The sequence below is a fragment of the Rattus norvegicus genome, chromosome 1 (assembly GCF_021556685.1).
Source record: "Rattus norvegicus strain SHRSP/BbbUtx chromosome 1, alternate assembly SHRSP_T2T, whole genome shotgun sequence".
Taxonomy (NCBI): Eukaryota; Metazoa; Chordata; class Mammalia; order Rodentia; family Muridae; genus Rattus; species Rattus norvegicus.
This window is the reverse complement of record NC_141534.1, coordinates 73,152,827-73,286,892: the sequence shown is the minus strand read 5'-3', so window position 1 is coordinate 73,286,892 and position 134,066 is coordinate 73,152,827. Positions and strand designations below refer to the sequence as shown.

At 38.5% G+C, this 134,066-nt stretch overlaps 3 protein-coding genes across 37 annotated transcripts; 2 read left to right on the top strand and 1 right to left on the bottom strand.

Moving 5' to 3' along the window:
• Positions 1-19,255: 19,255 nt before the first annotated feature.
• On the top strand, positions 19,256-58,343 carry Zfp945l1 (zinc finger protein 945 like 1). 18 transcript variants are annotated; one of them, XM_087605909.1, is made up of 8 exons: positions 19,321-19,476; positions 20,581-20,708; positions 23,439-23,520; positions 26,926-26,969; positions 30,287-30,342; positions 31,650-31,776; positions 36,842-38,050; positions 50,540-50,679. In XM_087605909.1, exons 5-8 carry the CDS (start codon positions 30,313-30,315, stop codon positions 50,572-50,574), a joined length of 1,401 nt encoding a protein of 466 aa, XP_087462035.1. In that variant the 5' UTR covers positions 19,321-19,476; positions 20,581-20,708; positions 23,439-23,520; positions 26,926-26,969; positions 30,287-30,312; the 3' UTR covers positions 50,575-50,679. The 18 variants fall into 18 exon arrangements, 16 of the variants coding, with proteins under 16 accessions (XP_087462060.1, XP_087462039.1, XP_087462035.1 ...); XM_087605934.1 differs by lacking the exons at positions 19,321-19,476; positions 26,926-26,969 and adding an exon at positions 19,256-19,299 and having other exon boundaries at positions 36,842-36,967; XR_015649541.1 differs by lacking the exons at positions 23,439-23,520; positions 26,926-26,969; positions 50,540-50,679 and adding exons at positions 57,557-57,785; positions 58,192-58,343 and having other exon boundaries at positions 20,618-20,708; positions 36,842-36,967.
• LOC148007193 (uncharacterized) lies at positions 53,687-89,909 on the bottom strand. Of its 7 annotated transcripts, none has more exons than XM_087605959.1 (6): positions 89,638-89,728; positions 85,040-85,186; positions 66,254-66,448; positions 66,047-66,117; positions 57,192-57,318; positions 53,687-55,955 (listed from the first exon to the last, which is right to left on the bottom strand). In XM_087605959.1, the coding sequence occupies exons 4-6, from the start codon at positions 66,074-66,076 to the stop codon at positions 54,559-54,561; spliced, it is 1,554 nt and encodes a 517-aa protein (XP_087462085.1). In that variant the 5' UTR covers positions 66,077-66,117; positions 66,254-66,448; positions 85,040-85,186; positions 89,638-89,728; the 3' UTR covers positions 53,687-54,558. The 7 variants fall into 7 exon arrangements, with proteins under 7 accessions (XP_087462085.1, XP_087462081.1, XP_087462091.1 ...); XM_087605955.1 differs by having other exon boundaries at positions 66,254-66,405; XM_087605965.1 differs by lacking the exon at positions 66,254-66,448.
• A 55-nt stretch (positions 89,910-89,964) lies between these two features.
• LOC102555644 (zinc finger protein 182-like) lies at positions 89,965-111,900 on the top strand. Of its 12 annotated transcripts, none has more exons than XM_087605762.1 (6): positions 89,965-90,208; positions 97,085-97,177; positions 105,424-105,522; positions 106,202-106,322; positions 108,596-108,722; positions 109,616-111,900. In XM_087605762.1, the coding sequence occupies exons 4-6, from the start codon at positions 106,293-106,295 to the stop codon at positions 111,103-111,105; spliced, it is 1,647 nt and encodes a 548-aa protein (XP_087461888.1). In that variant the 5' UTR covers positions 89,965-90,208; positions 97,085-97,177; positions 105,424-105,522; positions 106,202-106,292; the 3' UTR covers positions 111,106-111,900. The 12 variants fall into 12 exon arrangements, with proteins under 12 accessions (XP_087461888.1, XP_087461883.1, XP_087461898.1 ...); XM_087605757.1 differs by having other exon boundaries at positions 97,081-97,177; XM_087605772.1 differs by having other exon boundaries at positions 97,081-97,177; positions 108,554-108,722.
• The last annotated feature ends 22,166 nt before the right edge of the window (positions 111,901-134,066 follow it).

Genomic DNA, 134,066 nt, shown 5'->3' with positions numbered 1-134,066 from the left:
CCTGACTATAAGAAATGTAAGCAAGGTGGAAGGAGCAGAGAATGGTTGTATGGTGAACCACTATTCAGCTCAACTTGAGACCCATCCCATGGGCAAGAAACAATCTTTGACAATATTAATGATACTTTTTTATGTTTGTAGATAGGTCCAAGTTGTTCTTCTAGCAGGTCCACCTAGCAGCTAACTCAGACAGATACAAATGGCCACAGCCAAATTGGATGGAGCTTGGGAGTTTTGGAAGACTAAGAGGAAGGATTTCAGGCCCAAAGAGGATAGGAACTCCATAGAAGTCCAACAGAGTCAACTAACCTGGATACTTGGGCCTCTCAGAGTCTGAAACATGAACCAAAGTGCAGACATAGGCCAGAACTATGCCTTCCATCACATATGCAGCAGATGTTTATCTTGGTCTTCATGTGGGTCCCAAACAATTGGACTCAACTCCCCCAATAAAATGACATAGGATAACAGAATGGATGGGCAAACAGGATTCATCATTGTACTATATACAGGAAATACCCCTCAGCCATTACCTCAGAGTAAAGGCCTAGAAAAAAAAAAAAAAAACTTTTCCAAGCAAATGGATCCAAGTGTCAAGCTAGAGTAGCCGTTCTAACATCTAGTAAGACAAACTTTCAACCAAAATTAAAAGAGAAAGGGAAGGACACTTCATGCTCATCAAGATGATATCTCAGTTCTGAATATCCATGCCCTAAGACAAGGAGACACAACAGTTGTAAAAGAAATATTGCTCAGGCTTAAATTACACATCAAACCCCATACGTTATTAGTGGGAGACTTCAACACCCCATTCTCACCAATTGTCAGGATACTCAGACAAAAACTACACAGCAAAATAATGAAACTAACATACATTATGAATCAAATGGACCCAAGAGACATATATAAAACATTTCACCAAACACAAAAGAATATACCTTCTTCTCAGTACCTAATATTAGGATCCTTTACCAAAATTGACCATATAGTTAGTCACAAAGCAAGTATTTATTTTTTCATCTTTATTAATTTGGGTATTTCTTATTTACATTTCGATTGTTATTCCCCTTCCCAGTTTCCCAGCCAACATCCCCCTAAGCCCTCCGCCTCCCCTTCTCTATGGGTGTTCCCCTCCCCACCCTCCCCCCATTTCCACCCTCCCCCCAACAATCACGTTCACTGGGGGTTCAGTCTTGGCAGAACCAAGGACTTCCCCTTCCACTGGTGCTCTTACTAGGCTATTCATTGCTACATATAAGGTTGGAGCCCAGGGTAAGTCCATGTATAGTCTTTGGGTAGTGGCTTAGTCCCTGGAAGCTCTGGTTGGTTGGCATTGTTGTTCATATAGGGTCTCAAGCCCCTTAAAGCTCTTCCAGTCCTTTCTCTGATTCCTTCAACGGGGGTCCCGTTCTCAATTCAGTGGTTTGCTGCTGGCCTTCGCCTATGTATTTGCTGTATTCTGGGTGTGTCTGTCAGGAGAGATCTATATCCAGTTCCTGTCCGCCTGCACTTCTTTGCTTCATCCATCTTATCTAGTTTGGTGGCTGTATATGTATGGGCCACATGTGGGGCAGGCTCTGAATGGGTGTTCTTTCTGCCTCTGTTCTAAACTTAGCCTCCCTATTCCCTCCCAATGGTATTCTTGTTCTCCTTTTAAAGAAGGAGTGAAGCATTTGCATTTTGGTCATCCTTCTTGAGTTTCATGTGTTCTGTATTTGAGCATTTGGGTTAATATCTACTTATCAATGAGTGCTTAGCATGTGTGTTTTTCTGTGATTGGGTTACCTCACTCAGGATGATATTTTCCAGTTCCATCCATTTGCTTATGAATTTCATAAAGTCATTGTTTTTGATAGCTGAGTAATATTCCACTATGTAGATGTACCTCATTTTCTGTATCCATTCCTCTGTTGAAGGGCACCTGGGTTCTTTCTAGCTTCTGGCTATTATAAATAAGGCTGCTATGAACGTAGTAGAGCACATGTCTTTGTTATATGTTGGGACATCTTTTGCGTATATGCCCAAGAGAGGTATAGCTGGGTCCTCAGGTAGTTCATTGTCCAATTTTCTGAGGAACCTCCAGACTGATTTCCAGAATGGCTGTACCAGTCTACAAAGCAAGTATTAACAGATACAAGAAAATTGACATAATTCCTTGTATCTTTTCAAACCACCATATAGTAAAGCTGAACTTCAACAACATTAACAGTGAAAGACTCTACTGTGTGATCTCTGGGTCAAGGAAGAAATAAAGAAAGAACTTAAAGACTTTCTAAAATTCAATGAAATTAAAGGTACAACATACACAAATTTATGGGACAAGGTGAAAGCAATGCTAAGAGGGACGTTCATAACACCAAGTACCTCTATAAAGAGATTAGAAAATTTTCCACATCATTAAAGAAAAAGAGAGAGTGAGATTAGAGATTTTTCATACCAGCAATTTAAAAATACACGCAGAAGCTCTAGGGGAACAAAAAAAGAAGCAAACACAGAAAAGAGGAATAGAAGGCAGAAAATAAAATCAGAGCTGAAATCAATCATTTTTTTTCTTAACATTGCAAAAGAATTCAAGAATTCCGTACTTCGTTAAGCAAAGAAGATAAGCTAGATGGGTGGTTCTCTGCCCTAAAATTACCAGTTCTACCATGCCTGAACTAGCCTTGTTCTGTCCTAGGCTGATCCTGAACTCCGTAGTATATCTGCTTTTGTAAGCATAAACAGAAAAAACTTACCTGGGTAGGATCTCCTGGAATCACTCCTTCCTAAATATCTTTATCTCCTTAGTAATTTTCTAACAAGTTGTCTCACAGCACAACTGCTTTCGTTCTTTTGGATTTGTGAAGCCCTTCATCAATCCTGTTGCATCCTTACTTTTTGCATAGTTGAGAAATTATATATTTTGTAACTCATGCATTTAGAGCTCTTTTCTATAGCTTTAAAACCTGTCCTAAAGGTCCCATTGTTTATCATTTTACTGAAACCTAGCCATATCCTCAACTTCTGGATTCCTGCTGTTTCTAATTACCATGGAGTCATTAACCTTAACAGGGAGGATTTCAATAATAACAGAACCACTGGAAAGTCTACACACTCATGGAAACTGAACATCTCTCTATTCAGTGATCTCTGGGTCAGGAAAGAAATAAAAAGACATTAAAGACTTTTTGAAATTCAATAAAAATGAAGGCACAACATACCCAAATCTATGGGACACAAGGAAAGCAGCACTAAAAGGAAAGTCAATAGCTTTCTAAGTGCCTCCAAAAAGAAATTAGAAAGTTCTCATATCAGCAATTTAAAAGTACACCGGAAAGATCTAGGAAAAAAAAGAAGCAAGCACTCTAAGGAGGAGTAGAAGGCAGGAAATATTCAAACTCAGGACTGAAATCCGTCAATTAGAAACAATGAAAACAATACAAAGAATCCAGGAAAACCAGATCTATTTCTTTGAGAAAATCAAAAAGATATATAATCCCTTATTCAAACTAACCAAGAGACAGAGAGAGTATCCAAATAATAAAAATCAGTTATGAAATGGAGACATAACATCTGACACTGATGAAGTTCAAAGAATAATTAGGTCTTATTTCAAAAGCTTTTACTCCACAAAATTGGAAAATCTTAATGAAGTGGATGATTGTTTTTAGACAATTACCACTTACCAAAGTTAAATCAAGATCAGATCAAGTATTTAAGCATCCCCATAATTCCTAAAGAAATAGAAGCAGTCACTAAAAGTCTCACAACAACAACAACAACAACAAAATAAAAAAAATTAAAAATAAATTAAAAAACAGGGCTAGATGGTTTTAAGGAAGAATTCTACCAGATATTCAAGGAAGAGCTAAGACAAATACATCTGAAACTTTTCCACAAAGTAGAAACAGAGAGAACACTGCCAAACTTATTCTATGATGGCATAGTCACCCTGATATCTAATTCACACGACTCAAGAAAGAAAGAGAATATCAAACCGATTTCTCTTATTAACATTAATGCAAAAATACTCAATAAAATACAAAGCAAATCCAGGAACACATCAAACATATCATCCATGAATATCAAGTAGGCTTTTCCCCAGGGCTGCAGGGATGGTTCAATATCCAAAAACCAATCAAAATAATCCACAATATAAAAAAACTGAAAGAAAAAGATCACATGATTATCTTATTAGATGCTGAAAAAAACCTTTGATAAAATCCAACACCCGTGCACATTAAAGTTATTACAGAAGTCAAGAGTACAGGGCATATAACTAAACATAATTAAAGCAATATCCAGCCAGCCAATAGCTAAGATTGAACTAAATGAAGAGAAACTTAAAACATTTCTATTAAATACAGAGGTGAGTTTGTCCACTGTCTCCCTATCCTTTCAATAGAGTACTTAAAGTTCTAACTAGAGCAGTCAGACAACTTAAAGGAAATCAAGGGGATACAAATTGGAAAGAAGTCAAAGCAACATTATTTGGAGATGATATGATAGTGTATACCTAAGAAATCCCAAAAACTCAGAGAACTACTACAGCTGATAAATACCTGCAACAGTGTGGCTAGAAACAAACTTAACTTTGTAATCTGTAGCTGTACTTTATACAAATGATAAACAAGCCAGTAAAGAAATTAGGGAAGCAATACCTTTTACAAAAAAAAACAGAATAGCCAAAACAATCCTGAACAATAAAAAAAACTTTGGGAGAAAGCACCACCCCTGACTTGTATCCCATGCAACTAGGGTCAAAATGTGTTGTTTACCTATGCTTTGTGGTACATGCCTTTAATCCAAGCACTGGGAAGGCAGTGGCAGGCAGATCTCTGTGAGTTTACTGTGAGGTTAGCCTACAGAGAGAGTTTTAGGACAGCTAGCTGTTTACAGAGAACTGTGTCGAGAAAAATCAACAAAACAGTTTTTTTTTTTTGTATTGCTAGAAGAGTGCTAGAAACTGAATTGCATTTTAAAAGACATTACAGAATCTGAACTAGAGAGAAAAGTTAAAACTTTATTAATGGTGACAAATCCTTTATCTCCTCCTCAGGTCTTAGAAAAAAAATCAGAAAATTCATGGAGAACAGAGACCATCTGAATATAAGCAATAGAGTAAGTCATTCTATACATTGACTGTAGAAGAACAGTAGGGGTTCACTTCTGAGCCATTTCTGTAGCATTTCTAGAAAATTTTGGATTTGAATAATTGTCATACCACATACGTGTGTGTGTTTGTGTGTGTGATATATCACAAATATGCTAATTCATTAGGAATATTTTACCTAGGAAGGAAGTTTGTCCAGCAGCACATAATGAATGGGTGATTGTACATTGTAGGGCCTGTTAATACTCAGAGATGTGGCTGAGGAATTCTCATAGGAGTAATCAGAATATTTAGATTATACTTAGAGGTCATTGTAAATAAATGTGATATTGGAGAATCACAGCAGTGTATTCTTTGTAGCTCAGGATTCTCTTCCTATAGAACTCCTTTGTATTTATGTGCTTTGTGTATATGTAAACTCTGTGATGTCTAGAGACTTCCAGAAAAAAGGGAAATTCTGATTATCAACATAATCATGCCATTGTGCTTCATTTTTATTTTTCTGTGTCTCAGGAAGTGTAGCCAATGGCATACTCTGCATGACTTGTCTAGCTCTCTTAAGCAATCAGTAGTCAAGGAGTGAAAATAGAAAAAGAAAAAAACAGAGTAAGATGAAGTCAAGAGGATTGTTAGACCAAGAAGTAGAAGGAAGGGATATCTACTTTGAGGGATTTTTGAAATGGCAGGGAGAAGACTTCCTCTTTCCGTTTGTGATATTTAGTGAGGAGGAAAGTCAGTTGTATGCTTTCTTGGCCTCTCCTAGATACCAGTCTTTCATCCTAGCTTCAGACTACTTAGTCTTCATCAGTTAAATCAAATAACTGAGATTTTGTTAAAAAAAAAAAGCAAAACAAACAAAGCAAAAACAAAAACCAAAAAACCCACTAATTGGGCCCTAGGTTCTCATGACCTAGCATACTACCTGTTCTTGATTACATTTCAGAACATGACATGCATCAGAAAATGGTTTATTGTAATTGTTTTTTGTTTTGTTTTGTTTTTTTTTGTTTGTTTGTTTTTTGTCTCCTGTTTTCATAAAGCACCAATGACCAATGAAACTTCTGAAAGAAGTAGGTTACTTTGGCTAATGCTCCCAGAGGCCTAAAAGCAAGCAGTCATGTTGTTGAAACAGAAACCTGAACAGTCATAGGAGGGAGAGAGAGAACTAAGGTGGGTTGGAGCTATTTTTTCAGAGCCTACCCCCAGTCCATACTTTAATCAATAATGATTCAACAACTGAACCTTCCAAAACATTGTGGCCAGCTGGGCAATTAACATCAAACACAAAAGCCAATGGGAGGCATTCTCCTTTAAAGCAGTACAGTATTCTATTATTCATGTTATAATTGTGCCAAAAGGCAGATTTTAGAGGATTTTGATATTATTGTAGAGAGTATACCTTTAGTTTCTTCTTTGGGTTTCCTCTTTGTTTCTGAAACAGTCTCACTCTGTAGCCTGGACTTTCTTGTAACCCCATATAGAGACTGAGCTGGCTTTCATCTCACAGATCTGCCTGCCTTAGCCTCCAGAGGCCTGGGATGAAAGACATACCCCACTGTGCCTGGCATTAATTTCACTTGTCTTCTAATATTGTTGCTGGAATGCAGAAAGAATTTTTTTCATTTGTTTAACCTGTGAAGTTTTTTTGATTGAACAATCCAGCTTTTTTGATTTGCATTGAACACTGATATTTGTCTTCTATGTGCTACAACTTGATGGACAGGCTCTTTATAGAGCTACCATCAGGCTTACAGACTTCTTCACTCCGTTTCATTTCAGGTTGCAGATTCCTTATATTTCTATCTCAGAAGACTTCGATGTTCACATTGTGCATTATCTTCATTATTTTCTCAGCCATTTGCAAGAGTTCTCTTGTCCTTCAATCAGCTTGTCCCTGTCCTGTTTGCATTCAAGTGTTTGTTTCCTCCTTATGTCCTTTCACCCATCTTATCAAAAGTAATCTACAGATCCAATGTAATTCCCATTAAAATTCTAACACAATCCATTACAGACCTGGAAAGATCAATTCTCAACTTCATATGGAAAAAACCAGGATATCAAAACCAATCTAGTCCACTACCAGAACTTCTGGTGGTATCACCCTCCCTTAACTCAAGATGTACTACATAGTATTAGTAACAAAATTATATAGTATTGGTATACAAACAGAGAGGTTGGTCAGACCCAGAAATAAATTCATACACCTATGAAGACTTGACGTTTGGCAAAGAAGCAAAGACCATACAATGTTAAATGTAAGCATCATTAACAATGTTGCTTATTTAATTGGATGTCTGTAAGCAGAAGAATGCAAATAGGACCATATTTATCACTCTGGACAAAACTCAAGTTCAAATGAATCAAAGGCCTCTATATTGAAATAGATACATTCAGTCTAATCAAAGAATATGTGGGGAACAGCTTCTAATGCATTGGTACAGGAGAAAACTTCCTGAACAAGAGACAAAGAGCTCAGTTACTAAGATGAACAATTAATAAATGGACCCTTATGAAACTGAAGATTCTTTAAGGCAAAGGACACAAATCAAAAACCAACCAAATAAGTAACCTATTAGAAAATGGTCTACACATCTGAAGAGAATATTCTCAATAGAAAAATCTCTAATGGCCAAGAAGCACTTAAAGAGACTTTTAATGTCCTTAGTCATCAGGGAAATGCAAATCAAAATAACTCAAAGAATCTGTCTTATAGTCAGACTAGTTAAGATCAGAATAGTTAAGTCAGAATAGTTAAGATCAAAAACTCAAATGACAGCATGTACTGTGGAAGATGTAGAGCAATGGGATTACTCAAGCATTGCTGGAAGGAGTATGCCTTAGTTTTACTACTGTAGACAGACAACATGCCCAAGGCAACTCTTGTAAAGGATAACATTTAATTGGGGCTGGCTTACAGCTTCAGAAGTTCAGTCCATTATTATCAAGGCAGGAGTACGGCAGAGTTCTGGAGGGCATGGCATGGGAAGAGCTGAGAGTTCTATATCTTGATTTGTGGGAAGCCAGTATCAGTTTGTGTTTAGGGTACATAGGAAGAGATCTCAAAGACCAACCTCAAAGTGACATACTTCATCCAGTGAGGCCATACCTACTGAAAAAAAGGCCACACCTCATAATAGTGGCACTCTCTGGGCCAAGAATATTTAAACGATTATAGAGTGCAAACTTGTACAACCACTTTGGAAATCAATCGGGTAATTTCTCAGAACATTGGGAAAGTTCATAGCATCTTTATTCAAAATAGCCAGAAACCGGAAATAACCCAGATATCCTTCAACAGAAGAATGGATAAAGAAATATAGTTTATTTACAAAATGAAATACTTTTCAGCTTTTTAAAAAAGCGCATCATGAAATTTGCAGGCAAATGGATAGAACTAGAAAATACCATCCTGAATCAGGTTACACAAGACCCAGATAAACACACATAGTATGTACTCACTTATAAGTGGATATTAGCCAAAAAGTAGAGGTTGATCATGCTACAATTCCCAGACTCAGGAAAGCTAAGTAACAAAGAGGGTTCAAGGGAGGACTCCTGAATCTGTCAGAAGGGGAAATATAATATTCTTTGGAAGTGAATGGAATGAGTGAACTGAGTGGAAGAGGTGGGAGGGAGGAGACAGATAGGGCAGGAGGAAGGGGGCTGCAATGTAAGATGAATAAATCAGCAAAATTAATGAAATAAAATAATATACTCCATGCAAGTAGAACTACTTAAAGATAAAAGTACAATTCCAGCACAGCGCTCTACATTACATGAGGTACTTTAAACTTTTTGATGAAGTGACTCTGAAGGGCTTTACCAGGAGGCTGAATAAAATCATTTTCTACACCATGCAAATTAAGTGACAGTAAAAAAAATCCTTATTCTTCCCTCCCAGACCTCCACTATTATAAGTCAAATATGTAGAATTGTGGGAAGTAAAACTGTGCCAGGAAGTGTGGTAGAGTATAGCAGGTCGAAACCCAGATGAGCACACACCTAAGGCTTAGGCAACTCCCAGTGCCCTGCAGACTTCCGACTTGGAACACCTGCTATGTTTCTCACATAAAAGGTGTGTATCCTATGGTCATATAGGCTCAAAACACAGTTCCCCATGCTAATAAGGTTCCTAGTCCAGAGGGCTTAGTCAATAGGCTTCCATTCCCAGACATTTCTCCATGCAAATGATATTTAATCTCATGCCCACCCTGAGAACTTGGGTACTGTTTTACATATCCATTTTTCCCCATGTCAATATACTGTTTAGAACCATGACAGTCTCTTTCTTAAGGATCCTGGGGGAAGGCCTTTGTCTACAGAGCTGCATCTTTATTCTCCTATAAAATGGTCTCTCTGTAAGCCCAGCCAGAACTGCCACTAAGCCTGCCTCCACCAAGCTAAGGACAATCACTCAGCTAGGAGGAGCTGGAGCTCCCCTTTCTACCCTCAGCTTGCGCTTCCCCAGGCAATGAGAGAGAGCAGCTGACTCTGTTCTCTGCTCTTCCCCAACTCTCAGCTACGCATGGATGTCCAAGAGTCTAAGAACCCCACAGCCTCATCTCAGGATTAGGGACCCCTGAGCCAGCTCTAGCTTTTCTACTCCCACACCTAACACTGTGCTTTCTCACCCAGGAGCAATGTCTGGGTGCTTCCCTACACACCAGTATCTGCCCTGGAAGCAGCGTGGGATACACTCAGTCAAACTCCCCACATTCTGACTTGCCAGGAGGACATGCCCTCAGGCTGAGTAGAAGCAGGACTACATAGAATTACAAAAGGAATTTTGAAAGGATTTAGGTGTTTCAGGAAGTCACAAGTCTGTCAGTCCTTTGCTACCAACCTAGTGTTCAATTCATCCTGCCCTGTACTGCTTTCAATGCCAAATGGTGATATTGTGAAATAAAAGCAGTCATTAATTGTCTCTCAACCAAAAAAATCCTAGAACCAGATTATTTTAGAGCAGAATTCTACAACTTTCAAAGAACTATTAGTAAAATTAATAATTCTCAAATTATTCCACAAAGCAGACACAGAAGGAACATAACTGAACTCATTTTATGAGGCTACAGTTACATTAATAATCAAACTATAAAAAGGTACAAATTTTAAAAAAAGAATTATAGATCAAATTGGCTTATGAATACACATGGAAAAATACTCATAAAATACTTGCAAAGAGAATTCAAGAACACATGAAAAATCTGAGCAAAAATCATCAAGTAAAGGGATCATTCAATATACAAAAATATAATCCACCATACAACAAACTGAAAAAAAAGACAAGATCATCTCATTTACATGCAGAAAAAACCTTTGACAATACTGAACATCCTTTCTCCATAAAAGTCTGTACAGATAAAAGATATAAGGGAAATACCTAAACATAATACAGGCAGCTTACAGCAAGTCTAAAACTAAGATCAAATTAAATGGAGAGAAACTCAAAGCAATTCCACTAAAATCAGGAATAAGCTGTGGATATCCACTCTCCATATTTATTTAATAAAATAATTGAAGTCTTAGCTAGAGGAGTAAGATAACTGAAAAGGAATAAATCAAATACCCTTATTTCTAAATCATATGATAATATACATAAGTGACCTAAAATTTTCTATGAGGTAACTTCTATAACTCATAAACACTTTCCCCAAAGTAGCTGAATACAAAGTTAATGCTTATACATCAGTGGACTTATTATATACAAATGACAAACAAAGGGGAAAAAATCAGGAAAACAATACATTTCACAATAGCCTCAAAAAATATAAAGTATCTTGGTATTTACTTCATGCTGTTGAGGTTCGGTGTTTTGCTTATGTTGTAATGATAAAGAGTGGCCCCAATACCTGGTTGACCCTAGGCATCAGAGAGACAGCAGGTACCCAAGTGAAGCACTATAACTTGCCCCCCAAGTTATCCCTGATTGGTGAATAAAGGTATCTACAGCAAATAGCTATAGAAGAGAGATAGAAGAGAGATAGGCTTGGGGGAGGGGATTAGGGAAGAACCATGGTGAGAAAGGAGAAGGTGGAGCTGAGGAAGACATTATGCCCTAACAGAATAATGGCCACATTGGCTGGCTAATTGGAGTTAAAACCATTCAACAGGAAACATGGCAAAATAAAAGGCACTAATATCTAAAAAGTAGACACAATAGAGGATAGATACTTTTCTAGCTCTAGTGCTCATTATAAAAATTGTGTGTGCCTTTTATCTAGGAACTGACTAATCAAAGACCAGGTATAAATCATGGTTGGGATTAAGTATTTTCCACAATACTATATAAACAAGTCAAAGACTTGTATAATAAAAACTTCAAGTCTTTGAAGAAAAATATTGAAGAAGATATGAGAATATGGAAAGATCTCCCATGCTCATGGATCAGGAGAACTAACATAGGTAAAACTGGCCATCCCATCAAAAGAAATCTACATATTCAATGCACTCTTTATCCAAATTTCAGCCAGTATAGTACAGACAAGAGTTATAAAGTAATGTGCCAGGCACAAATGTCCTTTCCCTTGAAAATTCATGCATTTCTATGCCCATTTTCCTTACCATTCTGATCCTGATCATGAATTCCGTGTGCCTTGAATTTTACATGTTGTGTTTTACTTTTTCTTGGCTATCAAAATTCTGTTGTGCTATCACTGTTAGCATTTTGTCAAAGATCTGTCACACAGCTACCTGGCAACAGCCAGGATTACCTGACTCACTATAAAAGGGGCTGCTTGCCACCTCTGCTCTTTCTTGCCTTCTTGCTCTACCTATGTCCTCTTCTCTCCCCATTCCCCTCCTCCCTGTCTCTCCACGTGCTCATGGCTGGCCTCTACTCCTCTACTCTATATCTTTCTTTGTCTCTACTACCCTCTCAACTCCCCTCCCCATGACCTGAATAAACTCTATTCTATGCTATACCATCCTGTGACTGGTCACTCAGGGAGAAGGGATGTTTCAACATGGACCTGTGACCCCTTCCCTTACATCTGACTACACATCCACCAAACATATTCCCTCTCTCCTTACCTTTTTATAAAACACAACAATCACTATATTTTCACTTACATGAACTGAAGCTTATGCTGTTTCATTCATGTTATGATTGTTAGACTATTTACAAAGAAATAATCTAAACAAGTATTTGCATTATCTACTTTCTTTGCTATTGTGGCCACAAGGTGGTTCCTGGAATTTAACTTTACCAATGCTTTCCAACTGCCTTATTCTACTGCTTGCTACTTCTACCAAGTGTCCTTTGTCCCTGGAGCTCCCCAGATAGTTTGCACAGCTCCCATCTCACATTCTCTATCCCGCCCCTTTTTATTCACATTTTAACAACATTAGTCCTTCCTGTACTTTATGTATGTTTCGAGATAGCCTTTGGGAGACAGCAAGTCTTTTTGACTTATTTTTGGTATTTTGTGCTGCTAATGGAACAAAAGAAATCAGAATTCAGGCTGCTGGTTGTCTTCTGCTGTGCATTTTTTAGCCCAGGAGACCTGTATTCCAATGTAAGAAACGAAGCTGCCTATAGATTATTTGAGGGTTTAAGAACTCACTATCAACTGAACTGATCCCATCCCACAGCTCCCTCTCCCAAATTCTGTGGGAGAGGGAGCTGAACACCCAGAAGTGCAGACCATCCTGAGACTGCAGGACAGACTGCCACATCTGCATCCCTGACCTGAGGGGAAACTGCGTAGTGCCTCTGGACACAAGAATATAGGAGCAGTCAGCAGCAGGTACCTGCGGTTTCAGTCTGTGCCCAGAACTGAACTGAACCAGTCAAACAGCATCCAAATCCCGTGTGGGAGAAAGCTTAACCCTCAGAAGTGAGTACACTCCTGAAAAATCAGAGGAGACTACCCTGCCCACATTCCTGACCCAAGAGGAAATCACAAATGCCCATCTGTGACCCCTGGTCACAGGGACCTAGTAGCAGTCAGGGGCAGAACCCTTCCAGTTCCTGCCTGAGCAAATAGCTGAAAGACAGTCGCCTGGAGTACCTACACACCTGAGAGCAGAGCACTCTGTTCCCAGTACTGGATGAAAGGAAACAGGAAAACAGGTCAACAGGAGTGCTGACACACAGGGCTAAAGGAGGGTCAAGCCGCTGTCAGAAACTGCAACACCAGAGACAGCGTGATGGCAAGAGGCAAGCACAGGAATCTAAGCAACAGAAACCAAGAATAGTTGGCATCATCAAAGCACAGGTCTCCTACCAAAGCAAATACTGGATATCCAAACACACTGGAAAAGCAAGATTTATCTTTAAAACCACATTTTGTGATGATGATGGAGGATTTTAAGAAGGACATAAATAACTCCCTTAAGAAATACAGAACAACACACGTAAACAAGTAGAAGCCCTTAAAGAGGAAACACAAAAAATCCTGAAATAATTACAGGAAAACACAACCAAACAAGTGAAGGAATTGAACAAAACTGTCCGGGATCTAAAAATGGAAATAAAAACACTAAAGAAAGCACAAAGGGAGACAACCCTGGAGATAGAAAACCCAGGGAAGAGAAAGAGATCAGGAGACATATATGCAAGCATCACCAAGAGAATACAAGAGAGAGAAAAGACAATCTCAGGGGCAGAAAATACCATAGAAAACTTCAACACAACCATCAAAGAAAACATAAAACACAAAAAGCTCCTAGCCCAAAGCATTCAGGAAATTCAGCACAAAATGAAAAGGTCAAACCTAAAGATAATAGGTATAGAAGAGAGTGAAAACTCCCAACTTAAAGGGCCAGTAAATATCTTCAACAAAATTATAGAAGAAAACTTCCCTAACATAAAGAAAAAGATGCCCATAAACATACAAGAAGCCTACAGAAACTCCCAATAGATTGGACCAAGCGAGAAATTCCACCTGTCACATGGTAGTCAAAACACCAAATGTGCAAAACAAAAAAGAGTATTAAAAGCAGTAAAGGAAAAAAGTCAAGTGACATATAAAGGCAGATCTATAAGGATTACACCAGACTTCTCAACATAGACTATGAAAGTTAGAAGATCCTGGATGGTTGTCATACAGACCCTTAGAGAACACAAATGCCACCCCAGCTACTATATCCAGCAAAACTCTCAATTATCATAGATGGAGAAACCAAGATATTTCATGACAAAACCAAATTTACACAATATCTTTCTGTAAGTCCAGCCTTATAAAGGATAATAGATGGAAAACTCCCACACAAGGAGGCAAACTACACCCTATGAAAAGCAAGAAAGTGTTCTTGCAATAAAACCAAAAGAAGAGAGACACACAAACATAATTCCACCTCTAATGACGAAAATAACAGGAAGCAATAATCATTATTGCTTAATATCTCTCAACTTCCATGGACTCAATTCCTCAATAAAAAGACATAGACTAACAGATTGGATACGTAATGAGGATCAGAATATTTCTGCATACAGGAAACACACCTCAGAGACAAAGACACTACCTCAGAGTAAAAGGCTGGAAAACAACTTTCCAGCAAATGGTCTGAAGAAACAAGCTAGAATAGCCATTCTATGGAATAAAATCGACTTTCCATCAAAAGTCATCAAAAAAAAAGATAAAGAAGGACACTTCATATTCATTACAGAAAAAAATCCAACAGGATGAACTCTCAATCCTAAATATCTATGCTCCAAATGGAAAGTCACCTACATTCATAAAAGAATCCTTACTAAAGACCAAATCACACATTGCAACTCACACAATAATATTAGGAGATGTCAACACCCCACTCTCATTAATCAACAGATTATGGGAACAGAAATTAAACAGAGACATAGAGAAATTAACAGAAATTATGAACTAAATGGATTTAACAGACATTTATAGAATATTCCATCCTAAAACAAAAGGACATACCTTCTTCTCAGCATCTCAGGGTATCTTCTCCAAAAATCAACCATATAATCAGTCACAAAACAGGCCTCAACAGATACAGAAACAAAGAAATATCCCCATGCATCCTATCAGATCACCACGGACTAAGGCTGCTCTTCAATAAGAACAATAACAACAGAACGTCCACATATACAGGGAAGTTGAACAATGGTCTACTCAATGATAGCTTGGTCAAAGAAGAAATAAAGAAAGAAATTAAAGACTTCCTAGAATTTAATGCAAACAATGGTACAACATACCCAAACTTATAGGACACAATGAAAACAGTGCAAGGGGAAATCTCATAGCTCTGAGTGCCTGCAAAAAGAAACAGGAGAGAACATACATAAGCAGTTGTCAGCACCCCTAAAAGCTCTAGAATGAAAAGAAGCAAATATGCCCAAGAGGAGTAGAAGGCAGGAAATAATCAAACTCAGGGCTGAAATCAGCAAAGTAGAAACAAAAAGGACTATACAAAGAATCAACAAAACCAGGAGTTGGTTCTATGAGAAAATCAACAAGATAGATAAACCCTTAGCCAAACTAACCAGAGGGCACAGAGAGTGCCAAATTAACAAAATCAGAAATATAACCAATATAACAAAATCAGAGACATAAGAACAATATCTGAGGAAATTTAAAAAAAAATCATCAGTTCCTATTACAAAAGCCTATATTCAACAAAACTGGAAAATCTGGAGGAAATGAACAATTTTCTAGACAAATACCAGGTACCAAAGTTAAATCAGAAACAGATAAACCATCTAAACAACTCCATAACTCCTAAAAACAAAATAGAAGCAGTTATTAAAAGGCTCCCAACCAAAAAGAGCCCAAGACCAGATTGGTTTATTGCAGAATTTTATCAGACATTCATAGAAGACCTCATACCACTAATGTGCAAACTATTACATAACATAGAAACAGACGGAGTACTACCAAATTCCTTCTATGAAGCCACAATTACTCTCATACCTAAATCACATAAAGATCCAACAAAGATAGAGAACTTCAGACCAATTTCCCTTATGAATATTGACAAAAAATATTCTATTAAACTTCTTGCAAATGGAATCCAATAACACATCAAAACAATCATCCATCATGAACAAGTAGGCTTCATCCCAGGAATTTAGGGATGATTCAATATTCAGAAATTCATTAATATAATCCACTATATAAATAAACTGAAAGATAAAAGTCACACGATGATTTTGTTAGAGGCAGAGAAAGCAATTGACAAAATTCAACACCCCTTCATAATAAAAATCCTGGAAAGAACAGGAATTCAAGGCCCATACCTAAACATAGTAATAGCAAATCAGTAGCTTATATCAAACTAAATGGAGAGAAACTTGAAGGAATCTCACTAAAATCAGGGACTAGACAAGGCTGTCCATTCTTGCCCTACTTATTCAATACAGTATTTCAAGTTCTAGTCAGAGTAATCAGCAATGAAAGGAGGTCAAAGGGATAAAAAATTGGAAGTAAAGAAGTCAAAATATCACTACTTGCAGATATGATAGTATACTTAAGTGACCCCCAAAGTTCCACAAGAGAACTACTAAGCCTGATAAACAACTTCAGCAAAGTGGCTAGGTATAAAATTAACTCAAACAACTCAGTAGCCTTCCTCTATTCAAAGGATAAACAAGCTGAGAAAGAAATTAGGGAAATGACACCCTTCACAATAGTCCCAAATAATATAAAATACCTCAATGTAACTTTAACCAAAGAAGTGAGTGATCTCTATGATAGGAACTTTAAATCTCTGAAGAAAGAAATTGAAGAAGATCTTAGACGATGGAAAGACCTACCATGCTCATGGATTGGCATGATTAATATAGTAAAAATGGCCATTTTGCCAAAAGCAATCTACAGATTCAATGCATTCCCCCTCAAAATTCCAACTCATTTCTTCATAGAGATGGAAAGAGCAACTTGCAAATTCATTTGGAATAACAAAATACCCCGGATAGGGAAAACTATACTCAACAATAAAACAACTTCTGGGGGAATCATCATCTCTGATCTCAAGCAGTATTTCAGAGCAATAGTGATAAAAACTGTATGGTATTGGTACAGAGACAGGCAGATAGATCAGTGGAATAAAATTGAAGACCCAGATATGAACCCACACATCTAGGGTCATTTGATCTTTAACAAAGGAGCTAAAACTATCCATTGGAAAAAAGATAGCATTTTCAACAAATGGTGAGGTTCAACTGGAGGTCAGCATGTAGAAGAATGCAAATCGATCCATTCTTATTGCCCTGTACCAAGTTTAAGTCCAAGAGGATCAAGGGCTTTCACATCAAACTAGATGCACTCAAAGTAATAGAAGAAAAAGTAGGGAAGAGTCTCAAACACATGAGCACTGGGGACAATTTCCTTAACAAAACACTCATGGCTTATGCTCTAAGATTAAGAATCGACAAATGGGTCTTCATAAAATTAAAAAGCTTTTGTAAGGCAAAGGACACTGTCATTAGGATAAAAGGGCAACTAACCGATTGGGAAAAGATCTTTACCAATCCTACATCTGATAGCGGGCTAATATCCAATATTTGCAAAGAACTTAAGAAGTTAGACTCCAGAGAGCCACATAACTCTATTAAAAAGAGGGTTACACAAGTAACCATAGAATTCTCAGCTGAGGAATGTTCAACATCATTAGTCACCAGGGAAATGCAAATCAAAACAACCCTGAGATTCCACCTCATACCAGTCAGAATTACTAAGATAAAAAACACAGGTGACAGCAGATGCTGGTAAGGATGTGGAGAAAGAGGACACTCCTTCATTTTTGGTGGGATTGCAAACTGGTACAACCACTGTGGAAATCAGTCTGGAGGTTCCTCAGAAAATTGGACATTGTGTTACCTGAGGACCCAGCTATACCTCTGCTGGGCATATATCCAAAAGATGCTCCAACATACAACAAAGACACATGCTCCACTGTGTTTATTGCAATGTTATTTATAATAGCCAGAAGCTGGAAAGAACCCAGATGCCCTTTAACAGAGAAATGGATACAGAAAATGTGGTACATCTACACAATGGAATGCTACTCCGCTATCAAAAACAATGACTTCATGAAATTCATCGGCAAATGGAATGAACTAGAAAATATCATCCTAAGTGAGGTAATCCAATCATAGAAAAACACATATGGTATGCACTCACTGATAAGTGGGTATTAGCCCAAAAGCTTGAATTGCCCAAGATGAAATCCACAGAGCACATGAAGCTCAAGAAGAAGGAAGACCAAAATACAGATTCTTCACTCTTTCTTAAAAGGGGGAACAAAAATATCCATAGGAGGGGATATGGAGGCAAAGTTTAGACCAGAGAATGAAATTAAGAGGGCCTGCCTCACATTTGGCCCATATATACATACACACACACACACACACATCTCCACCAAAACTAGATAAAATTGATGAGGCTAAGAAGTGCGTGCTGACAGGAACCAGATATAGATATCTCCTGAGAGACACAGCCAGAGCATGTCAATTACAGAGGCGGATGCGAGCAGTAAACCACTGAACTGAGACAGGACCCCCATTGGAGGAATTAGAGAAAGAATTGAAAGAGCTGAAGGGGCTTGCAACCCTATCAGAACAACCATGCCAACCAACCAGAGCTTCCAGGGACTAAACCACTACCCAGAGATTGACTGCAACTGCATACATAACAGAGGACGGCCTTTTTGGGCACCAATGGAAGGAGAAGCCCTTGGTCCTGCCAATGTTGGACCTCCTGTGTATGGGAATGTGTGTATGTGTGTGTTGGGGGAGGGGGCAGAAAGGGGGGAGGTGAGTGGGGAAGGAAACATCCTTATAGAAGAAGGGGAGGGGAAGGAGATAGGGGGCTTATGGACAGGAAAGGGAAAAGGAATAACATTTGAAATGTAAATAAAGAAATATCCAATAAAATAAAAGAGAAAAGAGAGCAAACCCCCCCTCCACAAAACCAAAACAAACAAACAGACAAACCCTCACTATCACACATCAGGGTGAGGCATCCTACCAGATTCTGTTCTGGCCTAGCTGGCAGCAAGCTTGCTTGGTGGAGCCCTGCAGAGCAGGTCTAGGGCAGCATGCCTGAGATTGAGTTGTGAGGACCTGATTCCCTGGGGAGGGGTGGGGATACCGTAAGGAGTGGCAGCAAAAAGTAAAAACCTGGCTAGGTTGTACAAAAACATTTAAGGAAGAGAAAGCTTCCGGTTTAAAGTGTTTAGAGGAACCACATGACCGGAACCAGGCTGTGGTAGGCGGGTCTAGGAGAGATATTCCAAACATCCAGGTGAGAGTGACAGGAAATCCCACCATTCCTCTTGCTCCGTGAGTGGTTCCTAATCCCCAACTAGGCGTCTTAGTTCTCTCTGATCCCGAGAAACTCTACTCAAATCTGGTTTCCTGGATGCGGTCCTGGAGAGTGCAGCAGCGGGAACCGCAACCCTGCGGCCCTGGAACCTCCCAGGTCAGAGCTGCGGTGCTGGGAAATGGGCGGGAGCGGAGCAGGGGTGTGTTTTCCTCAGTTGCTCTTAAGCACGCCGCTCTCACAATTCTGCTGGGGATATCTTACCTTTGTCGGGAAGTTGAGATCCTATGAACTGAAATTTATCGTGATTTTTTCCCCCATTTATCCTACAGTTCGGGAATATTCAGTCATAAAATAACTCGTAAAACATCTGGTAGAGAAGTTGTATTATATGCTGTTTGTTGTGTAGCAATTCCAAAGCTCCTGGGATGTTTATTCATTCATGCTTTCCAATTTTCTTCTTTTACTAATTGCTTATTCAAGAGAATGCCTTTGACCCCGGCCAAGAGGCATCCATAGAGAAACCTTTGTATATAATAATTATATCAGGAAACTACAGATTTCATTGGACCACAAAATGTACTTTATCGAGTGCAACAGTTATTGGTATAAACATGAACATTTATAGGCAGACTTTTAGTGGCTATCAATTTTTAATTTGAGTTATGAAGCTTAGGATGTAAGTAAAACATTCAGAAATGTGTCTTTGTAGGCTGAGTACTTGTGCTATACCTTAGCTCCAAGCAAATCCAGTATTCTATGTGAGTGTATCAGACCACACTATTATATAAGTATAAAAGCCACTGTAGAATAAAATAAAGTTTAAGGAAGCATCTTTTGAATAATTATGGTCACTCACCATTATCCTTGGTTGAAAAAAAGCACTCTGCCCATACACATGTGGTCAAACAGTTGTTTTGTTTCAGGGTTTGTTACTATTCAGAGCCATGACTGCAGACTTCTTGTAGGAGTGGGAATGTCTAGACACTGCTGGCAGGGCTTTCTGTAGAGATCCCCCTTTGGACAAGTGCAGCAGTCTGGTTTCTGTGGGTGACAGAAGTTTTCTTGCAGTCCCCTCAGCTCCTTCTCAGGGTTCCTGGGAGAATGACTCTGCATGTGTTTTAGCTGTGTGTGAGTGAGTCTCACATCTCACAGGTAATAGTCAAATCCTTACTGGAAAAGAGGCATTTTTATTTGTGATATTTTCTCTCTCCCTCATATTTACCCATTTGGATGTGTCATGTATTTTCCTTCTATGAAAAGTTCTGGGTGCTTTCTGAAGACTCTTCCCCATATGCAGAGATCACACTCTTCAGACAGCCTCGGTCACCTGTGTATCTGAACTAAGAGCCCTGGATGATGAAGAGAGGAAACTGTAGCAAAGGATCCAGGTATGTTAGAGGGATTGAAGAAGACTTGGGGATGGAGACACTCAATTGACAGAGGAAAAAGAACATGGAGTTGGTTTTGCCAGATTCTATTTCATTCCCTATGTCTCTAGGCAATTGCCCTGAGACTAATATCAGAATATTTCCACTGTAGGTGGTAGAGTACTCTCTCTGTAAGAAATAATGCATAGAGGCAAATGAAATTTAATTGGTTTGTATATGAGGTATGCTGTCCCTCTCCTATTGACATCACTGATCATATCTTCTTACCAATGTTAAGTATTTTCATTGTCATAATTTCAATATAATGTTTAGTCAGAACAATTGATGCCTATTAGTTTTTCCCGATTTTTGAGTTTTGAATCATTTGGCATTTCCTTTAAGTTGTGTTTTCTTTTATGGTTAATTTCCTAAAGTAATTCCAGCAGGATTTTGATAAGATTTGTTTAATATCTCTGCATAGTATTAAACTAAGTCTGTATTACTTTCCCATTGATACCTGCTCATATCTCTCTTCCTGTCAGCTGTCGATGTTTTGCCCTGGTATAATTTTAATATATTTTGAAATCACCCTTTGGTTTGATCCTTCTCTCATAATTTTTAAAGTTCTTTTTGGTTTCTCATTTATGAATATTCAGAAGAAATTCTCTATATTTCAAAATGTCAGTTCGATTTTATGGGGAGGTTGTACAGAGCCTGGAACTCTATGACAGGTTGCCTGATTCTGAGTGGGAAGGACTCGTGGGGACAGGAATATATTATCAGCACCAAGAGGGTGAAGGGGAAAAGAAAGTAGCTGGACAGACTCTGTGAAAGTGACTAAGGAAGTGAATCTCCTGGCCTGAAAGAGTTTAGAACTACTACATTTCTGAAACATGACTGTAATGGGCAGGTTTAGGAGTGCTGCTCCAAAGATCCAGGCCAGAGTGACAGGAAAATCCACTATTCCCTTTACTACGTGAGGAAGCTAAGCATTCCCTAATTAGCCCCAGGCAAGAGCCAGCAGCAGTCCAGAGGCAGGAACTGCAGTCCAGGGGCTCTGGAACCTCCTGTGTCAGAGAAGCTGAGGTTTGGGTAAAGGAGTGGAAGAGAAGTGGTATGTTTTCAACAACTGCTTTAAGGATGGACGCCTCTCTCACAATTCTGTTGTGGATATCTATCATTGTTGTGAAGTATAAGATCCTATGAACTGGAGTTTTTATGATTTATTTCATGTACCTTATAGTTTCCAACATTGCCTCGTAGGTCATTTGCAGTATGTGTAGTTTGCACACAGGGTTTTCTTGGCTACAGCAATTACAAAGCTCAAATTCCATCCATTCTTACTTCCTTGATCCACCATTTGACTATTGAAGAGAGTGGCCTTGGGCCTGGGAAATAGGGATCCTCAGCCTTGTAGCTATTAGTAATCTTAGGAACCAGTGTAGATTTGATTGGATCAGAAAGGAAGGGTCCAGAGAGAATATTGCCATGAATAGAAAGGGGTTGGGGGTGGGAGTGGGAGAAAGGAGAAGGGAAGTGGGGAATTGAGAGAGAAAGTAGGAACCAAGCACCTGGCCAGAGATGTCCCCTCTGATTTTATTTGGTTTAGGACCCCAGGAAAGTGGACTGAGGTGAATATTTTACATATCAAAGCAGACCTGACTTCCAGATTCTCCCAGCATCCTTCAATTCCTTACCTGGCAACCCTCCCCCCAACCTCTAGCCCTGAATTTTTTAGCCCTTGAGCTGGGCTGCCCTTCCCCCAGAGACTCTTCCCTGTATAATGCAGAGATTTTGTTCTCTTTCTAGTGCATTCATGCTCTCTCTCTCTCTCTCTCTCTCTCTCTCTCTCTCTCCCTCCCTCCCTCCCTCCCTCCCTCTGCCTCCTCCTCCTTCTCCTGCTGCTCCCCCTCCTCCTCCTTCTTCTCATCTTTTCTCTTTGTGTCCCTTCCCTTACTTTCTCCTCCCCTAACCCCTCCCATTGGGCACTTCCCTGGCCTCAATCCTTTGGCCCAGTGAACCTGGCCAAGACCAGCTTCCTAATAAACCTGCCTTTAACAAGTGCTAATCTGACTTGAATTGGCTCATTTCACTGGAGGAAAAATAACCTATCAGATACATTAATGGGCACCAGAGTAAGCCGTTTATTCTGAGTTTTTTCAAGTCCTAACAAGTTCTTGGCCACCCCAGTATTAATGCTATGAAAGGATGATTTCTAGCTATTTTTATAGCTAGAATACCCAGCATATGTTAAAACAAAATTAGAAAGCAGTTTTGACTAATTATGATTGCTCACTTGTGTCAGAAAATGTATTTGGTTCAAGAAAAGCACTCTGCCCATGCACATGTGGCCAAACTGCTGCTGCTCCTATTTCATGATTTGTTTACATTGAGTTCTGTGACTGTGGATTTCTTTGGAGGAGTGGAAATTCTTAGAACCTACAGTCAGAGGATTTTTCAGAAACCTTTTGGAGAAGTGCTACAGTCTGGACTCTGTGTCAAAATAGTCTTTTTGCAGTCTCCCTAGCTCTTCATCAGAGTTCTTAGGAAAACAACTGTGCATGTGTGTGAGCTCTCTGTAAATGAATCAAACCTCTCATAGAGTAAAGTAAATCCTTGGAGAAAAAGAGATATTTGTCATAGTATTTTCTCTTTCCCTCATGTTTATCCTTTTGGCAAGTGTGAGCATCTTTCTTTTTTGTTCCATGGAAAGTTCCTTGTACTTTCTGAAGACTCTTCTCCCATATGCAGATCTCAGCCAGATCTGCTTACCTGTGAATCAGAACTAAGAGCCCTGAATGGTGAAGAGGGAAGGCAGTAGCCAAGGATTCAGGTATGTTAGAGGGATTGAGCAAAGGGTTGGGTCTCAAGTGATAGTACAAAGAGGACATGAAATTGGTTTTGCCAGTTTCTCTTTAATTAATGATTCTAGAAAATTTCATTGAGAATCATATCACATGTAGTAATTTTGGATTTCCAGTTATAGGCTGTACTGTAAGCAGTCAGCTCTTCTCAGTTTTTTGATTAGTTTTGATTCTCTGAAATGACTGTTACCCATTGAAAATAAAACTTGTTTGACCCAGACTGAAAGCATCACTAGGATATGAGTGAGAACCGAGACATTTGAGCATGTAGCAAATGTCACTAACGGATTCCCTTCTAAGGCCTGTGACCTTCCTTATTGTTGACTTTGGGCCAGGTTCCTAGTATAGGCCACAATTTTGTTCTTCCTTTCTGTGCAGCTAGCCTCAGCCTCCACCGGAAAACCTTCTGTTACCCATAAAATAATCTTGTCATTATAACACCAATGGGCTAGCTTGGCCTGCCTGATTTGGACTGTAGCACATGGGATCCAAATTAGAACACCAATGGCTTATGCTTTAATATTAACAATAGACAAATGGAACCTCATAAAATTGAAGAGCTTCTGTAAGGCAAAAGACACCGTCAATAGGACAAAATGGCAGTAATTTTTTGGGGGAGAAGGTAACATCAAAGAGCCCAAAAGCAAGATATTTAAATTTTTAAAAAGAACTAATCAAATTCTCTTATATTCTGTTTGGATGGAAATAAATCAGGGAAGGCAGGTTAGCAGTTAGTGTATTCCATGGGCTTCTAGAGGGACAAATGTTCCCATATCTAATTGGTGTTTAACTGATTATTTTAAACTTCATAATTTTTCCCTGTTTCAAGACTATTGTTCAACCCAGATGAAACAATTCCTGATCCATTCCAAGTGAGGAGTAAAGTATTTAACAGCAGCCGTTAGAATTGAAGGTTCTTTTGATAGTAATATTTTTGGTACTGCCTCTTATTTGGAGGCATTCTCCCTATTCTCCTCTGGCAAAGGCCACAGTTAAATCTTCAAATACCCAGCAAAATTGTTGTTACATTAGCCAATGGGGGTCTAATGGTCCCTTTCGTACTGTCTGTGCCTTCCCATTTATAAAAATCTCGGGCAAAAAATGCTCAGGAGAGATCAGCTACTCCCATCAGGAACCTTGTCTCATCTTAGGATAGTCTTTTCTGCCCCTGTGTTTGTCTATTAGACATTTAAAACTTTTATCATCAATTTTTATTGAACGTTGAGGGTTATTTTTCTCTAATATGTTAGTGACCCAATGTTGCTGGTTTTTCCATCTTGCTGCTGGGATTGAGTGTTGCCATGTAAGGAGTTTAAGGTGGCAGGGATTTGCCTTCTTTATTCTTTTTCGACTTGCAGTTCTTTTTCCAATATAAGCCTTTCATGTAGCTGGGACACATGGATTCAAGAAGCTTAAGGGCAGCTGTGTTATTTTTGGGGGGTGAATCTCCCATCCACTGTCTGGTGTCTCGATATTTAAAACATGTTTAATTTGACCATGTTGTGGCTACAAAGACTTGTGTCACAAACGAGACCTGGTATGATGCAATCCCAGTGTCATGCGTAGCCATGATCCTATTATTGTAATGTTCATTTTCTATTCCCTGGCATGCCTATGCCCCAGGTTCATTTCTTCCCAGATAAGATTTTTTTTAAGTACTTCACTTTTCCTGCAGGGTCTGTATTTTTCTGTACCCTTAGTATATAGTGCAGGAAAGTTTCAGTTGGTTTTTGTTTTACGAAGGTTAGTGAAGAGGCCTCTCTATGGACAAGGGAGTTAAATGGTCTCAGGTCTGGAGTGCACATAAGTGAACCTGTTCAAAGCAGCCAGCGCGGAGTAAGGCCTGCTAAATCTCTGTGGGGAAGTTACTTTGGCCAAACAGCCATAATTCCAATTTATTAATTTAATGTGGAAGGGGACAGGGTGCCCTTTTTGTAGTCCTAATTGTTCATTAGGCAATTCATTTTTCCTACCCTGCATCTGACATTCATCTCTAAACAGGGTTTCCCACTGTACATACAGAAGACCAGGGAGTTTAAATCAGCATCTATCTCTTTAACTTTGGGGAGTTAAAAGTTGGTATTGAAACTCTGCAAAATAGAATTGGTCCAAAGGGCATGAATTACATTTTTATGAATGGCTTGTCATAATTCTTTTAAGCCTGCTGCTGGCAGGGGGATACCAAATCACCAGATATTGTCTGGACACATGTAACATAACCACAAAGGTCCATATGGGTGGAGATTCTGGATGCCTGGGACATTGACGCTGAGCATGTGGGGAAAATTGTTCCTGTCCTCTCTGAGATTACAGAGATGCTTATGACCAGGGAATTGGTGCTGTTAAGTAGTGGTGCTGAGTATGGTGGAGGGTTTATCTGAGTGTCTTTAGGAGCCTTGGTCCTGATTTGTGGTTCTTTGTCTTCTGTAGCCAATGCAAACTCTTACATGGAAGAAGTGATTAAGGGAGAAGGCAGATTATGTTTTAGGAAGTAACGTTGATTACATCAGTTGTTTTTTTATAAAGTGGGCAAGTCAGACCCTGGACAGTCCTCAGGGTCTTTCTACTCATTTGATTCTTCCCCTTTATCTCCATGACCTTCTTCCTCTAATAGGCCATCTTGAGGCTTAGGATGTCTTATTATATACTGCTGAATGTCAGCTATTATGGGGAGGAAGGGGAGTGGCAAAAGATAGCCTTCTTGGACTTTCCCATTGCAAACCAGGTACTCAATAAGGGTCAAGACTTCTAGGTTGGAAATACATACCCACAGTTCCATGGTGTGAATTGAAGCGCCTCATCCCAGAATTCCAGGCCCTTCTGCTGGGAGATTTTACATCCTCTTGATTCAAGTCAGGCCCTAAGGGAACTAATTTGGAATTCCCCGTGGAAAAGAGAGAAAATGCCACCATTGGTGTTCAATGATCATGAGACCATTCTGCTGCTGCTCAGTTATTGAGAAGACCCTGTCAAGCAGGAGCCTTCCAGCAGGTTTAAGAGACTAGCAGCAGTCCTGGGGAGTTTTCAATTGTTGTTAGGTAAACCAGGTGTTTTATGAGAGTCTAAAAATTTATTGACTACACTCAGTCTGGCTGTTGGGTCAGAAAGAAAGAAGAGGACAGTTACACAATGTCAGGGAGTCACCAGAATCCAAAGGTGTCAGTTTTTCCTCAAGCTGTATCTGGTCTTTGAAGGCACAAACTGAAAGTAAAGCAAATTTAAAAAGAAAGATTTAAAAAAAAAGGGGAGGTGTGATTGGTCCATAGCAGAGTGGTCAGGAGAAAGTGCTGCTTCTTTGGTGGAAGATACTCCAAATTTCTCACATTCCACCAGTCCCTGTTCAAGTGCCAAATGTGGGTCTCCTTTTCTGGTAGGTTGAGGACAAGGAGCTGAAGCAGCACGCAGAGTTTGAATGGTTGTAAGTATGTTGTGAAGACTTCTGGGAGTCAACTTAAGTTGGTTGTATAACTTATTAAGAAGAATGTCAGATGTGAGTCTTCTCATGGATATTTATACCTTTAATTTGCAGAATTCTATTTCTTACCTAAGCGGCATCCTTGCTTTTCTTACATTTTCCCAGATTGCCTCATTTAAAATTTTCTCTGTACTTGAATTGTATACCTCCTAATGAAGTGTATTGAGTTGTTCTGATTAGAGGGAAGTGATTCCAGCTCTCCTTTTGCATTCTTAGGTTCAGGTTTCTGTCCGATTTGTGTTCATTGTGCTGAGGTATATGCCTCTTGCTCTCCATTCTTCAACGTTTTTATATCAAGCAAATGTGATACTTAGCCACAAGCCTTTCAAGGATCTATTGACATGGTCATGTTTCTTTTGACTCCACATATTTGGTATCTTACATTGATTAAGGTGCTGAAAGGGTCTTACTTTCTTGACATTTAAATAAGCTTGTATTCCATTCCCATTTGATTTAGAGACAACCTCTTTGTGTCAATCCTGGCAACTGGGCTGTGATTTTTTTTCTTGGCATATATTTGTTTGGGCTGATCTTAATTTTTGACTACATTCAAATATACTTCTTAAACTGTCGATTTTACCAGTCACCTTTTCTGAATGTACCATGAGAGTTGACAATTATATTCTCTCAGGGCTTTAAAATATATTATTCTATGCCCTCCCCACTTCAACCTGTGGGAAAACATTTATGACTATTGTATTTGCCAAGCCTCAGCTGGTATTAAAGAATAGAAGACAACTGGAAAATAGATGCACATTGTTACAGCACTTAGATGTGAGAACAGCGAGATAGATGTGGGAGTTCTGGAAGCATTTGTCTGGCAAATTATCCTAGAGTAGACTGCTATGACCTCCTACCAATCAGTAGACCCAGTGACTGAACACTACTATATGGGTATTTGAAGCAGATCTTGTCCTTTGAATGGAAATTTCATAAGTGTAAAAAGATTTCTGTTCAGAAGTAGCTGAGTATTTGAGGGAATGTCGCTTCTGGAATTTTGTGTAGAATCCCTGGACTTCGTAGTGGATGCATATAAAGCAATAGGTTATTCACCCCTAGCCAAAATGACCTCTTGTTCACTCCATGAAATGGAAAACATACCTTTCCAATTAAGGACATGCACAGAATTAAGTCAGAGAGTATATTCATTCCCATATTTAATATTTCTGATATTAAAACACAGCATCACAGGAGTAGGAAATTTTGATGTGTTGCTGCTAGGTTGGAAAACATTACTCAGCTTGTATGTCACAAGTAAAAGTCATGGAGACATATGCCATGTAAAATGTCCTGATTATTTCCCTTGAAAATGTAGGCATTTCTATGCTAACTTTTTCTTACCATCCTGATGCTTGCCACAAATCTCTTACACTGTAAAATCATTACAGCATTATATTTTATCCTGACTCTCAAAGATCTGTTGTGTACATCTTCCTGTTGTGAGTGAATTTTCAATCACATTAACTAGGAAGTGACTTGATTTTTTAACTCATCATGGTTGTTAGAATATTTTTACAGAGGATTATTCCAGTACAGTATTTGCTTTTTCTGTTTTCTTTGCTGTTATGGCTATTACAAAGCTCCTCAGCTCCTGGAGTTTAATTTCATCCATGCTTCCTAACTCCCCTGTTCTACCACTTGTAGGAGTGGCCTTTCCACTTTGAGCTCCTAAGAGAGCTTGCATGGATACCTTCATCATTTTCTATCCTTTCCCTCTTTGTCCAAATTCTTATCTCAGTCATCCCTTTTGTATTTTATATATGCCTTAAGGCAGGTTTTATGTGGGTAGACAGGATGTCATGTATTCATAATTCTAACTGCCATTACATATGACAGTATCATTTTTAATAACTCAACTCCACTTCCTCCAGCTTTCAGAGTCCACGCACCACCTCAATTTCTGCCGTTGCACACAGCAGTCTCTGAAATGAAAATATCCTGTTTCAAACAAAGTTGTTGGCACCTAGGCTGAAAGCAGCACCAGGCTATTGGGTAATCAGAACCACTGAAAGGCATTTGCAACATTTCAAAAATGTAGGTATATGTCAGGATAGATTCTCTTTAGGGAGCTTTGATATTTACAGTCACTGACTTTTGGCCAGTGTTGAGTGCCATCTATGTATTTCATTTGTGGGCAGACCTCAGTTCAAACCAGAAGGGCTTCTGTTATGTACAAAGTAGTCTTGGCAATATTACACTAATGGGCATACCTTGCCTGACAGGGTGGTACTGCAACACAAGGGGTCAGCATCTGGGTTTTCTTGCCCAGCAGCCTACAGAGCCCTTTGAGCAATTTAATGCTACATTAGTGCGTCCAAATCATTTGTGAGAGTCAACGAGTAGTCTGAGTACTTCTCACCATACTCCTGTATCAATTTCTAAATTGGTCATCCACTACATCCACTTAAGAGTACGATTAACTACATTAAAAGGTCACAGCATAGAAATATGGAGGTACACTGGCTTAGAACATTCATCGTGAGGATATTCCATTCACTAACATATTTGGACTGAATTATAGTATTTTACCTATAAATGAATTCACGTGTATTTCAAGTCATCAATATTCTCACACAAACATTTGTATGAAACTTAGAAAGCAGGTCTACGTTGAAACAGAGCAGTAAACTATAAAATTTATCTTGCCTCAGGAACAATGTAAAATATTCTTAGATGATGATGAAGATGGCTGTAACTAATCTGGTGACAATTTATCATTTTAAGTAAAATCATATTTGGTAGATAAAGTATATTCTGTACTCCAAGTCAACAGGACACACAGGGAAAATAGATGTCCAATATCTGTCAGGTAGAATGAATTGAAATGTGGTCAAAAGGTCAGATATTATATTCTAGTGTGATGACTAATGAAACTTCATTTTATGCTAGGTGTCAAATTTGATACACACTAGCCATTTTTCTATGACTCCAGTTCCTGTGACTTCACAGTAATAACCTTGAGTAGTAATATTTTGCAGGAGGTAATCATGTATTCTGTATTTGTGCCTCATACCTGATGAAGGTAGAAAAATGCCCCAGATGTAGCGATTTTCTTTGCTACACTAAATATATCATTTCATGTTCTCCTGTCTGTAAGAATGTTGGTAAGAACCCTGCTACCATTTTGGTTTGGGGGCTGGGTAGGTCTTCTTAATATGGTTTGGCATTGTCCATAAAGAGTTTTATTAATAGTGGCTTTGTATTTTTGACACCTTTATATGAAATTTTGTCACAAATTCTAGTCTTTATTCCTGAGACAGAAATTTAATGAAGAGCAACAAGAAGAATGACTGCTTCTCTGGTAAATGTGTCCAAGGTCAGTCTCATGTCCACATTTCTTTGAAAATTGTATATCTTATTGAGCCCATTAAAAACTTTGTTATCTACATCTAGTAATGCTAACTAAAGGGTTTGTTTTCTATGACTTATCTTCACTTTTGTGTCTGATAATCAAAATTACTATAGTGTAGCCTTGTCCCATTATATTTTCCCTCAATATTATACTATGAGGACATAAATTTCTTTAGACCTAAGACATGCAATTCTATTGTAAATGACACTCAAAAGATATATTTTTGTCCAACTTTAATATCAAATAGACATGTGTCTTTTATATTAGTGAAGAAGAAAGGTCCCTTGTGCTACATAAATTACATTTCATGAATGATCAGGTTTTCAGAATCAAGCTTATGAATGTGGATCTGCACAAACATGGACAGTGGCATCACTGAGCAATGTATAGAAGACTTGAATTTATGAAAGAGTGTAGTTAGAATTCTGCATTTCATGTTTTTGCCTCTTTTTTCCTAGAACATTTGCAGCATTGTGCCTCGGCCTTAGGATGTCAACTGAGAATGTTAGGAGAGTCAGGTCAGACAAAACTGCAGAAAAGATTGATCTAATGTCCAAATTTGAGCAAGATTGACATTGTAGAATTTTGAAGCATAGTGTTACTTGTCATTATTTGATCATCTGTGCTGTGGTATTGGATTTTGTTTAATTCATCAAGATTTATTCCTGTACCTAGACCTTAAATGTGTGCAGTATATGTTTTTAAAGTTTGCTGATTATGAGACTATTATCTTGTTTCACAGACATAAAAAATTAACTGCATCTTTGATTAAAATTAAAATTCAATTTTATGCATATTGGTACATTTTACTGACTCTATGCATATGTGCTTGGTATTCTTCCTGCATGTTGAGATAAGAAGAGAGCATTTGATCTCATAGAACTTGGACTCAAATTCCACTGTGTACTGCCATGATGGTGCCAGCAAACAAATTTCTTATTAGAGGACTTTAAAAGACATTATAGTGTCCAGACTGCAAACAAAATTTTCAATATTGCAATGGTGGTAAATCCTCTGTTGCTCAGTCTTAGAGAACATCAGCAGAGGCATAAAGAGCAGACACGTGAATATATATATATATATAATCTATGGAATAGCAGCAATGCTTAACTTCTGACAAATCTCTATTGCACTTCTAGAAAAATTTTTTCCTTGAATATTTGCCATGACTCATCCATATCACAAATTATATCTTATTCTTTATGTCTTTCTTAACTGGGAAAACATTTTTGTCCAACAGCACATGGTAAATTGGTCATTTTCTATTACAGTGTCTGCTAACATTCAGGGATGTGGCTGTGGAGTTCTCAATGGAGGAATGGGAATGTCTCAACTATTCCCAGAAGACATTGTATAGAGATGTGATGATGGAAAATTACAACAATCTACTCTTTGTGGGTGAGAATAATCTTTTTTTTTTTTAATTAGATTTTTTTTTATTGGATATATTTCTTTATTTACATTTCAAATGTTATTCACTTTCCTGGTTTCCTGTCCATAAGCCCCTTACTCCTCCTCCTCCCCCATAAGACTGTTTCCCCCAATCAATACCCCCCCTGCACTGGGGGTTCAATGTTGGCAGGACCAAGGGTTTGCTCTCATACTAGTGCCACAACAAGGCTATTCTCAGCTACATATGCAGTTGGAGCCCTGGATCAGTCCATGTACAGTCTTTCGGTAGTATTTAGTCCCAGGAAGCTCTGGTTGGTTGGCACTGTTGATCTTATGGGGTTGCAAGCCCCCTTAGCTCTTTCAATCCTTCCTCTGATTCTGCCAGAAGGGGGTCCCGTTCTCAGTTAAGTGGTTTGCTGCTAGCATTCTCCTCTGTATTTGACATATTCTGGCTGTGTCTCTCAGGAGAGATCTATATCTGGTCCCTTTCAGCATGCACTTTTTAACTTCATCAATCTTACCTACTTTTGGTGACTGTATATATATATATATCTATGGGCCACATGTGTGGCAGGCTCTGAATTCTGTTGCTTCAGTCTCTGTTCTAAACTTTGCCTCCATATCCTTTCCTATGTATATTTTTGTTCCCTCTTTTGAGAAGTAATGAAGCATCTGCATTTTGATCATGCTTCTTCTTGAGCTTCCTGTGGTCTGTGGATTGCATCTTGGGTAATTCAAGCATTTGGGCTAATATCCACTTATCAATGAGTGCATACAATGTGTGTTTTTCTTTGATTTGGTTTCCTTACTCAGGATGATACTTTCTAATTCCATCCATTTGACTAATGAATTTCATAAAGTCATTGTTTTTGATATCTGAGTAGTATTCCATTGTGTAGATATACCACATTTTCTGTATCCATTCCTCTGTTGAAGGGCATCTGGGTTCTTTCCAGCTTCTGGCTATTATAAATAAGGCTGCTATGAACATAGTGGAGCATGTGTCCTTGTATGTTAGAGCATCTTTTGGGTATATGCCCAAGAGAGGTATAGCTGGGTCCTCAGGTAGTTCAATGTCCAATTTTCTGAGGAACCTCCAGACTGATTTCCAGATGGTTGTACCAGTCTGCAATCCCACCAACAATGGAGGAGTGTTCCTCTTTCTCCACATCCTCTCGAGCATCTGCTGTCCCCGGAATTTTTTTTTTTGTTTTTTTGTTTTTTGTTTTTTTTCTTTTTTCTTTTTTTCAGAGCTGGGGACTGAACCCATGGCCTTGCGCTTGCTAGGCAAGTGCTCTACCGCTGAGCTAAATCCCCAACCCCGAGTTTTTTTATCTTAGCCATCCTGACTATTGTGAGGTGGAATCTTAGGGTTGTTTTGATTTACATTTCACTGATGACTAAGGATGTTGAACATTTCTTTAGGTGCTTCTGGTCATTGGATATTCCTCAGCTGAAAATTTTGTGTTTAGCTCTGTACCCCATTTTTAATAGGGTTATTTGGTTATTTGAGTTCTTTGTGTATTTTGGATATTAGCCTTCTTCCAGATGTAGGATTGGTAAAGATGTTTTCCCAATGTGTTCATTGCTGTTTTGTTTTAATGACAGGGTCCTTTGCCTTACAGAAGCTTTGCAGTTTTATGAGGTCCCACTTGTCGATTCTTGATCTTAGAACATAAGCCATTGGGTTTTGTTTTTGTTCAGGAAATGTTCCCAAGTGCCCATGTTTTCAAGACTCTTCCCCACTTTTTCTTCTATTAGTTGAGGATATCTGGTTTGATGTGGAGTCCTTGATTCACTTTGACTTAAGCTTTGTACAGGGTAATAAGAATGGAGTGATTTGATTTCTTCTACATGTTGACCTCCAGTTGAACTACACCATTTGTTGAAAATGCTATCTTTTATCCATTGGATGGTTTTAGCTCCTTTGTCAAAGATCAAGTGAACATAGGTGTGTGGTTTCATTTCTGGGTCTTCAGTTCTGTTCCACTGATCTAGCTGCCTGTCTCCGTACCAATGCAATACAGTTTTTATGACTATTCTCTGTAATACTGCTTGAGGTCAGGGATCATGATTCCCCTGGAACTTTTTATTGTTGAGTATAGTTTTCCCTATCCTCTCTATTTTTTGTTATTCCAAATGAATTTTCAAATTGCTCTTTCTATCTCTATAAATAATTGAGTTGGAATTTTGATGGAGATTGCATTAAATCTGTAGATCGCTTTTGGCAAAATGGCCATTTTTACTATATTAATCCTGCCAATCCATGAGCATGGAAGATCTTTCCATCTTCTGAGATCTTCTTCAATTTCTTTGTTCAGAGACTTGAAGTTCTTATCATACAGATCTTTTACTTGCTTGGTTAAAGTCAAACCAAGATATTTTATATTATTTTGGACTATTGTGAAGGGTGTAATTTCCCTAATTTCTTTCTCATCCTGTTTATACTTTGAATAGAGGAAGGCTACTGATATGTTTGAATTAATTTTATACTCGAATACGTTGCTCACATTGTTTATCAGGTTAAGTAGTTCTCTGGTTGAACTTTTGGGGTCACTTAAGTATACTATCATATGATCTGCAAATAGTGATATTTTAACTTCCTTCCTTCCAATTTGTATCCCTTTGACCTCCTTTCGTTGTCTGATTGCCCTGGCTAAGACTTCAAGTATTATATTGAATAAACAGGGAGAGAGCGGGCAGACTTGTCTAATCCCTGATTTTAGTGGCATTGTTTGAAGTTTCTCTCCATTTAGTTTAATGTTAGCTATTGGTTTGCTATATATGGCTTTTACTATACTTTTATACCATACTTTTAGATATGGGCCTTGAATTTCTGGTCTTTCGAGGACATTTATCATGAAGGGGTGTTGAATTTTGTCAAATGTTTTCTCAGCATCTAATGAAATGATCATGTGGTTTTTGTCTTTCAGTTTGTTTATATATTGTATTACGTTGATGATTTTCTGTATAGTAAACCATCCCTGCATCCCTGGGGTAAAGCCTACTTGATCATGATGAATGATTGTTTTGATGTGCTCTTGGATTCGGTTTGCCAGAATTTTTTTGAGTACCTTTGCATCGATATTCATAAGGGAAATTGGTCTGAAGTTCTCTTTCTTTGTTGAGTCTTCATGTGGTTTAAGTATAAGAGTAATCATTGCTTCATAGAAGGAATTCGGTAGCGCTCCATCTGTTTCAATTTCATGGAATAGTTTGGATAGTATTGGTGTTAGGTCTTCTATGAAGGTCTGATAGAATTCTGCACTGAACCCATCTGGACCTGGGCTCCTTTTGGTTGGGAGACTTTTAATGACTGCTTCTATTTCTTTAGGAGTTTTGGGGTTGTTTAAATGGTTTATTTGTTCTGTTCTGTGAGGGCAGCAACCAAAAGAGCTTGCCCCGCCTTCTCTGGGGACCCTGTGCACAGGGGACCCAGATGGTGCTAGGCCTTTTCCTCTAGATTCAGAAATGTGGCCAGAGAGTAGTCTCCTCTGGTTTCCCAGGCATGTCTGCCCCTCTGAAGGTCTAGCTCTCCCTCCCATGGTATTTGGGTGCAGGGATCTGTTTGACTGGGCCCCTTCAGATCTGGTCGGTGTCTGGAAAGCAGCGTTGAGTGCCCCTGTCTTTCCTTTCCCCAAGGCCCTATACAGATTCCTCTTGGGCCAGGAATGTGGCCAGGGGTGGGCAGTACTGGCGATCTCTCCTGCTCTGCAGTCTCAGGTTTGCCCACCTGTCTGGTTGGTGAGCTCTCTTCTCCCACAGGTTTGTGTTTCTTCTTTAAGGGCTTCTTCTTTGGTCAGCGAACCGGGCTCTGATGATGCCATGTAGCCTTTGTTTCTATTTCTTAGGTTCCTGTGCTTCCTCTAGCCATTGGGTTGTCACTGGCATTTGATTGTCTTGCTTTTTCTGACAGTGGCTTAACCCTTCTGTAGGTCTTTGTTTCAGCACTCCTGTAGAACTGTTTTCTTGTTTCCTTTCAGCTGTTTCTGGGACCAGGCGCTCTGTTCTCAGATGAGTAGGTATTCCTGGTGACTGTTGTTCTCCTCTCTGCACAGACAGGAGTCAGATGGATCCTGCATGTGATTGCTCCTAGGTCCTTGCACCCAAGGGGCACAGCTGACACTAGGGGATTCCCTCTTGGTTCGGTAATGTGTGCAAAGGGTAGTCTCCTCAAATTTTTCATGAGTGTCCGCACTTCTGATGGTTCAACTCTCTCCCTCATGTTGTTGGGGTGCCGAGAATACTCTTGTAGAATTTCAATTTAATCCTTTCAATTTACAAATCTTCTGTAGATGGAAACTTTCTGAAAAGTCTAGAAACTCTGAGAATAAAGAAAATTCTGGTTACCAACGTAACATTTCAGGGAGTTTCCTTTTCATCTTTATGTATTTTTTAGGAAAAAATAAACCAGTTCTGTATTCTCTGTAGTCTCTCTCTAACACTTTTACCTAGTTTTCAATCAAAATATCAAAATTCAAAGATATTGCATATTCAGAGAAAGGAAATATATTGTTTTATTTATACTAATTTGATTTTAAAAATTTACCTTTGCATTAAACTGATCACTCATTTCTGAATTTTAAAATGCAGAAGGTTTCAAATAGAGAAAGATCTGTTTAGTGATAATTATTTTACTTATTTATTCAACTTTTGACACATGGTCTAACTTTAGTACTGTTACAGTTTGATCTTTTTCCTAGCACTTTAGATGTAGAGGCAAGGGTATATGGTCAGTTCCATGCGAATTTGAGTTAAATAATCAATTCCTACCTGACCTTGTTTATGTGATCCTTCAGATTTTTCCTATCTCAAAGGATTTTTACTGAATGATCACCTCTTTTTCCCACCTTTTGCAAGGTACAATTCAGAAGGCTCTTAATTTTCAGTCATTTGATACAGATCAAATTTGAGGTTCTTCTGAGCAACCATTTAGTAATTGTGAGACAGAAATGACCTCTTTCCTTGAGAATGGTTAATTTACCATTCTTTGTAAAATTCAAGAAATATAGGTTATTGAGTCCCTTACACACGTATTAATCCCTCTGTTTCCTAATTGACTTTTTTCTAGAGAATCACTGTAAATATAAGAAGGTATTGGATCAAGACCCGAATTCTATTGTCCATAATGTGAATATCTATGAAAAGGCATATGAATGTAATGAGCTTGTCAAAATGACTCATGAATCCTCCCAAGGTACACCTTTTAAAACTAAACATAAAGATGCATCTCTTCAAATATCAACCCTAAATAGACAAAAAATTGGGAATACTAGAGATGAACCTTGCAAATTTAAAGACTGTATAAACTTTTTGAATGTGTTTGTCATTAGACAAAATCAAAGAATCTACATAGGAGAGAAAGAACCAACCACCATAGAGTATGAAAATCATTATAACTCAAAACATGAAGTCATGCTGAAACAAAGTAACAGTACTGGAAACAAACCGCACATTTTCAGGAAATATGGGCAATGCTTCAAGATATACTCAAGCTTCAGTAGATATCAGAACGATCATACTTCAGAGAAATTCTATAAATGTATAAAATGTCGTAAATCCTTTCTGCATTTATCACAGCTCAAAGTACATTACAAAATTCATTATAGAAAATATCCTTGCAAATGTACAGCATGTAGTAAGTGCTTTTATCATACATTTGGCTTCAAAAGACATTACAGCATCCACCCTGAAGTAAATACTTACAAAAGCAGTGATTGTGACAAATCCTTTATCTACTACTCAAGTCTTAGAAAACATCAGAAAATTTTTGGAGGAGAGAGACACTATGAATGTAATGAAGGTCTGAGGTCACTCTATACAGTCTTTCAACCTGTGTACTATTATATACCACATATAGGAGAGAAAGCTTACAAATGTAGCGAATGTGAGAAATGCTTTACCCGGAAATACCATCTGACAGTCCACCAGAGAATCCATACAGGAGAGAAACCTTACAAATGTGGTGAATGTGACAAATGCTTTACCCGGAAATACCATCTGACAGATCATCAGAGAATTCATACAGGAGAGAAACCTTACAAATGTAGTGAATGTAAGAAATGCTTCACTCGGAAATACCATCTGACAGATCATCAGAGAATTCATACAGTAGAGAAACCTTATAAATGTAGTGAATGTGGCATGTCTTTTATGAAGAAATACCATCTTAGAAGTCATCAAAGTATTCATACAGGAGAAAAACCTTACAATTGTAGTGAGTGTGACAAAGGCTTTACCTACAAAGGCCATCTTAGAAGACATCAGAAAATTCATACAGGTGAGAAACCTTACAAATGTAGTGAATGTGCCAAATGCTTTACAGAGAACAGCAAACTTAGAAGACATCAAAGAATTCATACAGGAGAGAATCTTTACAAATGTAGTGAATGTGACAGATGCTTTATTGAGAACAACAAACTTAGAAGTCATCAGAAAGTTCATATAGGAGAGAAACCATACAAATATAGTGAATATGATAAGTGCCTTACTCAGAAAGGCAGTCTTAGAAGTCATCAATTAATTCATACAGGAGAGAAACCTTACTGATGCAATAAATGTGACAGATCTGTTAGCTGGAAATATTATCTTATGGTTTATGAAAGAATTCATACATGAGAGAAACCTTACAAATGTAGTGAATGTGACAAATGATTTTCAGTAAAAGCTCTCTTAGAAATCATCAGAAAAACCATACAGGAGAGAAACATTACAGATGAGGTGAATGGACAAATGTTTTACCAGAAATGCCATCTTAGATGTCATCAAAGAATTCATATTGAAGAGAAACATTTATCAGAGACACGGTTGTTACTAAGAACAGTTATTGCAAAGCAAGTGTAAATAAAAGGCCTGTAAAAAGCTACATCTGAAACCTGTTTGTATTTTAATTTGGAGTCTGCTCACAAAGCAAACCTGTTTGACTTTTTTAACAAGAGATCTAGTGGTTTTAACTAATAAATTAATCATTAAACTAACATAGTACTGGATTACCTTGATTTAAGGAGATAGTTGCCTGTTGTCCATCTCTTAAGCTACAAGAAGCCTTCAATGTGATTAGAGAACTTGAAGAAGGATAAATTGTAATAAACTGGCTATACATAAAGTTAAAATGACAGATTTACCCACTATCTACATGGATTCCCCATTAGTTTCCTGTGGCTTTTTGGGGAACACAGGTCTCAAGGTAGGATCAATCTTTGGCAGGAAGGCAAATCTAAGAGTCCCTCCTGAGGAGGCGGAACTTAGCAGAGATGACCTCACCTTGCCAATCAATTCTCCTGGTGTCCTTTATTTGTTCCCTGTAGGCATAAAATTTTTGCAGCCTGTTTTAATAAGTGTTCAACGTTCCCCTCTTGCCCACCATCCTCCAGAGGCAGTAGAAGAGAAAAGTTATTAGGCTATGGGGGAGGTGGATCTGTTTAGCAATTGTACTTTGGGGACAAGTGCAGTCTTCTTTGTGAACAGTTCAATGGTATAGAAAACACATAATAAGAATCACAGCCTCAGTCCAGTTTTCTTGGCAGGCAGAAACCATATACTATCAGGTGCATTTCAATCCTGAAGAAACTATAAGGCTCACTAACTGGCCCAAGGTGAGGCTGGGAAAGAGGCAAAAAGCCACAGAAACTTCACAAGAAGTTGTTTGGTGAGTTTCTCTTTGCTATAACCACTAGTGGAGCTTAACAATGCTATATATGTGAACTAATACATGCATGTTGTTAGCAAAGAATATAGAGTCAGAGCAAAGCAAATCGATGCTCCTGTCCTGCTCTCTGTGGGATCCTTTCACGTATCCACTATAGCAAGACATCCTTTCACCAGTGTCTGCTTTAGTAAGACATTCTTTCACCTGTGTGCCCCAGCAAACATCATTTGAAATAACTGACTTTTCAAACAAAGCAGACGTTTCCACTTCCGGTTCTACTTAAAAGTAGGCCCTGGCATCAGGTGAGGCATTGCAGCAATTATACCCAGTAGTTACTGTACCACAATCCTGGTGGTGTCCTCTCTCATGCCCTTTTCTTCTTGGAGAACTCTGGGAGGTGGGGTGATTACTCACATTTGGAAGTCTCTGTTATAATAGGTTTAAACATATTAAATGCCAGATCTCTGATTGGTTTGTGGGCCAGTATCCTTGTAGCATAACTAAGTTAAACAATCTTTTATTTTCATCATCTGTTCTAAATTGTTCTTTGCAAATGTAAAACAGGAGACTAAATAAAACTTCAACTCATTATTATCTGTGTCAGTTTTTAGCAGAACTATCAATCCATGTTAAGTTTGAGCCTTAGAAATTAATTTTGAATTGAATTAATAGCATACTCTTTTAGTAATAACATAAAACTCTTTGACCCCAAAAACATACTTCATATAGCGACTTAAATAATAGAAAATAACAGTCTTCATTATAGTTTCGTTTAGTCTGAAGCCAGTGTCAGGACAACAGAAGTTTGAAACAGCAGAGTGCTTGGGTGAGAGAACTTTTCTCTCTATTTGGGCTATAAGAGTCTTGCCAGAAAATAGGCAAACTGAAATGAGGGGATGGACTTAAAAATCCTGTGATTTTTAGCCTTTTAATGTTGTAATCCTGTTAAAAATTTAAATTAACAATTTTCTTAATTTCTCTTCCTTAATGTGTTAATACCATAATATATCTGATGTAGTGAAATGAAAAAGTGAAACACAAAAGCTTCCTTTTTGAATAGTAGGCCATCTTGAATCCTTTTGATGTATCTAGTGTCTTGTATTGCTATTTAAGATCCATTGGTTGGACAGTGGAAATTTGTTCATTGACAAACTTGATGAATCATTGATTATATAGGATCGACAAATTAGGGCCAATATCAGGATGAGTGGGCCAGTCAAAGCTGAGACAAAGATGGTCAACCAAGGGACCAGTTTAAAAGGGACTCCTATTATCCTTGAGACGGTTCTCTTTGGAATTTCTTGTCATTTAAGCTTTTTCTAAGCTGAGCCATATTTTCTCTGTCTATGAATGATCAGCCTAAACATGGCATTCTTCTAGAGCTACACATAAACCACTTTGCTGATGAAGTAATAAATCTAAGTCTCTTCTATTATATAAAATTACTTCAGCTAGAGAGGAAAGGGAGTCTTGTAGAGCAATAATAGATTCTTCTATTAGCGTTTATATCATTATATATTGCAATATATGAGGCTCTGTAACTCTTATCTTGCAGTATTAGTGCTGAAGCCCTTGTGCCAGCTGTTCCAGCTACTCCGATACCAAGCAGGGTAGATAACACCACAGCAGTTATAGCAACTCTTTCTACCTATTGAGCTGGGGAGTCTAATTGATTGGGAATGGCTTTCCCTGTATAGTAAGTTATTTGGAGAACTAGCTGTACTAGGATATAAAAATCAGATGATATATTTAGAACTATAGTAAAAATGCAAAGAATGAGCCACATCCTGATGCACAACCCCACCAAACATCCTCTGAAGGAAATAGGTACAAATATTCTGTATTAGCAGTAGTTGGAGTGGAGTTGCAGATCCATGAATATTCTGAGTGTTTCTGATTTCCAATACAAATGCCTTGACCTTTTATTGACTGTAAGGTCAGCTTACCACTTTCTAGTATGTAGCCATCCGTTTCTCCTATAAATCCTTTTACATTTGGCCTGATCCTCTTTGTCCCCTGTAGTATATTTGGGGATGGCTGGAAGCACTGGGGATGATAAAAATACTAGGATGTTGATGGTGAGTGCTTGGGTATCCTCCCTTGATGCTAGTCTTTTCCCTTGAGCTATATCTGATCTACTTTTTTTAATTCTAAGGACATTAGATCATGGTCACTTTTATAGGGTGTCATAATGCTTCCAGCAAAGCAAGTATTTCTTCCTTATTTTTGATGTCTTCAGCAGTCAATAACCCTCTCTCTTGATATATGGACCCATATACCTGAACCATGGCAAAGGAATATCTGCTGTCAGTATAAATGTTGGCCATAGTTCTTTCTGCCACCTTCAAAGCTTAAGTTAAAGCTGTCAACTCAGGCTTCTATGCTGATGTTTGTAACAGCAGAGCAGTTGTTCAAACAACAAAGTCCAAGTCCACTACTACCACCCTTGCTTAACTGGTTGCATTCTCATGAAGCTGCTCCCATCTGTAAAGTATATGCTGTTCTGTAACTGGGCAGGGTATGTCTGTCAATCTTGGCCTGGTGTTCTGGACATACACCAAAACTTTAGACTAATCATGCTGCACATTTAAGGATGGGCCAGGTAGCAGGGTAGCTGCATTTAGGGAAGACAGTGGGTTATATATTATGTGAAGGGGATTCATAAGTATAGCCTGAAAGTGCACCAGTCTGGTATTGGACAAGTAATCAGCTGGGTAGATTCCTGAAGATCCTTGATAGCATGTTCGGTGGTGATAACAAGTTCCTGCACCATGGTTATGTTGTTACTGTCCTTGACCTGCAGGACTGCCAACTATGATCTAGAAGCAGTCTGGCCATCCTTGGGCCACTGGGTCCATCTTTTTAGATAAATAAGCCTGTTTCATGGGCCCAAAGTTTGTGCGAACACTTCTTTTTATTTTTTTTATTTTATGTACAGCATTCTGCCTGCATATGTGACTGCAGGCCAGAAGAGGGCACCAGATCTCATTACAGATGGTTGTGAGCCACCATGACCTCAGGAAGAGCAATCAGTGCTCTTAAACGCTGCGCCATCTCTCCAGCCCGTGTGAACACTTCTTTTGCTGTCCCTTTTCTCTCATCCATTCTAGTTTGTCTTCCTGTCCCACTGTGGCCTCATATAGACTCCAAAAGTCTTTCTACATATTCTTTGGGGCTCTCATTCTTTCCCTGCATTACCTCACTTAGCTTAGATAAATTTCAGGGCTATTCAGTGGCTTCTTGGAGAGGCCCTCATCAAAATCTGACTACAGACCTAACACTCTCCTTACCATCATCAGTATCATGCCGAGCCATAGGGAAACCTGCATCAAGCCCTTGGATGTGGGCTGGCAGTCCATTTGCTCCCAAAACCATTTTCTGGGAAGCTTTCACTAGTCTCTCATTTTCATTCTGTCATGAAGGGGACATGGATCAATTGCTGACGGTCATCTCAGGAGGACTAGTGAATTAGCATGAATCTAAAAGACCTGTAAGAACTGACGGTCTTTCAAGAAATGGGGGTTTTTGCAACTTTCAATTTTAAAGGTCATTACTAGCAAATGGTACACCCCCTTGTACATCTGGGGGTCCTACAAGTTGAATGAGTAAAGTCATAGTAAAGTCAGCACTCTGGGCAGTATAATTGGACTCCATGTGGTGTCAGGAGGCTTAGGGGAGTCAGGGGCTGCACTTCTTCTTCCTCTGCACTGGTTGAACAGGGAAAGGCAGGAACAGAGTTATAAGAAGTAGCACTATAGTCTTCCTTGTGGGTAGAGGGAGGAGGGAACATGTTTTGGGGGGTCTTAAATCTGACCCTTCAGCAGAGGAAGGGGAGTTAGGAGCAGTACAGCTGATGAGAAAAATGGTTTCAACCAGGGTGCTTCTTGATCTGGTACTGACATGTGGTAATATATGGCACTTGGTCTGGATGGTCCTTGACCTCATAGACAAAAGCCTTCACCTTGTAGATTGTGGGGAGATAAAATGTTCCCACCTCAGGCCACCTACTTTATAGGTGGGCCATTCATTCTTGTAAAAGATGGTTAGTTTGCAAGGATGAACAACGAGACTTGAGACCTCCACAGCTTTGTGGAAGTCCTTAAAATGGTTCAGGACTACAGAACTGTGAGATGGTCTCCCTTCCTGTGCATGGAAGACTGTCAGATCCACAGCTATTCAAATATCAGATGAGAACTAACAAAATCTCCCAGATGGGGAATATGGGAACATCCTCTGTAGCCCCTAGCAAGGTGACAAAATACATGTCTGCTTTGCTCCTCTTGGCCTCCAGATTAATCCCTAAACAAACAGGGAGAGACAAGATGGTAGACAACCAGGAACCTGGACTTTCTGATTTGAAAAGGATGAAACAAAGCTCAACTATTTGGATCAAGAGTCTTCAGCAAGTCCCGGATGATCTTCCAAATCTAAGGGTTCATAATTCACAAAAAATGATACCCCAGACTAAAATAGTATGCAGCAACAAAGAGCATTTGTAACAGGCTGGGAGTCAGAACTTTGAAGTTCCTGTGCAGACAGGATAAAGGTTATTTTACTTAATTTCCAACAGTTTACTATGAGATGCTAAACACCAGAGACTGAAATCTTCTGGCCTCAGAGGAACTCAAAACAAGCAGATCAGCTACCTCAGCAAAGTGACTCAGACATGAGGGACGTAAATATTTTTTTCCCATTTTTTCTTTATTAACTTGAGTATTTCTTATTTACATTTCGAATGTTATTCCCTTTCCCGATTTCCGGGCCGACATCCCCCGACCCCTCCCTCTCCCCTTCTATACGGGTGTTCGCCTCCCCATCTTCCCCCCATTACCGTGCTCCCCGCAACAATCACGTTCATTAAGGGTTCAGTCTTAGCAGGACCAAGGGCTTCCCCTTCCACTGGTGCTCTTACTAGGCTATTCATTGCTACCTATGAGGTTGGAGCCCAGGGTCAGTCCATGTATAGTCTTTGGGTAGTGGCTTAGTCCCTGGAAGCTCTGGTTGGTTGGCATTGTTGTTCATATGGGGTCTTGAGCCCCTTCAAGCTCTTCCAGTCTTTTCTGATTCCTTCAACGGGGGTCCCATACTCAGTTCAGTGGTTTGCTGCTGACATTAACCTATGTATTTGCTGTATTCTGACTGTGTCTCTCAGGAGAGATGTATATCTGGTATCTGTCATCCTGCACTTCTTTGCTTCATCCATCTTGTCTAATTGGGTGGCTGTATATGTATGGGCCACATGTGGGGCAGGCTCTGAATGGGTGTTCCTTCTGCCTCTGTTTTAATCTTTGCCTCCCTATTCCCTGCCAAGGGTATTCTTGTTCCCCTTTTAAAGAAGGAGTGAAGCATTCACATTTTGATCATCCGTCTTGAGTTTCATGTGTTCTGTGCATCTAGGGTAATTCAAGCATTTGGGCTAATAGCCACTTATCAATGAGTGCATAGCATTGAGTGTTTTTCTGTGATTGGGTTACCTCACTCAGGATGATATTTTCCAGTTCTCTGCATTTGCCTATGAATTTCATAAAGTCATTGTTTTTGATAGTTGAGTAATATTCCACTGTGTAGATGTACCACATTTTCTGTATCCATTCATCTGTTGAAGGGCATCTGGGTTCTTTCCAGCTTCTGGCTATTATAAATAAGGCTGCTATGAACATAGCGGAGCATGTGTCTTTGTTATATGTTGGAGCATCTTTTGGGTATATGCCCAAGAGAGGTATAGATGGGTCCTCAGGTAGTTCAATGTTCAATTTTCTGAGGAACCTCGAGACTGATTTCCAGAATGGTTGTACCAGTCTGCAATCCCACCAACAATGGAGGAGTGTTCCTCTTTCTGCACATCCTCACCAGCATTTGCTGTCACCTGAAATCTCAGGGTTGTTTTGATTTGCATTTCCCTTATGACTAAAGATGTTGAACATTTCTTTAGGTGTTTCTCAGCCATTCGGCATTCCTCAGCTGTGAATTCTTTGTTTAGCTCTGAACCCCATTTTTTAATAGGGTTATTTGTCTCCCTGCGGTCTAACTTCTTGAGTTCTTTCTATATTTTGGATATAAGGCCTCTATCAGTTGTAGGATTGGTAAAGATCTTTTCCCAATCTGTTGGTTGCCATTTTGTCCTAACCACAGTGTTCTTTGCCTTACAGAGGCTTTGCAGTTTTATGAGATCCCATTTGTCGATTCTTGATCTTAGAGCATAAGCCATTGGTGTTTTGTTCAGGAAATTTTCTCCAGGGCCCATGTGTTTGAGATGCTTCCCCACTTTTTCTTCTATTAGTTTGAGTGTATCTGGTTTGATGTAGAGGTCCTTGATCTACCTGGACTTAAGCTTTATACAGGGTGATAAGCATGGATCGATCTGCATTCTTCTACATGTTGACCTCCAGTTGAACCAGAACCATTTGCTGAAAATGCTATCTTTTTTCCATTGGATGGTTTTGGCTCCTTTGTCAAAAATCAAGTGCCCATAGGTGTGTGGGTTCATTTCTGGGTCTTCAATTCTATTCCATTCGTCTATCTGTCTGTCTCTGTATGAATACCATGCAGTTTTTATCACTATTGCTCTGTAATTTGGTACTATTATGAAGGGTGTCATTTCCCTAATTTCTTTCTCGGCTTGTTTCTCTTTTAGGTAGAGGAAGGCTACTGATTTATTTGAGTTATTTTATACCCAGTCACTTTGCTGAAGGTGTTTATCAAGTTTAGTAGTTCTCTGGTGGAACTTTTGGGATCACTTAAATATACTATCATATCATCTGCAAATAGTGATATTTTGATTTCTTCTTTTCCAATCTGTATTCCTTTGATCTCCTTTTGTTGTCTGATTGCTCTGACTAGAACTTCAAGAATTATATTGAGTAAGTAGGGAGAGAGTGGGCAGCCTTGTCTAGTTCCTGATTTTAGTGGGATTGCTTCAAATTTCTCTCCATTGAGTTTAATATTAGCTACTTGTTTGCTGTATGTGGCTTTTACTGTGTTTAGGTATGGGCATTGAATTCCTATTCATTCCAGGACTTTTATCATGCAGGGGTGTTGAATTTGTCAAATTCTTTCTCAGCATCTAATGAAATGATCACGTGGTTTTTATCTTTCAGTTTGTTTATATAGTGGATTACGTTGATGGTTTTAGGCAGTTTATAGCTGCTTCTTCCATAAGGCTTGGATCATATGAAGTCATTGCATCTTAGCTCTTTTGAGATGTCCTCTCACTAGTCTTTATTTTTTTCTATACATTTCATAAAGGAAGGGATAGTGATTTTTTTTCTGGTCCAGTGGCATTCTGGAACTATTTTGGGGTGCTTCTTTTCCTAGTGAACTGACATACAACACAGCACATCTTTATCTGAAAGAAAACTGCCAAAATGCAAATATACATGGTAATTCATAATCATCTCTACCTTCATTTCTAGGGGACAAAACACCCTTTTCTGGACCCTACATACAAAAGACTTACGTATAATTTGGTTTACACACATACATGAATGCAGGGCAGTGATACAAATCAAAAAACAAAAACATAACAAAGACTCATAGTTTCCTGTGATTATCTTTCATGGTTTCAATACTTTGTGCTTTCACTGGTTTGCTTTCCTGGGTGAATAGATTTTTGTTCCCATTTCCACAGAAAAGTTGTAAAGCAAACAAACAAACAAACAAACAAAACAGTTCTCTACATTTTTCATCTTGTTATTCTTTTAATTTTTTCAAGATCTAGACTTATTATGAATTTACTGCTCTAGCTCACAATCCAACAAGTAATGATATCTATATGTGCATACCTTTTGTTATCATGTATTCAGAAGAACCCAATCTAACTACAGAGCATAATTAGTAAAACGTTGTGGATCTTCTATGACATGCACTTTAGAGGCCTCTATTGAACTACATTGAAAACTCTAAATGGATGAACTTTTGGATGGATACTACATAGCCAAAGTAAATCAACATGGAATAATATTTCAAATTATACAAGAAATTTATCTATATGCAGCAACATGCATTCCCACAAAGGGCAAGGACCAGTTAGGTTCACTTCAGAATTCTGTCAGAATATAAAAGAATTAACACCAAGAGTACTTTAAGTACTCAATAGTATAGGATAAGAGTATAGGAATCCAGATTCTAAGAAGTTAGTATTATATGGTATAAAACCAAATAAGATTACCACTACCACCACCACCCCTCCCAAATGATCTAACAGACTGATTTGGTCATCCATTGAATTTCTTTCTTTTCTTTTTCCTTTTGACATTTCAAGTATATATACATCTCCTGGTTCCTAATCTCACTTTCTATATCTATTTTTAACCTGGTCCAAACTCCCAACTCATATCCACCTTTTTTTTTTTCTTTTTTGGACCCACCGAGGTTATCCAGGGCTGTCTTTGACATTATGACCTTCGTGCTATATGCTGGAGCCTGGTTGGCATAGTAGAATATTCACATCTAAAAATAATGATACACATTCTCTCAAAATATGTCTATAGCCAACAGTATATACACAAAATGTAGGACTCCATGAGCATGTCCTTTTCTAGACTGTTGCTAAGGACAGTGTAGAGTGAGGCCAGAGAAAGTAAGTACAATTGCTAGGGATGACTCGAGTAAAATAGCTGTATGGAGTCAGGAAGATGGCATGTCAAGGCCTTTCCCTTTCTATCCCTATTTCTTCCCCCTTACTCTTCCCCAGTGTTCCCAGAGCTACACAGGTGGGATGGTATAACTTACTTATTCAGTGAATGTGCCATACATATTCTTATTTTCTGTATCTTGGACAGCCATGAGTCTGCACGCACCATGCATTTTTTTTTAAACAAATTATCTGTTTTATCTAAAAGCACCTTTAAAACAACTTCTGAATGATAAAATTGTGTGAGAGTTACTAATCATTTCATGGTGCTGTCAGGATCGTGGAGGATGGATTCTGCTTTAGGCTATTAATAGTGGGGGTGACCACCAACTTACTATTTCCTTACAGAATCTATAATTTCTGAATTGTTTTCCCAAAAGTCACCGTTGCCAATCAACTAATTTAATATTTGGCTCTTAATAGTGGGAATCTGTGAGGGAAGGATAAAGAAAGCTTTTTAGTGTCACTTTACTAAATTCAAAATTACATTTTGACCTAAATAATTATCTGGCTTCCCAGTAATTCTCTGTACACTGCTATTTGCTGGAACATGTTTTAGAAGATATTATATTAATGTAGAACATACAGTGGGAATTTCAGCTGTAACAAGCCTGCTTACATTGAGCACTTAAAAAAAAGGCTTTTCATGGTAGATTTTACATTTGATGATTATGAAGTGTCCTTCACTGTTTTGATTAATGTTGGTTGAAAGTCTATTTCATTCAATATTAGAATGGCTACTTTAGCTTGCTTCTTAGGTCCATTTGCTAGAAAACAGGATTGTGGGCCCCCAAAAAGGATAGGAACTCTACAGGAAGTCCAACAAAGTTAACGAAACTGGGCCCTTGGGGCTCTCATGGTCTGAACCAACCAAAGAACATGCACAGGCTACACCTAGGCCTCCCTGCACATATGTAGCAGATGTGCAGCTCAGTCTTCATGTATGTCATGAACAACTGTAGCCAGAGAGCGGGTAGCTATCCCAAAAGCTCTTGTTTGTATATGGGATATGTTCTTCTAGCTGGGCTGCCTTGCCTGCCCTCAACAGGAAAGGAAGTGCCTAGTTTCCCAGATATTTGAAGTGCCAGGGTACAGGGATATCCATTGTTCTCCCACCTGCTCAGAGAAGTAGACTGGGAAATTGAAGAAAGAATTGTGGGAGTATGTGAACAAGACAGGGCAATGAGCAGGATGTAAACTGAGTAAGTTAAAAAAAATTAAATTAAAACTTTTTTTCAATGAGGCACTGTTTCTCCTCCACTGTCTTTATACCTAATCTCTTATATTCTATAAAATTTCTTTTACACTTAGTGAGTTTTTCCTTTCTTATTTACCTTTAGGTTGAGCTTTCTTTCTCTCTTGTAACTGGGTTTTCATAAGCTCATTGTCATCAATTCCTTGAGTCATTTGCTCATGTTTTCTTGACCACCAATCATTTTGTTCATGTCCTCTTTGAGTTCATGCATATGCTTGTTACCTCTTTATACACTTCAGTCTTTCTTTCGTTCCGTGTCTTTGGAATAATTTTCATTGTATTGCTTATGAGAAACCACTGTGGAATGTGTGATTTTAGGCAAGGCTATTTTGTCTTAATTTTTAATACTGTATTGTGGGAATGAGAACTGAACATCAAAATTAGGGTGCTTATTTTCTTTTGCTATGTATATTTTATCCAAGAGGCTAGAATTCCAAGATAACAAGTAGGTAGGTTAACCTTTATTTGAAGTGTTCATAAGGTGAGTACCCAGGTTCCAGGGTACAGCATTCTATTAGATATGGTTCTGTTCTAGGCTGGCAGCAAGCATGAGAAGTGGAGGAAAGGTTCCCCAGGGTAAATATAGGACAGCCTGACACTTGAGGCTGTGTGGAAGACAGCTGGAGACAGAGTGAGTTGCACAGATCTAAGTGGGGCAGAAAAAGAGGTAGAGGCTGGCTGGACTTGAGTAATAAGTAGAATAGGGATTAGAGGAACCAAGTAACCAGAACTGCCAGTGATGAGTGGGTCCAGACGATGCACAGAGGACCTAAAAGCAGAAAGGATGAGAAGGAAAAACCTTCATTTCCAGAGGACTTGGGGCACAAATTGCTCCATAACAAGGGCATATGTCAAAGGCATGGATTTTGCAATGACATGAAAATTCCCCTTACCAACAAGAACATCATGTAGTGTCCTAGGAAAGTTACCAATGAGCAGTCCAGTGAGTGGCAGGAGCTGAAGCGTGGTAGGCCTAGAATCTCCCAAGTCAGAGAAAGTGGGGCTTGGAAATGGCCAAGAACAAAACTGTTTTAAACTGTCTTGTTGGGAAATTTCTGATCAAATACACTGGACTAATTTTGATTGCATTCATAAAATTTGTGGTTTCCAGGATATTTACATAAGAATAATCGGATCAAGGACTTGTATTATCTGTCCTTTGCAAACTCAGTACTATTTGCTATTGTGGCAATTACAAAGAATTTACATTCATTCATGCTTTTGTCTCTTGCAGATTTCAAGATCTCTGAGAAAGAACTCATAGGATGAAACTTAAGTTTAAAGGATGAAAAACAACTTTGTTTCCTTTGCCAGTTGAAGCAATGCTGCAAAAGGTGAAAACCAAGGCTGGAGTTATTAAATACCTAAACTACATTTGTCTGAACTCTGTAGATTTTCTGTTACACAAGGCATTATCACGTAATTGCTTTTGATCTTTTGGGGGCTTTTTTTTTTGAGCAATCATAGCTTAGTCAATATTGCAGAATTAGAATGAACATTTTGTTAATACTTTAGGGTAACAGTTACACAATAAAGGGAAGCAGGAACAGTTTTGGGAAATGAACCAGGTAGTCTTCTTTTTAGATTAGAGTTCCAACTCAACTGTTTACTTTAGGTCTTGGTCAAGACATCCCGTGGTTTACAATCTTTTTTTTTTTTTTTTTTTTTTTTTTTTTTTTTTTTAGCTTATTCATTTAACATCACTGCCCCCTTCCCAGTCACCCCTTTCTACAATCTTTCCCCAATTTCCTTCTCTCCCCTTCTGCTCTCAGTGGATGGGGGCTATCATGGGCATCCTCTCCACCCAAATAATTCTAGTCTCTGCCAGGCTAAGCACCTCCTCTCCCATTGAGACCAGACAGAGCAGGCCAGCTAGTAGAACATATCCCAAGTACAGACAACAGCTTTTGGGACAGCCAATTATTTATTTGAGATCAACATGAAGACTAAGCTGCACATCTCCTATATATAAGCAGTGAGGCCTAGTTTGGCCTGTATATTTTCTGTGTGGCTCAGACACTGAGATCCCCAAGGGTCCAGTTTAGTTGACTCTGTTAGTCTTCCCATAAAGTTCTTATCCCTTTCAGGAGCCACAATCCTTCCTCCTGTTCTTGCATAAGAGTCCCCAAACTCCATCCACTGTTTGGCTGTTGTGTCTGTCTGTATATGTCTGAGTCAGCTGCTTGGTGGGCCATCTCAGAGGATAATGTACTCCTGTATCCAAGCATGACAAAGTACTATTAATAGTGTTAGAGATGGGTGCTTGCCGATGGGACAAGTCTCAAGTTGTGCCAGTTACTAGTTGGCCATTCCCTCAGATTCTGTTCCATTCCCTATACCTGCACTACTGGTAGACAAGATAAATCCTGGGTTGAAAATTTTGTGGGTGCGTTGGGGTCTCTATTGCTCCACTGGTGTTCCTGTCTTCCTACAGGTTGTGGTCTCATCAGGTTCCATACGCTCAATGCTGTTAACCCCATTGATACCTGGACACATCCTTTATCCCAGGTCTCTATCTCATCCTGGAGATGTCCCCTAACTCCTTACTCACATCAGATGCAGATTTACATTCATTTTTTTATATTCATTTTTATGGTCATCTATCCATCTCTTCTGTTCTGCCCCACACCTAATCTTGAACCCTCCATTCCTCTCTACATTCCTCCCTCCATCTGCCTCTTATGACTATTTTACTACCCCTTCTAAGTGAGAAGCTTATTCAAGCTTCCTCCCTTGGGCCTTCCTTCTTGTTCAGCTTATTTTGGTCTGTGGAGTGTAACATGGTACCTGTATTTCAAGGATAATATCCACTTACAAGTGAGTGCATACCATGCATATCCTTGACTGGGTTACCTCATTCAGGATATTCTCAAGTTCCATGCATTTGCCTGTAAAATTCCTATCTTTTCAGTATATACAAGTTGAAAAACATACAATTTAGGATTCAGAATAAGGATCCCAAGGTCATCAAGCAGTGAATACCAGATCCATTGAATATGTGAAATTTCAATCACCAGAGACAGTCTAGCTGGTTGCAATTTCAAGATGTTTATGGGCCAGTCCAGACACCTGTCAACTGCCTGGTGTGAGAGTTTCAACATCCCTCATGAAGCAACTGATAGAAATTATTTATGATCATTTGAAAGTTGGGGTCTCTCTGTACTCAAGATTCTACTAAAAATGAGCTCATGTTTCAACACTCAAAACAGGAAGCAACAAAATTTCTGATTTCTCATGAGTTAAATGACTTCCTTATTTTAAAATAAGCAAAAATTAGGAAATTATATGTATTTGTTCACTATTAAACCACTCTACCTATAGGTCCATTTTTTGGTAAGTCTTTCTGAATTTAGTATTAATATTAAAATATAATGCTTTGGCTGGGAGGGAAGACTTTTCTTCTTGTTTTCTCAGTTCTTAAAAATAAATTTCCAGGAAACAGTTGGGATTTCTAAACTGTGTACCTCATCCACTGTTCATAGGTTAGGTTCATAATCTCATGGTATTTGTAAGAATGTACTCACACATAAAATTAAAATGAAGAAAATAGCTTAGTAAAGTCATGTACTGAGTTTTTTTTCACAAGTATACTGCGATGTGTACATATTAGCATCCTGTAAATTATTTAACAAAAATAACACATCTAATTCATTTCATGTAGTATATAAAGTGGAGTATTAAGGTACAGTAAGGAGGATACCATAATGGTCTGTAGTATTTGCTCATGGGAAGCACTGTTCTGAGGGTATTGGATTTGGGTTGAATCAAGACCTATGAGTTAAGAGCCTCATAGGGACACAACCCAGAGGGTGATGCCTATCACTGATGAATATGAAGATTTTCATTTGTTCTTTGGTAGTTCTACCTTATTTGAATTCAAAGAAGTGAACAGGTTTATTTTTCAGGCTCCCAAAGACTCTACATTCTGTCAGTGTGGAGCCACTGTAACATTACCTAGTACACATTGGCAGTAAGCCTGGAGCACTGAACACAATCTTCCATATTTTAGTTAACACAAATGCATTCTCTCTGATACAGTAGTTTCAACTTTCCTAATGCTACAGCACTGTCAAACAACTCAATGTATTCTTATGCAGGCAGACACATGGAGACAAAGAAATTGTATCTCAGTCCTAAGACCATTGAAAATATGTGTTTTCCTATTGTCTTAACCAATCTCCATAAGAAGGTCATTCCACACACAAAGGGGTTACCAACCCAAGGATGAAAAAACACTGCTCTAGCATTAATGTTCTGTTACAAGTTGGCAGAAAATCTTAGTGGATTCAGCTATGTTTTATGAGAGACATTTTCTAGGGAAATGCAACATATATACTCATCTACCCGCCCCAAGTGGAGACTGAAAACAAACAAGTCCAACTTGTTGAATCAGTGAGATTTATTGGAGGTACACACAGGAGTATTGACAAGGAGTTAATGGTCAAAGCCAAAGAATTCAAACATAGTTTCTATCCTAAAACTTGAAACTAGCATATAATACAGATTATGAATACTGGACATTTGGAGGGAACTGCATATCTGTAGGCACATCTACAGATAAAGAACATCCTATCTTGGTGGCTTAGTTTGCCATATCCTCTTATACAAAGTATAATTTGAGTTTTTTTCATTTGGATTAGACATACAGAATGCTATAGGTGTCATTAGTTTGAGAAGAGTATTGCTAATCTCACTCAGTGGGTAATTCCCTTTACAATGGATATTTCAGTCTCCTAGGAATTGTTACAGAATATCATCACATTTTTCTGGCTTCCCCACTGGGTTTTCATTATGAACTATTTGAAGGGTGAACAACTAAAAGTTTTAAAGAAAAATTTCTTTCATTGTCACAATTTCAGAGGTACTCTTAGGGTAAATGCTTGATAGTTTCTGAGAGTTGAACATTTACATTAAATTTTCCACGAGTCTCTCATGTTCATAACAATTCTCTAGTGGAGAGCCTGAAGTAACACAAAAACACTGCTTGCATGAAGCACATGCCACACTTTTCCTACTGGAAACTTTTTCCCACCATGAATTATAAGATATTTTCTTAGACCTGATATTCTGGAAAAGAGCATCATCCATTCTATCTGTATGCTTTCTCTCCTCTATGTGTTCTCTGATGTATCTAAGAGATAAGTCAACAGTGAAGGATTTGCACATTTACTTCATTTGTAAGGTCTTCTCCTGTATGTACTCTCTGAAGAGGTCTAAAATGATACTTTTTCACAAGGATTTGCCTCATTCACCTCACTTGTTATGTTTCTCTATTGCATGCATTCTCTGATGAGTGCTAATATTACATTTCTCGGTAAAGAATTTATCACATTCATCATATTTATACAGTTTCTCTGCTGCATGTGTTCTCTGATGAATACTAAGACTGCATTTTTGGGTAAAGCATTTGTCACATTCACTACAGTTGTATAATTTACCTCCTATATGAATTCGCTGATGAATTCGCAGCTCACTTTTTAGGGTAAAGCATTTATCACATTCACTACACTTAAAAGGTTTCTCTCCTGTATGAATTCTCTGATGTCTTCTAAGATCGCCTTTCTGGGTGAAGCATTTGTCACATTCGCTACATTTGTAAGGTTTCTCTCCTGTATGAATTCTCTGATGTCTTCTAAGAATGTCTTTCTGGGTGAAACATTTGTCACATTCAATACATTTGTAAGGTTTCTCTCCTGTATGAATTCTCTGATGTCTTCTAAGGTTGCCTTTCTGTGTAAAAGATTTGATACATTCATTACATTTGTAAGGTTTCCCCCCTGTATGAATTCGCTGATGAATTCCAAGGTCACTTTTGACAGTAAAACATTTTTCACATTCATTACATTTGTAAGGTTTCTCTCCTGTATGAATTCTATGATGAATAATAAGATCTCCTTTGCGTGTAAAGCATTTGGCACATTCAGTACATTTGTAAGGTTTCTCTCCTGTATGAATTCTCTGATGAATTCTAAGATTACGTTTCCGGTTAAAAGATTTGATACATTCACAACATTTGTAAGGTTTCCCTCCTGTATGAATTCTTTGATGACTTCTAAGACCACCTTTGTGGGTAAAGCATTTACTACATTCACTACATTTGTAAGGTTTCTCTCCTGTATGAATTCTCTCATGAATAATAACATCTCCTTTGCGGATAAAGCATTTGTCACATTTACTACATTTGTAAGGTTTCTCTCCTGTATGAATTCTCTGATGACTCCAAAGATCTCCTTTGCGGGTGAAGCATTTGTCACATTTACTGCATTTGTAAGGTTTATTTCCACTATTGGTTTGTTTAAGCTTGAGTTCATGTTTAGTGTCAAAAACTTTATCAAACTCTGTGTTGTGTTCTTTTTGTCCTATGTGGATTCCTTGATAAAGACTAATGATAGAGCACAAATTTAAACAGTTTACACAATTTTTACATCTACAAGGTTCCTTGGTGTTTACAGAATCAGGTCTGTTTATATACGATGATTCAAGAGATATATCTCTGTGACTGGTTTTATGAGATATACTTTGGATGGATTCAGGAATGGGGTTTCCAAGTTCGTGACATTTATAAGACTGAATATTCACATGCTTATGGACAATACACTGCGTATCTTCATCCAAGATGTTCTCATATTTATGACATAAGTGATGACTCTCTGAAAGAAAGTACAGTTAGAAATGAACAGTATCAGTAGAGGAGTAAGAGAATGTCTTGTGTTTACTGAAGTCTTCTAAGGTAAATTAGCCATTCTCAAGGATAGGGATCTCAAGAGAGGTCTTCCTTGTTTTACAATCATTACATGGATGCTTAGATGAACTGCAAATCTCTTCTATATCAAATGACTAGAAATATAAAAGCCTCCTAAATCTTATTTAACACAATACTTTGCAGAAGGTAGGGTTAATTGGTGATACAGCAATAACTAAAAACCTTTGAGAAAAAACTCACTAAAGGATCATATAAACAAAATTTCTCTATTTTCTTCTTTATGTGTTGTGACACAGTGACACAGTATAGCTTTGTCAGCTAGGAATTCATTATGTAATCCATATTGGCATGAAACTCATGATATAAAAACCATGTTGTGTATCTTCTCCCACTGAAGCCAGACCATGCAGTCCTCTGCTGTATTTGTGTCAGGTGCCTTGGAACAGGTCATGTATGTTGTCTGGTTGGTGGCTCAGTATCTGAGAGATCTTAGATGCACCTAATCCTCAAGAGATGTGAGGCCCCAGGGAGTGAGAAGGGCTGGGGCAAAGGAGGGGATATCCTATTCGAGACAGTGAAGAGGAGGAATGAGATGAGGAACTATGGGAGGGTGGACCAAGGGAGGAGTAATGACTGGACTTGAAAAAAGAAAAGTTAATAATAATAATAATAATAATAATAATAATAATAATAATAATACCCAAAAGAAACCATGTTGTACCGGTATTAAACATAGAGACCACAGGTCAATCAAAAAGTAAATAAATAAGCAACAACAAAATTCTCACAACCACCAGATCTTTCTCTATTTAAAATATTCTGTGTTTTATAAATTCATAACTAAATGAATACCTAAATACATTAATAAAAATAAGATATTCTAATTAATATGTGTCTGGCAATATATATATATATATATATATATATATATATATATATATATATATATATTTGCTATCAATATTAAATTCTTTTCAATTGGCAAGTTTTGATTAAAAAGCAGATACATGGTTTGGAGAGATTAATAGAGAAATATAAAGGAAAGAAAATGAAAATGTTTTGTCGCTAACAAGAGTTATCTTTATTTTGGAAGTCTCTAGATATTTCAGAGAGTTTACATAAACACACAGTAGTTAGTAAATTCAATGAATGAATCGGAATTCTACAAGAAAACTATTCTTACCCACAAAAAATAGATTTTTGTAATTCTCCAACATCACATCCACATACAACGCCCTCTGAGCACAGTCAAGGTATTCCCATTCGTCCTGTGAGAAATCCACAGCCACGTCCTTGAATGTTAACAGACACTGTAATGAAAAAATGCCTGTTTACCAAGTTCTGCTGGACACAAGTATTTTCCTAGGTAGAAAAGACCTAAATAATAAGAAGAAATTTGTGATGATTCATGGCAAATGTATCAAGACAAACATCTTCTATGAATTTTGAAGAACTATGTCAGAAGTTAAGCATTGCTGCTCTGATACATAGACAATGTATAGAATGAAATACTATATTCCTTACATTCATAATGTTACTCCCCTACAGGAATTTTCTGATGTTTTCTACAACCTAAGCTGCAGATGAAGGATATGCCACCATCACTTCATTTGAAATTCTGTCTGAAATTTGGATTCTCCAATTCAAAATTGTTTCCCGGCACTCACAAGGAACTACAAAACAGATTTTTAATCCCAAGTCTTTGAAATCCAATGCTCTCTTCTGAACTCTACAGGCTGGAGGGATACACAGGACATGTACAAACATTCAAGCAAATGTAATAACATACACAAAAGAAAATTAAATTTGAATTTTAATAAAAGATGTTATCTAAAATATTAATAGATTATATTCCAAATAACAAAGTAAATAGAAAAAACAGTATTAGACAGCATTAAAATTATCTAAATTTTTCTGAACATTGCCATATGTGATATAGATATTAACAATTTCATAAATTCCATATGGTATTTCACTATAATTACTATATGTGTAAATAAATGGCATGTGTGCCATCACATTTAGATGATGTGGAATCATTTTATTTGATCTAATCAAATTTTTTAATTGAAAGAGATTATACTAATTATTCAGGTATTTTTTTTAAAACATTATTGCTAATGAAACTGACTGAATGGAAAATTTGAATCTTGAAATGTTGACTATATTTTCTTCTCTTTCAGCCCCTATTGCAGCTCACTGCCATGTGTGACTTCAGTCTCAAGGGGTTGATGCTGAACTCAGGGATTCAGGGGCATAATGTATCATTCAGTGTACATGGAAATATAGATGAGCATTTATATACTTAAAATAAAATACTATTATAAAGAAACATCACCATAACCCTTCAGATTTTTTCCCTATGTTATACATAACTTGGAAGAGGCAAAAAACATAGGGGAATGGAACATTCTTTTTGCTAAAGAAAAAAAAGAGAGAACAATATGAGAAGGACATTTATTCATGCTTGAAATTGATAACTTTTCCACAGAACCAAGGCAATACTCTCCAGAAAATTCTTAATAATATATTCTAACTTTGCACTACAAAGTTAGAGACAATAGTATTTATACTACTTATTAAAAAATGAAGCCAAAGAGAAAAAGAAAATAATCTATATACTGAGAACTTTCCTCATAGTTTTAGAGTTTTATTACTGTGAAGAGACACCAAGACAAAGGCAACTCTTATAAAGGACAACATTTAATTGGGTCTAGCATATAGGTTCTGAAGTTCAGTTATTATCATCATGGTGGGAACCATGGCAGAAGCCATGGCCTTGTGATGGTTTATATATGCTTAGGCCAGGGAGTAGCACAATTAGGAGGTGTGGCCTTGTTGGAGTAGATCTGTCATTGTGGGCTTTAAGACCCTCATCCTAGCTGCCTGGAAGTGAGTATTCTGCTGACAGCCTTCAGATGAAGATGTAGAATTCTTAGCTGCTCCTGCCCCATGCCCGCCTGGATGCTGCCATATTACTGACTTGGTAATAATAAACTGAACCTGTGAACCTGTAAGTCAGCCCCAATTAAATGTTGTCCTTATAAGAGTTGCCTTAGTGTCCATTCACAGCAGTAAAACCCTAACTAAGACAGTGCTGGAGGAGGTTAAGATTTCTCTATCTTCGTCCAAAGGAAGCCAGGAGTAAACTGGTTTCAAGCAGACAGGGGAAAGATACCAAGGCCCACCCCAACAGTAACACATTAACTCTAACAAGGCCACATCTACTCTAACAAGTCCACTTCATGGGTCAAGCATATTCAAACCATTGCAAACACTGAGACTGGACAGAATGTCTCCCAAGGCAAACAGATTTCATGTGTCAAAACACCAATGATCACTCTGTGATATAAAAAGAGATACCAGAGTATTGCAATCTGCATCTCCTCACAAACCCATCAATATTATGGTCATAGAAAGCCACATATTCCATCCACCATCTGTGCCTCGAAAGAGCTGAAATATTTACCCTTAGGATTTAAGACCATGAGTGTATTATAATTCTACTATCCCATATACTCTGTATTTCCATGGATGTCAGCATCCATGTATTTGCAGATCCACATTCATAGTTATTTCTGGAAACTTGACTATTCCTGAAATGCAATTTATGTAGCACAGGGGACCATTCTTTTCCACTATTATTAAAGAACACAAGTCCATCCAATGTAGAAATTAGCCATAAATATACCGTTTGAACATCATTACAATACATTGTTTTTCAGAATTGTAGGTCTCCAGTCCTTGGAAATTTTTGTCCTCACCGTATAACATCCAGAGAAAACATAATGGGGCAAGGCTGTGTTAGTCCTATTATAAATGAAAAATATTTTTATCATTTTACTTTTATTGGATTTTTTAAATTTTACATCTCCAATGTTATTCCCTTTACCGGTTTCACGGCTGTAAGCCCTCTATCCCATCCCCCCCCCCCCCACTTCTTCTACAAGGATGTTACCCCTCCCCCAACCACCATCCTTTTCCACCCCATATTGACATTTCCCCCCAAACTGGGGGTGGGGGGTCCAGCCTTGGCAGGACCAAGGGCTTCTCCTCCCATTGATGCCTAACAAGGCCATCCTCTGTTACATATGAAGCTGGAGCCATGGGTCTGTCTATGTGTAGTCTTTGGGTAGTGGTTAAGTCCCTGGAAGCTGTGGTTGGTTGGTATTGTTGTTCTTATGGGGCTGCCACTTCAGCTCCTTCAATAATTCTCACTTCTCTAATTCCTTCAACGGGGACCCCATTCTCAGTTCAATGGTTTGCTGCTAGGATTTGCCTCTGTATTCGACAGACTCTGGCTGATCCTCTCAGGAGACAGCTCTATCAGACTTGACAGCATGCACTTTTGGCTCTATCAATATTATCTAGTTTTGGTGGCTGTATATATGGGCTGTATGCCAGGTATGTCATTACTTCAGTCTCTGCTCCAAACATTGTCTCCATGTCTCTTCCTGTGAATATTTTTGTTCCCCCTTTTAAGGACTGAAGCATCTGCAATTTGGTCATCCTTCTTGTTGAACTTCATGTAGTCTATGTATTATATCTTGGATAATTCGAGCTTTTGCGTTAATATCAACTTATCAGTGAGTAAATACCAGGTGTGCATTTTTTGTGATTGGGTTACCTCCCTCAGGATATTTTCTAGTTCAATCCATTTGCCTATGAATTTCATGAGGTCATTGTTTTTGATAGCTGAGTAGTACTCCATTGTGTAGATACAGCCTGTTTTCAGTAACCATTCCTCTGTTGAAGGGAATGTGGATTCTTTCCAGCTTGTAGCTACTATAAATAAGACTGCTATGAACATAGTGGAACATATGTCCTTATTGTATGTTAGAGCCTCATTTGGGTATATGTCCAGGAGAGGTATAGCTGGGTCCTCAGGGAGTGCAATGTCCAATTTTCTGAGGAACCTCCAGACTGATTTCCAGGGGGGTTGTACCAGTTTGCAATCCCACCAACAATGAAGGAGTGTTCCTCTTTCTACATATCCTCGCCTGCATCTGTTGTCACCCGAGATTTTGATCTTAGCCATTCTGACTGGTGTGAGGTAGAATCTCAGGGTTGTTTTGATTTGCATTTCCCTGATGACTAAGAATGTTGAACATTTCTTTAGGTACTTCTCAGCCATTCAGTATTCCTCAGCTGAGAATTCTTTGTTTAGGTTTGTACCCCATTTTTTTAAATACGATAATTTGGCTCTCTGGGGTCTAACTTCTCAAGTTCTTTGAATATATTGGATATTAGCCCTCTATCAGACATAGGATTGGTAAAGATATTTTCCCAATCTGTTGGTTGCCATTTTGTCCTAATGACAGTGTCCTTTGCCTTACAGAAGCTTTTAAGTTTTCTGAGGTCCCATTTGTCGATTCTTGATCTTAGAGCATAAGCCATTGGTGTTTTGTTCAGGAAATTTTCCCCAGTACACATGTGTTTGAGGCTTTTTCTATGGGTTTGAGTGTATCTGATTATACATAGAGGGTCCTTGATGCACATGGAATTAAGGTTCTACATGGTGATAAGAATGGGTCGATTTGCATTCTTCTATATGCTGACCTCCAATTGAACCAGCACCATTTGTTGAAAACGCTCTTTTTTTCTACTGGATGATTTTAGTTCCTTTGTCAAAGAATAAGTCACCATAGGTGTATGGGTTCACATCTGGGTATTCAATTCTATTCCACTGATCTACCTCCCCATCTGTGTACCAATATCATAGTTTTTGCTTTTTGCTTATTTTTAATCATTATTGCTCTGTAATCCTGCTTAAGGTCAGGATTGGTGATTCCCCGAGAAGTGCTTTTATTCCTGAGGATATTTTTCACTATCCTGGGTTTATTGTTATTTCAAATAAATTTGCAAATTGCTCTACCTCTGTGAAGAACTGAGTTGCAATTTTGATGGGGATTGCATTGAAGATGTACATTGCTTTTGGCAAAATGGCCATTTTTATTATGTTAATTCTACCAATACATGACCATGGGAGGGCTTTCCCTCTTCTGAGATCTTCAATTTTTTTCTTTAGAGACATGAAGTTCTTGTCATATAGAAATTTCACTTGCTTTCCTTAGAGTCACACCGAATATTTTATGTTATTATAACTACTGTAAAGGGTGTCATTTCTATAATTTCTTTCTCAGCCTGTTTATCCTTTCAATAGAGGAAGGCTACTGATTTGTCTGAGATACTTTAATGTCCAGCCACTTTGCTGAAGTTGTTTTTCAGGCTTAGGAGTTCTCTGGTGGAACTTTTGGGGTCACTTAAATACACTATCATATCATCTGCAAACAGTGATATTTTGACTTCTTACTCTCCAATTTGTATCACTTTGACCTCCTTTTGTTGTCTGATTGCTCTGGCTAGTACTTCCAGAACTATACTGAATAAGTAGGGAGACAAATGGCAGCCTTGTCTAGTCCCTGATTTTAGGTGGGATTTCTTCAAGTTTCTCTCCATTTACTTTGATGTTGGCTACTGCTTTGTTGTATATTGCTTTCATTATGTTAAGGTATGGACCTTGAATTCCTGATCTTTCCAAGACTTTATCATGAAGGGGTGTTGAATTTTGTCAAATGCTTTCTCAGCATCTAATGAAATGATCACGTGATTTTTTTCTTTGAGTTTGTTTACTTAGTGGATTACATTGATGGATTTCCATATATTGAACCATCCTTGCATCCCTGGGAAGAAGCCTACTTGATCATGATGGATGATCATTTTGATGTGTTCTTGGACTGGGTTTGCAAGAATTTTATTGAGTATTTTTGCATTGATATTCATAAGGGAAATTGGTCTGAAGTTCTTTATTTGTTGGGTCTTTGTATGGTTTAGGTATAAGCATAATTGTGGCTTCATAGAAGGAACTGGGTAGTGTTCCTTCCATTTTTATTTTGTGGAATAGTTTGGACAGTATTGGTATTAGGTCTTCTATGAAGTTCTGATATATTTCTCCACTAAAGCTACCTGGTCCTGGGCTTTTTTTTTGGGGGGGGGGGTGCGGGGGGAACCGTTGGGAGACTTTTAATGACTCCTCTTTAGGAGTCATGGGATTGTTTAGATTGTTTATCTGATCCTGATTTAACTTTGCTACCTGGTATCTGTCTAGAAAATTGTCCAATTCCACCAGATTTTCCAGTTTTGTTGAATATAAGCTTTTGTAGTAGAATCTGATGATTCTTTGAATTTCCTAAGATTCTGTTGTTATGTTTCCCTTTTTATTTCTGATGTTGTTAATTTGGATACACACTCTGTGCCTTCTGGTTAGTTTGGCTTATGTTTTATTTATCTTGTTGGTTTTCTCAAAGAACCAGCTCCTGGTTTTGTTAATTCTTTGTTTAGTTCTTTTTGTTTTTACTTGGTGAATTTCAGCCCTGAGTTTGATTATTTCCTGCCATCTAATCTTCTTTTTTTTTCTTCCTGCTTTTAGGTGTGCTGTCAAGCTGGTAGTTTATGCTTTCTCCAATTTCTTTCTGCAGGCACTCAGAACTATGGCTGTTCCTCTTAGCACTGCTTTCATTGTGTCCCATAAGTTTGCGTATGTTGTGCCTTCATTTTCATTAAATTTTAAAAATTATTTAATTTCTTTATTTTTTCCTTGACCAAGTTATCATTGAGTAGAGCACTGTTTAGCTTTCATGTATATGTCGGCTTTCTGCTGTTATTGTTGTTATTGAAGACCAGCCTTAGTCTGTGGTGATATGATAGGATGCATAGAATTATTTCTTTGCATCCTTTCGTATCTTTTGAGGCCTGTTTTTTGACTGATTATATGGTAAATTTTGGAGAAGGTATCTTGAGGTACTGAGAAAAAGGTATATCCTTTTGTTTTAGGACGAAATGTTCTGTAAACAACTATTAAATCCATTTGGTTCAGAATATGTGTTAGTTTCTCTATGTCTCTGTTTAGTTTCTGTTTCCATGATCTGTCCATTGATGAGAGTGGGCTGTTGAAATCTACTACTATTATTGTGTGAGGTGCAACATGTTCTTTGAGCTTTTACGAATGCAGGTGCCCTTGCATTTGGAGTATAGATATTTAGGACTGAAAGTTCATCATGATGGATTTTTCCTTTGATGAATATGAAGTGTCCGTGCATATTTTTTTGATAATTTTTGTTTGAAAGTCGATTTTTTTCAACATAATAATGGCCACTCCAGCTTGTTTCTTCAGAACATTTGCTTGGAAAGTTGCTTTCCAGCCTTTAACTCTGAGGTAGTGTCTGTTTTTGTGTCTGAGGTGCATTTCCTGTACGCTGCAAATGTATCTAGTCTATTTTCTATATCCTTTTATTGGGGAATTGTGTCCATTAATGTTGAGAGATACAGTAAGTAAAAGTGATTGTTGTAATATGTTATTGTTGTTGTTAAAGGTCGAATTATATTAGTTTGTCTCTCTTCTTTTGGTTTCGTTGCAATGAGATTACTTTTTTGCTTCTTCTAGGGTGTAGTTTCACCCATTTTTTGGAGTTTTCCATTTATTATCCTTTGTAGGGCTGGATTTATAGAAAGATATTGTGTAAATTTGGTTTTGTCATGGAATATCTTGGTTTCTCCATATGTGTTAATTCAGAGTTTTGCAGGATACAGTAACCTGGGCTGGCATTTGTGTTCTCATAGGGTTTGTATGACATCTGTCCAGGATCTTCTGGCTTTCATAGTCTCTGGCGAGAAGTCTGGTGTGATTCTGATAGGTCTGCCTTTATATGTTACTTGACATTTTTCCATTACTGATTTTAATATTATTTCTTTGTTTTGTGCATTTTGTGTTTTGATCATTAAGTGCCGTGAGGAATTTCTTTTCTGGTCCAAGCTATTTGGAAATCTGTAGACTTCTTGTATGTTTATGATCATCTCTTTCTTTAGGTTAGGGAAGTTTTCTTCTATAATTTTGTTGAAGATATTTACTGACCTTTTATGTTGGGTGTCTTTGCTCTATTCTATACCTATTATCCTTAGGTTTGATTTTCTCATTGTTTCCTAGATTTCCTGGATGTGGTGGGTTAGAAGCTTTTTATGTTTTGCATTTTCTTTGATGCTTGTGTAGATGTTTTCTATGGTATCTTCTGCGCCTTAGATTCTTGATTTTTCTCTTATATTCTGTTGGTGATGCTTGCATCTATGCCTTCTAATCTCTTCCTTAGGTTTTCTATATCCAGGGTTGTCTCCCTTTGTGCTCTCTTTATTGTTTCTATTTCCATTTTTAAATCATGGATGGTTTTGCTCAATTACTTCACCTCTATGGTTGTGTTTTCCTGTAACTCTTTAAAGGATTTTTGTGTTTCCTCTTTAAGTGCTTCTATTTGTTTACCTGTGTTGTTCTGTATTTCTTTAAGGGAGTTCTTTTTGTCCTTCTTAAAGTCCTCTATCATCATTCTTAAGTGTGATTTTAAATCCAAATCTTGCTTTTCCCATGTGTTGGGGTATCCAGTAATTGCTTTGGTGGGAAAACTGGATTCTGATGATGCTAAGTGGCCTTGGTTTCTGTGGCTTATGTTCCTGCCCTTGCCTCTTGCCATCAGTTTGTCTCTGGTGTAAGCTTGCCTTGGTGTCTCTGCACAGATGGCACTAGGCAGTTTCCTCTTGGGTCAGGAATGTGGGCAGAAGTAGTTGTCTCTTCTGAGCTCTCAGGATTGTCCACACTTCTGAGAGTCCAGCTCTCTCTCCAACAAGATTTGGGTGCAGGGAGCGGTGGGTCAGGTTCAGTTCAGTTCTTTTTTAGCTGCAGGCAGAAACCAGAAGGTTCCTACTGCTGACTGATCCTGTATCTAGAGGGCACTAGGCAGGTTCCTCTTGGGTCAGGAATGTGGGCAGAAGTAGTTGTCTCTTCTGAGCTCTCAGGATTGTCCACACTTCTGAGAGCTCTCTCCCGATGGGATTTTAAGTGAAAGGCCGAAAGAGTTAATTTTGTTTATTGGCGAAGAACAAGATAAATCACAGAAAACACTTCAGATAACATTATCATAGGTAGAGGACAAATGTCTTGAGCAGTTCAAATAATAAAAAGAATTTTGAAAGAAATGTAGACAGGACACTGACCTGGGGAGTATTTACCAGAGAAGAATTCATTCTTCTTGCTGTTTTCCAAGTTTCTGTCTCAGCAGTATAGACTGAAATACAAATGGAAATTTTACACAATGTTGCAAATTAAAAGCAAAAATTAAGGTTTTTTTAACTGGAGCCCCAACCTCGCTGATCCCGGCCCACAGCTCACTGCTCCCAAACCCCTTGGGAGAAAGAACTCACCGACCAGACAGGTGGGCACTCCTGAGACTGCAGAGCAGGAGAGACCACCAATACTGCTCACCACTGCTCACATCCCTGGCCCAAGAGGAAACTGTATACGGCCTCGGAGAAGGAGCCCTGGGGTGGCAGGTCCCCTGCAGTCCAGACACCACCTGGATTGAAGGGATGCAGTCAACAGCTCCCTGAACCCAAATACTGTGGGAGGGAGAGCTAAACCGTCAGAGGGGCAGACACGCCTGGGAAGCAAGAAGAGACTACACTCTGCCCACATTTCTGACTCCAGAGGAAAACACCTAATGCCATCTGGGACACCTGTGTATGGGGGCTCCCGGAAAAGGCAGCGCACGCCCTCCTGGTTGCTGCCCTCATCAAGAGCTCAAAAGCAGCCCCCCATGAGCAACTTCAGTCGCAGGACCACAGGTAAGACCAACTTTTCTGCTCCAAGCAACCTGCCTGGTGGACTCAGGACACAGGCCCACAGGAACAGCTGAAGACCAGTAGACAGGAAAAACTACACATCTAAAAGCAGAACACTCTGTTCCCATAACTGGCTGAAAGAAAAGAGGGAAACAGATCTATAGCACTCCTAGAACGGTCTAGCCACTCTCAGAAATAGCAGAACAAAGTAACACCAGAGACAACCTGATGGCAAGAGGCAAGCACAGGAACCCAAGCAACAGAAACCAAGACTACATGGCATCATCGGAGCCCAATTCTCCCACCAAAGCAAATACTGAATATCCAAACACAGCAGAAAAGCAAGATCTAGATTTAAAATCACATTTGATCATGATGATGGAGGACTTCAAGAAAGACATGAAGAACTCCCTTAGAGAAAAGCAGGAAAACATAAATAAAAAAGAGGAATCACAAAAATCCCTGAAAGAATTCCAGGAAAACACAATCAATTTAAGAAATTAAAAATGGAAATAGAAGCAATCAAGAAAGAACACAGGGAAACAACCATGGATATAGAAAAACAAAGGAAGAGGCAAGGAGCCATAGATACAAGCATCACCAACAGAAAACAAGAGATAGAAGAGAGAATATCAGGAGCAGAAGATACCATAGAAAACATCTACACAAGCATCAAAGAAAATGCAAAACGTAAAGAGCTTCTAACCCACCGCATCCAGGAAATCTAGGAAACAATGAGAAAATCAAACCTAAGGATAATAGGTATAGAACAGAGCAAAGACACCCAACTTAAAGGGTCAGTAAATATCTTCAACAAAATTATAGAAGAAAACTTCCCTAACCTAAAGAAAGAGATGATCATAAACATACAAGAAGTCTACAGATTTCCAAATAGCTTGGACCAGAAAAGAAATTCCTCACGGCACCTAATAATCAAAACACAAAATGCACAAAACAAAGAAATAATATTAAAATCAGTAATGGAAAAATGTCAAGTAACATATAAAGGCAGACCTATCAGAATCACACCTGACTTCTCACCAGAGACTATGAAAGCCAGAAGATCCTGGACAGATGTCATACAAACCCTATGAGAACACAAATGCCAGCCCAGGTTACTGTATCCTGCAAAACTCTGAATTAACACATATGGAGAAACCAAGATATTCCATGACAAAAACAATTTATACAATATCTTCCTACAAATCCAACCCTACAAAGGATAATAAATGGTAAAGCCCAACATAAGGAGGCAAGCTACACCCTAGAAAAAGCAAGAAACTAATCGTCTTGGCAACAAAACAAAGAGAAGAAAAGCACATAAACATAACCTCACATCCAAATATGAATATAACAGGAAGCAATAATCACTATTCCTTAATATCTCTCAACATCAATGGTCTCAACTCCCCAATAAAAAGACGTAGATTAATAAACTGGATACACAATGAGGACCTTGCATTCTGTTGCCTACAGGAAACACACCTCAGAGACAAAGACAGATACTACCTCAGAGTGAAAGGCTGGAAAACAACTTTCCAAGCAAATGGTCAGAAGAAGCAAGCTGGAGTAGCCATTCTAATATCAAATAAGATCGATTTTCAACTAAAAGTCATCAAAAAAGATAAGGAATGACATTTCATATTCATGAAAGGAAAAATCCAATAAGATAAACTCATAAACCTAAATATCTATGCTCCAAAAGTGCACCTACATACATAAAAGAAACCTTACAAAAGCTCAAAGCACACATTGCACGTCACACAATGATACTAGGAGACTTCAACACCCCACACTCATCAATGGACAGATCATGGAAACAGAAATTAAACAGAGACATAGACAGACTAAGAGAAGTCATGAACCAAATGGACTTAACAAATATTTATAGAACATTCTATCCTAAAACAAAAGGATATACATTCTTCTCAGCACCTCATCGTACTTTCTCCAAAATTGACCATATAGCTGGTCATAAAACAGGCCTCAACAGATACAGAAAGGTAGAAATAATCCCATGCGTCGTATTAGACCACCAAGGGCTAAAGCTGGTCTTCAATAACAATAAGGGAAGAACGCCCACATGTACATGGAAGTTGAACAATGCTCTACTCAATGATAACCAAGTCAAGGAATAAATAAAGAAAGAAATTAAAGGCTACTTAGAATTTAATGAAAATGAACGTACAACATATCCAAACTTATGGGACACAATGAAAGCTGTGCTAAGAGGAAAACTCATAGCTCTGAGTGCCTGCAGAAAGGAACAGGAGAGAGCATATGTCACCAGCTTGACAGCACACCTAAAAGCTCTAGAACAAAAAGAAGCAAATACACCCAGGAGGAGTAGAAGGCAGGAAATAATCAAACTCAGAGCTGAAATCAACCAAGTAGTAACAAAAAGGACCATAGAAAGAATCAACAGAACCAAAAGTTGGTTCATTGAGAAAATCAAAAAGATAGATAAACCCTTAGCCAGACTAACGAGAGGACACAGAGAGTGTGTCCAAATTAACAAAATCAGAAATGAAAAGGGAGATATAACCACAGAATCACAGAAAATTCAAAAAATCATCAGATCCTACTACAAAAGCCTATATTCAAAAACACCTGAAAATCTCCAGGAAATTGACACTTTCATAGACAGATATGAAGTTAAATCAGGAACAGATAAACCATTTAAACAACCCCATATCTCCTAAAGAAGTAGAATCATTCATTAAAGGTCTCCCAACCAAAAAGAGCCCAGGTCCAGATGGTTTCAGTGCAGAATTCTATCAGACCTTCATAGAAGACATCATACCAATACTGTCCAAACTTTTCCACAAAATTGAAAGGGATGGAGCGCTACCGAATTCCTTCTATGAAGTCACAATTACTCTTATACCTAAACCACACAAAGACCCAACAAAGAAAGAGAACTTCAGACCAATTTCCCTTATGAATATCGACGCAAAAATACTCAATAAAATTCTTGCAAATGGAATCCAAAAGCACATCTAAACAATAATCCGCCATGATCAAGTAGGCTTCATCCCAGGCATGTAGGGATGGTTTAATATACGGAAAACCATCAACATAATTCATTATATAAACAAACTGAAAGAACAAAACCACATGATCATTTCACTAGATGCTGAGAAAGCATTTGACAAAATTCAACACCCTTTCATGATAAAAGTCATGGAAAGAATAGGAATTCATGGCCCATACCGAAACATAGTAAAAGCCATATACAGCAAACCAGTCACTAACATTAAACTAAATGGAGAGAAACTTGAAGCAATCCCACTAAAATCAAGGATTAGACAAGGCTGCCTACTCTATCCCTACTTATTCAATATAATGCTTGAAGTTCTAGCCAGAGCAGTCAGACAGCAAAAGGAGATCAAGGGGATACAGATGGGAAAAGAAGTCAAAATATCACTATTTCCAGATGATATGATAGTATATTTAAGTGATCCCAAAAGTTCTACCAGAGAACTCCTAAACTGATAAACAACTTCAGCAAAGTGGCTGGGTATAAAATTAATTCAAATAAATCAGTAGCCCTCCTCTACACAAAAGAGAAACAAGCTGAGAAAAAAATTAGGGAAACGACACCCTTCAAAATAGTCCCAAATAATATAAAATACCTCGGTGTGAGTTTAACCAAACAAGTAAAAGGTCCGTACAATAAGAACTTCAAGCCTCTGAAGAAAGAAATTGAAGAAGATCTCAGTAGATGGAAAGATCTCCCATGCTCATGGATTGGCAGGACTGATATAGTAAAAATGGCCATTTTGCCAAAACCGATCTACAGAGTCAATGCAGTCCCTATCACAATACCACTCCAATTCTTCAAAGAGTTAGACAGAACAATTTGCAAATTCATCTGAAATAAAAAAAAAACCCAGGATAGCTAAAACTATCCTCAACAATAAAAGGACTTCTGGGGAAATCACTATCCCTGAACTCAAGCAGTATTACAGAGCAATAATCATAAAAACTGCATGGTATTGGTATAGAGACAGACAGACAGACCAATGGAATAGAATTGAAGATGTAGAAATGAACCCACACACCTATGGTCACTTGATATTTGACAAAGGAGCCAAAACCACCCAATGGAAAAAAAGATAGCATTTTCAGCAAATGGTGCTGGTTCAACTGGAGATCAACATGTAGAAGAATGCAGATTGATCCATGCTTATCACCCTGTACAAAGCTAAAGTCCAAGTGGATCAAGGACCTCCACATCAAACCAGATACACTCATATTAATAGAAGAAAAAGTGGGGAAGCATCTCGAACACATTGTCAGCGGTGAAAATTTCCTGAACAAAACACCAATGGCTTATGCTGTAAGATCAAGAATCGACAAGTGGGATCTCATAAAACTGCAAAGCTTCTGTAAGGCAAAGGACACTATTGTTAGGACAATATGGCAACCAACAGATTGGGAAAAGATCTTTACCAATCCTACAACAGATAGAGCGCTTATATCCAAAATATACAAAGAACTCAAGAAGTTAGACTGCAGGGAGACAAATAACTCTATTAAAAAATGGTGTTCAGAACTAAACAAAGAATTCACAGCTGAGGAATGCTGAATGGCTGAGAAACACCTAAAGAAATGTTCAATATCTTTGGTCATAAGGGGAATGCAAATCAAAACAACCCTGAGATTTCACCTCACACCAGTGAGAATGGCTAAGTTCAAAACCTCAGGTGAAAGTAGATGTTGGAGAAGATGTGGAGTAAGAGGAACACTCCTCCATTGTTGGTGGGTTTGCAGACTGGTACAACCATTCTGGAAATCAGTCTGGAGGTTCCTTAGAAAATTGGACATTGAACTACCTGAGGATCCAGCTATACCTCTCTTGGGCATATACCCAAAAGATGCCCCAACATATAACAAAGACACGTGCTCCACTATGTTCATAGCAGCCTTATTTATAATAGCCAGAAGCTGGAAAGAACCCAGATGCCCTTCAACAGAGGAATGGATACAGAAAATGTGGTACATCTACACAATGGAATACTACTCAGCTATCAAAAACAATGACTCTATGAAATTCATAGGCAAATGGAGAGAACTGGAAAATATCATCCTGAGTGAGGTAACCCAATCACAGAAAAACACACATGGTATGCACTCATTGGTAAGTGGCTATTAGCCCAAATGCTTGAATTACCCTAGATGCACAGAACACATGAAAAAATTAAGAGGGGTTACCAAAATGCGAATCCTTCACTCCTTCTTTAAAAGGGGAACAAGAATACCCTTGGCAGGGAATAGGGAGGCAAAGTTTAAAACAGAGGCAGAAGGAACACCCATCAGAGCCTGCCCACATGTGGCCCATACATATACAGCCACCCAATTAGATAAGATGGATGAAGCAAAGAAGTGCAGGCCGAAGGACCTGGATGTAGATCTCTCCTGAGAGACACAGTCAGAATACAGCAAATACATAGGCGAATGCCAGCAGCAAACCACTGAACAGAGAACCGACCCCTGTTGAAGGAATCAGTGAAAGGACTGGAAGAGCTTGAAGGGGCTCGAGACCCCATATGTACAACAATGCCAACCAACCAGAGCTTCCAGGGACTAAGCCACTACCCAAATACATGGACTGACCGTGGGCTCCAACCTCATAGGTAGCAATGAATAGCCTAATAAGAGCACCAGTGGAAGGGGAAGCCCTTGGTCCTGCCACGACTGAACCCCCAGTGACCGTGATTGTTGGGGGGAGGGCGGTAATGGGGGGAGGATGGAAAGGGGAACACCAATATAGAAGGGGTGGGGGAGGGGTTAGGGGGATGTTGGCCTGGAAACCAGGAAAGGGAATAACAATCAAAATGTAAGTAAGAAATACTCAAGTTAATAAAGATAAAAAAAAGCAAAAATTAATAAAACTCTGTTATGGACAATACTAAACCACATAAAATGACACAAAAATTAAAATGATACGAGAACACTTATCAAAATTTCTACAGACAGGAGAGCATGGAATAACATTTAATGCGGCAAAGAAAAGGACTACAATCTCAGGACTTTTTCAAGCCTTAGCAGTCAAGAGCCACAAACAGAGCAAATGTATACCTGCTGCAAAACACTACTATTCACAGTTATTACTGGCAATTTATTCAAGATCCAGACTCAGGGATACATGGCTAGTGGGTACTAAGATGGATGTCTAGCATTAAAAAGAGTTTGATTAGCCATCACACTAGAATACAGTATCTGACCCATTATTCAAATTTTATTTCATTCTATCTGGAAGATCCAGCACATCTATTTTTCCATGTGTTTTTTGTTGTTGTCGAGTACAGAGATTCTCTATGCCAAGCCCCATGTTTTGCTCAAAGTGATTGTCATCAGATCTAGTTTCAGCCATTATCATCATCATCTAAGAGAGCTTTACATTGTTCCTAAAGTATGTGTCTTTCCAATTTACTTTTCCTTTCAATGTTGAAATCTTTTCTAAGTCTCCTCTGTGTAAGAATATTGATCACTTGAAATCTACATGAATATATTTATAGGTAGAATACTACAATTCAGGACACACATGTCTTTAAATGGAATGTCCAGAAGCTAAATCTTCTAAGCTGGTGAATCTCTATCTTTTTAATGCTATGATCTTTTAATACACTACCAGGAACTCATATTTTAATGTGGTAGACACATCTGTAGATTGCTACGAGAGCAGTGTATAAGTTACTAATACCATCAGAAATATGTGTTTATGGTAGTCTTAGGTGATTCTTCTAAAAGGGTCAATTTACCCCTAGGGCTCATAACCCACAGGTTGAAAACAACTGTACTAGGCAATGTCAAACCAAAATCATAAAGAAGCAGGTAGAGCAGAAACTCTGTGATGGGTGCCATGTGTAAGAGAATGTCCATAGAGATAAAGGGAATCTTTACAAGTCATGCCCTTGAGGGAAAGATTTACTCATTATGTGAGATCCATCAAAATCCTATTACTTTTGGAAACATCGTCCTGGACATGCATATATATCTTGGCATATTGTTACAGCCTGTTCTCAGGTTCCCAAATTTAGTAATGACTCAAATGAGAGTCCTTAGTTCCTCACTGTTATGCCTTTCCTCTATGATGATAACCCATATAGTTGCACATAAAAATAGGAATATGTGACATAGGACTACTCTCATATATACTTATACATATATATTCACACTCAGGCATACATATTTATACATACATACATATAGACTTAGATATGTCTCAAAGATAAGGACTGATTCTGAATGTTAAAATACTATTACTACACAAAGTTGTCATGACCATGATATTAACATATATGCAACTCTTTCAATGTATTATAATGACCTTATATTTCTGTCATATTAAATAGTTCTCCAGATATTTAACAGACACTTATATGGTTTCATTCTATGCCACTGTCTATATAGTTTAGGGTGGGAAACACCAGAAGGATGACATGCTGTAAAAAAGGTATACAAAATTACTGAGAATTAAAAAGGGAAATCTAGTTTCCTATAAACAAGTGAAAATAAACTTTTTATGTCATAAAACTAGGCCACAGAAGTGCTGACACAGTGTTATCAGTAAAAAAGTCTGAGGACTGGACAGATTCAGCAATAAATTCTTTAATTCTTTTAGAAAAAACTATAATAATCTTGAAGAAAATATTGCAGAATAATGAAAAAGAATGTTATATAGTCATCACAAAAAGCTGATTTTCCTTGATACAGAAAGCAGATAAGCAAAACCAAAAACAACAAAAACAAAAAACAAACAAATCATAGACTAGCTGCAAGGGTGTATACTGACCAAGAGATTCTTTCTAATGGATACAGAAAGAGAACTAAAGTTGACTGCATGCCAAGGATACAAGACTGTTTCAACACACACAAACCAAATAATTCAAAGCACACAATATGTAATAATGGACAGAAGACACAAAACCATGCCAACATATCCATACAAGGCCTTGGGCAAATTATCACATTAGCTCACTATGAAAACACTGAAGAATATCAGAGTATCGGTCCATGTATGTTTTCCCAACACCACAGCACTCAGGTGCTGGGCTTTGGGGAAGTGTTGAGACACTGCTCTGGGGGTGGGAAGACACAGTCTAAGATGGGGAGCTGAAGTTAGGGTTCACTGACTTCTGGGCCTCCAGTTGCTACTGGAGAACTGCAAAAAAATGTTGGGAACAATATGTTGGGGTCCACAGGCCCCTGAAGAGGTTCAGACCAGGGCTCCCAAACTCCTGGACATCTAGGCCTCACTGAGTTGGGAGGAGTTGGGAGCAGAGTTAGGGGCCTGCAGGCTGAGGAGTGTCTAGCCTGAGTCTGGGAGTAAATGGAATTCCGGCTTAGCTCACTGGTGACTGTACCAGCCTCTCAGGGTGGACTAGAGATTCAATACCTTTTGCAGGAAGGAATGTCTAGGAAGAAAGGCATATGGGCTAAACCCTCAAGGCCTCTAGGTATGTCATTAGCATGGAGAATTCTGGTTTGGGCTAGATAGCCAACATAGGGAGGGAACAGGGAGGCGCCCACCATCTCTCAGGTGGGTACATAAATACTGGAGTCTCAGACACGCTCTACCTTACCAAGCTTCCTTGCACAGTTCGTTATCCCACAAAAGAGCAGAAGGAACATACCACAGAATAATCAAGATGGCAGCCAAAATCCTAACCCTGTCTTTACAAAATCTGACAATAGTTATAATCATTCTATTATACTCAGAAAAAAAAATCAAGGATGTGCAATTGCTCCATAATAACTCGTAACAGTGCATCCTTGCTTACAAAGAGCAAGCAAGACCTACAACATTTTCAATGTGACAAATAAGAGAACAAGGAAAGCACTTTTTCCCCAAATTATGTAATTTGGGAAACATAATTGTAGGATGATATCACAGGTGAGGCAGGCACAAGATGGAAGGAGACCTGTCATTGGACGAGAAGGAAGGATGGGCGGGAGAAAAGTGTGAAGGAAGGGGAGGAGACTGGAACAGAGAGAGGAAGAGACAGGAGGGAGAGGGAGAAAAAGCTGTGGCAGGACAATATGACAGGTGACGTTAAAAGATTTTTTTTTGTGTATTTCCAGGTTGTTATCAATGTTCCTAAGGGATGGATGGTATCGGGCTTTATATAAGTGGAAAATTATATCTTATCAATTGGATTTAAGATTATTGTGTTGTGTATTCTTTTATGTGACAGTTTGAGTGTATGAAAATTTTACAACAACACATAATTCTTCAATTCAAAACCTACAAACATTCCACAAGAAAGCTCCAATATACCATCAGTATAGTTCAGTAGAATACTGACAGCAAACACAAATCAGCAGTTATTGCACAACTTAGAAGAGACAGCCTGGCCTCAGGTGAATTGGCATGAATCAGCAGGAGGGATTAGGACCAGTAGGGACAACAGGAATTCCTTGCCTGACTCTCAGCAAAGATGCAGAGTTAGCTCAACAAGCAAGCCCCTCTCCAGACTGCAAAATACAATCCAACATAACTGACTTTTCAAAGAACCCTTAAGTTTCTATTTCAGGATTGAGTTATGGAAATACATACTGCCCCATACATGGTAGTTGGAATTGAATAGTTGGCTACCCCCTGCAAACCTCAACCATACATGAAATGTAAGGGGAATAAATGGGATGAAAATGTAACAAGTGATGGGACAAGAGGATCAAGAAACGTCTTCCCCAGGGTCCCCGTGTGGCATTGTGGGGAGGATTCACAGAAACATGAGACTAATGCCCACATCCTCCTCTTCTGTTCAGAATCATCTGGCTGCCTAGGTCACATATGCACTGAAATGAGTATGACAGAATATCACTCAATGTGTTTGGTTTCAGTGCACTTGTCATATGTAGAATGGAAAAGTTGGTTGAGTTTGACTAAGGACACAATTAACACAGAGCCATTTTTCCAACTTGTTTTACTAATGCAGATGATGGATGACAGCATTTTATTGTAATATAAATTATTCCAGAATTAGGGTTGATCCTCATAAAAGTTATTGCTATGTACCTAACTATATCATCAAATGATAAATCTTTTGCTACATTACAATGAGCATGGAATGTGTGCCACTCTGGGCTCCATTTATACAAACAACTTTTTATTATACACAGGGAGAGTTCCTAATAATTCCAATTTTGACTTAAGGTGTAAGCTGTCCTATCATGTATCCAGGCTCCATGACCAGAGAGCTATGTGATCAACATGAATGCATTTCACAAAAACAACTTTCCAAATACATGAAACAATTAATGACAAACTTGTAGGCAGCAGATAGATGGTGATATGGCAAAGCTTCAATGTCCACCATTGAGAAAGATGACCATGAATAGCACAGTAAACCAATAATGCCTAACAGGCCTCCAGAAAATTATATACACAACTGAGAAGATGCTCAGTCTACTCCAACTTCAACCACCATACTCCACTGTGACCATATCTTAGAAATAGAACAAGTCCACAAACCTAGTAAAATCAGTGTTTAAAAAGTATCTTCTCTAAGAACCCCATTTTCCTGGAATGCTTACATCAATAGTAGATAGAGAACGGAAAAACACAAAAGACACGTGAATATTGACTAACTACTAGCATGTGAAAAAACATAAAAACATGCTTGTGTTTTATAAAGAATTCTAAGTAACTTGTACCTAGATCTTATAAGCACGTTTTGTATACATAGAGAATATCTTCCTTAAATTCATAAAATTGTAAGAAACTACAAGCCTATAAAAATTACAAGGGGAAAAAATCCAGAGCTGATTAGAAAATACATAAAAATTGAAGCTACAGAAACCATACACTGATAAGACAAAGACACATAAGGGGGCTTATCAAGCTAAGGCAATATAGATGCAGTTTTATAGTATTCACAAACATTATGTAAATCTTATCAAAATACTACTGGCATTATTTTTAGAAAATGGAGAAATTAACCCTAAAAACCATAGAATCTGGCACTTCTGGTTTCTAGCTGGGACTCGAACCTCCCTGATCCCTGCATACAGCTCACTGCTCCCAAACCCCATGGGAGAGAGAGCTCACCGCCCAGACAGGTGGATACTCCTGAGACTGCAGGGCAGGAGAGACTACCAGTACTGCCAAACCTTGCCCACGTCCCTGACCCAAGAGGAAATTGTATAGGGCCTCTGGGAACAGGAAGCTAGGGGCACTCAATGCTGTGGTCCAGACACCGCCTGGATCTGAAGGGACCGGGTCAAAGAGCTCCCTCCACCCAAATATCTTGGGAGGGAAAGCTAGACCTTCAGAGGGGCAGGCATGCCTGGGAAGCCAGAGAAGACTACTTTCTCACCACATTTCTGACTCTAGAGGAAAACGGCTAGTGTCATCTGGGCCCCCTGTGCACAGGGTTCCAAGAGAAGGCAGGGCAGGCCCTTCTGGTTGCTGCCCTCACGGAGAGCTGAAACCAGGCTCTGAGAACCGACTCCAGGTCCGAGACCAGAGGGAAGACCAACTTTTCTGCTCCAAGTGACCTGCCAGGTGGACTCAGGAAACACGCCTACAGGAACACCTGAAGATCAGTAGACAGGAACGACTACACGACTGAAAGCAGAACACTCTGTTCCCATACCTGGCTGGAAAAAAAAAAAAAAAAAAAAAAAAAAAAAAACAGAAAAACAGGTCTACAGCACTCCTGACACACAGGCCTCTATGAGAGTCTAACCACTGTCAGAAATAGCAGAACAAAGTAACACCAGAGACAACCTGATGGCGAGAGGCAAGCACAAGAACCTAAGCAACAGAAACCGAGACTACATGGCATCATTGGAGCCCAATTCTCCCACAAAGCAAACACTGAATATACAAACACACCAGAAAAGCAAGATCTTCATTTTAAATCACATTTGATCATGATGATAAAGGACTTCAAGAAAGACATAAAAAACTCCCTTAGAGAATGCAAGAAAACACAAATGAACAAGTAGAAGCCTATAGAGAAAAAACACAAAAAAATCACTGAAATAATTACAGAAAAGCACAATCAAACAGGAGCAGGAATTAAAAATGAAAATAGAAGCAATAAAGAAAGCACAAAGGGAGACAACCCTGAATATAGAAAATGAATGGAAGAGACAAGGAGCCTTAGATACAAGCATCACCAACAGAATGCAAGAGATAGGCGAGAGAATCTCAGGAGCAGAAGATTCCATAGAAATCATCGAAACAATGGTCAAAGATAATGCAACATGGAAAAAGATACTGGCCGAAAATGTACAAGAACTCCAGGAAACAATGAGAAGATCAAACCTAAGGATAATAGGAATAGAAGAGAGTGAAGACTCCCAGCTCAAAGGACCAGTAAATATCTTCAACAAAATCATAGAAGAAAACTTCCCTAACCTAAAGAAAGAGATGCCCATAAACATACAAGAAGCCTAAAGAACTACAAATAGATTGGACCAGAAAAGAAACTCCTTCCGTCACATAGTAGTCAAAACACCAAATGCACAAAACAAAGAAAGAATATTAAAAGCAGTAAGGGAAAAAGGTCAAGTAACATATAAAGGCAGACCTATCAGAATTGTCAACTCCAGCACCGACACGGTACCGAGAATTGGGCGAAAGCCTGTGGGATGAAAGAAACACACACACACAGGTTATTCGTGTCAAGCCAGAAGAGGAAGAGAGCCTCTGGTTTCTTTATTGACCAAACTATATATCCAAAGTACAGCACTTAGCAGGTATCTGCCAAGCACAGTGGGGAACCCTGGCTGAGACTTCTGTAACAAAGGACCTACTATGTGGCCTGAATAAATTAGGGAAATAACCAGGAAGGCCAGCCTAATTCTGACTCAGGTGAGAAGTATCTGACCAGACTGCCAGTTGGGAATAAAAGGTTTCCACATGTAAGGGCAGGGCTCAGCAGGGGTCAAACCTTGCTGGAGACCCAGAAGGGTCTTGTTCAGGCTGAAAACATTCCATGAATGCAAACTTCTTGTGCCATAAATTACAGGGAGAGGCTTTTGATCCTACAATCTAAGACTAAGGCCAAACAGTGACAAGGCAACCAGGCACAAATCCAATATGGCTCCCACAAGAATCACACCAGACTTCTCACCAGAGACTATGAAAGCCAGAAGATCCTGGACAGATGTCATACAGACCCTAGGAGAACACAAATGCCAGCCCAGGTTACTATATCCAGAAAAACTATCAATTAACATAGATGGAGAAACCAAGATATTCCATGACAAAACCAAATTTACACAATATCTTCCTACAAATCCAGCCCTACAAAGGATAATAAATGGTAACGCCCAACACAAGGAGGCAATCTACACCCTAGAAAAAGCAAGAAACTAATCGTTTTGCAACAAAACAAGAAGACAAGAACACAAACATAATCTCACATCCAAATACAAGTATAACAGGAAGAAATAATCACTATTCCTTAATATCTCTCAACATCAATGGACTCAATTCCCCAATAAAAAGATACAGATTAACAAACTGGATACCCAATGAGGACCTTGCATTATGCTGCCTACAGGAAACACACCTCAGAAACAAACACGAACACTACCTCAAAGTAAAAGGCTGGAAAACAAATGGTCTGAAGAAGCAAGCTGGAGTAGCCAGTCTAATATGGAATAAAATCGATTTTCAATCAAAAGTCATCAAAAAAGATAAGGAAGGACACTTCATATTCATCAAAGGAAAAATCCACTAAGATGAACTCTCAATCCTAAATATCTATGCTCCAAATGAAAGGGCACCTACATACATAAAAGAAACCTTACTAAAGCTCAAAGTACACATTTCACCTCACACAATAATAGTAGGAGATTTCAACACCCCATTCTCATCAATGGACACCTCGTGGAAACAAAAATTAAACAGAGACATAGACAGACTAAGAGAAGTCATGAACCAAATGGATTTAATAGATATTTATGGAACATTCTATCCTAAAACAAAAGGATATAGCTTCTTCTCACCACTTCATGGTACTTTCTCCAAAATTGACCAGATAATCGGTCATAAAACGGGCCTCAATAGATACAGAAAGATAGAAATAATCCCATGCATCCTATCAGACTACCACGGACTAAAGTTGGTCCTCAATAACAATAAGGAAAGAATGCCCACATATACATGGAAGTTGAATAATGCTCTACTCAATGATAACCAAGTCAAGGAAGAAATAAGGAAAGAAATTAAAGACTTCTTAGAATTTAATGAAAATGAAGGTACAACATACCCAAACTTATGGGACACAATGAAAGCTATACTAAGAGGAAAACTCATAGCTCTGAGTGCCTGCAGAAAGAAACAGGAGAGAGCATATGTCACCAGCTTGACAGCACACCTAAAAGCTCTAGAACAGAAAGAAGCAAACACACCCAGGAGGAGTAGAAGGCAGGAAATAATCAAACACAGAGCTCGAATCAAACAAGTAGAAACAAAAAGCACCATAGAAAGAATCAACAGAAGCAAAAGCTGGTTCTTTGAGAAAATCAACAAGAAAGATAAACCCATAGCCTGACTAACCAGAGGACACAGAGAGTGTGTCCAAATTAACAAAATCAGAAATGAAAAGGGAGACATAGCATCAGAGCCAGAGGAAATTCAAAAAATCATCAGATCCTACTATGAAAACCTATATTCTACAAAACTTGAAAATCTGGAGGAAATGGACAATTTCATAGAAAGATACCAGGTATTGAAGTTAAATCAGGAACAAATAAACCATTTAAAACAACCCCATAACTTCTAAAGAAGTAGAAGCAGTCATTAAAAGACTCCCAACGTAAAAGAGCCCAGGTCCAGATGGGTTCAGTACAGAATTCTATCAGACCTTCATAGAAGACGTCATACCAGTACTATCCAAACTACTCCAGGAAACTGAAAGAAATGGAGCGCTTTCGAATTCCTTCTATGAAGCCACAATTACTCTTTTATCTAAACAACACAAAGACCCAACAAAGAAAGAGAACTTCAGACCAATTTCCCTTATGAATATCGATGCAAAGATACTCAATAAAATTCTTGCAAACTGAATCCAAGAGCACATCAAAACAATCATCCATCATGAACAAGTAGGCTTCATCCCAGGCATGCAGGGATGGTTTAATGTATGGAAAACCATCAATGTAATCCACTATATAAACAAACTGAAAGATAAAAACCACATGATCATTTCATTAGATGCTGAGAAAGCATTTGACAAAATCCAACACCCCTTCATGATAAAAGTCCTGGAAAGAACAGGAATTCAAGGCTCATACCTAAACATAGTAAAAGCCATATACAGCAAACTAGTAGCTTATATTAAACTAAACAGAGAGAAAATTGAAGCAATCCCAGTAAAATCAGGGACTAGACAAGGCTGCCCAATCTCTCCCTACCTATTCAATATAGTTCTTGAAGTTCTAGCCAGAGCAATCAGAGAACAAAAGGAGATCAAAGGGATACAGATAGGAAAGGAAGAGGTCAAAATATCACTATTTGCAGATGACATGATAGTATATTTAAGTGATCCCAAAAGTTCCATCAGAGAATTACTAAACCTGATAAACAACTTCAGCAAAGTGGCTGGGTATAAAATTAACTCAAATAAATCAGTAGCCTTCCTCTACACAAAAGAGAAACAAGCCGAGAAAGAAATTAGGGAAACGACACCCTTCGTAATAGTCCCAAATAATATAAAGTACCTCGGTGTGACTTTAACCAAGCAAGTGAAAGATCTGTATGATAAGAACGTCAAGCCTCTGAAAGAAGAAATTGAAGAAGATCATAAAAGATGAAAAGATCTCCCATGCTCATGGATTGACAGGATTAAAATAGTAAAAATGACCATTTTACCAAAAGCCATCTATAGATTCAATGCAATTCCCATCAAAATTCCAACCCAATTGTTCATAGAGTTAGACAGAACAATTTGCAAATTCATCAGGAATAACAAAAAAAAAAAAAAAACCAAAAAACAAAAAAAAACCAAAAAAAACAAGATAGCAAAAACTATCCTCAACAATGAAAAGACTTCCGGGGCAATCACTATCCCTGAACTCAAGTCGTATTACAGAGCAATAGTGATAAAAACTGTTTGTTATTTGTATACAGACAGACAGATAGACCAGTGGAATAGAATTGAAGACCCACAAATGAACCCACACACCTATGGTCACTTGAATTTTGACAAAGGAGCCAAAACCATCCAATGGAAAAAAAGATAGCGTTTTCAGCAAATGGTGCTGTTTCAACTGGTGGTCAGCATGTAGAAGAATGCAGATGGATCCATGCTTATCACCCTGTACAAAGCCTAAGTCCAAGTGGATCAAGGACCTCCACATCAAACCAGATACACTCAAATGAACAGAACAAAAAGTGGGGAAGAATCTCAAACAAATGGGCACTGGAAAAAATTTCCTGAAAAGAACACCAATGGCTTATGTTCTAAGATCAAGAATCAACAAATGGGATCTCATAAAACTGCAAAGCTTCTGTAAGGCATAGGACAATTTTGTTAGGACATAATGGCAACCAACAGATTGGGAAAAGATCTTCACTAATCCTACAACTGAGAGAGGGCTTATATACAAAATATACAAAGAACTAAAGAAGTTAGACTGCAGGGAGACAAATACCCCTCTTAAAGAATGGGGTTCAGAGCTATACAAAGAATTCACAGCTGAGGAATGCCGAATGGCTGAGAAACACCTAAAGAAATGTTCAACACCTTTAGCCATGAGGGAAATGCAAATCAAAACAACCCTGTGATTTCATCTCACAAAAGTCAGAATGGCTAAGATAAAAAACTCAGGTGACAGAATATGCTGGCAAGGATGTGGAAAAAGAGAAGCACTTCTCCATTGTTTGTGGGATTGCAGAGTTGTATAACCATTGTGGAAATCAGTCTGGAGCTTCCTCAGAAAATTGGACATTGAACTACCTGAGCACCCAGCTATACCTCTCTTGGGCATATACCCAAAAGATGCCCCAACATATAACAAAGACACGTGCTCCACTATGTTCATAGCAGCCTTATTTATAATAGCCAGAAGCTGGAAAGAACCCAGATGCCCTTCAACAGAGGAGTGGATACAGAAAATGTGGTACATCTACACAATGGAATACTACTCAGCTATCAAAAACAATGACTCTATGAAATTCATAGGCAAATGGATGAAACTGGAAAATATCATCCTGAGTGAGGTAACCCAATCACAGAAAAACACACATGGTATGCACTCATTGATAAGTGGCTATTAGCCCAAATGCTTGAATTACCCTAGATGCACAGAACACATGAAACTCAAGAAGGATGACCAAAATGTGAATGCTTCACTCCTTCGTTAAAAGGGGAACAAGAATACCCTTGGGAGGGAATAGGGAGGCAAAGTTTAGAACAGAGGCAGAAGGAACAGCCATTCAGAGCCTGCCCCACATGTGGCCCAAACATATACAGCCACCAAACTAGATAAGATGGATGAAGCAAAGAAGTGCCGACCGACAGGAGCCGGATGTAGATCTCTCCTGAGAGACACAGCCAGAATACAGCAAATACAGAGGCGAATGCCAGCAGCAAACCACTGAACTGAAAACGGGACCCCTGTTGAAGGAATCAGAGAAAGAACTGGAAGAGCTTGAAGGGATTTGAGACCCCATATGTACAACAATGCCAAGCAACCAGAGCTTCCAGGGACTAAGCCACTACCTAAAGACTATACATGGACTGACCCTGGACTCTGACCTCATAGGTAGCAATGAATATCCTAGTAAGAGCACCAGTGGAAGGGGAAGCCCTTGGTCCTGCCAAGACTGAACCCCCAGTGAACATGATTGTTGGAGGGATGGCGGTAATGGGAGGAAGGATGAGGAGGGAACCAGCTATATAGAAGGGGAGGAGTAGGGGGATGTTGGCCTGAAAACTAGGAAAGGGAATAACAATTGAAAGGTAAATAAGAAATACCTAAGTTAATAAATATGGAGGGGAAAAAAAAAACATAGAATCTGATGAAACTACAAAATGTTCCAAAAACTCTGATAGCAGAGAAAGCAAGAGGCATCAATTGTTCTAACTAAACATCTCTTTAAAATTTTAATAATAAAATCTTTTAATATTGGTATGAAGACATAACTATTGAAGTAAATGGCAGAGGGAAAGTGTCACTCACATGCAAAATCAAACAAAATCATATTTGTCTCTGAACACTAATAATACAGTGTTCAATCACCTACAATAGAATAAATCCTAAGATTATTCTCAGTACAATTCTCTAGAAAAATCTCTAAATAAATTGAATATGGAAAAATCTGCTTCTTGTCATGTTTCTATTGTCACTTGAGCCCCTCCCCGTCCCTTCCTATGTATGTCAGTACCTTTACCATACCTGGATTATTTGCTATAGTTTCCTCTGTTCACCATCCAGGTCTCTTTCTTCAGATTGAGAGAGGAGCGGGACTGGCTGAGCACTGTGAGATTTGGGTACTGGAAAAAGATTCTTCAGAAAGCACCTGATACTTTTCATAGAATAAAACTAAAAGATACATAATACCAATGAAGAGGATAACCAAGAAGAGAGAAAACAGTACACACACACACACACACACGCACACACACACACACGCACACACACACACACACACACACACACACACACACACACACACACACTCGTTTCCAAACAGTACAGAAACACACAAGAATTTTCCCAGGAATCCAAGATGGAGCTAGAAAGATTAGAAAAAAAATTGTTTGTACCCATAGAAATTTGAGTGCTACATGTCTCTAATAAGAGATCACTACAAAAAATCCTGTCACCTACGAGAAGTCCACAGTCACAGCACTGAATGTCAACAAACCCTGAAATAACACACAACGCTCTGGCTACTTGTGCATGGGTTTCTTTTCTTTTATTTCCAACCAAGGAGACACTTGTAAGATCTAAAATGATTTTACAACCATAAAATTCTCTGATAATCTCTCCCAATATACATACTGTGCCATATGGATATAAAGCCTTAGGCCTTAAGGTGTAATGTAAGAATTCAGCATTTATAGACATATTTCTGAAAGCTGTATTTGCAATCAATAGTGTAGATATATCAGATGGAAAACTTATATGTAGCAAAAAGTTTGCTTAGTATATGTTAACATTTAGAGCCACCTGTGATCTTTGATAAACTACTTTTTCTGCACTGGTTTGTCATGTAATTATTATCTATAAAGTTCTCTAGTGATATTTAGTCACCAGGGGCAAGGACTATTCTCTTGAATAGGCAAGTGACAAAACAGAGGAGTAGAAAACATGGATGACATTTAAATTACAGTAGTTTTGGACATGGACAACAGCCAAAAGAACCTTATTTGTACATGTCAGATAATGCAAGTCAAATGCTCTATTAGATTACATTATGTCAGAAAAAAAATCTGGCAACAGTTAAGATAAACTTAAAAAAACATCATGATAAAAGGTAGCCCATGGGGTCTCAACCTTATCGATAATGGAAAGATATTTACAATAGAAGTCTAAAAGCTTTGCACTTCTGAGCAGTCTCAGAGAGCACACATCTGCTCAACTCTTGCCCTTTTTGCAGTCCAGAAGCTTCTCATAGGTGTGAGGTTCTCTAGACTGCTGACTGTTGACTCTCCAGGACCTGAAGGTCCACTTTTAAAACTCCAAAGGCTAGTATAGAAGCTTGTGGCTGTTTAAGGCAGCAAATGGTGTATTTTGGAACATCTATAAAGGATTCAGTCCTAAGGATGCATATAAACACATGGAAAGTGAAGAACTCTACTGAAGTAAAAATGGATCAAGAAAGAAACGAAATGGAGAAATCGCTTCCTAGCAAATTAGCAGCACACTGAAACTCTCTCTCTCTCTCTCTCACACACGCACACAAAATAATCACACCCGAGGGAAGTAGATAGCAAGGAATTATAAAACACAGGACTGAAATCAATAAAACAGACTTACAGAGAATAATACTACAAATCAGTGAAAAAAAATTGGTTCTGTGATAAAAATCAACAAGATAAATAAACCCCTACCCAAACTAACTAAAAGGTAGAGAAAGAATTTCTACATTAACAAAATCAAAGAAAATAGAAACAAATCCACAGATATCAAGGAAACCCAGAGAATCAATAATACATATTTTAAAAACCCTTATTCCAACAAATTGTAAACACCAAAAATAAATGGATACTTTTTATCCATAGGCAACACATTTCAAAATGAAATCAACATGATATCCATTTAATCCATAGGGAAATAGAAGCAGTCATTAAAAGAATATTAACAAATGATCAAACGGTACATTTCCAGAAAATTTAGGATCAACATGAATGCATTTCACAAAAGTTTTCAAATACATAAAACAAGCAATGACAGAATAGAAGTGTAGGAAACAGACAGACAGCGATACAGTTAAGCTTCAATGTTCACCATTGATAAAGACAAGCATGAACAGCACAGAAAAACAGCAAGGAGTAGCAGGCCTCCAGAAAACCATCCACAGAACAGCAGAAGACACACATCTTCTCAAATTTCATGAAGCATTGTCCCCTCTGTCCATGTCAGTCAGGAAGGCTGGGGTGGTACAAACCTTTTATTCTAGCTCTCAAAGAAGCTGGGGAAGAGAGATCTCTAACTTCAAGAGAAGCCTTATCTACAGAGTTCCAGAACTGCCAGGACTACATAGACAAAGTGTCTCAAAAAACAGTAGTAACAACAACAAAGAAGTCTTTAAATCCAGTGAAGTCCTAAGTTTAGAAAATTTCATCTTTAAGAACCTTGAATATTGACATCAACAGAAGACCGAAGAACATATAAAAGACCTGAATACTGAGTCACTGCTAGCATGTTCCCACTCAATCATTTGAAGAAAGGATGATTTTGAAGTTGGAAATACCAAATTCTATAGACATTTTGAAATATAGAGAAATTCTTCCAAGCACATACATGGAAGAGAAACCACGAAGAATTTTAAAATATGTAAGAGAAGAATCAAAATCAAGGGTGATTTTAAAATATATTAAAATTATAGTAATGCAACACATTGAGAGTTGACAGGAAGACAGACAACAGCAGATATCAATGGGAAGGTAATATAGGCAGAGTTTAAAACTCTATAGAGAGATATCAATCAAATTTTATCAAAATCCTATTTGCATTATTCTAGGAAATGGAGACATTAACCATAAAAGACAAGAGAACTTAAAGGAAATGCAAAATCCTCCAAAAAAATTAAGAGGCATCAATTGTTCTGACAAACATTATAATAATGAAAATATTTAATATTGGTAAGAAGAAATGATCAGTTATATGAATGGACGGGGGATGACATTCTTACATACAAAACCAAATTAAATTATATTTACCTCTTTTTATTAATTCTTACATAGAGAACCTTCTAATATCTCCAAAGAGAATATTCTCAGTGTAATTATGCAGAAATATCTGGACGGAAATAGAATCTAGCAAAACCAATCTCATGTTCTCTTTCTACTGTCACTTGAGACCTTCCCCAGTCCTTCCTCAATTCCTCTAACACACCTGGATCCTTTGCTACGGTTTCCTCCCTTCACCATCTAGGGCTCTTAGTTTAGACTCACAGGTGAGCAGAACTGCCTGAAGAGTATAAACCCGCATATGGGAAAGTCTTCAGAAAGCACCCAGAACTTTTCATGGAACAAAAACAAATGATGCCTCCAAAAGAATAAACATGAAGGAAAGAGAAAATATCACAAATTAAAATGACTCTTTTACTCTAATGATTTTCACTTTACTCTGTGAGATGTGAGTCTCATTCACACACAGCTTAAACACATCCAAGAGTCATTCTCCTAGGAATCCTGGAAAGGAACTAGGGAGACAGCAAAAAAACTATTTTCTCCCACAGAAACCAGATTGCCGCACTTATCTAAAGGGAGATCTCTGCAGAAAACCCTGTCAGCAGGGTCTAGGCATTCCCACTCCTTCTACAAGTCCATAGTTACAGCACTGAATGTTAACAAACCCTAAAATATATATAAAAAAACAAAAACAAAAACAAAACAAAACGAAACAAAAAAAAAAAAAAAACAAAAGGAAAAAAAAACCCCACAACAGTTTTGCCACATGTCTATGGGCTGAGTGCTTTACTTCAACCGAGGAGACAATTTTTTCTGATACAGGGGAGTGATCATAACAGTACAAAAGATGCTTTCTAAAACTTTAATCTATAGTGGGTTTCTAATTATAAAAATAGTGTGGTCTGATAACACTTGCACAGAAGTAATGGGCTTGCCTGGACCTGAGGTGTATGTACTGTAAGAACACAGCATATGAAGACATATTTCTGAATGCTTTACTTTCATCCTAAACTACATACAACCCTGATGAAAAATTCATGCTTAGTAAATATTAATGTTTACAATCATAACCATAGCAATACATAACGTATATTTTCTGTTCAAAAAACCCGCACTGGTTCTTCATATGATTATTATATATACAAAGCTCTACTAAGCAGGGTAAAAGGCATTCTCTTGAATAAGCAAGTAGTAAAACACAAGAGTTAGAAAGCATGAATAAGGGGTTGGGGATTTAGCTCAGTGATAGAGCGCTTGCCTAGCAAGCGCAAGGCCCTGGGTTCGGTCCCCAGCTCCGAAAAAAAAAAAAAAAAAAAAAAAAAAGAAGAAGAAGAAAAAAGAAAGCATGAATAAATTTACATTCCATAAGCTTTATAATTGCCACAACAGCAAACAGCAGATAACGCAACTGCTCTACCGTTTTTTAATGAGTTATTTTATGACTGAATATTCTGGTAACTGTAGGATAAATGAAAAAAATCACGATAAACCCCCAATTCATAGTATCTCAACTTCCTGACAACGGTAAGAAATCCACAACAGAATGGTGAGAGCAGCATCCTTAAGAGCAGCTGCGGAAAACGCACCCCTGCTCCCCTCTGTCCGGTTTTTTAGCCCCGCAGCTCCTCTGACCTGGGAGGTTCCAGGGTCCCCAGGCTCTGGTTCCCACTGCTGTGCTGCTGACTGCTGATTCTCCCAAGCCCGCAGCCAGGAAACTGCGTCTGAACAGAGTTTTCCGGTTTCCGGAGGAAAGTAGGAGCGAAACCCCAGCACTCAGTTCGTGTACACATGGGTTACTCAGGTAGCAAGGGAATGGTGGATTACCGTGTCACTCTGGACTGAATATTTGGAGCTGGTGACGAAGAGAAGAACGTAGCTGGATGGACTCTTCAGAAGTAACCAATGAAGCGAAATCGCCCGGCCTGAAAGGGTTTAGAGCTATCACGTGACCGGAACCGTGGCGGACTGGGCGGGTCTAGGAGAGCTGCTCCAACTTTCTAGGCTAGATAGACTGGAAAACCTATCATTCCCTTAGATAGATATTGGAGTTACGTTGTCTTTACTCTAACTGCAGGCGAGTTACCCTGACCTGGTTCTTTCCGAAACCTGTAAACTCTTCTCAGATGCGTTTTCCTGTGTGGACCCAGGAGAGTCAACAGCGCAGCGACGAGAACAGCAGACCGGTCGCCCTGGAACCTCCCAGGTCAGAGGAGCTGTGTGGTTGGGAAACGGGCGGGAGCGGAGCGGAGCAGCGGTGTGTTTCCTGCAGCTGCTCTTAAGGACGCTGCTCTCCGCTGTCCGGTAGCTTGAGATCCGGTGAACTGGGTGTATCACAGTTTTCTCATTGAACTTATGGTTACCAGAATATTTTCCTAAAATAATGTAGAGCATTTGCAGTACGTGTAGTTTGCACATTTGCTACAGCAGTCACAAAGATCCTCGAACTATTTTTTTCCTTTCCTTTTTTTTTTTTTTTTGTTTGTTTTCGGAGCTGGGGACCGAACCCAGGTCCTTGCGCTTGCTAGGCAAGCGCTCTACCACTGAGCTAAATCCTCAACCCCAAAGATCCTAGAACTTAAATGTGAAAGATCCCCGTTTGACACCAGTGCAGCCATTTCTGAAGAGTAAAAAAAAAATTTTACGTTGGCCTCCGCTTAGCTAGTCGTTAGACAATAGACCAGGAAGCACAGGGAGTACATTTCCACCTACTCCCCAGGAAGCTAGCCGCCTACAAGAACAGATGGTATAGATTGTGCTACAGGACAGAAAACATTTGCCAAGTCAGATATCCTTGGTACTGGAATAGCTGAGCTAATGAAGCTCTATGACCTTGTAGTGACTATATAAACTGTGTATTTCTGCTATTCGGGGCTCTTAACATCCCTCCTGCGTGAGGACCATGTCGAGCCCCAGTGCACTGGTGTCCCAAGTAAACCTCTTGCTTTTGCATCTAGATGTGAGTCCCGTGTGTTCATGGGGTGGCGTCGTCCTCAGGATTGGAGCGAGAGTCTCCTCCATCTGAGGGTCTTAAAAATGCATCCATGCTTTAACTCCCCTGTCCCACCATTCACCTCTTCAAGAGGGTGGTCTATGGCCTGGGGAATAGGCATACCCAGAGAGCTTTGTAGATATTAGTCATATGAGGAACCAGCGCTCATTTGACTGAATCAGAAAATACATAATATAAGCACCAAACTTATGGCTGCAAAGTACGTTTTACTGAGCAAAGTTTTATTCCCCGTTAGAGGTCCATCTTAGACTCATGCTTTCTTAGATGTAAATATAGCATACAGACATGTGTCTTCATATGCTTAGTTATTAAGGTTACACCTCAGGATTGAGTCAAAATGAAAAGATGACTGCCCAAAGGTGTGGCTGAGGATGCTCGGTGAGAAAAACCAATTGGAGAAAAAACCAATTCCACCATTTGTGCAAGAGTTATTAAATGTTAAATACTGTCCAAGAGATAGACTTTGGTCACATGCTACAGAGACAAACATATAGGACACCCTACTTTCCTATGAGGTTTAGTTATTTTCCCAAGAACTAAAACTCCCAGCATTCCAAGAAGGTAACTGGTTCCTGGACAGGTAGTGCTTACAGTGTATTTTGGAGGGTTATAATATGAAGCAGAAAACAACCAAAGGTCTTTTGAAGAGTCCAGACTGAAATTTTTTTTTCATCTTTATTAACTTGAGGATTTCTTACTTACATTTCTATTGTTATTCCCTTTCCCGGTTTCTGGGCCAACATCCCCCTAACACCTCCTTCTCCCCTTCTACATTGGTGTTCCCCTCCCCATACTCCCACCATTACTGCCCTCCCCCCAACAATCACTTTCACTGGGGGTTCAGCCTTGGCAGGACCAAGGGCTTCCCCTTCCACTGGTGCTCTTACTAGGCTATTCATTGCTACCTATGAGGTTGGAACCCACAGTCAATCCATGTATAGTCTTTGGGTAGTGGCTTAGTCCCTGGAAGCTTTGGTTGGTTGGCATTATTGTTCATATGGGGTCTCAAGCCCCTTAAAGCTCTTCCAGTCCTTTCTCTGATTCCTTCAACAGGGGTCCGTTCTCAGTTCAGTGGTTTGCTGCTGGCATTCGCCTATGTATTTGCTGTATTCTGGGTGCGTCTGTCAGGAGAGATCTACATCCAGTTCCTGTCAGCCTGCATTTCTTTGCTTCATCCATCTTATCTTGTTTGGTGTCTGTAGATGTGTTGGCCACGTGTGGGGCAGGCTCTGAATGGGTGTTCCTTCTGCTTCTGTTATAAACATTGCCTCCCTATTCCCTGCCAAGGGTATTCTTGTTCCCCTTTTAAAGAAGGAGTGATACATTCACATTTTAGTCATCCTTCTAGAGTTTCATGTGTTCTGTGCATCTAGGGTAATTCAAGCATTTGGGCTAATAGCCACTTATCAATGAGTGCATATCATGTATGTCTTTCTGTGATTGGGTTAGCTCACTCAGGATGATATTTTCCAGTTCCATCCATTTGCCTATGAATTTCATAGAGTCATTGTTTTTGATACCTGACTACTATTCCATTGTGTAGATGTACCACATTTTCTGTATCCATTCCTCTGTTGAAGGGCATTTGGGTTCTTTCCAGCTTCTGGCTGTTATAAATAAGGCTGCTATGAACATAGCGGAGCATGTGTCTTTGTTATATGTTGGGCATCTTTTGGTATATGCCCAAGAGAGGTATAGCTGGGTCCTCAGGTAGTTCAATGTCCAATTTTCTGAGGAACCTCCAGACTGATTTCCAGAATGGTTGTACCAGTCTGCAATCCCACCAACAATGGAGGAGTGTTCCTCTTTCTCCACATCCTCACCAGCATTTGCTGTCACCTGAGTTTTTGATCTTAGCCATTCTCACTGGTGTGAGGTGAAATCTCAGGGTTGTTTTGATTTGCATTTCCCTTATGACTAAAGATGTTGAACATTTCTTTAGGTGTTTCTCAGCCATTCAGCATTCCTCAGCTGTGAATTCTTTGTGTAGCTCTGAACCCCATTTTTAATAGGGTTATTTGTCTCCCTGCAGTCTAACTTCTTGAGTTCTTTGTATATTTTGGCTATAAGGCCTCTATCTGTTGTAGGATTGGTAAAGATCTTTTCCCAATCTGTTGGTTGCAGTTTTGTCCTAACAATAGTGTCCTTTGCCTTACAGAAGCTTTGCAGTTTTATGAGATCCCATTTGTCCATTCTTGATCTTGGAGCATAAGCCTTTGGTGCTTTGTTCAGGAAATTTTCACCGGTGACAATGTATTCGAGATGCTTCCCCATTTTTTCTTCTATTAATTTGAGTGTATCTGGTTTGATGTGGAGGTCCTTGATCCACTTGGACTTAAGCTTTGTACAGGGTGATGAGCATGGTTCGATCTGCATTCTTCTACATGTTGACCTCCAGGTGAACCAGCTTCACTTGCTGAAAATGCTATCTTTTTTCTATCGGATGGTTTTGGCTCCTTTGTCAAAAATCAAGTGACCATAGGTGTGTGGGTTCATTTCTGGGTCTTCAATTCTATTCCATTGGTCTATCTGTCTGTCTCTGTACCAATACCATTCAGTTTTTATCACTATTGCTCTGTAATACTGCTTGAGTTCAGAGATAGTGATTCCCCCTGAAGTCCTTTTATTGTTGAGGATAGTTTTAGCTATTAGGCGTTTTTTGTTATTCCAGATGAATTTGCAAATTGTTCTGTCTCACTCTCTGAAGAATTGGATTGGTATTTTGATGGGGATTGCATTGAATCTGTAGGTCACTTTTGATAATATGGCCATTTTTACTATATCAGTCTTGCCAATCCATGAGCATGGGAGATCTTTCCATCTTTTATTATCTTCTTCAGTTTCTTTTTTCAGAGGCTTGATGTTCTTATCATATAGATCTTTTACTTGCTTGGTCACAGTCACACCGAGGTATTTTATATTATTTGGGACTATTATGAAGAGTGTTGTTTCCCTAACTTCTCTCTCGGCTTGTTTCTCTTTTGTGTAGAGGAAGGCTACTGATTTATTTGAGTTAATTTTATACCCAGCCACTTTGCTGAAGGTGTTGATCAGGTTTAGTTGTTCTCTCGTGGAACATTTGGGATCATTTAAATACGCTATCATATCATCTTCAAATAGTGGTATTTTGACTTCTTCTTTTCCAATCTGTATCCCCTTGACCTCCTTTTCTTGTCTGATTGCTCTGGCTAGAACTTCAAGCACTATATTGAATAAGTAGGGAGAGTCGACAGCATTGTCTAGTCCCTTATTTTAGTGGGATTGCTTCAAGTTTCTCTCGATTTAGTCTAATGTTAGCGACTGGTTTGCTGTATATGGCTTTTACTATGTTTAGGTATGGGCCTTGAATTCCTATTCATTCCAGGACTTTTATCATTAAGGGGTGTTCAATTTTGTCAAATGCTTTCTCAGCATCTAATGAAATGATCATGTGGTTTTTATCTTTCGGTTTGTTTATGTAATGGATTACATTGATAGTTTTCCATATATTAAACTATCCCTGCGCGCCTGGAATGAAGCCTACTTGGTCATGTTGGATGATTGTTTTGATGTCCTCTTGGATTCGGTTTGCCAGAATTTTATTGAGTATTTTTGCATCCAAATTCATAAGGGAAATTGGTCTGAAGTTCTCTTTCTTTGTTGGGTCTTTGTGTGGTTTAGGTATAAGAGTAATTGTGGCTTCATAGAAGGAATTCGGTAGTGCTCCATCTGTTTCAACTTTGTGGAATAGTTTGGATAGTATTGGTATGAGGTCTTCTATGAAGGTCTGATAGAATTCTATACTGAACCCCTCTGGACCTGTGCTCTTTTTGGTTGGGAAACCTTTAATGACTGCTTCTATTGATTTAGGAGTTATGGAGTTGTTTAAATGGTTTATCTGTTCCTGATTTAACTTCAGTACCTGCTATCTGTCTAGGACATTGTCCATTTCCTGTAAATTTTCAAGTTTTGTTGAATATAGGCTTTTGTAGTAGGATCTGATGATTTTTTGAATTTCTTCTGATTCTGTAGTTATGTCTTCCTTTTCATTTCTGATTTTGTTAATTTGGACATACTCTCTGTGTCCTCTGGTTAGTCTGACTAAGGGTTTATCTCTCTTGTTGATTTTCTTAAAGAACCAACTTTTGGTTCTGTTGATTCTTTCTATGGTCCTTTTTGTTACTACTTGGTTGATTTCAGCTCTGAGTTTGATTATTTCCTGCCTTCTACTCCTCCTGGGTGTATTTGCTTCTTTTTGTTCTAGAGCTTGTAGGTGTGCTGTCAAGTTGCTCTCTCCAGTTTCTTTCTGTAGGCACTCAGAGCTATGAGTTTTCCTCTTAGCACAGCTTTCATTATGTCCCATAAGTTTGGGTATGTTGTACGTTCATTTTCATTAAATTCTAAGAAGCCTTTAATTTCTTTCTTTATTTCTTCCTTGACCAGGTTATCATTGAGTAGAGCATTGTTCAAATTCCATGTATATGTGGGCGTTCTTCCCTTATTGTTGTTGAAGACCAGCTTTAGCCCATACTGGTCTGATAAGACGCATGGGATTATTTGTGTCTTTCTGTATCTATTGAAGTCTGTTTTATGACCAATTATATGGTCGATTTTGGAGAAAGCTTGCTTCTTCAGACCATTTGCTTGTAAAGTTGTTTTCCAGCCTTTCACTGTAAGGTAGTGTCCGTCTTTGTCTCTGAGGTGTATTTCCTGTAGGCAGCTGAATGCAGGGTCCTCATTGCCTATCCAGTTTGTTAATCTATGTCTTTTTATTGGGGAGTTGAGTGCATTGATATTGAGAGATATTAAGGAATAGTGATTGTTTCTTCCTGTTATATTCATATTTGAATGTGAGATTGTGTTTGTGTGCTTTTCTTCTCTTTGTTTTTTTGCCAATACGATTAGTTTCTTGCTTTTTCTAGGGTATAGCTTGCCTCCTTATGTTGGCCTTTACCATTTACTATCCTTTGTATGGCTGGATTTATAGAAAGATATTGTGTAAATTTGGTTTTGTCGTGGAATATCTTGGTTTCTCCATCTATGTTAATTGAGAGTTTTGCTGGATACAGTAACCTGGACTGGCATTTGTTTTCTCTTAGGGTCTGTATGACATCTGTCTAGGTCTTCTGGCTTTCATGGTCTCTGGCGAGAAGTCTGGTGTGATTCTGATAGGTCTGCCTTTATATGTTACTTGACCTTTTTCCCTTACTGCTTTTAATATTCTTTTTTTGTTTTGTGCATTTGGTGTTTTGACTATTATGTGACGGGAGGAGTTTCTTTTCTGGTCCAATCTATTTGGAGTTCTGTAGGGTTCTTGTATGTTTATGGGCATCTCTTTCTTTAGGTTAGGGAAGTTTTCTTCTATGATTTTGTTGAAGATATTTACTGGTCCTTTGAGCTGGGATTCTTCACTCTCTTCTGTACCTATCATCCTTAGGTTTGATCTTCTCATTGAGTCCTGGATTTCCTGTATGTTTTGGACCAGGAGCTTTTTCCATTTTACATTATCTTTGACAGTTGTGTCAATGATTTCTATGGAATCTTCTGCTCCTGATATTCTCTCTTCTATCTCTTGTATTCTGTTCATGATACTTCTATCTATGCCTCCTTGTCTCTTCCTTTGCTTTTCTATATCCAGGGTTTTCTCCCTTTGTGCTTTCTTTATTGCTTCTATTTCCATTTTTAATTCCTTCCACTGTTTGATTGTGTTTTCCTGGAATTCTTTCAGGGATTTTTGTGATTCCTCTCTATAGGCTTCTACTTTTTTATTTATGTTTTCCTCTGTTTCTCTAAAGGAGTTCTTTATGTCTTTCTTGAAGTCCTCCATCATCATCATCAAATGTGATTTTAAATCTAGTACTTGCTTTTTTGGTGTGTTTGGGTATTCAGTGTTTGCTTTGGTGGGAGAACTGGGCTATGATGATGCCATGTAGTCTTGGTTTCTGTTGCTTGGACTCCTGCGCTTGCCTCTCACCATCAGGTTGTCTCTGGTGTTACCTTGTTCTGCTATTTCTGACAGTGGCTAGACCGTCCTATAGGCCGGTTTGTCAGGAGTGCTGTAGACCTGTTTTCCTGTTTTCTTTCAGCCAGTTATGGGAACAGAGTGTTCTGCTTTCGGGCGTGTAGTCTTTTCTGTCTACTGGTCTTCAGCTGTTCCTGTGACCTGTGTCCTGAGTCCACCAGGTAGGTGGCTTGGAGCAGAAACGTTGGTCTTACCTGTGGTCCTGTGGCTGAAGTTGCTCCTGAGGGGCTGCTTTTGAGCTCTTCATGAGGGCGGCAACCACGACGGCCTATGCCACCTTTTCCTGGGGCACCATTCACCAGGGTCCCAGATGGCATTAGGTGTTTTCTGTGGAGTCAGAAATGTGGGCAGAGTGTAGTCACTTCTGGCTTCCCAGACATGTCTGCCCCTCTGAAGGTTTAGCTCTTTCAGCCTAGTGATTTGGGTGCAGGGAGCTTTTGATCGGGTCCCTTCAGAAATGGGCGGTGTCTGGAATGCAGGGGACCTGCCTCTTGAGTGCCCCTACATAAATCTTAACAAAAAGAAACAGTAAACAATCTGAAGGTACTATACAATGATTCCAGTTAATGGTACAGGAAAGAATTTGAAGGTGTTCCTGCTAGCATGAGAGTTAAATTTGGAGCCTGAATGGGTGATAACCAGTGACCAAACTGAAGAAATAAATGTCAAGTCAGTGATGTATATTGTTTTTTACCGTTTGGAGAATTTAATTTATGAATGCATCATGTTTTTGATCAAATTTACCACATCTTCCTCAGCTCCCATTACCCATTCCCATATTACTTCATGTTTCCCTATTTACAATTTTTAAAAGTACTGAATCTGCATCATGCCATCTTTTGTGCATGAAACACATCTCTGAGTTACCTATATTTCTGATAGTGGTGTGGTGGGATTTGCGCTACACAAATATACAGTGTTCTGTTTTGTAAACACAGCTGGAGTTGGTTGTGAAATGAAATTTCTTGGGAGAGTAATTCTTGGAGTTTCATCACAACATTGAGTCATATAGTAAAGGGAATATCTTCATATAACACCAGCAGGTAGGTTGGGAAAGTCCCCATTGAATGAGGCCGGGGTTGGGGTACAGCTGCTATGGAGGCAACTCTGGAACTTCCAAGGCAGTAGTAGGGCCAAGGGTATAATTAGTTCTTTGGCACAGCTCATCAGAAAGCAGAGTTTAAAATTCTGCTGTGGCTATCTTAACTCTATTGGAAGATTTTAGATCATGTGACCTGGGGTTTATCCTGATGTTTTCATGCATGTTGTAATTTTGAGGATAGTCACAGGAATATTATGTACTAGAGGATTTGCCTTATCTGTTGTCTAAAAACATGGTTCTATTGGACATTGGGACAATTACAAAGATACTGGAGTTTAACTTCATCCATTATTTCTAACTTTGCTCTTTTCCTATTTACCTATTCAAGGGAGTGGCCTTTCCCCCTTGTGATGTAGCATTCCCAGAGAACTTTTTAGATATTAGTCACATAAGTAGCCACTGTAAATTTGATTTTATCAGGAAGTATATTTTAGCACGCTTTAAAGGTATGGTTATAAACATTAACCTTTACCAAGGAAACTTTTCTGCAGTTAATTCTCTGGAATTTATATGAGTTCTAGGATGCAAATATCGCATCAGAATATTGAGAAATGTATCTTATGGTTAGTTCTTAATAGTGCACCTCAGAGACTGGAATAGTGAGTGCATATGCATACTCTGAGAGGAGCATGTTTTTTCTGTTTTAGGTATATTATAGGCTGGGGTAAAATTCTCACCTGTTAAGCAACTAAAAGCCCTGGATGGTAAAGAGAGGGGGGACTGTAGCAAGGGATCCAGATATGTTAGAGGGATTGAGCAAGGGGTGAGATGAGCTTCAAGTGATAATAAAAAGAGAGCGTGAATTTCATTTTGTCCGGTTTTATTTCATTAAAGATTCTGGAAAATTTCACTGAGAAAAATTGTAGATATGGTAACATGGATTTCTCATATTAGGCTGTACAGTAAGCAGTCAGTTGATCTCAGTATTTGATTAGTTTTGAATCTCTAAACAAATTGTTGCTCATTTAAACAAAATTTCTTTGACACCACCTGAAAGTAGCAAGACACTAGGTATGAGCGTGGTAGAACACATCACATTTTTTTCTAAGTCCTGTTACATTTATTATCATAGCTTTTGGCCATGTTCCCTGTGTAACCCTTTTGTTTTGTTTTGTTTTGTTTTTCGTTTTTTCTGTGGAGCTGCCCTCAAATTGAACCAGAAAGCCTTCTCTTACTCACAAAATAGTCCTGACACTATGACACCAGTGTTTATCCCTTGCCTGGTTGATTGGGATTGTAGTACATGGGATCCAGATCTGGGTATGGACTTTGATAACTCTGCCCCCTACCCGAGTCTGCATAGCTATTTTTAATACTATGAATGCTACTACCAGGGAGTCCAAGATATTTGTAGACAGTGTTAGTGGTTTGATCTGAGTTATTTTTTTCTCAAGAAAACTTGCTCTTGGACTCAACTATATTGACTCCTTTAAATTTTCCTCTATCCTTGGAATGTTTACTCACTGATAACACTGGGTTGAGTTAGTCCAGATTAGAGAAGAGTTCAGATCTCCGTTTTCATTGTACTGTTTTCTATAGCTGTGCTTCTCTTTGTTTTTATTATTCTGAGGCATGTTTTTTCTGTTCTCATCACATTCTTGAGATTTTTTACTCAACAAATGTCTTATCTTACCACAGGACTTTCATGCATCAATTGACATGATCATTTTTCTTCTCAATGCTTCTACATGTTTTGTTTCTCACATTTATTAGTTTGTAGGTGTTGAAAGAGTCTTATATTCTGGTATGAACTCAGCTTTCCTTCGATTTCCATGGAATGTAGAGATAGTCTCTGTGTCTATGACAATCGGTCTGTGATTTGTCTTTGCAAATAATTGTTTGAGCTCCCCTGCTTTTGACATTGAGGTAAAACCAGCTTTGTATGATGAATTTCTACTGTTCCTCTTCTTTGTGTTTTAGGGAATAATCTCCTTTTGACATTAGTATCAGGTTTTTCTAAGAAAAGGACAATTCCGTGTTAACCTGTCCAGTCCTCAATCACTATTAAAGAAACTTCTTATTTCAATCTAAGCACTTGCTTGATGCATGTTGTAGTTTTATAGTATAGGTGTTTGATTCATTCACTTTTTCTAAGAACTCATCATTTCTTCTTCAGTTCTGATTTATTCGTGTATGACTTTCCCCATCACTACATAATGTAATGCTGACATTATTGCCATACATTGCACTGTCCCCTTTTTAGTGTCTAGTTTTAATACATAGAGAGTCACTCTATTAGTTTAGAGTAGGTGAGCAAGGCTTTGTCAGTACTTTAGTCTTTGCACAGAGACAAGTGTGTTGTACTGAATGATTATATTATCTTTGCATCTATTTCATGAATTTCTACATGACCTTACTAATATCTTTGTACTTACTATTTTGGATTAACTGCTTTTCACCTTTTTCAGCCCTGGGACATGTAATTGTGGACAAACATCCATCCCCACCAGTGTCTGTTTTTGCCAAACTTTTAAATATGCCTGTTACTTCACTTCTGTGTAATTGTCTTCTGGCACTCAATCTGGCACTCAAGAAAAGGTCCTTGGTGCTCCATGAAGTTTGTCTCACTGTTCTTTGATTTAGGTCTGTATAGCAGGTAATTAAGGCACAATTAAGTGCAAGAATTGTAGCTCAGTAGTTAAGGGCATTTGTCCTTCCAGTTTTCAGGTTCCATTCCCTGTACCTTCCTTGGCACTTCATGTTTATCCACATATCAGGTTCCAACCGTCTTTGGCCTACCGTAGGCTCTGTGTGCATGGCATGCACAGACCTACATTTCCGAGTCCTGCATGGCCCAGGAAGGGATGGTGTGGCGAGGTTTCCTGGCCCCGGAGCAGAGCCAGTAGGGCATGGCTCTTTACAAGTGCTGACAATTTCTGTAGGCATAGGGCTTATTTGAATAATAATGTATATATTTTGTTTCATGTTCCTTTTTCGGGAAATGTTCTCTCTGTCAAAGTCATGGGATGTTCTCCCTCCCAATTTTAATGACTCCACAATATTTAGAAACAACATTGAGTCCAGGAGGCAAGAATATGTTTAATGTTCCTCTGTAACTTTGTAAATGCGATAGCCTTCAGGAAAAGCCCTTAAAGCTGTGGGAAGGAACTCTGAAAACACAAATTCAATAAAATATGAACAGGGTTTTTCAATGTTAGGATTAAAGACGAACTGCACTAGCAGTTTCACAAACCCAAAAGAATAGAGGTAGCTGCACTAATGAGTCAGTAAAAGGAAGAAATAGTTAAAAAAACGAGGGTCATGGTTCAAAAGTCAAAGGAGTACCAGGGAGTGAGGGAATGATGATGTTAGAGTGGCATCCCACCCAGTTAAGCTCATTGTTTTAATACACAAAGGCAGGCAGATTCCTGAATTCAAAGTGAGCCTAAGACTGAGCAAGATTAGGTTCAGGCATGATGGTATACACCTTTAAATTCCTAAGGAAGTAGCTTATGCAAATAAAAGATTGGGCTTTGTTCTACAAGAAAGAGCTACTCGGACAGAGCTAGCTAGAGAGAGATACCTAGAGAGAACTGTTTTGAGTGCTGATATAGCTTTTTTTTTTTTTTTTTTTTTTTTTTTTTATTTTCTGGTGAGATTTCTAACTTTGGTCAGAAAATCCAAGAATTTTTTTTCTTTCTAGCAGCTTTTCTGAATTTGGTCAGAAAACCCTTGAGCTATCCAGAAAATTTTTCAGTTTTTTTCTGGCAGAGACCTGTCTCAAGCAGAGAGCCAACTTGAATGGAGAGCTATCTCAGGCAGAGAGCTGTCTATAGGGCCATCTGAAGCAGAAAATAGAGCTGTTAACTTTGCACCCATTATTGACTGAGTTGTTTTCTTCCATTGTTTCCACACCATTTCCTCAGGAACCCCTCTCCAAATGAGGCTGGTCCTCAGCCCCACCTGGAGATAAAGATACATGTGCAAAATTAAATTAAAATTAAAAAAGAAACAGTAAACTGGAGATATTGACAAGCAGTCAAGATAACAGTATAAGAATGAATAGAGAGTCATCACTCTTAATGTGAGAATAAATATGGATTCTGGATATGTGACAGAACAGCTAGCACCGTATGGCAACCTTGGGACTGTTAGGAATGAATCTGTGTATGATAAATAAAATTGTTTGTGTACATGGAACTCAGGGTGGAGAACATCCCATATCAATTGTAATGTAGCAAAAGAAGATTTATCATATTGATGATGAAGTTAGGTACACGGCAGTAACTTTTATGAGGAACTGTACTAATTTTGGGATAATTTATAATATAGGAAAATGCTGTTAGCCAACACCTGCGTTAATACAATAAGTTGGACTAAGGGTTCCATGGTAATGTGTCCTAAGTCAAAACCAACACATTCTTCCACGTTGTTCAAATGTGAAATGCACTGTAACCCAACTCACTGAGTGACATTCTCATTCTCACACTCATTCTAGTGCATGTGGACTTAGGCAGCCACCTTGGTCTGAACAGAAGAGAAAGATGTAGGCATTTTTCTCACAAGTTTGTGAAACATTTCCACAGTGCCAGATCGGTCCTCTGGGAAATACCCTTTCTTTTCTATTTTTCTCTTCCATCCCCTGTTACTTATATTTTCATCCCATATATCCTTCTTGTATTTCATGTATACTTGAAGGCAGTTTTGGAATGGGTAGCCAGGCTGTCAGGTATTCATAATCCCAACTCTTATGGTATATGACAGTGTGGATTTCCGTAACCCACTCCCCTTCCATCAGCTCTTACAGCCTTCTCCCTCCAGCCACTTCAGTCATTGTACTCAGCAGTCTCTGAAATGAGTTTCCTATTACAAACTATGGCTGTCTGATTTAGGCTTTCAGGAGCACCAGGCTATGGTATGAGTAAAAGAATTTCAAGTAAATTCTAGTATTCTGACATGTAGCAGTACATCACTCATTTCCCATCCTGGACCTAATATTTTTCCAGTCATTGACTTTTAACTGACATCTAGTGACAGCTATGCTTGCTTTATGGGCTGACCTTAGTTCAGACCAGAAATACTTCTGTTATTTACAAAAATCCTGTCACTATTCCTCTGGTGGCCATACCTTGCTGGACAGAATATTGTTATAGTACTAAGAGTCAGCATCTGAGGAGTGCCATTGATGATTCTTTTTGCTGAGCAACCTTCAGAACCCTTTTAGCAATGTGAATGCTACACACATAGAAATGTATCAAATACATTTTTAGAAAATGAGTAGTCTGCTGACTTCTCAGCATCTTCCCTAGGGAGGTATAAAACCAAGTGATATTTTCTTGTAGTTTTATAAAGCATATTAAAACTATTATCAGAATTGAGCTTTCTTGCGGAATATTTGTAGTTTTGAATTGAAGAATTATGTTTCCCAAATTATAAAATTTGGGAAAACATGCCTTCCTCGTTCTCTTATTTAACACATTTAAAATGTTGTATATCTTTCTTGCTCTTTGCAAACACTATTGCACTGTGATAAATTAGTGTTGAGGCATAACCTATCTTTGTCTTTCCTCTGTGTATAGTAGAATAATGACAGCTGTCTTCAAATTTTGTAAGGACAGATTTAGGATGTTGGCTACAATTTTGATATTCATGAGCTGTGTTCCTTCTGTTCTCACATTCTTTCTTCACTGCTTTCATATTGAGTCAATGCACTATTTTTCCCAAGGTCTTTCATGGATATATTGATATGGTTTTATGGCTTCTGTCACTGATTTTTACATATTTTAAGGCTTAAATTATTTGTTTTGTGGGTGCTGAAACCATTTTGCATCCTTGGCATGAAATCAACTTGAGTTCCTTCTCTGGATCCATTAGAGAGAATTTCTTTGTCAATGTATATCCTTGCAAGTAGTCTTTGACTTTTTTTTCTTTGCAAATGATTTTTTTTCTCATCTTCTTTTTGTATGAAGGTAAAGCCAGCTTTGTGTTCAATATTCTCAGTGGAAGATTATTACAAGTTTTTCTGAACAAACTGGAGAATTTGTTGCTGAGTCTGTCTAGTCCTCAGACATTGTTAGTGGAAGTACTATGTCAGCACTTGCTCATTGCCTGGCCTAGTTTTATGACATAAAACATTGATAGTCACTTGTTTCTAGAAAATCATCCTTTTCCTCTTCAATTCTCTTTTAATTTTTTATGACTCCACAGCATGCCATCCATCTGCTAGTTACCATTGTCACACTAAACTACTTGGGCAATGGCATAGAAAGAGACTTTCCAAGTGTCCATTAAATATCTGGACAACTATTTTGATATGACAGAAATATACAGTCAACTTAATACACAAAAAGAGTTTCCACCAACCAGGCAGCATACACCAGCTGATATGAGGGCCCCAACACATATACAGCAGATGACTGCCGGGTCTGGATTCAGTGAGAGAGTGTGCACCTAACCCTCAAGAGACTCCAGGGAGTTTAGGGGTCTGGTGGATAGGGTGGGTGGGAATATCCTCAGGGAAATGGGATGGGGGTGGGGTGGGGAGGAGGTATGGGATGTAGAACAATCGGATGGTGGACCAGGAGGGGAATAAAATCTGGAAGATAGATAGATAGGTAGATAGATAGATAGATAGATAGATAGATAGATAGATAGGCAGGCAGGCAGACAGATAAATAAGTTTCATGTATACTATATCATAGTCATGACAACTTTGTGTAGTTGTGTAATGTTTTAATATTCAGAATGAGTCCTTATTTTTGAGATGTGCAAGAACATATATATATATATATATATATATATATATATATATATATATATATATAACTATACATATATTTGTATGCCCGCATGTGGATGTATATGTATAGTTATGTGTGACAGGAGTCCCATCTTACACATGTTTACTTTCATGTAGAATTATAACGGTTATTATCAAAGAGGAAAAATCCATAACATCAAGGAACTGAAGGGTCTTACTGGATTTATATTTATTACTAATTGGGAACCTGAGTACTCACTGGAACAATACCAAGACATAGATATATGCATGTCCAGGAAGATGTTTTTAACAGTGAAAGGATTTTGGTGGATCTAGCATAATGAGTAAATCATTCCAAGGGCATACCCTGAAATGATTTACTTTATCTCTGCACATTCTCTTATACATAGCAGCCATCAGAGTGTTTCTCCCATGCCTGCTTCTTGATGATGCTGACTTGACATTGCCTAGAACTGTTGTTCTGAGCCTGTGGCTTATGACCCCTTGGGGATCAATTGACCCTTTCACAGAGTTCACGCCTACCATATAACACATATTACTGATTATTTTAAAAACTGATATACCACTCCTATATCAATCTACAGGTGGGTCTGCTCCAGCAATTTAAGAGTTCCTGGTACTGTATTAAAAAGATGGAGAACCACTGTCTTAGAACAGTTAGCACATGGACATCCCATTTAAAGGCATGTAATTGTAATATTCTACCTAGAAATATATTCATGTTGATTTTAAGTGATCAATATTCTTGCAGAGTGGTGGGCATATGACTTAGAAAAGAGGTCCACATTGAAAGAAGAGTAAATTGGAAATAGATTTTAGAGGAACAATGTAAACATTGGATGATGATGAAAGTGGCTGTAACTAGATCTGTTAACAGTTTATCAATTTGAGCAAAACACGATATTTGGCAGATAGAATCTGTGTCTATACATCAAGACAACAATACACACATGGAAAATAGACGTACTGTACCTGGCAGGTAAAATAAAATGAAACATGACCAACAGATCAGATACTGTATTCTAGTGTGATACCTAATGAAACTCCACTTAATGCTAGACATCCATCTTAGGGCCCCATGAGCCATTTGCCTCTGACTCTAGTTCTTGAATCATAATTTCCCAGTAATAACCCTGAGTAGTAGTAGATTTTTGCATCAAGTATACATATACCTTATATTTGTGCGTGGTGCCTGCTGAGGTTTGAAAATGTCCTGAGATTGTAGTCATTTTCCTTGCCATATTAAATATACCATTCCATGCCCTCCTGTCTGAAGGAATGTTGACAAGATTTCAGGTATCAAATTTTTTTATGCGTTTATATGATTTACCATTGTCCATAACAGAGTTGTATTAATTTTAGCTTTTAATTTTGGAAACCTTGATGTGAAATTTCAATAAGACTTCCAGTTTATATTCCTGAGACAGAAACTTGGAGAAGAGTAATAAGAAGAATGAATGCTTCTCTGGTAAATGCTCCCCAGGTCAGTGTCCTGTCCGTATTTTTTTGAAACTTGCTTTCTTTATTTAAACCATTTGAAACTTTAGTTTTTACTTATAATGGGACAAGTACAGACTTGTCCAATTATATTTTTGCTGAGTTTTATACTGTGAGGGCATAAATTTCCAAGGATCGATGACCTGCAGTTCTGAAAGAGAATGTATTGTGATTGATGCTCAAAGAATATGTTTATGGCTAATTTCTACATTGGATGGACTTGTGTCCTTTAATATTTCTGGGGATAGAAGGTGTCCTATGTCACATAATTTGTAATAAGTCAGGTTTCCAGAAACAACCTTGTGAATGTAGATCTGCAAATACATGAATACTGACATCACTGAGCAATGTATGGAAGAAAAAAATTTATGGAACTGTAGAATTAGAAGACATTCACTGTCTTGAAACCTGATAGTAAATATTTTACCTCCCTAGAGACATAGATGATGGAAGGAATATGTGACTTTCTATCACCATAACATTGATGTGTTTGTGAGGAGATGCAGATTGCAGTATTCTTGTATCTCTTTTCAGCATTTTATGTCACATAGTCATTTTGGGTTTGTTGACACTTGAAATCTGTCTCAGAAGAGAAATTGCATAGTGCACAGTGTGGTCAGTTCTCAATATACAGATGATTATTTTCTTCTTCTCTTTTGTTTCATTTTTTAGAAGTAGTATAAACACTACTGTGTGAACCTTTGTATTGCAGCACATGCCATATATTAGTAAATATTTTCTGGAAAATATTATCTTGGTACTATGCATAAGCCATCAAATTTTAAGCATAAATGAATATCCCTCTTAAATTGTTTTCTTCTTTAGCAAAAGAAGAATGTTTCATCTACCCTATGTTTTCTCTCCCCCAGTCTATGTATTACATAGTTGAAAACTCTGACGGGCTGTGACAATGCTTCTTTACAATAGTATTTTATTCAAGTACATAAGTGTTCATCTTGTTATTTTTATATACACTGAATGATACATTATGCTCCTTACATCCTGATTTCCAAATCCAGCCCTTGGGACTGAAGTTACACATGATAATAAGTGCGATGTATGTAGAAACAATAGATGATCAAGTTAAAATTACAAGATTAAAAATTTATAGTTAAGTAAGTCTCATGAGTAATAATGTTTTTAAAAATTCATGTAGAATTAATATAATTCTCATTTTAAAAGCTCAATTTGATCAAAAAATTATTCTACTTCAATTGAATACATTGTCACATATGACATTTATTTACACATACATAACTAATTATTATGTAGTAAAAAATCATATGTAATTTATGACATTGTTATTGTCTATTACATATATCAACTTTAAGAAAAGTTTCAATAATTATATGCTATCTCTAATATTGGCTTTTCTATTTACTGTCATGAATATAGTCTCATAACATAACTTCACAAAGTATTTGATTCTGTGTGTGTCTTTTGGAATGTTGGCTATGTTCACTGATGTTACACACCCTTTATGTTTAAAGAAAAAATGTGACTTCTAATTGATCCAATAATTCTGCATTTCATATTATACGTCTTTGTTCTAGAAAGGGTACAACTTTGTACCTTGGTCTCAGGATATCAACTGAAAATTTTAGAATAGAGTCATGTTGGGACCCATCTACAGGCAGGACTGATACAGTGTCCCTAGTTGAGCAAGAATGAGAGTTGTACAATTTAGAAGTACAGTTTTACTCATTGTAACTTGACCATCTGTGATAAAGCTACACTCCTCAATCAAGGCAAGAAATGTGTGCTATATTTCCTAAAAGTGCTGATTATGATTATATTATGTCATCCTGTTGCAAAGAAATGGAAAATACAATAAAGACTATTTCGCATCTTTTATTAAAATGAATTTTCAATTTTCTTTTATGTTTGTTGTTACATTTCCAAGAATTGGGATTGAAAATCTGTTGTATATGTATGCTGGGAAACAACTTTGGATAATAGAATCCAAACTACAGACAAATTTTCAAATGAAGTGATAGTGGCAAAACTTTCATCTCCTGTCAGAAATGTCTCAGAAAACATTAGACATTTACTAAAGGGGAGATAATTTAAGTAATATAGTGTATCATTCTATATATGACTTATGAAAGAGCAGCAGTGCTTACCTTATGACACATTTCTATAGCACTTCTAGATGTTATTTGTGCTTAACTATTTATCATGACTCAGCTTTATCACAAATTACCTTGAATTCTTTAGGACTTTTTTGCCTAGGAAACCACATGTAGTTTTCCATTACAGAGTCTGTTAACATTCAAGGATGTGGCTGTGGACTTCTCACAGGAGGAATGGGAATGTCTTGACCATGCTCAGAGAGCATTGTACATGGATGTGATGTTGGAGAATTATAACAATCTATTTTTTGTGGGTAAGAAGACTCTTCTTGCAAAACTCTTATAGAATTCCTGATAAATTTTTTTTGAATTTACCTACTATGTGTTTATGTTATCTCTCTGAAAGGCCAAAATATTCCCAGAATAAGGGAAATACTGGTTACCAACATAATTTTTCATTGTGTTTCCTTTACGTTCCTCTCTACTCTTTTGAAGAGGAAACAGTGTTATATTCTTGGTAATCTCTCAAAACTTATTAGCTACTTTTAATCAAAACTTCGGAGTTCCAAAAAAATTGAATATTCAGAACAGTAAAATATATTGCTGCACACAATGATTAAAGTATTTTAATGTTACTATTCATTAAATTCTTCATTTTCAAAATTCATGAAATGAATTTTAAAAATAAAGAAGGTTTTAAATGGAGAAAGAGCTGTTGGTTTGAGAATTTTGTTGTTACCTATTTACGTTTTGATATGCAATCTCTATGTTTAAGTACTGACACAGACTGGTCTTTGTATTCTGAGTTCCACACCAGTGTAGATTACATAATGAATTTGTAGCTGACCAAAGCTCCACAGTGTCACTGTCACATAAGAAACGAAAAATAGATAAATATTGTTTACATGATCTTTTAGTGAGATACTTTCTCAAAGTTCTTTACTGTCCAAACTATTTTTTCTACCTCCTGCAAAATTAACTCTTCCAATAAGAGTTATGAGGCTATTGTTATTTTCTGTCATTTGTTATAAATGAGATTTGAGGTTGTTCTTAAGCATCCATGTAATGACTGTGAAACAAGAAAGACCACTTGAGAATTCTATCCTTGAGAATCACTAATTTACGTTAGAAAGTTTTAGGAAACATGGGATATTGTCTCACTTATCCACTAATCATAATCATCTATAATTGTACTTTTTTTTTTCAGAAAATCATTGCATGTGTCCTAAATATGAGAATGTCTTGGATCTAGACATACAGCATATTGTCCACAAGGATATTAATATTCAACAGAAGTCTTACAAATATCATGAGCATGGCAAAATCATTCATGAATACACCCAAAGTGCACTTTACCAAGCTAACTTCAGGGATGCACGTGTTGAGTCATCAAACCAGAACAAACATGAAACTGGAAACACAAGAGAACCTTCCAAATATAAAAGCTGTATAAAGTGTTTAAATTTGTGTTCTGATATTGGTCTAAATCAAGGAGTCCACATAGGAAAGAAAGAACACAGTGGTACAGTGCTTAATAAGGTTTTTGACTCTAAACAAATACTCAGACTGAAACAAACCAATACTGGAAAGAAACCTTTGAAATGTAGTGAATGTGCCAGATGCTTCATCAAGAAATGCAAGCTTAGACAACATCAGACAACTCATAGACGAGAGAAACCTTATAAATGTAGTGAAAGTGACAAATGCTTTTCCCAGAAATGCAGTCATAGCACTCATCAGAAAATTCATACAGGAGAGAAACCGTACAAATGTAGTGAATGTGTCAAATCTTTTACTGAGAAAGGCTATCTTATAATTCATCAGCGAAGTCATACAGGAGAGAAACCGTACAAATGTATTGAATGTGACAAATCTTTTACTCAGAAACGCTATCTTATAATTCATCAGCGAATTCATACAGGAGAGAAACCGTACAAATGTAGTGAATGTGACAAATCTTTTACTGAGAAAGGCTATCTTATAATTCATCAGCGAAATCATACAGGAGAGAAACCGTACAAATGTATTGAATGTGACAAATCTTTTACTCAGAAACGCTATCTTATAATTCATCAGCGAATTCATACAGGAGAGAAACCTTACAAATGTAGTAAATGTGACAAGTGCTTTGCTCGAACCTGCAGTCGTAGTATTCATCAGAAAATTCATACAGGAGAGAAACCTTACAAATGTAGTGAATGTGACAAATGCTTTACCGTCAAAACTGATCTTAGAGTTCATCAGAGAATTCATACAGGAGAGAAACCATACAAATGTATTGAATGTGACAAATCTTTTACTCAGAAAGGCCATCTTATAATTCATCAGCGAATTCATACAGGAGAGAAACCTTACAAATGTAGTGAATGTGACAAATGTTTTTCCCAAAAATGTAGTCTTACTATTCATCAGAGAATTCATACAGGAGAAAAACCATACAAATGTAGTGAATGTGACAAATGCTTCAATCACAGAGGTGATCTTAGAGGTCATCAGAGAATTCATACAGGAGAGAAACCATACAAATGTATCGAATGTGACAAATGCTTTACTCAGAAACGCAGTCTTAGTATTCATCAGAGAATTCATACAGCAGAGAAACCTTATAAATGTAGTGAATGTAATAATTTCTTTAGAAATAAATGTAGTCTTAGCACTCATCAAAGAATGCATACATTAGAGGATATTTACAAATGAAGCAAATGAGACAAACACTTCACCAAGAAAGATCATCTTAGAACTTGTCAAAGATACACACAGGAGAGAGACCATTCAAATGTAAATGTTCAGGTCTTTTACTGTTAGCTCATCTCTGACAATATATCAGAGAATAGATACAAGAAAGAAATCTCACAAATGTAACACAAGGAAAGATCTTTACCTGAAAATAAGGTCTAACAAAATATCTGGAAATTTATAATGGGGGTAGGGGAGGAGATTCCACCAGAAAATGTGGCATGCGTTTTACCCAAGTGAATTCTTTGCAACACTTGAGGCTGTTATGAATATGAGGAACTTGTTAAAGCATTTAAGTAATATTCAAATATTAGAAATCACGAAGTATTTTTGCTAGAGAAACTCTGAAAATGTGAGGATAAAGGAAATTTTTCAAATTGTTCACTATTAAGTATTTCATAATGCACACAAAGTAGAGAACCCAGAGAATTTGGTATTGTGTAACACTTTCGTGGAGACTGAAATAATCCATTGCAAAGGAAATCTGATTATACACGGATAATACACGTCTAAAAATGAAATGACATCCATAGCACTCTGTATGTTTAACTCAAATGAAGAAACACAGACACAAACTGAGCAACCAAAATGGAATGTTCTGTCCATGTGCCTGTAGATGCACAGATGAGTGTCAAGTATCCATAATCTTTATCATATGCTGGTTCCAAGTTTCAGGATAGCAGCTGTCTTTGAGTCTCTTGAGCTTCTTCCCCATAGTCCTGTATATAACTTCAATAAATTTCATTGGTTGAACAAGTTGGACTTGGGTGTTTTCAGCTTCAACTTGGGATGGGTAGATAAATATGTGGGCTGCATCTCTGTTGAAAATGTCTCACATGCAACATGCTGAACCCATTACTATTTTCTGCATATTTGTAACAAAAAATTAATACTAGACCAATATTTTTTCCACCTGTGGATAGCAAGTCCTTTGGGGGTGTTAGGAACCTGTAACAGGTTACATGAGACCATAGGAAAAGCTTTTGGGCTTCCATCTGAACCCAAAGCTGCCCTGGTCTCACAGCTCTCTGTACACAGATCCTGTGGGAGCTGGACTCTCAGAAGTGTGGACAATCCTAAGAGCATAGGGGGAACCACTTGTGTTTCATTCTAAGCCAAAGAGGAACCGACCTGGAGCACTGTGGACACAGGAACCTAGGAAAAGTCAGAGAAAGGATCCTTTTGGTCTCATCCTGTACCCAGAGCTGAAAGCCACTCTCCAGGAGCACTGACACAACTGAGAGCAGAGGTAAGACCACCAGTTATGCTCCCAGGGACCCACCTGGGGCCCTCAGGACACAGGAACTCAGGAACAGTCTGGGATAAAATCCTCTGGTTTCCTAAAGTGCCTGGAGCTGAAGTGGTCCCACAGCTCTCTGGACCCAGTCCTGCTGGGAGAAAGCCTGACTACAGGAGTGCTGACACACAGGCTTAGAGGAGGGTCAAGCCACTCTCAGAGATAGCAAGACCAGCTAGCACCAAAGGTAACCAGATGGCAAGAGGCAAGCACAAGAATCTAAGCAACAGAAACTAAGACTACTTAGCATCATCAGAGCCCAGTTCTCCCACCAAAGCAAATACTAGATATCCCAACACACCAAAAACACAGGATTTGGATTTAAAATCTTAACTCATGATGATGATAGAAGATTTTAGAAGGACATATTTCCCTTAAAGGAAATACAGGACAACACAGGTAAACAAATAGAAGCCCTTAAAGAGGAAACAAAAATCCCTTAAAGAATTACGGGAAAATAAAACCAAAGAGGAATTGAACAAAACCATCCAGGATCTAAAAATGGAAATAGAAACAATAAAGAAAGCACAAAGTGAGACAACCCTGGAGACAAAAAAGCCAGGAAAAGAGATCAAGAGTCAGACGCAAGTATCACTGACAGAATACAAGAGATAGAAGAGAGAACTCAGGGGCAGAAGATAGAAAGCATGAACACAATCGTCAAAGATAACTAAACCCAAAGTGCTTCTAGCCCAAAACATCCAGGAAATCCAGGACACAATGAGAAGATCAAACCTAAGGATAATAGGTGTAGAAGAGAGAGAAGACTCCCAACTTAAAAGGCCAGTAAATCTCTTCAACAAAAGTATAAAAGAGACTGGAAAACAATTTTCCAAGCAAATGGTCCTGAGAAAAAAAGCTGAAGTGGCCGTTCTAATATCGAATAAAATGGACTTTCAACCAAAGTTATCAACAGATAAGGAAGGACACTTCATATTCATCAAAGGAAAAATCTACCAACATGAACTCTCAATCCTAAATAACTATGCTCCAAATACAAGGGCATCTATATTCATAAAAGAAACCTTACTAAAGCTAAAAGGACATATTGCACCTCACACAAAAATAGTAGGAGATTTCAACACCCCACTCTCATCAATGGACAGATCATGGAAACAGAAATTAAACAGAGACATAGACAGACTAAAAGAAGTCATGGACCAAATGGACTTAACATATTTATAGACTATTCCATCCTAAAACAAAAGGGTATACCTTCTTCTCAGCACCTCAGGGTACCTTCTCCAAAATTGACAGGCCTCAACAGATACAGGAAGATAGAAATAATCCCATCCATCCTATCAGATCACCAAGGACTAAAGCTAGTCTTCAATAACAACACTAAAGACAGAAAGCTCACATTCACATGGAAGCTGAACAACATTCTACTCAATGATAACTTGGTCAAGGAAGAAATAAAGATATTAAAGACTTTAGAATTTAATGAAAATGAAGGCACAATATAACCAAACTAGTGGGACACAATGAAAGTAGTGCTAAGAGGAAAGCTCACAGTGCCTCCAAAAAGAAACTGGAGAGACCATACATTGGCAGCTTGACAGCACAGCTAAAACCTCTACAACAAAAAGAAGCAAATGCACCCAAGAGGATTAAAAGACTAGAAATAAACTCAGGGCTAAAATCGACCAATTAAAAACAAAAAGAACTGTACAAAGAATCAATAAAACCAGGAGCTTGTTCTTTGAGAAGATCAACAAGATAGATAAACCCTTAGCCACACTAACCAGAGGACACAGAGAGAGTATCCAAATTAATAAAATCAGAAAGGGAAGGGAGACATAACAAAATCTGAGGAAATTCAGAACATCATTAGATTCTATTACAAAAGCCTATATTCAACAAAACTGGAAAATCTGGAAGAAGTGGGTAAGATTCTAGATGGATACCAGGTTCCAAAGTTAAATTAGGATCAGATAAATCATCCAAACAGTCCCATAACTCCTAAAGAAATAGAAGCAGATATTAAAAGTCTTCCTACCAAAAATATCCCAGGACCAGATGGGTTTAGTGCAGAATTCTATCAAACCTTCATAGAAGACATACCAATGCTGTCTAAGCTATTCCACAAAATAGAAACACAAGGATCACTACCCAATTCCTTCTATGAAGCCATAATTATGGTTATACCTAAACCAGAAAAAGACACAACAAAGGAAGAGAACTTCAGACCAATTTCCTTTATGAATATTGACGCAAAGATATTCAATAAAATTCTTGCAAACCAAATCCAAGAACACATCAAAACAATTATCCATCATGATCAAGTAGACTTCATCCCAAGGATGCAGGGATGGTTCAATATCTGGAAAGCCATCAATGTAATCCACTGTATAAAACTCAAAGAAAATAGCATTTTCAACAAATGGTGCTGGTTCAGCTGGAGGTCAGCTTGTAGAAGAATGCAAATTGACCCATTCTCATCAACCTGTACAAAGCATAAGTCCAAGTGCATCAAGGACCTCCACATAAAACCAGATACACTCAAACTAATAGAGGAAAAAGTAGGGAATAACCTGAAACACATGGGCACTGGGAAAATTTTCCCGAGCAAAGCACCAATGGCTTTGTCTCTAAGATCAAGAATCAACAAAGGGACCTCATAAAACTTCAAAGGTTCTGTAAGGCAAAGGACACTGGCATTTGGACAAAATGGCAACCAACAGATTTGGAAAAGATCTTTACCAATCCTGCCTATTTTAGATTAGAGATTTCTTTCAGCCTTATAGTTTGTAAGGGTTTGTTTATGTTGTTGATTTTTTTTCAAAGAACCAACTCTTTCTTTCATTGATTACTTGTATTTTTCACTATGTCTCTATTTTATTGATTGCAGCCATGAGTTAGATTATTTCTTATTGTCTACTCCTTTTTGTGTGTGCCGGGAGCCAAGCTACTTAAACACCCTCTATCTCAGGAATGTTTCAGGACTGTTAAGCCTACTTACACCCTCTGGGACACCTAGCCAGTTGTTTGTTCTTAACATTTTTACAGCTTCTTCCTCTAGCAAAACTGTTCTTATTGGTCAATACCTGCAACTTACGGTTTAGGGTATAGGAAGGATGGTGACAGTAGTGAAATTGATCCTGGATCCTGGGTGACCTTCCCACCTGCTTGTCTTTATACGCCGCTGTTGTTTTTTTTGTGGTTTTTTTTTTTTTAATTAAAGTTTGAGAGCTTGATCAGAACACTGACTTGCTCTCCTTCTTCATGCCTCCTGTCACCCCATTCTTTCTTTCTCCCTCACCAAGGTCTCCTCTGAACCCCTGCAGGTCAGGGCATGTGTGTGAGAGTTTTCAGTTGTACTGCTAAGTTGTTAGTATGACAGACATCTTTGCAGGTTTAGTCAGCACTAGGATTGAATTGACTGATTACCTAAGAATTCACTATGAGTCTCAGATATCAGAACAGAGCATCCTACTAGATCCAGTTCTTGTCTAGGCCATCAGAAAGCATGGAGGTAAGCTGTGCAGAGCTGGCCCACGACACCCTAGCAGCTGGAGCTGTGTAGCAGGCTGCCTGAATCTGGCTGGTCTCCATGGGGCAGGATACTACCAGGACCAGGAGAGTGAAGGTTAAAAGAATGTAATGAGATAGATTGTAGAAAGGTAAGAAAAGAAGAGAATGCTCTTGGCCTGATAGGTTTAGAGCTACCAAGTTTCCAGAACTGTTCTGTGATGGGCAGGTCTAGGAGAGCTGCTTCAAAGACCCAGGCCAGAGTGACAGAAAAATCCACCATTCCCTTGGTACCTGAGGGTGCCACATGGTCCCTAACCACAGGCGTTTTACCGAGGCCTGGTCCTTTCTGCTCAGACCCAGTCCCCTGTCTGTGGGCCTGGGAGAGTCAGCAGTTAATTGCACAAAGGCATGAACCACAGCCAGGTGACCCAAGAATCTCCCAGATTAGAGGACCTGCAGGGCTTGGAAAGGAGCTGGAAAAATGCAGTGGTGTGTTTTCTGCAGGTGCTTTTAAAGACACAGCTCTCATAATTCTGTTATGGATATCTTACTGCTGTCGGACGTTTGAGGTCTTATGAACTGGGGTTTATCCTGACCTTTTTCATTTACCTTATGGTTGCTAGAGTACTTTTCAGCTTTATCTCATAAGGCATTTGGAGTATGTGTAGTTTGCACTCGGGGTTCACTTTGCTACAGCAACTACAAAGCTTGAATTCAGGTTCATCCATGCATTTTAATGCCCCTTATCTACCATTTGCCTATCAAGAGAGTGGCCTTTAGCCTGGGAAATAGGCATCCTCAGAGAGTTTTGTAGATAGTAGTGATATGGGGAACCAGTGCAGGTTTGACTGAATCAGAAAGGACGGGTCCTGGGTAAAACAGGCCATGAGTCGAAAGAGAGAGGGGGAGTTGAAAAAAGGAATAAGAGGGAGAAGGGAGCAGGAGCCAAGAAGCAAAGAGCCAAAGATATCCCCTTTGATATTGTTTGGTTTGTGACACCAGGACAGTGGATATATAAAAACTGACCTGGCCTCCAGGTTCTCCCATCATCCCTCAATCCCTATCTGACATACCCTGCTGTGCCCAGCCCTAAACTTTCCAGCCCAGGAGTTGGGTTGCACTTTGCCCAGAGTCTCTTCCCTATATTTTGGACTCTCTCTCTCTCTCTTTCTCTCTCTCTCTCTCTCTCTCTCTCTCTCTCTCTCTCTCTCTCTCTCTCAATTTCACTACCACTTCCTCCTCTTCTTGTCCTTCTCTATTTTCTCTCTGTATGCCTGCCCGTTCTTTCTCTCTCCCTATTCCCCCTCCCCCTTTGGCGACTCTTCTGTCGTCCTCCATTCTTAGGGGCCACTATACTTGTCCAGGACCAGCTTCCCAATAAACCTGATTAATATATTCTAATCTGGCTTGAATTGTCTCATTTCATTGCTGGAGAAATAACCTGAGTTATTCATTTTCCCTGAGTTTCTATTAGACCTAATAAGGTCTTGGTCAGCCAAGTATACATGCTGTGTATTTTTATAGCTAGAAATCTCAATACAAAGCAGAACAAAATTAGAAAGCACTTTTTGAATAACTATGATTGCTCACTTACATTAGAAAGATGTCTTTATTTCAAGAAAGCACTGTGCCCATGCATGTTTGGCCAAGCTGCTGTGTTTTCTTTGCATAATTTTTTGACACTGAGTTCTGTGACTGTAAACTTCTTACAGGAGTGGAAATGCCAGTAACAACTTTTTTTTCAGAGACCTCCTTTAGGAGGCATACAGCAGTCTGGATTCTGTGGATCAGAATAGTTTTCTTGCAGTCTTTCTTGCTCTTTCTCATGTTCTGGGGTAAACAACTTTACTTGTGCGTATGAATGAGTTTCCTGTCTGATACAGGAGAGTGAAATCCTCAGAGAAAAAAGACACCTTTGTTAAGGTATTTTCTCTTTCCTTCATGTTTATTCGTTTGGTAGGTGGGAGCATTTCCTTTTTGTTCCCTGAAATGTTCCAAGTACTTTCTCAAAAATCTCCTTCCCACATGTGGGTGTCTGGCTGTCCAGCCAGATCTGCTCAGCTGTGAATCAGAACTAAGAGCCCAGGATGGTGAAGACGGATACAGGTATTTTAGGGGAATTGAACAAGGAATGGGGTGGTTCTCAAGTGACAGTAGAAAGAAAACAGTACATGAAATTCAATTTGCCAGTTTATTTTCTCTTTCTCTTTATACTTATTAAAAAAAAAAACAGCATTCTTTTAGGTATGTACTGACATAATTGGAATGCTCCACCACTGCCTTTTTTTCTTCCTTTACCTAAAAGTTCTTTATTTCAAAATGAGATTCTGGGAAGAAAATGACTGTGGTGGAGGAGTTTTTCTTTATATCTTTAAAAATACTTATTATTTAAGGATATGATTATCCTCATATAATGTATGTAATTATATTCACTGCATGCTCTTTTAGTGAATGTATAAGTCTGAGGAAGACACTTGATTTTGGAACTTTAGTGAGTTGCCAATGAAGAACAGCAAGTTCTCTTATTACTAAGCCACATCTCCAGCCACCAGGCTTTAATCCTTGTACATTTGTGATAGGCCCAGTATATGGCATTTTACCCTGTGCTTTCTAGGAAAACATAAAGATATCATGAATATCACTTGTCTACATATTCAAAAATCCTGTTAGAAATAGAGTCCAAATATTTAAGAAAAGAAAGAAGTTGAAAGTATATTTTCACAGTAATTTGAACTACTGCTGTGAGAGATAGTACATTCAAAGGTAATAAGGACAGAGTAATTGTCACACAATTTAATACATTGGTTTCACTAACACAAAATGTTTCTGTTTTATGGAATGCATAATCAATTTTAACATTTATTTGCACCTATTTACAGGCAGATTCAATACTATTGTGTTTGTTCTGAATGAACATTGTTTTGAATGTCCTGAATGACCCTCAGTTCCTAATCACTCTCAGCTGTGAAGTTTCTCCGAAGTTGACATTTTTCTGTGTTGTGTTTGCAGACTCTTAGAGACAACGTAGAAGATATCAACTGGACATAACTGATATTCCCATGAACTTGCCAGCTGTGAAGATACTCTCATAAAATGTATTATTTCATACCACTCTTGGGGAGTTAAGGATGCAGTCATGTTTTCATTATTGTACATCTGTGACATTGCAAAAGATAGTATTTCATAGCTCAGATCTCAAATCTCTAGCTTTTATGATTTCCTATTACTGGCTGTGCAGACAGAAGTTACTGGTTCTCTGTATTTGTCCAGTTATGGTTTTCTGAAATAATTTTGTCGTTTGTAAACAACTTGTATTATTTTCTATTTTTAAAAAATTATTTTTCACTGGCCTTTCGGGGTTCATTGGAAATCTGAGGGGAGGGGCGAAAGAAAGGGGGACAGGAGGCACAAAGTAGGAGAGCAAGTCTGTGTTCTGATCAAGCTCTCAAACTTAAATGAAAAAAAAAAGCGACTTATAAAGACAAGCTGGCAGGAATGTCACCCAGGGCCCAGGACCAATTTCATTACGGTCACCACCCTCCCTATAGCCCTAAACCATAAGTTGCGGATATAAACTGATAAGAACAGTTTTTCTAGAGGCAGAAGCTATAAAAATGATAAGAACTAAGAATGAACAACTGGCTAAGTGTCGCAGAGGGTGTAAATGGGCTTGACATTCCTAAAACATTCCTGGGACAAAGGGTGTGTAAGCCACTTGGCTCTCGCAGTTCTTCCTTATACATTGTCATCAGCATTAGTTTTTGTTCCTGACCTGGCTGAGAGGAAGCTCAGAGTTTTGTGGATGAAAATATTATTCACGATTCATAGCATGAAGCACACTTAGTATATAATTACTGGCAGTTTCTCCTGGGTGCAGAGTGCCCACGTCCTCTGGGTCCATGATTTATGGCCCTCAAGATTCTTCATTTTCTCCCATGTTTCTTTTGAAGTAAACCCTGTCATGGGAATCTGAAAATCTTTATCAAAAGAGATAGTTTGAATTCTATGGAGTATACTTTTCTGTATTAATGATTATATAAAATATTGTTTTCAAAAGGAAGACCTATATGGTACATTAGTGCAACAGAAATGCTGCAGTAAAACAGGGTTGATAGTTATTTGTGATAAGAAAGGGAGCCATGTCTTGCTGAGTTGATTCATTCTTAAGTCTAACAAACTTATAGAAGGATGGGCCCTAAATACAGGTGGACTTTGTAAAATGCAGTCTAGTTAAGTTTAGAGACCACTGTTGGATACCAGAAACCATTGGAATAAAGAATGAATTACTGATTCAAATAGCACATTCATGTTCCTTCTCTTCTTCAGGGTTAATAATCTTGCATCATGAAAGGTTGTATAGTATAGTTAGTCTGTTCCAAAGGAAACTCTATGCTGATGAGCTACAGGAGCATGTATGTACCAGAGTAGGTAGGTGTTGTGGTTCTTCCTCAGGAGTTACCAGATTTGGAGTTTGTGAAGTTTTTAATTCAGGTGATATGGAGCTCAAAAATCTTGAAACCAGTGGCCCTGACACTCAGCATTTAGTGTGTCCTGTGGTTCTTGGTGCTTTTCCCTTCTAGAAAATATGGATTTTTCTGTTACTGATAAATACTATTTCCCCTGTTTAAAAAGCATTCTTGGAAAACTTGTATCCAAAAATATGCTTCCAAATACACAGTAGTATTTCTTCTTTTTTTTTTTTTAAAGATTTATTTATTTATTTTGTATATGAGTACACTGTAGCTGTCTTCAGACACACTGGAAGATGGCATCGGATCCCATTAGAGATGGTTGTGAGCCACCATGTGGTTGCTGGAATTTGAACTCAGGACTTCTGGAAGAGCAGTCGGTGCTCTTAACCACTGAGCCATCTCTCCAGTCCAGTAGTATTTCTTCTTAAGTTGTAGTTGGATAGGTATTGTTTAAGTTTTGTCATTAATAAATCTTGATGTTTAAACATTACATGGAATTGGTCACTGAACTGTGATGATAATTCACACACAACATTACCTTTTTTATCTCTCACTATCCCACTACTGTTCTGTCTTTTTTCTTCCCCATCATTCCACCTGGTATTTCATGTTTGATTTTTGTGCCACTTTTGTGTAGTTAGGAAAGCTGCCATGCATTCATGATTGTACCTCTATGTCATCTCAGATGAAAAGGTTTCATAGTTCATATCTCCAACCTCCAGCTCTTACCATCATTTAATAGCTAATTCAGTAATGTTCACTATGATATGGATTTCCCATTATAGGCTGTCCAGGCACCAGTCAGTTGTTATTATTGGATCAGTTATACATTTCTGAGATTACTTTGTGTTTTGTAAACAAAGTTTTTGAACCAGTCAAATAACTGCTTTAATGTAAACAGAGCTAGTTAAAGGAACCTTCAATATTTCTACATGTAGCAAACTGTGTTCCTTCCTAGAACCCTTGGTCCAGACATTGGTTTTTGGCAGTGCCCTGACTATATTTCCTTCCATAGCTAGCCTCAGATCCAAACAAAATTTCTCCTGTTACTTAGAAAATAGTCTTGGTTGGATTACACTAATGTACATACTTTGACTAGCTCCTTTATATTGATGCTCACAGGGCCAGCATCAGACTTTGATGACTTTTCTCCACAATCTCACAGAGCAAATTTTGCCTTTTGAATAATACCACCATGGAGCTTAAGATATTTTTAGACACAGTTGATCATCTGGTCACTTCTCAGCATCATCTTGTAATGCAGAAATACATCAGGCAATTCACTCTACTGAGGAATCCTACTAAAGTAAAAATATGTCATTTTTCAGTTGTTATACATAATAAAAGACATAAAATCCATGCTCAAAAAAAAAAAAAGCAAAGCAGGATAAATACTAAACCATTATGAACATGAGAAATGTGTAAAATTTTGCCTTTAGTAAATGTTTAATCTTAGAAAACATTAAGAATTTGGACTTAAGCTTGGCCACAGCTCTCTGCTCCCAAACCCGTGAGACAGAGAGCTCACTGCCCAGACAGGTGGACATTCTTGAGACTGCAGAGCGGGAGAGACCGCCAATACTGCCCACCCTTGTCCATATCCCTGGCCCAAGAGGAAACTGTGTAGGGCCTCTGGGAACCGGAAGATAGGGGCACTCAAGCAGCAGGTCTCCTGTGCTCCAGACACTGGCTGGATCTGAAGGGACCCGGTCAACAGCTCCCCGAACCCAAATACTGTGGGAGGGAGAGCTAAACCTTCAGAGGGACAGACATGCCTGGGAAGCCAGAACAGACTACACTCAGCCCATATTTCTGACTCCAGAGGAAAACGCCTAACGCCATCCAGGAACCCTGTGCACAGGGTCCCGAGAAAAGGTGGGGCAGGCCCTTCTGGTTGCCGCCCTCAAGGAGAGCTCAAACACAGCTCCCCAGGAGAAACCTTAGGCCCGGGACCAGAGGTAAGACCAACTTTTCTGCTCCAAGTGACCTTCATGGTGGACTCAGGACACACAGAGGCAAAATTCCTCTGGGAACGGACACTTCTGGGTTTTTAGCTGGAGCCCATACCCCGCTGATCCTGGCCCACAGATCTCTGCTCCCAAACCCCTTGGGAGAGAGAGCTCATTGCCCAGACAGGTGGGAACACCTGAGACTGCAGAGCAGGAAAGACTGCCAATAATGCCCACCCTTACCCACATCCCTGGCCCAGGAGGAAACTGTAAGGGACCTTTGGGAACAGGAAGATGGGGGCACTCAAGCAGCAGGTCCCCGGCGCTCCAGACACCGCCCTGATCTGAAGGGACCCAGTCAACAGCTCCCTGCACTCAAATCCCAAGGGAGGGAGAGCTAAACATTCAGAGGGACGGACATGCCTGGGAAGCCAGAAGAGACTAAAATGTGCCCACATTTCTAACTCCAGAGGAAAACACCTAACACCATCTGGGACCCCTGTGGGCAGGGTCCCAAAAAAAGGCTGGGCAGGCCCTTCTGGTTGCTGCCCTCAAGGAGAGCTGAAACACAGCGCCCCCCCCCCCCCCCAGGAGCAACTTCAGGCCCAGGACCAGAGGTAAAACAAACTTTTCTGCTCCAAGCAATCTGCCTGGTGGACTCAGGATACACACCCACAGGAACAGCTGAAGATCAGTAGACAGAAAAGACTACACGGATGAAAGCAAAACACTCTGTTCCCATAACTGGCTGAAAGAAAACAGGAAAACAGGTCTACAGCACTCCTGACACACAGGCTTATAGGACAGTCTAGCCACTGTCAGAAATAGCAGAACAAAGTAACACCAGAGACAACGTGATGGCAAGAGGCAAGTGCAGAACCCAAGCAACAGAAACCAAGACTTCATGGCATCATTGGAGCCCAATTCTCCCACCAAAGCAAACACTGAATATCCAAACACACCAGAACAGCAAGATCTAGATTTTAAATCACATTTGATCATGATGATGGAGGACTTCAAGAAAGACATAAAAAACTCCCTTAGTAAAAAGCAGGAAAACAAATAAACAAGTAGAAAACTATAGAGAGGAATCACAAAAATCCCTCAAAAATTCCAGGAAAACACAATCAAACAATGGAAGGAATTAAAAATGGAAATAGAAGCAATAAAGAAAGCACAAAGGGAGACAACCTTGGATATACAAAACCAAAGGAAGAGACAAGGAGCCATAGATACAAGCATCAGCAACAGAATACAAAAGATAGAAAAAGCAAGAAACTAATCGTCTTGGCAACAAAACAAAGAGAGGAAAAGAACACAAACATAATCCACATCCAAATACGAATATAACAGGAAGCAACAATCACTATTCCTTAATATCTCTAAACATCAATGCTCCACCATGTTCATAGCAGCCTTATTTATCATAGCCAGAAGCTGGAAAGAACCCAGATGCCCTTCAACAGAGGAATGGATACAGAAAATGTGGTACATCTACACAATGGAATATTACTCAGCTATCAAAAACAATGACTTCATGAAATTTATAGGCAAATGGGTAGAAATGGAAAATATGATCCTGAGTGAGCTAACCCAATCACTTAAAAACACACGTGGTATGCTCGCACTGATAAGTGGATATTAGCCCAAGTGCTTGAATTACCCTAGATGCACAGAACACATGAAACTCAAGAAGGATGACCAATATGTGAATGCTTCACTCCTTTAAAAGGGGAACAAGAATACCCTTGGCAGGGAATAGGGATGCAAAGTTTAGAACAGAGGCTGAAGGAATGCCTATTCAGAGCCTGCCCCACATGTGGCCCATATATATATATACACAGCCATCAAACCTGATAAGATGGATGAAGCAAAGAAGTGCATGCTGACAGGAACAGGATATTCATCTCTCCTGAGAGACACAGCCAGAATTCTGCAAATACATAGTCGAATGCCTGCAGTGAACCACTGAACTGAGAAGCAATCAGAGAAAGGACTGAAAGAGCTTGAAGGGGCATGAGACCCCTTATGAGCAACAATGCCAACCAACCAGAGCTTCCAGGGACTAAGCCACTACCCAAAGACTATACATGGACTGACCCTGGGCTCCAACTGCATATGTAGCAGTGAATAACCTAGTAAGATCACCAGTAGAACGGAAGCGCTTGGTTCTGCCAAGACTGAACCCCCAGTGAACGTGATTGTTGGGGGGAGGGTGATAACGGGGGGGGGGGGAGATTGGGAAGGTAACACCCATATAGCAGGGAAGGAGGAAGGGTTAGGGGGATGTTGTCTTGGAAACCGGGAAAGGGAATAACAATTGAAATATAAATAAGAAATACCCAAATTAATAAAGGTGGAGAAAAAAAAAGAATAAAAAAAGAATTTGTACTTAAATATTCTGTACTCTTTTTGGCTAATGTCCACTTATTAATGAGTATATACCATGCATGTCCTTTTGGGTCTCAGTTACCTCCGTCAGGGTGATATTTTCTAGTTCCATCCATTCACCTGCAAAACTCAGGATGTTCTTGTTCTTAATAACTGAGTAGTATTCCATCATGTAAATGAACCACATTTTCTGTGTCCATTCTTCTGTCGTGGGACATCTGGATTGTTTCCAGCTTCTAACTAGAACAAAAATGAACATAGTGGAACACATGCCCCTGAGGCATGGTGGGACATCTTTTGGGTATATTTCCAAAAATCGTTTTGCTGGGCATTCAGGTAGATCTATTTCTAAATTTCTGATGACTCTACAGATTGATTTCCAGAGTGGTTGTACCAACTTACAATCCCACCAACAAGGAGGGGTATTTCTCTTTCTCCACATCCTCACTAGCATCTGTTTTTGATATTAGCTATTCAGACTGGTGTGATGTGGAATCTCAGGGCCATTTTGATTAGCATTTCTCTGACCACTAAGGACTTTGAACTATTCTTTAGGTGCTTCTCAGCTATTTGAGATTCCTCTGGTGTGAATTCTTAGTTTAATTCTATACCCCATTTTTTTTCATTGGGTTGTTTGTTTTCTTGGTGGTTAGCTTCTTGAGTTCTTTATATATTTTGGATAGTAGCCCTCTACTGGATGTGGGGTTAGTGAAGTTTTTTTCTCAATCTGTAGGGTGCTGATTTGTTTTATTGGCAATGTCCTTTGCCTTACAGAAGCTTTCCAGTTTCATGAGGTTCCATTTATCAATTCTTGATATTCAACCATGAGCCATTAGAGTTCTGTTTAGGATATGTTCCTCTGTGCCAATGGTTGAATTAGGGAAAAGTTGGAAGAAGCTGAGGAGGAGAGCAACCCTGTAGTAGGACTAGCAGTGTCAATTAACCTGGACCCAAGATCTCTTAGACACTGGACCACCAACCAGGCAGCATACACCAGCTGTTATAAGGCCTCCCACACATATACAGTAGAGGACTGCCAGGTCTGGGTTCAGTCAGAGGATATGCACCTAACCCTCAAGAGACTGGAGGTCCCAGAGAGTTTAGAGTTTAGAGTTCTGGTGGGGTAGGGGATAGGGGAATGAGGGGGTGGGGATATCCTCTTGGAGACAAGGGACAAGGAATAGTTATGGGATGAGGAACAGTCCAAGGGTGGACCAGAAGGGCAGTAAAATCTGGACTGTTAAAAAAATTAAATTAATAAAAAGAATTTGTACTTAAAAAAACTGCTCAAGTGTAACAATGTAGAAATGTATATCATAAAATTATTTTATTGATTCCCCCTGAAAAAACAACAACAACAACAAAAAAAAAAACTACAAAGAGAAAATCTGTAAGGACAAAATGAGAGAAACACGAAGGATTTGACTAAGCCTTCAAATTAACACAATCTTACTTTATTTTGGAAAATTCATACTGGAGATAAATAATATTAATGTACATAGTTGTGCTATGTTCATGTCTATTTTTACATTACAAGTTCAAGTCTAGAGAGGCAAAAAAGATGGCTCTGTTGGCAGGCATGGGGCTGAAAGATTAAAACCACCCCTCCTAGCAATCTCAAGTACATCTACTAACCAGGGACCAGGAAGTCAAACAGGAGTGTATAGAGCCTGTAAAATGTAAATTACCCCATTCCACTTTCAGTCCAGGAAGACCTGTAGCAATTTTTATTGAAAAAATACACTCACACTGAATACTCAATAGTCCCCATGTTCTTTCATTGTCTCAACAGGATTTTTAAGAATAAAGTTGAGGTGAGATTCAAAACAATCATTTAACTGTAACCCTGTTGGTGCCCTCAACGACATGGTACTGAGAGCCGGGCAGAGGCCTTCGAGGTTTAAGAAAAAATATATACTCAGTCATTCATGTCAAGAGAATGCCAAATCTTTTGCTTTATTCACTGAATATATACCCCAAGTTCACCATGTGGAAAATTCCAGGAAGCACAGTGGGAAAACCTGCTTAAGCCCTCAGGAACAAAGAGGAACAAAAGACAGGAACCAATTATCACCCAGGTGTACCACCCAGGTGTGTCACTTCCGGGCCAGGGCGTTCCTTTGTTAGGAACACAAGGCTTCTACATGAATCAGCAGGGCTTCAGCAGGGGTCAAACACTGTAGGGGACCCAGGAGAGTCCGACATAACCCCCTCTAAAAAGAAGACATATTTCCAACATACCATGGAATAGAATAATGTATATTACCATACCACAATACAGTAAATTGGACAGAGTGTGGAAATATTGCAAATCAGGACCACAAACCAGCAAGGCAAGTCCAAATCCTGTATCTCCACAGTTGGTAGAAAATGACTTAGATGTCTCTTGCATCCTTGCTTTGCTGAATTCTCTCTAATGGGCTAGTTTGACTCTCTCCCACCCCTTTTTAAAATCTCTTTTTGATAGTTATCCCAAGGGTCTAGAATCTCCAATATCTTGGAGTCTCTAAGTCATTCTATGATTCACCTTCACAGCTCTACACAAAGGTCTATCTAGTCTTCACACAGGGACTCCTTTGTCATATTCCTGGCCTCAGAGGGTGTTCTTGACTGCAGTACAAGATTGCACATCTCTGGTCCTACACCTCTATTGATTGTCAATCCAGAACCAGATGGCTAAAACTACCAAGTTCTGATGCTGCTTGGCTGAAACTGATCATTAAAGGTGGTTCCTTAATTTTTCGTTTCTAATGGTGCTAGCTAAAGGTTTGGTTTTTTTTTCTCCCATACTACTGTTAGTTTACTTCTTTGCAGAACATAGGATGCAGAGCCAGCAGACCTATAGTTTCCATATCAGGTTACAGACCACTGAAAGGTAAAAGTTTTAAAGTTGCCCCCCCTAGACACAAAGTTTAGAGCAGAAAAAAAAAACAGGTTAGGCCCCAAAATTGTATGTTCCAAGCCTCTCCTAGGGCTATAGAATGGGTAACTACATTGGCCGGCTCAACAGCTTTCTCCCAGAAACTAGCTGACCATAAATCTTAGAGAACAATCTTGAGAAGCAGGAGACAGCTTCTCCTAGGAAACAATCTTAAAAAACAGAGAGTTTTTCCTAAGAAACATGACATCATCCCTGCCCCCTCGGGTTGTGGTTTCTCCCTTTAAATACCTCTTCGCCCAGCCGGGTCGGACTCCACTGCCCCAGTGCACTGGTTGCTATCGATAAACCTCATGTGATTACAAGGACAGTGTTGTGTGAGTTCTTGGGGGATAACGTCATGCTGAGATTTGAGTGAGGGTCTCCCCACTCAGGGGGGTCTTTCAACCACCACAGCCAGCTGAGTGAAGATCCCTTTCAGCAACAAACAAGAAATTTAAAGTATATTTTTCACATTAATTTAAAATCCTGAAAATTGTTCCTTTTGATACAATTATAGTGTGAATATTAGAAGACAGATTGTATTGGTTTAAATGTCCCCCAATGGCTTATGTATTTGGACTGTATGCCCCACATTGGTCACAATGTAATTGGTACTTTCACTAGTGTTCAGCTCAGAAAGAAAAACCCCACAAATCTATTTTACTCGCTTCCTCCTTATTGATTGAGAAGGAGGATGTGAATTCTCAGCTTTATATTCCACCAACATGGCTGCCTTATGTAAGCACATTCTGCAGTGTTGAACTGTTTTCACTCTTGAACCGTCAGTCAAAATAAACTCTCTGGTTTCAGTCTCATTTTGTTTTTTAAATTGCCTTGGTAATGCTGCATTATGGAAGCAATAGGCAAGTATCCCCTCCCAAAAACAAAACAAAACAAAACAACAAAAACAACAACAACAACAAAAACTTTTCAGATTGGATTTAAGGCTTCTTTTCAGAGATCAAATTCAAGTCAGATTCTGAAACTTGATCAGGAACAGGTAGTATGATAAGTCATGGGAACTAACCATTGTTTTTCTAAAAAGTACCAATAGCAAGTCTCCTTTCAAAGACTTGATTGCATTCAAAGTAAACTGTGGTGCTATGCTATCATCAGTGAATGCTATTATTGTCATGCATAGACATTAGTACAGAAAATCATAATGGGTCGAACTGGGAACTAAGGTGGACATCTGTATTATCCCCAACAAGGCTCAAGAAATGCCTACATCAGTATGAGCCTTTCTTTTAGAACTTATCTACTTATCTATGAAAAGGGAATATCATTCTTCATCTAAAATGAGGAATATGATTGAAGAGGTAAAAGTGGTATGAATCAAGGGACTTGTGGTGTTATGGTTTCTGACCTGAAGAACTCTATTTTTAATACTATAAGGGACTGAGAATATCTCTCCCAAACCTTCTGTGTGTTTTTCTTTTATGTTTTTGAGATATCTCATGCCCCCCTTTTACAACATTGGATTGGATGTCCTAACCTTGCCACACTGTATTATAGTCTTTGCTAATACTACACCATTCCCATTTCCTGAAATGCTTGTGTGAAAGATGTATTTCTTAATAACCTACTTTTTTTTAAAAAAAGGATGTATTTATTTTATGTATGTGGGTACAATGTCACTGTCTTCAGACACACAAGAAGAGGGCATCAGATCCCATTACAGATGGTTGTGAGTTACCATGTGGTGCTGAAAATTTCACTCAGGCCCTCTGAAAGAGAAACCAGTGCTTTTAACCTCTGAGCCATCTCTCCAACCCCTTAATAACCTATTTTCATATTTTATTTATAAAATTGTGGAATGGATCAACCTGAGCTTAGACTGCTATAGAGGGCAGAGCTGTAAAGTGACACTAGCCCTTTGGGGGATCCCAGAAGATTCTGTGTAGATCCCAGACAATGACTCAAGAAGCTGTAGCATTGAAAATTTCTTTGGAGACCCCAAGATGTTCAAGATGCCAGGGTCATGGGCTCTCTGCTGAGGAAAGCTGCTAACAGGGAGTGAAACCAACCCAGGAGAAAGAAGTTTGTTGCAGTCAACAAAGATGAAAAAGGAGTTGAAGATCTGATGACTGTTTTCACATCAGACATGGAGATGCAGAGTTTAGAGTTTGCCCAGATGGTTCCTTGCCTTGCTTTTGGGGGTTACAGTTAAGTAATTGAATGAATATCAGAAGAGACTTTGAACTTTGGACTTTTAACATTGTTGAGACCGCTATAGACTATGGGGACTTTTGAAGTTGGACTAAACGGATTTTTTATTATGATATGTTTAGGCATGCTACCCCAATACACTCATATGTTTGAACAAGGATATGTGGGCCAGGGAATTGAATGTGATGGTTTATATATGCTTAGCTCAGCGAGTTACACTATTAGAAAGTGTGACCCTGTTGGAATAGGTGTTTCACTGTGGGTATGGGCTTTAAGACCCTCTTTCTAGCTGCCAGGAAGTCAGTATTCTGCTAGCAGCCTTCAGATGAAGATGTAGAACTCTCAGCTCCTCTTGTACCATGCCTGCCTGGATGTTGCCATGTTCCCACCTTGATGATAATGGACTAAATCTCTGAACCTGTAAGCCAGCCCCAATTAAATGTTGTCATTTATAAGACTTGTCCTGTTCATGGTGTCTGTTCACAGTAGTAAAACTCTAAGACAGAAGACCTTCCCCTAAGGAGCCTTGCCCCCGCCAGTGGAAACTCAGTTATTCACGGGGATCAAGGGGGACCCGTATCTGTGGAAGAACAGGCTAGAAAGAGGAGCGAGACCAAGCAGTGTCCTTGTCAAATCTGTTTATTGAGAGGAGTGTACAGCATTTAAAGCTCTGAAGCAGGAACTGAAGCTTAGGGTGTGTGTGTGGGGGTACTGGGAAGTACCCAAGGATATAAGATGAATCATTAAACTGCAAGATGTTCTTCTTAGACAATGAGGCAACAGTCTTCCGGGAACATGTTCTTTCTTTGAAAAGGTCAAGCCCTTCTCAGGAATCTGCTCAGGGAAGGGCCCCAGTCCAGCAGTCCTGTCCCAGACAGAGGCTGTCACTGAAGAAAGACCTTGTGGTTCAGGTGAAGGTAGCATCCTAGAAGACATAGTAAAAAATTGAAAGAGCCAAAGCCAGAAAATGCAGAAGAATGCAGTGAAAATACTTCTGGACCTAAATTTGCACAATTTCTGATGAGATTGAGACAAACGATGTTTTTTGTTTTGTTTGTTTTTTTTTTTTTTTTTTTTTTGGTTCTTTTTTTTCAGAGCTGGGGACCGAACCCAGGGCCTTGCGCTTCCTAGGTAAGCGCTCTACCACTGAGCTAAATCCCCAGCCCCAACAAACGATGTTTTATCAAGGCTGAGAAGAGGGGTCTTTAAGTTTCAGAGCTTTTATGAATACCTATTGGCAGTTCATAGCAGAGAGTAGATGGGTGTCATTTTTTTAGTTAGGGATATTAATGAGTTGCCCAAGATTAAGTAAGTAACTTCCCATGGCAAACTAGACAAATAACTCTGTTAAATTCAGAGGATTCAGCTAAAAAACATATCATGGAAGGAGAAGGCTTGATGTTTTAATTGCTGAAATTACATTCTACATTACTTCTATAATAACTGTTCATTGAGTCGGAATAACATCTAGCAACATAGAGTCATACCTCTCCCTTCCCTACCATGTTTCTTGATGCTTCTTCATAGAATTAAAAGCCCACATATTCACCAGTTTAATCGCAGATGAAAAATTCTTTCACCTCTAAAACGCATATATCCAATAACTACCCAGATTTTTTTATAAGGAATCAAATGTATTTAGAGATGCTGAAAAACTATACCTGATATTCAGGGAACATGTAACATGTGGTCCATGAGCAGCCCTCATCATACTTGACATAAAACTTGAGTTTCCCACTGATTCACTGGATAACCAGTATTCTATCTGGAATCTACATACTATACTGTAACAGTCATAAACAAAATTCTCAATTAATATACAGGAATATTACTCTCTCTGACTGGTCAGTGTCCATGCTCAAGGTTTTTTAGTAACTAATATTTTAGACTAAGCAACAGAAATAACTGAAAGACACAGTGTAAGTGGAAATCCAACTTATTCCAGTCACCATGCAAGTCTGTGTTTATTCTTTCCTATTACTACACAAGCAATAACAACATAAAATTCAACTATATTACACATGTGATTCTAGATTAAATGGTTAATTATAGTTCATTCCTTCATTAATGAATAAATAATCCTTTATCTACATGCATATGAGCAGTAACAGCAAGCTGAGTCAGAAAATGCATGCATGACATGTGAAAAGTAACACAAGGCTTCTCTAAAACAGTGGAGCACAATTGGTGAGATTTTGATTTCTCTAGGTACTCAACAGTTTGTTTTTGAGCAACGTTGTCTAAACAATAAATGACATTTTTGAGAAAGCACAGACAGTTCCAAAACCTCCAAAAATTAGATCAGGATTTAAAATAAATTAAAAGTATTGCAATGAGATAAAACAAGAGAAATCAATCTGAAGACAATACAAAGAGTTTGATATTCTGCAAAGATACTCAGCAATTCTTATCAATATCTTTCATTTCATCAGAAATCAAAAAACTGATCCCAAAAAGGATAGAGTATAAATAAACTGACCAAGGCAGCTCAGTCAGTCAACAGGTTGTCCAGGGCAGGAGTGAGGATTAAAAAGAAAAAGAGACAATTAGACAACATTATAACACGACTGTGGCCAGTGCAGTTTTTTTTTTCAGCCTGCTTTTATACCACTTTAAATACACACAAAATGGTAAGATCACTTCTGGGTCAGAGAACAAGCAAGGCAATAAAGGAAGTCCTATAAACACCTTTCTAGGGGGTAGTCAGGATGACCAAGACAAAAAGACTGCCCACATGCCTCCACTGATCATGTTCTGAGCTTTGTATTAACTCAAATGTAAATGTCCCTAATCTTGGCCTATTTCCTGATTTCTGGCACAAAGTCAGATTCCATGCCATATGTAAGTATGTAGATCCTTTCATTTTATCTAGGCATAAGTGTGCCTAGTTGTAGGGTGCCATAGACATTCAGAGTTCCTTGGCATCCCAATTTTAAAAATTTAAAATAAGAGCATGATTTAAAAAATTGTATAGTATATGGGAATATAACTTCCCTTTTTTATTTTATGAAGATATTGTTTTAAAGTTCCACAATACCTGTTTTGCAATACTTCGTCCTTGAGGATTATAAGGAATGCCAGTAATATGGGTAATATTAAACTGTCAATAAACTTCTCAAATGCTTGACTGCAATAGACAGTTCTTTTATCTGTTTTAATCTGATTTGAAATACCAAGCATAGAAAAATATAAGCAATGACTAATTACCTTTTAGTCGTTTTTCCTGTTAAAGCAGTTGCAACTAGAAAGCCTGAAAAAGTGTCAATAGTCACATGTACATATTTTAATTTTCCAAAATCGGAAATATGAGTAATATCCATTTGTCATAGTTAATTAGATATAATTCCTGGAGGATTAACACCATTATGTGTTATAGGAAGAAACTGAGGACAAGTCTTTACAATGTGACTTGTACAGTCTCTAGAAATACCAAGTTGTTGCCTCATGCTATTAGTATTTTGATGATGTGAAGAATGGGATTGTTTGGCTAATTGTTCCTGTGTAAGGCTTATAATTTGTCTGGTATACAAATCTGCTGTGGCTTTGCCTTCACTAAGGGGCCCAGACAATCCAGTCTGAGCTCTCAAATGTAAAGTAAGGAACAGTACATTCTCTTAAGTTGAGTTGTATTTATACAAATAAATGAACATTTGAGAATTAGCAGTATCTAAAAAAGGAACAATTTTAAGCAATTGCAAATCACAAGCTATATACTGGATGTCAGTACACAAATTGAAAGCTTAATTTTTCAATATTTAAAAACAGTGGCTACAGCATGTAATTCAATAATCTGTTGAAGGAAATACAAAAGCATACATAGAGGAATATTTTAACAACTTGACTTTTGGATAATGATTATCCATTTTGCCTGAAAAGTTTGCATGTGCAATAGGCCAAATATTAGTATTCTGCAATAACCAATTAATTGCTGTCTGAACAAGGAATAAATATTTTACCAGGTTCTTTCCCAAAATACTTCCATGATTCTATCCTATAACTCTGTATTAACACAATAACGGCTTCATAATAGTGTGTTAAAACTCTTTAGAGATGAAGAAAGATAAACCGACATTAATGGTTCCTTTTGCCAAAGGACTTCTGTAGGAATGTGAGTTGTAGCAAGGATTCAAATAGCCAACAATTGATCATAGTCTATATAATGTATTTGGAAGCTAATAGCTAATAGCTAATAGCTTTCTCTACTTTCAGCAAAATTATTTGTCTCTCATTAGTTAATTGTTGAGGGGAAG

What these genes read in the sequence shown, in the direction of transcription:
- LOC102555644 (XM_087605743.1), top strand. Translation starts at nt 90,129, where the DNA reads ATGCGTTTTCCTGTGTGGACCCAGGAGAGTCAACAGCGCAGCGACGAG. An exon ending in GTCGCCCTGGAACCTCCCAG is followed by an intron (nt 90,209 to 106,240) that starts GTCAGAGGAGCT and finishes AATTTCAATAAG; the next exon opens with ACTTCCAGTTTATATTCCTG. An exon ending in CTCTGGTAAATGCTCCCCAG is followed by an intron (nt 106,323 to 108,595) that starts GTCAGTGTCCTG and finishes TTTCCATTACAG; the next exon opens with AGTCTGTTAACATTCAAGGA.
- Zfp945l1 (XM_087605864.1), top strand. Translation starts at nt 30,313, where the DNA reads ATGACTGCTTCTCTGGTAAATGTGTCCAAG. An exon ending in CTCTGGTAAATGTGTCCAAG is followed by an intron (nt 30,343 to 31,649) that starts GTCAGTCTCATG and finishes TTTCTATTACAG; the next exon opens with TGTCTGCTAACATTCAGGGA. An exon ending in CAACAATCTACTCTTTGTGG is followed by an intron (nt 31,777 to 36,841) that starts GTGAGAATAATC and finishes ACTTTTTTCTAG; the next exon opens with AGAATCACTGTAAATATAAG.
- LOC148007193 (XM_087605948.1), bottom strand. Translation starts at nt 66,076, where the DNA reads ATGAATTCTTCTCTGGTAAATACTCCCCAG. An exon ending in CTCTGGTAAATACTCCCCAG is followed by an intron (nt 57,319 to 66,046) that starts GTCAGTGTCCTG and finishes TTTTCATTACAG; the next exon opens with TGTCTGTTAACATTCAAGGA. An exon ending in CAAAAATCTATTTTTTGTGG is followed by an intron (nt 55,956 to 57,191) that starts GTAAGAATAGTT and finishes ACTTTCTTTCAG; the next exon opens with AGAGTCATCACTTATGTCAT.